This window comes from Acipenser ruthenus, chromosome 6 (assembly GCF_902713425.1).
Source record: "Acipenser ruthenus chromosome 6, fAciRut3.2 maternal haplotype, whole genome shotgun sequence".
NCBI lineage: Eukaryota > Metazoa > Chordata > Actinopteri > Acipenseriformes > Acipenseridae > Acipenser > Acipenser ruthenus.
Genome location: NC_081194.1, coordinates 36,839,582 through 36,949,572, shown reverse-complemented (window position 1 = coordinate 36,949,572; position 109,991 = coordinate 36,839,582). Strand labels below are relative to the sequence as shown.

Here is a 109,991-nt window from a genome sequence, read left to right as displayed (position 1 = left end):
TACTCAAAGAAATGAAAGAAATTATTTACAACCAAGATCACGCAACAGTCTCTTGACACAGGGGTTGTACCGACAGACTGTAAAATAGCAAACGTAATACCGATCCACAAAAAGGGAGACAAAACCAAACCAGGTAACTACAGACCAATAAGCCTGACTTCTATTATATGTAAACTTATGGAAACTATAATAAGATCCAAAATGGAAAATTACCTATATGGTAACAATATCCTAGGAGACAGTCAGCAAGCATGGTTTTAGGAAAGGGAGATCGTATCTAACTAACCTACTTGACTTTTTTGAGGATGCAACATTGAAAATGGATAATTGCAAAGCATACAACATGGTTTATTTAGATTTCCATAATGACAAAGTCCTGCATAAACGATTAATTCTCAAACTAAACACAGCAGGGATTCAAGGAAATGCATGCACATGGATTAGGGAGTGGTTAACATGTAGAAAACAGAAAGTTCTGATTAGAGGAGAAACCTCAAAATGGAGCGAGGTAACCAGTGGTGTACCACAGGGATCAGTATTAGGTCCTCTGCTATTCCTGATCTGCATTAATGACTTAGATTCTGGTATAATAAGCAAACTTGTTAAATTTGCAGATGACACAAAAATGGGAGGAGCAGCAAAGGTCATTCAAAATGATCTAGACAGCATTCAGAACTGGGCAGACACATGGCAAATGAAATTTAATAGAGAAAAGTGTAAAGTATTGCATGCAGGCAATAAAAATGTGCATTATAAATATCATATGGGAGATACTGAAATTGAAGAAGGGAACTATGAAAAAGACCTAGGAGTTTATGTTGACTCAGAAATGTCTTCATCTAGACAATGTGGGGAAGCTATAAAAAAAGGCCAACAAGATGCTCAGATATAATGTGAGAAGTGTTGAATTTAAATCAAGGGAAGTAATGTTAAAACTTTACAATGCATTAGTAAGACCTCACGTAGGATATTGTGTTCAGTTCTGGTCACCTTGTTACAAAAAGGATATTGCTGCTCTAGAAAGAGTGCAAAGAAGAGCAACCAGAATTACCCCGGGTTTAAAAGGCATGTCGTATGCAGACAGGCTAAAAGAATTGAATCTATTCAGTCTTGAACAAAGAAGACTATGCGGCGATCTGATTCAAACATTCAAAATCCTAAAAGGTATAGACAATGTCGACCCAGGGGACTTCTTTGACCTGAAAAAAGAAACAAGGACCAGGGGTCACAAATGGAGATTAGATAAAGGGGCTTCAGAACAGAAAATAGGAGGCACTTTTTTATACAGAGAATTGTGAGGGTCTGGAACCAACTCCCCAGTAATGTTGTTGATGCTGACACCCTGGGATCCTTCAAGAAGCTGCTTGATGAGATTCTGGGATCATTATTATTAACTTGGCCTACTTAAGGGCTTTTAACACTAGCCATTTCAGCAAGCGCTTTCACATTGCCAGTTTCAACCCGAGATGAAACTGTTTTACCGAGGTGAACTCACCCCTGACAGATAGTTGTACAGGAGTCCTCCTTCGCAAAATAATAAAAAAAAATGAAAGCCATGTCGGGAGCCATGTTGGATATTTACTTCCACCACTGTGTTTTACACAGGTCGAAAATATGCAGTGTGAAATGGTCATGCCCAACCCCGGGGCGAATCTTAACCCGAGAATTGTAGAGCACAGCAAATGTGAATGAATGCATGCAGGGCTGAACTCAGGGGGAGTCACCCCGGGGCCATGTCGACTCAACCCGAGTTTTAGTGGTGTAGTGTGAAAAGCCGTTTAGTAGCCTAGTCAATTAACACAAAATTAGATAATGGTGCCGCATTGACAAGTTATGATACTTACAGGAGGACAGTCAATTCTCATTAATACGAATTTCAAGGGACCAGCAACAAATGTTTCATTATACCACTAATTCGTATTATCATGAGTAGCCTATAAGCCAAATGTATACCGTCAGTTTTTATTTGTTAGTGGTGCAGTGCCAAATTGTGCACAATTACAAAGGTGTGTTTCCTATTCATATACAGATGCTCAGAATGATGTGGAGGGGTTAGCGGCACATGTGTGCAGTCTATTGCTCCCAACACTTTGGGGAAACCAGAAATGCCATAGAAATTTGTTTTCATGGCTTGTAAGTACACCCTGCTTTTAGGTGAAAACAGGTATTTGGGTGTTTGCCTCAAAAATGTATTGAGCACAATTGGCAACGCACGAGAAAAAGCGGACTGGGAAATGCCAGCAACAATTACGACTGTTTAAAAATTGTCGGAAGCTTTAGTATATCTCATTATAATATTTGAGAACCCTCATTTGCACTACCTTCGCCCCCTTTTTGTGATTTTATGCAGGAACAGCCATAATTACATATTCATCTAAGGTTGAACCGCAAAGAAAAACTACTGCCGCAAAGCATTCCCTAAAAAGCTTCTAACATTTCACATATTTAGTACATTTCACCCTAGACTTCCGACTCGTTTGCAACTGGTTTATGACTATAGCGACAGTTGCAACACTTTAGTACATCTACCCCTCAGTTTTCACATAGTATTAGTTACAGAGTTCACCTTTTACGGATGTTGTTTGTAGGCACAATTGCCAGGAATTAATAACTATTTTTGATATAAGTATATCTGAACTAATCTTTTGGATTCATTCAGTATGCAGGGCAGCATGTGAACTATTGACTGTAGCAACTTCTGAGCACCCAGCACAAAGGAGGGGGTAGTGAGCTCTGACCAGTGGACTTTAACTGAACCTGACACAAAGGATCTCTACAGGATCGTAAATAAATCGGAGCATCCGATCAGAATTTATGGAGGAAACAAAAGCTTGAGACAGCCGAAGGAAGTCATAATTAGATAATGTATTCATCTCAGGCAGGGTGAGGCAACCCATTGTCCAACACAATGGAAGACAGTTGTAGGGGTAATGTATAGGTCTTTATGTGAAAGTCATATAAGAACTGTCAACTTTCAGCCAGATCTTTGAATTGGTTTCCGATCTGGTTCCCGAATTAGTTTGAGTCTAACATGACTCCATAGAGAAGGTAGCATTAAGCTTTATACCTCTTGACTTCAAGAAGATTCGGTATCCTGCAATAAATGAATGTCGAAGAAAGCTCCGTGTTCAGGACTCCTGCTGATAGGAAAAAGAGACGTCTGCGAGTCACTTTATCTACGCATCAAAAAGAACCATTCCTGGCTCGGAGACAAGCTTGTTTCCAGTCGTAACCACAGCATAACGAGACTGTGTCTGCCTTCGAGGCAAAGCATTCAAAGAAAAAAGAAAACACACAGGTTGTGTGTGAAACCCCCACTTGGTTTTGAAGATACAGGAACACACGGGGCGTGTGTGAAACCCCCACTTGGATTTTGAAGATTGAGTATAATTTCATTACCAGACCTTTGTGGCACTAGAGTAATTAATTGTAATTACAACACATAGAAATTGATTAAATAGTTAACTTAAATTGCGCTTTTAACGCACGTATGAAAAACCTCAGAGTTTGAACCTTGTTAACGTAACTAAGCTGTTTAACTCATTGTGGCAAAGTGGTAAATGTCCAGAGCCTTAAGGCAAACCTGCAAATAATGACAATGTTGGAAGTGATACAGCGGCGTGTATCACTTCAGTTTGTAATCCCACGGGTTGGACCCGTAACCAAAAGTCCCGTTCCGTCACCACACAAAACACAAAACACAGACACAATTAGACAGTGCGTGATTCTAGTGCTAGTGGTGAAAACAAAGACAGTTCCTGTAGTGGAAAAGGTGCGTGGTGAAGTCCGGGTTTTTGCTGGCCTGCGGCTGCAGCTCCGGATCGGGCTTAGTAATCTTTAGTGAAAACAACACACAAGCTACACAGTGTTAACACACAGACACAAAACACTCACGGTTTATTTCTTTACTACAGGCTCCTTCTCGGTTATGTAATTTTAACCATTTGCAAAGGAACAGATCACTCAAGCCATGCCCCCTATTTATACCCTCGCCCATGACCCCGAGGTTAACGAGCGCACCCGCTCCTCCAGTCCTCGGATGCCACGCCGCTTACCGTCCGGGTCAATGAGCTTGGGTGCCGTGGCTCCGCCCCCTTCCTAAATGACCGACTTCCATCTACCCTACGGAATAAATTGTCATGCCATTTAATTAAGGGTACTCTGTTCCTCATGCACCGTGCCCTCACAGGTTGAGAGGGAGATCTAACACCAAGAATCATTCGATCTCTGTCACACTCATATTGTCATATGAAGTGGTTGTTTGAAAGTATACCTGTGCAATTGTTATTAAACAATTGTAGTCCAGCATTAGCTGTGATATATTATTAGAAGAACTGTAATTGAACAGTTTTGTTTTGCATTTAAATGATACATGCTTGGGTTTAACTAAAGTTATATTGCCTGTGAGCAGTAGATGCAGGGCCACTGTCTGTGTAGTTGAGCTGAGGGAATGGTCAGCAGAGTGACGTCATCACCTGCTAGCAGAGCCGCGCAGCCTGTACTGAGATTGAGACAGAGGAGTTAATGTACTGTGTTAGAATGAGATGTTGAACCTATACTGAATGTTAGGAAAGCAATAGGATTCCACTTGTACTGTAGTTAAATGCATTATTGAGAAACGACATATATAGAAGCATATAGATTCAAGGAATAAGTGTTTACTTGTACTGCATTGGTGTGTATGTAAACTGTTACCTCACAATGAAAGTTTTCCTTTCTGTACCATTAGTATAATTATCTAATCAACTGCTACGATATTTTAACCTACCTTGTTGTGATTGAGGGTGTTTTGTTTGTTCATTGTAATTCCTCTATCTTATACACGCCATTAAATAAAATTATTATGATGAAGTCTTAATTAACGTGAATGAATATTCCGATTATTTAACAGATTACTAAAAGATTGTTTAGTCGGTGATTAAATATGGTAATAGTCATATAGTATTCATTCAAGTTGATTAACGCACATTAATTTGAACTACTGTAATTATTAAAATTCATTAATTGTTTAAATTATTAAACAAACTAACGTAATTAGCCCCTCGTTTTCGGAAAATGTTACTGCAAATACTTACACATTCTTACATTTTGTTTTGGCAATAGCTTGTGTGGGCTTGTGCAAAGTGGCTGCTGTATAGAAACAGGTGCAGAGGTGATGCAGTGCAGGAATAATCACACAAAAGGAAACTGTAATCCGGTTTGGCGAAAGGGGTCTTTATTTTGTATAAATCCCAGTCTGGTGACCGAACAATAATCCTCCAGCAATACACACCAATGTGTAAAGCTCGGCAGGAAATGATAATAATAGTTTGCAAAACCCAATAAATAATAACACGTTATCTGCCCCACAACACTAAACACAATCACCAGTCCGGGTGCGTGCAGTAGTGCTCGAGGTGGGTGGTAACAATAAACGGTGACTGTGGTGTTGTTGTTCCGGGTAGTGCTGGCCCAAGGCGACCAAAACCCACCATGGCAAGGGGAAGAGGAGGATTGCCCAGGGCGGGAACCGGAGGATGAGGAGGCTGAGCATCCACAGCCCAAGGCTCCACTAGCAGGGGAAGAATACCTGCTGGTTTCACCTCCACCACCACCATCCGAAGGAAAGGAGCAGAAGCTGCCTCTGCATTCTCCGAGGCGGACTGGTCCACTCTTCTCAGAGGGGATCTGGGACTGGCTGGCGGAGCCTGAGAGGGATATCGTGGAGGCCCTCCCTGCTGTGATCAACCTCCTGTGGGCGAGAGATGGGGAGCGCTGGGAGGCCTGGGAACAGAAACACCACCCTGCATCCCTCCCAGACATCGCAGCCATGGTGCTCAACTACCTGGCTGCAGATATGGGAGGGACCCCGCTTCTGTGTCCCGCGCCAGAGGGATAGGAGCCCTCACCACTGTTTCCAGCACCAGAAGGAGAGGAGCCATTGCTGCCGTCTCCAACGCCAGAGGGAGAGGAGCCATTGCTGCCATCTCCAGCACCAGAGGGAGAAGAGCCCTCGCCATTGTTTCCAGCGCCAGAGGGAGAGGAGCCATTGCTGCCGTCTTCAGCACCAGAGGGAGAGGTCCCACCGCTGACATCTCCAACGCCACAGGGTGAGGAGCCCTCGCTACTGTCTCCAGCACCAGGAGCAGAGGAGCAGGAGCTGCCTCTGTCTCCACCACCACCAGGGGCAGAGCAGCAGGAGCTGCCTCTGTCTCCACCACCTCCACCAGCAGAGGGTGAATACCTGCTGGTTCCGCCTCAACCGCCCTGGGAGGGCTGCTTGCCCCTCCCACCTCCACCAGCAGAGGGTGAATACCTACTGGTTCCGCCTCAACCGCTGTGGGAGAACAGCTTGCCGCTCCCAGCTCCACCAGCAGAGGATGAATGCCTGCTGGTTCCGCCTCAGCTGCCGTGGGAGGACAGCTTGCCCCTCCCATCTCCACCAGCAGAGGGTGAATACCTGCTGGTTCCACCTCCACCGTCATGGGAAGGAATGCTCCTGCCCTGCCTCGTACCGCCCAAGCATACCTGCCCCGCATCGCCCAAGGATGCCTGCCTCGCATCGCCCAAGGATGTCTGTTGCTCCGCATCGCCTGGGGCTGCCTGTTGCTCCGCATTGCCTGGAGAGCCACCAGTTACAGGGTATGATGGAGAAGTGGAGCTCCCGCTGCTGCCTCCATGGCCAGGGGCTCCCCTCCCGAGTTCGCCTCCCGAGGGTCCGCTGCTGCTGCCGTCGCCTCCCGAGGGTCCGCTGCTGCTGCCATCGCCTCCCGAGGGTCCGCTGCTGCTGCCGTTGCCTCCCGAGGGTCCTGCTTTGCCTGGGGTCGCTACCAATCCTGCCATGCGGCAGAAAATACTGTGGCTGGAGCCCCACTGAGGGGAGCTGCCGGCCATGAAGAAGGGGAGGGAGGTCAGGAGACCAGCTCCCCCCGCAGCAATTTCGCTGCAGGAGAACGGGTGGCCAGAGCCCCATGGAGGGGAGCTGCCGGCCATGAAGAAGGGGGGGGAGGTCAGGAGACCAGCTCCCCCCGCAGCAATTTTGCTGCAGGAGAACGGGTGGCCGGAGCCCCATGGAGGGGAGCTGCCGGCCATGAAGAAGGGGGGGCAGGTCTGGAGACCACCCCCAAAATTTTCTTCGCCAGAGGAGCCGGCCTGTGCGTGGTCCACCAGGACGCTACAGCTGTTTGGGTGGGAGGAGGACATCCTGCCGTGGCTGCCCCCGGAGACACCTTGCTTCCCCTGTTCCAGAGTCGGGACTTTGGGGACTAAGGGGGGAGGTGGCCGAAAAGACCATGTGTACTGCGTTAGAAGCCCTTTTCTTTAACCACTGGACCACACAGCCTCCTTCAAACTATACTTGTTAGTTTTGGTTTGTTTGGCCAACACGCCTTTTTGTTTTGTGGTGTTTGTTTAAATCTTTTTGTTTGTTTTGGTTTATTTATTTAATAAAAATGCTGAGCGCCGTTGCGTTCAGCTTCACCCGCCCATTCATTGTTTCTGTTTCTTCCTGGTCTGTGATGTCACCTCACACGCCACTCAACAACAGCACTCGGTCACAAATCCTTACATCAAAAGATTCACATCCTACATGGTCTGTGCATCTAATTTCAAATGCTATCTTGTCCTTGATGGGAGGAAAGAGAGAGATAGCTTCCTGGAGTTCTTTGAAGTTTCCACCATGAGAGACACCATGATTAACAAGAAACATTACTTCATTCTATACTAAATCTAACATTTTTCTAGAGTCTAATCAATTTACTTATTTCTAAATAAATGTATTCCTATAAATTGGTTTTAGCACCCTTAACAATATTGATTTCTGTCTCTCTCTTGGCCTTTCTAACTTCCTTTTTGACTTGTGTTTGCCATTCCAAGTAATCTTTCTGTGTACCTTTTAAATGCTCTGTAAAGTGCTTTTTTCGCTGATACTTTTTAAAACTGATCTATTAAACAAATTTTGGCCATTTTGTTTAAGATTTAAATTTGTCTACTTTTGGGATGTAATTGTTTTGCGCCTCTAGTACTACATTTTTAAAAAACAGCCATCCTTTTTCTGTGGATGTTTTCTCTATTTTACTCCAATCTACTTCTCTTAGTCTCTGTTGCATACCTTCTAGTTTGCTTTTCTAAATTTGTAAACCTGAGCTTTAGTCATTACTTTTGGGTTTTAAAAAACACTTCAAATGAGACCATGTTGTGGTCTGAGTTTGCCAATTGCTCTCTGACCTCTGTTTTAGTTATTCTGTCTTCATTATTTGAAAAGACTAAATCAAGGCATGCCTCCCCTCTAGTCGGTGCCTTGACAAATTGTGTTAGGAAGCAGTCATTTGTCATTTCCACCATTTCAGTTTCGTCCGTCGTGCCCCCCATCGGGTTTTCCCATTTTATACGGGGAAGTTGAAATCCCCCATTAGTATGGCTTCTCCTTTTCTACACACATTTCTAATCTCATTGTATAACAGATTATTTTGCTTGGCGTCTGAATTTGGCGGTCTATAGCATGCTCCTATTATTATGCCCTTTGAATTTTTGTCCATTATTTTTACCCATATTGATTCTACATTGTTTTCTTTGTCCAGATTTAACACCTAGGCTTCAAGTCTATTTCTTATGTATAGCGCTACCCCTCCGCCTCTTCTGTCCTGCCTGTCTTTCCTATAGTGTGTACCCACTGCTATTATATTCTTCTCCATCACTCTCAGATAACCAAGTTTCTGTAACACCTATCACATCGTAGTTACTTGTTAGTGCAGTAGCTTCGAGTTCTAACATTTTGTTTCTGAGACTTCTAGCATTAAGATAAATACATTTCATAGTTGTCTTACCTGAGTTGTTGCCTTTGTTTTGATGTGGTCTCCCTTCTGTTTTTTTTGTTTTCTCCCCACTTCCTTTCTCCATTGAGACAAGTGCACTGTGAGCAACAAACCTTAGCTAGGAAGACCTGGTCACAAAGTGTATCAATGCCTTCTTCCAGCCATTATTCCTAAACTTGTGAAGCAGAAGATGTTTCCACTCTTGTGGTCCCTTTTCCCATTTCCAATATTTAAGAACTAATGTCTTTAGTATTATAGATGAATAGCTAAATATATCCCTCTTTCTTTCTTGCTGCAGTGATGGCCTATGGCACAGCCATCTGTCCATTCTACAGGTTCACTCTGAGTGACGGCACTGTGCTCAGTGCTCAGAGTTGCTGCACATTTTACTGCCCCCCCCTCCCCAGACAATCAGCCTTTCATCATGGGCATCCACACTACTGACAGGTAACGTGTTGTGTCAGACATTGTGGGGTTTAGTGCTTATACATATAACAGTGCTTAGGAACGCACCTCTTCTCGAAGCTCAAATAGACTCTGCAGCATCTTCCCGTATTTCAGTGTGTATTAATAACTTGATGATCTGCTCCTAATTAACAATACAAAGCCTAAAGGCAACGTGCATTTAAAGCACCAATCTCAATATAGTTCACAACCTTAACTGCTGCATTTAAAACATGATTAAGTTCATCACACATTTTCTTACAGGCCAGAGTGGAATTACTTTAAACTTTTCTGCAGCACTGGTGCCCAGAATTACACTGCACATGTTGATTCCCGTTGGTAATTAGTTCCTCAATTGTGTGCATTTTTTGTTTTCTGCAATATGCATTGCAACCAGGAAGAACACATTCATTGCCTTCTCTGAGTCAGTGACCGATTTTTTAAGAACATCTTGCTGTTTAGTAAATTGATCAGCTTTCCTGGATGCCGTGTCTCAAGAGCCGCTTCAATCTGGATGGCTTAAGGCTTTTGTGAGCCAATACTACACAATAAATGACACACAGAGTATGTGGATCATCCTTGTTTCCAATGTAAGAAAAAACAAAGTTAATATAAGAAGGTAGGGAATTGCGAGATTTTTTTGTTTTACATCCATCTTAACAACTGTTTTCAAAATCACAAGTAACCGCAAATAAAATGCCCTCTTATGCTTTATTTTCTGGTTCATTTTTAAAGCAGAAGACTGGTAATAAAAAAAATACATTGTTTACATAATTACTGCTAACGTTGTATAGTGAAGTTGTATAGTGAAACAAAATCTTAACAGTATGCACTGAACGTCGTATTTTCTAGATTTCTTGGCGACCCATAAGAAACCTTGCCTTGACCCATATTTGGGTCACGACCCCCACTTTGGGAAACGTTGCTCCAGTACATAGGTACTTTAAAACACACAAGTACTGCTTTTTTATTATTATTATTATTTATTATTTTAGATTCAAACATAAATTTAGCATGCAAATATCATCCATCTTGGTCAAGGGTGTAAGGAAAGGTTCACATTGTGAGGTGGCAGAGGGTCCTCCTTATCTTCATGGGGACTGGTACAGAGGCTACGGTGCTGCTCCCTCCTCAAGTGGCTGAGCTGATCTGTAAAGAGACAGAAAGGTAAGAAACGGGTAATAATCCCTGTCCAGGAGGACAGTTTACTCCTGAGCAGGGTTCTCACCAGGAATTTTTCACAATGTGGTGGTGGGAGGAGCTGGGGGTGGAGTGGCGAAAGAAACGGCGATCCTCACAACCCCCTACAGGAGAGGCAGAACAAGTCATGCACATGCTTACGCTTTGTGGAAGTAGTTGTCAGCATATACAGTGCCTTGCAAAAGTATTCAGACCCCTGACCAATTCTCTCATATTACTGAATTACAAATGGTACATTGAAATTTCGTTCTTTTTGATATTCTATTTTAAAACACTGAAACTCAAAATCAGTTATTGTAAGGTGACATTGGTTTTATGTTGGGAAATATTTTTAAGAAAAATTAAAAACTGAAATATATTTTGGAGAGAGAAACAAAGTGGATTCGAAAGAGGAATGATTTAATAAAATAATAAACACATTTATTATTTTAAAAAGGATTCGTCTCACTGTGATTTATTGAGTTTTGTCAGAATTGGTGCAATATTACTGTCAGTAATCACAGGTGAAAGAACATGGTAAAAAAAAAAAAAAGTTTTTAAACACAGTAGTGGCTGTACAATCCTACTAATATTATTAATCACATTTGTACAATCCTGTGTAACTAGAGCTGCGGTTGGTCAGGGAGGCATTAATTGAGAGGAACGGTAGTTCCTCGTACAAGTTAGAAAAACTTGGCGGAACTGCCGAGACTCTCTATACAGCACCAAGAGTTTTGCTGTTGGAATGCTTTCAATTTTGAAGCTTACATCCGTACTTGACGAGTTTGCACAGCAGGATCTTGACAAAATCTCCAGCTTCCGGTTTTAAAATCAGCAGTTATCCGATTACATTGAGAAAAATGGCCTGACTTGATTTCACATGTTGGTCTACATCAAAATAAACCAGGGAACGCAAGCACTTTGATATCCATACCAGTTACACTAAGCTATTTATTTATGTTTTGAAACAGCACATCGCACAAAAAAATAAATAAACCCCGAGGTTCGAACTAGCAACATGAGTTTTAAGCTGCGATATAGACACAGTTTTACCCGCTGCGCCACTGGGTAACTGTTCAAATATGCTTAATTTTTAAACTTACATAAATTAATAAATGGAAAGCCAGGAAAATACGTGTCGATATTTGTATAGTATGGAGGATATTGCCAAAATTAGAAATACATAAATGAAGGAATGAATGTCTGAATAAATAAATAAATATCGAAATAAATAAATACACAGACATTTATTTCGATATTTATTTATTTATGTAGATATTTATTTATTTATTATTCATTTGTGTATTTATTTCACAATTTCCACTTCGCTTTTTACATTTCGATGTGACGCTCGCTATTTCTTTTTCTATGTGGTCTCCGTATTTCTTTTTCACTGTGCTACAACTGCCTTTGTCATTCACAGCCAGTGGGCGGTATCAACGACCCCATCGGCTGGCAGAGATTGTTCCAACTATAGATACAGTTCCACCTCCTCCTCCGACAATGCAACACAATTGATGTCGATCTGACAAGGTTAGGGCACTTCACTATGTACTGGAGGGTCATAGGTTTACCTATTGCTCCAGAAAAAATACATTTTACATAGTAATTGTATGTAAAAAAAAAAAAATGACACAATTACCCTGGATATTGTCTGCTAAGAAATATATTAATTATCTTCAGGCCTGGTTAGTGTTTGGTTTTAAATACCAGCCCTGTTATCAACGTGTATGAACATTTTAAAAGTGTTACAACTCAAACAGGTCTAAGAGTATATCAAAAATAAAGGCCATAAGGTGTTTAATTCCTAAACACACTTAGAATCATAAATTCAGTAACGTGTTTGAAAAGTGTGACAAATAGCGTCCGTGTTTTAAAGTTAAACACCCGGTTTATAGGCTATGTCTTAGTGATAATATATATTTCAATTCATCATAAAGCCCCAAAGGAATCAAATAGCATTTGGCTCTGAGAAACATATTCTTGAAAACACCTATCATGCCTGCTGCCATGTTTTGTTAGATTTGTTATGAAAACAACATTGTTTCTCACACCACATTGTGGGAAAGTTTGCAAGAAAGTGGACACTTCTATGACTTCTTCACTGCAAGCTGCATATTACACATTTCTTCGTTGGATTGATGAAGTAAATGTATGAATGGTATGGGCACTGGAGATTCAGTGAAAAACTTCAGAGATTTTCTGCATTCTACCAATTGAATATCGACCAGCAACATACCGTACGGAAAGTCACTATTTACTGTGTTTCATTTTATTGTGCTATTGCTAGGTTATGAAGACACAACTACGACATTTGCTACAAAGTGAAACAATTAGTAAACACATACAAAAGGAAAAACATTTTAAGACTCCAATGCCAAAAACAATACTAGGTCACACGACTAGTGAAAAACTTAAAAGGCAGGAGTCATGCTTCAAAACTCATGACAGCAACACATCTTGTTGACCTTTCCATCAAGGTCTCTCTGAAAATGCAGAACAACCTATGTCTGTTTACTGCACTACAAAGCAGCACATGTGTCTTTCTTAAACTAATTCTCACACAGGACAATGTCTCCCAACAAGCAGAAATGATATGTGGCCCAAGTCAACACACACCTCACACTGAGGCCTACTTTTGGGAAGCCACATATAATAGCACTTTTCTATCATGCAATCCCATTGATGAAAAAGGCCAATGTCATAGAAATGACAAATGGGCAACCATTCCTGGTAGCAAATGTAAGCAATGCAACACTTCTCCAATCATGAAACATCAACTTATTCAATCAGCAAGAACAATGGTTGCAGTCCAACTTATGCTTTGGGAAACCAAACCAGAAGGGACCGTTACAAAGTGACACAATGCTAAGTTTACTGCTGTGGAAAAGAGCAAAATTACTGTGAAAAGGAATGACCAATTCTCTTCCATTATCATACACCAGGGACAGAATGTTGATTCAGTTAGTGCTACTGGAAAATGGGTGTATACAAATGACACACTCATTGAAGTCAAACCATGGCCAAATAATGCAAGGGACATGTATATGGCCTTTTATGAAGAGATCTAATGCTTTACAAATTACTTCTATTGGGCTAAGTTCATAACTCCAGTATATCAAGGAGAATACTGTTTTGTTTCAAGCATTATAATCTCTTGGTATACTGCCCTTTAGCACTGACATTCATATGTACATTTTGAACCATTCATAACATTTCACTTTTGTACCTGCGTAAAAATCAAGTTACCAAAATATACATATTGTTTTTACCACTGATGGATGTACATTTGCAACTAAAATAATAACATCCAGGGCCGCCCAAACTATGGGGTACCAATACAAATTAATTTTGAATAAAGCACATTAAAAAAAAAAAAAAAAAGTTTCTGGTTTGGATATAACACAAAAATGCTATTTGCTTGCTTCCGCTTTGAAAGTGGACGACAAAAAAAAAATTAGTGTTTTTTTGTGAATTAGTGAGGTTTGTGACGAGTGAATCTTAACATAGCACACGTGTTTACAATAGCAGACGCAGTCAATGAGTTTTAACAGGGCGTACCTGAGCTTTTATTTTGGCAGGTAAACAATATATACACAAAATAAACAGTACACAAAACAAAACCTAGTTCCGTTTTGGAATGCAATGCTCTCTTTTTTCTTAATTTATTTATTTTCTCACTCTCATAAACTTCTCGTAGCTTTTTGTTTTCTTATAACCACCAAGCCTCTCAATAGAATTTCTCTGACTGCTAATGTCACGTGTTGTCAGAGTGTGCAAGATCGCACTGCGCATATGTGCATTGTGAGCGAGAGTACGATAGTTTCAAAATGGACAGTGGTTGGTCAAAAAAAAGAAAGTGGAGTACAGTAAAGAGGCCATTTCAAGACAAATGGGGTGAGAGCTATTTTTTTTACTGAAGTTAAAGAAAGAGCTGTTTGTTTAATATGCCAAGAAGGCGTTGCTGTAATGAAGGAGTATAATATTAGACGACATTACGAAACAAAACATGCATCGTCATACTGCAAATATACAGGCCTCGCACGAAATGAGACAGCAAGTGAACTGAAAAAGAAGTTGCGTGTCCAACAAGATGTGCTTACAAGGGGATCACAAGTACAGGAAAATGTCACCCGTGTGGCATTGCCGAGTTAATATGCAAGAGCGGTAAACTGCTTGCCACGGGCGAATTTGTGAAAGAATGCCTAACATTGGCTGCCAAAAATATATGCCCAGCAAAGAAAGATCTCTTCTCAAACATCAGCCTATCAGAAACACTGTCACTCGGTGCATTGAAGACATGTCCCATGACATTTCATAACAGGTGTGTAGAAAAGCTAAAGATTTTTCAGAGTTCTCTCTTGCTCTTGACGAGAGCACTGATATATCCGGTACTGCGCAGCTTTTGATTTTCTTAAGGGGCATTAATGAAAAATTTAAAGTGACACAAGAATTGGCTGGGATGCAGAGCCTTCGTGGGCATACAAAGGGAGTTGATTTGTTTGAATGCGTGGCACGGGTAATTGATGAGTATGGACTGGCATGGGAAAAGATGGCTGGAATTACCACTGATGGGGCACCGGCAATGGTTGGCAGCAGGAGTGGACTTGCCACTTTAGTCAGTCAAAAAGTGGAAGAAAGCGGTGGTAAAGTTGTCAGATATCACTGCATTTTGCACCAGGAGCAGCTATGTGCAAAATCAATGGGATTAAAGGAGGTGATGCAAGCAGTCATTAAAATGGTGAATTTTCAAAAGCACTGAATCACCGGCAGTTCTGAGCGATGTTGGAGGAAGTGGATGCGGAATATGGAGATGGGCTTTGTCACCAGGAAATTCGGTGGTTAAGTCGTGGCAAAGTGCTCAAGTGATTTTTTGACCTCCGAGTAGAAATAAAACATTTCATAGAAGAGAAGGGGGGTGATGTTCAGCTATTTTTGGACGAAAAATGGCTTTGGGATCTCGCTTTCTTGGTCGACATCACCAGTCTCCTTAATACATTGAATTTACAGTTGCAGGGAAAAGAGCATCTGTGTATCAACTGTATGACAACATTAAGGCCTTTGAACAGAAACTGCAGCTTCCTGAACGTCAACTAAAAGCTGGCAATCTCGTTCACTTTTCAAGCCTTAAAGAAGTGCATACTGGTACAAACAGCGCTGCAAGTGAAAAAAATGCAGAGTATGCAGTATTCGTCAGAGACCTGTTGGAGGAATTTCAAAGCCGTTTTTCAGATTTTAGTGCAAGTGAAAATGATTTTTCATTATTTTCCCATCCATTTTGTTCCAAAGTGGACGATGTGCCAGAAGAACTTCAAATGCAGCTCATTGATTTGCAGTGTGACTCGGTTTTAAAAGAAAAATACAGCACTGTTCCACTCCAATACTTCAACAAATATGTTGATTCAGACAAATACCCAGCCATAAGAAAGCACACTCAGAGGATGTTCTCTCTTTTTGGAAGTACCTAAATATGCGTACAAACGTTTAGTTTGATGAAACTGAACAAGTCTCGACTCAGAGGAAGCCTTAACGATTCACACTTGCAGGATGTGTTGCACTTGTCCACAAACCAACTGAGTCCAGACGTGGAGAAAATCATGAGGTCGAAGGAACAGTTTCATACATCTCACTGACAGGTATGTATCACTATTAAAATTAAATACTTATTCTTATAGTTATAACAATACTGCTACTTATATTAAAATACTGATGCTGATCGTGTTTTTCTTAATACCGGTATATGTAGTTTACATAGTAAAATAAAAACTTCATAAGAAATTATATAGTTGCTGTAATAGGATGAAGGTGGATAGATCCCTAGAAAAGTTGTGACGTGATCATTGTACATTACATGAGTGAAACGTAACCTCAGTTAACAATGAGACTTTCATTAAAAAAAAAAAAAAACTACCATGTTACACAGCTTGGTTCTCTCTAAACTGGTTGGATTTATTATTAATTTTAAAACTTTTTTTTTTTTTTTTTGATTAGCATTGGGAAGTGTCAGACGTGCTTTGTGCAATGTTACAACGATTGGTTTCAAGCATGTTAAGTGTTTTAGAATGCCCTATGAAAAGTTTGGAGATAAGAGGAGTGACAGTGAGTAATGGAGTGTGAATAATTGTCTATTTTACTTTGTTAACGGGCTCCCCAGGATTAAAAAAGCTGGAGCAGCAAAGAAAGCAGCAACGTCAGTACGAGCTGGGACAGAGGCCCAGCATCACAGCACTAACTGCAGCCACTAGGAATACGACTAAAAAACATTGGGGATTATATGTATATGTGTTATTTGTATCTTTATTATTTAAGTATCTTGCAGAGTTTATATTGATGCAAAAGCTTAATGGAGTAAATATATAACCTTACACCTGCAAAAGACAGTAGTAGTAATCCAATGTTATTGGTCTGAGCAAGTTCGAAAAGTGTTTGGCCCTCCGGCTTCAGTCTAACCTGTTAAATGTCCCACAAGGTATTAAAGTTTGGGCACCCTTGATAACATCTTTACTCTAAGAACACTGTCAAAAAGTCCCTTATATACCACTATCTTACTTTCAAATCTTTTCTCATTACTGTTATTTTACTTGACTTATTACTCTCGTGGCTTGCCTGCCTGTCTGTCTGTCTACCATACACATTCTCAAATATCTTTCCCTCGCTTTATTCATTATTTGTTTGTAAAAAAAAGTAGGGATATCTATAACAAAAACATTGTCAATATTAAAAAACAAGTTAGAAAAACGCAACAGCAGTTTAAAGGGGTGATATCAAACACAAAAGTCCAAGTTAGGAGAAGCAATTAGGCCAATCTTGTCAAGCATCAAGCAAATAGGCACAATTGGAAAGGTGCTGGGGCCCAAGATTCACACATTTCTTGCTTCTAACTTGGCGCCTTTTTTTGATTGCTTCGCTCCACTTTATCACTCCACTTGAAATGCTCTTTGTTGGCCTTGAAGTGACTGAGACACAAAGTTCAATCTCGTCTCTGTGTCGCATACATTACACACACCAAACTAAAGAACATGCTGTCACAACCAACCCATTGAAGAGTATTGAGAGCTGAAACAAGTATTTAAACAACCAATTTCTCACATAAAGGAATAATCAACAATGTTTCACTGGATTATTATTATTTTTTGGCCGTTACGCAAACTGAAAACACAGCGTTGCTGCCTGAATACTACGTTATTTTTCCAGGTAACAATGTAACGACCCGTTAAGCTCAACAGCGCTGGAGAGAACCCTGCTGAGATGAAAGCCCACCCCGTCTTTACCTTTTAGCACAGATAATGGAAGAATTATCCATGAATGATGGAAGGCATAACATAATATCTTTCCTCCTGCAGAACCATAATGTTTTCTGTTCATCCTACTTGAGAATCTATGCATATTTTTATAAACAGCCTTTTTCTGCTTTAACTGCAGCAGTTATGCCAAAAGTTCTACCTTTACACTTACACATTTATGTTTATCTAGTTGCTGATGATTCCCTTTGTCGCATTGAATTCAGAACTTCTGATGGAATGTTCTTGGAATTTGCCTCAAGGAATTTCATCACATATTCATCCGCATCTGTCAGTATGAATCGGTGTGCGAAGACTGTAAGGCAGGCACATAAATAGAATTCAGTAAGCAGGTTACCATGTATTAATTTTTTAAGATGAGAGAAATGTCATATGTGTATGCACATTATAAATCTACCAGTACCTCTTATAACTACATCAGAATTATGATGTTAAAAATTCCAAGATTGAAAGAAAATGGATTTTAAAAACTTTGGTTAGCTCTCTCACATCTTGTTTACAATAATAGCCATCCTGTACAAATCATACAAACTTGCATTCTATAGCTTTGATTACTAAGTGAAGTTCAAGCAAGTAATCACAAAATCTAAAAAATAATAACCAACAACTTAACTTTCCTTCCACTTCATTAAAATCACATTTTTGCATGGTCATGCTTGGAGTTTTGCCTCTTGGGCGTTCCTCACGTCTGGCATGGCACTTAAAAAGATGGAAGCCTACCCTCCACTGTGGTTCCAATAGCAAAATCTGTAGGTCCGTAGTATACCGGGTTATCTATCGTGCAGCCAGGCTTCGGAATACGTGTCTTCTCCAGGAATTTCCCCCCGACGATTCCAGAATTCCGGACAGGTGGCTCAAAAATGCTGATCATATCATTGGACAGGAAATAGGAGAGGATGAAGATCCGCTGACGGTCTTCACCATTCTGCGTGTCCTGTGGGAATATTACACATTTATCTTGCCATGCTCTTTAGCTGATGTTGGCAGTGAAGAAATAATTGCACATACACCCACCACATGTGTATTATATACAGTGCCTTGCGAAAGTATTCGGCCCCCTTGAACTTTGCGACCTTTTGCCACATTTCAGGCTTCAAACACAAAGATATGAAACTGTAATTTTTTGTGAAGAATCAACAACAAGTGGGACACAATCATGAAGTGGAACGAAATTTATTGGATATTTCAAACTTTAACAAATAAAAAACTGAAAAACTGGGCGTGCAAAATTATTCAGCCCCTTTACTTTCAGTGCAGCAAACTCTCTCCAGAAGTTCAGTGAGGATCTCTGAATGATCCAATGTTGACCTAAATGACTAATGATGATAAATAGAATCCACCTGTGTGTAATCAAGTCTCCGTATAAATGCACCTGCACTGTGATAGTCTCAGAGGTCCGTTTAAAGCGCAGAGAGCATCATGAAGAACAAGGAACACACCAGGCAGGTCCGAGATACTGTTGTGGAGAAGTTTAAAGCCGGATTTGGATACAAAAAGATTTCCCAAGCTTTAAACATCCCAAGGAGCACTGTGCAAGCGATAATATTGAAATGGAAGGAGTATCAGACCACTGCAAATCTACCAAGACCTGGCCGTCCCTCTAAACTTTCAGCTCATACAAGGAGAAGACTGATCAGAGATGCAGCCAAGAGGCCCATGCTCACTCTGGATGAACTGCAGAGATCTACAGCTGAGGTGGGAGACTCAATCAGTCGTATACTACACAAATCTGGCCTTTATGGAAGAGTGGCAAGAAGAAAGCCATTTCTTAAAGATATCCATAAAAAGTGTCGTTTACAGTTTGCCACAAGCCACCTGGGAGACACACCAAACATGTGGAAGAAGGTGCTCTGGTCAGATGAAACCAAAATCGAACTTTTTGGCAACAATGCAAAACGTTATGTTTGGCGTAAAAGCAACACAGCTCATCACCCTGAACACACCATCCCCACTGTCAAACATGGTGGTGGCAGCATCATGGTTTGGGCCTGCTTTTCTTCAGCAGGGACAGGGAAGATGGTTAAAATTGATGGGAAGATGGATGGAGCCAAATACAGGACCATTCTGGAAGAAAACCTGATGGAGTCTGCAAAAGACATGAGACTGGGACGGAGATTTGTCTTCCAACAAGACAATGATCCAAAACATAAAGCAAAATCTACAATGGAATGGTTCACAAATAAACATATGCAGGTGTTAGAATGGCCAAGTCAAAGTCCAGACCTGAATCCAATCGAGAATCTGTGGAAAGAACTGAAAACTGCTGTTCACAAATGCTCTCCATCCAACCTCACTGAGCTCGAGCTGTTTTGCAAGGAGGAATGGGCAAAAATTTCAGTCTCTCGATGTGCAAAACTGATAGAGACATACCCCAAGCGACTTACAGCTGTAATCGCAGCAAAAGGTGGCGCTACAAAGTATTAACTTAAGGGGGCTGAATAATTTTGCACGCCCAATTTTTCAGTTTTTTATTTGTTAAAAAAGTTTGAAATATCCAATAAATTTCGTTCCACTTCATGATTGTGTCCCACTTGTTGTTGATTCTTCACAAAAAATTACAGTTTCATATCTTTATGTTTGAAGCCTGAAATGTGGCAAAAGGTCGCAAAGTTCAAGGGGGCCGAATACTTTCGCAAGGCACTGTAACTTAAAACCAGACATCATTGCCTATAAAGGATACAAATAAAACCTTATACAAACGTTTTTCTAATGTTGTGTAATTTACATGGACAGTATATTTAAAAACGTCTTGTAACAAATGTCCACGCAAGTTTGATCAAATTCAGATGAACGGTTCTTAGGGTATAGTCTATTAGTGCAAATTCAATGAAATTAAAGTGCAAGATCCTAAGAATCAAACATTTGTTGTTGCAATTCGAGGGGCGGCTTTATGATAAAGCTAGAAATTTCAAGTATGACATATGGAAAGATGGACTAATAATGACATACATTCACATTCATTTGAATAACTTCTTGTAAAATTAGATTTGCCTTCATTAGCAATAAAAACCCAGAACTCATTAATTAAATAGGTCATCATGCCCAAGACTCTAATAACTTGTGCAAATAAATTAAATATCCTGTACACCGACGCCTCATTAGATCACCCCTCGCTATACTATGGATTTGGCTATATCGTGGTCCTGGAGTAGGCTCCCCATTTTTACAATCTAACTGTGCATGCCTTAGTTGCAATATACATAGGCAGTTTCACTTAGAATTACTGTTCGTTTTATTTTGTACTGCACATCACACAAAAGCATACAAAACAATTAAAAACAAAGCATTAATATCGTACAGTTATCACATACACACGCATTTCACAATAACACAAATCAAATTAAATATTAACTTGCTGAAGCAGTTTTTATTTTAGCCGACGAGGTGTTCACATGCGGCAGCAATGCACTAGCAACAAGCCTCCTATGTTGGGAATAGATTCTTTCAATGCAGCGGGTTTGTGCATTTGAGAAAGGCAAGGAAGACTGAAATGAATTGGAGACTCAAGGAGACTTAAGTTGATGAGAAGCAATTATCCTCTGCAGTACTAATTAAAACGGTGTGCTGCTTTTTATATGAAAAATAAGAAAAAGCGGGTTGCGTAGAGTAGTGATGCTCAAACTTTTTATATGCCGCCCCCCTTTTTTAGCATACAATTTATCACACATCCCCCCCCCCCCCCGACACACTTATTAAAACGTTAGAACTTGTAGCAATTCCCATGCTACATAATGTGGGTGTAAGTCTCACCCACCTGTCCCTTTAATTAGGGTCAGTAGCCTGGCCAGGTCAAAACTTCATTTCCCATAGTTCCTTGCAACCACCCTCTATTCATCCTCTCTCCCCATTGGCTCATTCAGATTTTCCTCCCCTCCAATCTCAGAGCTCCTTAGTAGCCAGCAGTTGTATTAAAGCTGGCTAATCAGGCCTGAGAGAGACTCCCTTTCTCAGAGGAATCCATTTAACTACAGCATTTTCTCTACTTAAATTTCAGTGAATCCATTACCATCCTTAGATAATTCCAGTGCATCCGTTTATTTTCTTTTGTCACTGCGCTTTGTCTAAACTGCTCTTTTTGTTTTCACTGTTACTTGTTTAAGTTTAGCTGTTTTTCTAGGTCTGTTTAGTGTTTGTTGTTTTATGTGTGACAGCCTCCATTTTTTCCTGATCCTCCTGATTTTTTCCAAACAACTGTTCACCATTCAACTCAACACTACTGGACAGTCTCAACAATTTCAACGTACTCAATGTTTTCAATCTTCTACAATCACCATCATTTCGGGACACTTTGCTGGACTGCCTTATTTGTGGGTGAGATCATTTCTTTTTCGTTTGGATTTTTTCTACTTTAATTTGATACTTTTGTGTCCTGTATTTTTTGTTATTTTGTTACTTTGTATGGATTTCAATTACCCTGCTTTACTGGACTTGTTGGGCCTACCTGTCATTTTCCCACCATTGCCATAGAGTTTTTCGTCTGTATCTATTTATTTATCCTTGGTCTTTATCTGTGTGTGTTGTGTTTGTGAGTGTGGGTTTATTGGAGACCCTCCGGACACCATTCATTTCTACTTTGTGAATCTGTTTAGCCTTCTGTTTGTCCCTACATATTTATCTGTACCATCTTATTTCTTACCTGTTACCTGCAATTATTTGAATTACTTTCTTATCATTATTCATTTCATTCATTTGTTCATTTTTTCATTTGTTGACATTATTGTTCACAATAATAAACCGATTGTTCTTGAAATTGACACCTCTGACGTCCCTGCTTTTGCTGTCTGTCACTCTTGCTGACTTATTTAGCTATAGGAATAGGGCCAGTAGTATCTCCTTAGGGAGGACAGTGCAACTGCTTCTCAGTTGTGCAGAGTGATCGTTACAAACTTACCTTTATATTTTAACAGGTGTTTTTTTTCCCCTTTCATGTAAATTGTGTTTTTTACCTAGATTTAACCCCAAAAAGATTTAGCTAAATACATAAGCGTATCACAGTCTATAAATATATACAGTATACTGTATATTTTTTTACACTTAGCGAGTGAACGTTTAGCTGACATGTTAAATCTGGGTTTCTAACAAATAAATCTGTGCATTTAAAAAAAATATATATACTTGGCAAGTCAACATTTACCAAACAGATGCATTTGAAAAACATTACTGTTCAGCAATGAAATAAAAAAAAAATAATTAACCTGGGTTTTCACAAAAAAAAAAAGTTGCCAGCTAAATCTGAAGCTAACATGTAAGCCCACGGCCATTGACGCATCTGATTTGGCATTGTATGCTGCAGAGTTGCTGTTACACTCCGACTTTTAAGAATGTGTTAACATGTACAGTACTGTGCAAAAGTTTTAGGCAGGTGTGAAAAAATGCTGTAAAGTAAGAATGCTTTCAAAAATAAACATGTTAATAGTTTATATTTATCAATTAACAAAATGCAAAGTGAGTGAACAGAAGAAAAATCTACATCAAATCAATATTTGGTGTGACCACCCTTTGCCTTCAAAACAGCATCAATTCTTCTAGGTACACAGTTTTTGAAGGAACTCGGCAGGTAGGTTGGCCCAAACATCTTGGAGAACTAACCACAGTTCTTCTGTGGATTTAGGCAGCCTCAGTTGCTTCTCTCTCTTCATGTAATCCCAGACAGACTCGATGATGTTGAGATCAGGGCTCTGTGGGGGCCATACCATCACTTCCAGGACTCCTTGTTCTTCTTTACGCTGAAGATAGTTCTTAATGACTTTCGCTGTATGTTTGGGATCGTTGTCATGCTGCAAAATAAATTTGGGGCCAATCAGGTGCCTCCCTGATGGTATTGCATGATGGATAAGTATCTGCCTGTACTTCTCAGCATTGAGGAGACCATTAATTCTGACCAAATCCCCAACTCCATTTGCAGAAATGCAGCCCCAAACTTGCAAGGAACCTCCACCATGCTTCACTGTTGCCTGCAGACACTCATTCGTATACTGCTCTCCAGCCCTTCGGAGAACAAACTGCCTTCTGCTACAGCCAAATATTTCAAATTTTGACTCATCAGTCCAGAGCACCTGCTGCCATTTTTCTGCACCCTAGTTCCTGTGTTTTCGTGCATAGTTGAGTCGCTTGGCCTTGTTTCCACGTCGGAGGTATGGCTTTTTGGCCGCAAGTCTTCCATGAAGGCCACTTCTGACCAGACTTCTCTTTATAGTAATAAAATAACGACTTGGATCGCATTATTGAGGAGTTTGGTGATAAAACAAGTGATCAAGAGATGATTTATCGGTATGTACTACTATTAAGAGGTATTTGAAAAATAAAGCGAACAAGGGGTGGGGTGGCGCTGGAGATGCAGTACTGAGTGTCCTGTTGATATGCAGTGCCTTTTAAACCTGTTTTACCGTGAAAAAAATACTTTTAAACAGCACGTCTAAAAATAAACTGCACGTGTGAAAATAAATTGGACGCGCCTGAGACGCGCTGAATAAATGGACCGCTAAGGGTTAAAAAAAAAAAAAAAAAAAGGGCTCCCGAGTGGCACATCCGGTAAAGGCGTGGAGCCCTATAGACTGGAGATCGTCGGTTCGAGTCCAGGCTATTCCACAGCCGACCGTGGACGAGAGGAAAAAGCGTTCGGCTGACGGCACACATTTCAGAAGACAGTGTGTGTTTGTCTTCATCGCTCCCGACTCAGCGTGGGGGTGGTAGCAGTGAGCTGAGCCTAAAATAATGCAATTAGCCATTTCAAATTGTAAAAATCAATTGGCAACTACTAAATAAAAATTTTTTAAAAAAAAATTATAGAACTGCCCCTTTAGTCATAGTCGTGCCCCCCACTTTGCACACCACTGGTGTAGAGGATTTATATTGGACCCTGACTCCCCCAGATAAAACAAGGGAGTGGTTGTACAGTATTTGTTAGTCTATATGTTTTTCTAAGGGTCTCACGCTATATCGCGGCCCTCGATATATAACAGATATACATTGGACACCGTCACCCACGATATATCGACTGGGTGGTGTATTTCTAAATGCAAATTATATTAACTTCCAGCCAGTCACAGCAAACTGCTCACTTCTTGTACTAACCTGATCCCCCCCTTTTGTTGTCCAGTTTCATTTATCCTACCACCCCCGTTTTTTCTTCATCTCTCAACCTGGCTTTGTCTCTCAGGGGTTACTTTAATATAAACTACCTGTCAGCCATGTTTTGGTTACAAGGGGCTGCGCTTTAGGATATTGCAGCATTTATATCTATGCTTTGTAACAGTTGAAAAACAATAATATTGAATCCCTATTTTTGTTTCCTGACTGAAATGCCAATTATTATACCTATGAGGATTGCAAAGGACCATACTGACAGCTGGAAATAAATAAGCTAAATGCATGGCTGAAATCGTGGTGCACACAGGAAGGCTTCACCTTCCTTGAACATTGGACCACATTCTACAACAAGGACTGCACTTAAATAAAAAGGGAACCAATCTATTCGGAGAAAGGGTCCTCGGTTCAGAAGCATTTAAACTAGAAAGGAAGGGGGGAGAAATCAACAAAAAAACAGAAGGGAGACCACATCAAAACAAGGGCAACAACTCAGGTAAGCTAGCCATTAAATGTATTTATCTAAATGCTAGAACTTGAAGCTACTGCACAACAAGTAACTATGATGTGATAGGTGTTACAGACACTTGGTTATCCGAGAGTGATGGAGACGAATATAATATTATAGGTATACACTGTACAGGAAAGACAGACAGGACAGAAGAGGCGGAGGGGTAGCACTGTACATCAAAAATAGTCTTGAAGCCCAGGTGTTAAATCTGGAAGAAACAATCACCACAGAATCAATAAGGGTCAGAATAATGGACAAAAATTCAAAGGGCATAATAATAGGAATACTCAAAATGGAGCGAGGTCCTCTGCTCTTCCTAATATACAAAAAGGATATTGCTGCTCTAGAAAGAGTGCAAAGAAGAGCAACCAGAATCATTCCTGGTTTAAAAGGCATGTCATATGCAGGCTAAAAGAACTGAATCTATTCGATTTTGAACAAAGACTACGCGGCGATCTCATTCAAGCATTCACAATTCTTTTTTTTAATTTTTTTATAAATGTAGTCATTGCCAATTATTTGTATTATTTTCTCCCAGTTTAGAATGGCCAATTATTTTTTAAGCTCAGCTCACTGCTACCACCCCTGTGCTGACTCGGGAGGGCGAAGACGAACACACGCTGTCCTCCGAAGCGTGTGCCGTCAGCCAACCACTTTTTTTCACACTGCGGACTCACCATGCAGCCACCGAAGAGCTACAGTGTCAGAGGACAATACAGCTATTGGGCAGCTTATAGGCAAGCCAGCAGGCGCCCGGCCAGAATATAGGGGTCACGGTGAGCTGAGGACACCCTGGCCGACCTAACCCTCCCTCCTCCCGGGCGACGCTCGGCCAATTGTGCACCGCCCCCTGGGAGGTTCCATCCACAGTCAGCTGTGGAATAGCCTGGACTCGAACTTGCGACGTCCAAACTATAGAGCGCATTCTGCACTCCACGTGGAGCGCCTTTATTGGATGCGCCACTCAGGAGCCCCAAAGCATTCACAATTCTTAAAGGTATTGACAATGTTGACCCAGGGGACTTTTTCAATCTGAAAAAAGAAACAAGGCCCAGGGGTCACAAATAGAGATTAGATAAAATGCATTCAGAACAGAAAATAGGAGGCACTTTTTACACAGAGAATTGTGGGAGTCTGAAACCAAATCCCCAGTAATGTTGTTGAAGCTGACACCCTGGGATCCCTCAAGAATCTGCTTGATGAGATTCTGGGATCAGTAAGCAATGGGCCAAATGGCCTCCTCTCGTTTGTAACCTTTTTTATGTTCTTATTATATGCGTGACACAAATACAGTGTCTGTAGTAAGTGTTCACCCCCCTTGGATGTTTTCACAGTTGAAAATCTTGATGCATTTAAATGGGATTTTTTTCCCTTTGATTTACACAACATAATCAACACTTTCATGTGTGAAAAAATGGGGGGGGGTAAAAACTAATCAATTAAAAATAAAAACCTGAAAAGTCTTCATTAGTTAAGTATTCATCCCCTTTGCTATGACACTCCTAAATAAGCTCAGGTGCAACCAATTGCCTTCATAATTCACACAATAAGTTAAATGGAGTCCATCCGTGTGCAATAAAAGTGGTTCACATGATTTCAGATTAAATACACCTGTCTCTGTAAGGTCCCACAGTTGGGTAGTGCATTCAAAGTAAAGATACTACCATGAAGACCAAAGAGCTTTCAATCAACTCCGGGATAAAGTTGTGGAAAGGCACCGATCTGGGGAGGGGTATAAAAAGATATCAAAGGCATTGAATATCCTTTGGAGCACAGTCAAGTCGATCATTAAGAAGTGGAAGGTATACGGCACCACCCAGAATCTGCTTAGAGCAGGCCGTCCTCCCAAACTGAGCAGCCGGGAAAGAAGGGCATTGGTCAGAGAAGCCAGCAAGAGGCCAATGACAACTCTGAAAGACCTAGAGCGTTCCATGGCTGAGATGGAAGAAACTGTCCATGTGTCAACAATAGCGCAGGTACTCCACAAATCTGGCCTGTATGGAAGAGTGGCAAAAAGGAAGCCATTTCTGAAAAACGCCCATGTAAAATCCCACTTGGTATTTGCAAAAAGGCATGTGGGAGAAAATATGTGGAAAAAGATTCTGTGGTCCGATTAAACAAAAATTAAACTATTTGGCTAAATGCAAAGCCAAAGGGACTGGGAAGCTTGTCAGGGTAGAGGGCAAAATGGATGGAGCTAAATACACGCAAATCCTTGAGGAAAACCTGCTTCAGTCTGCAAAAGACCTAAGACTGGGATGGAGATTCACCTTTCAGCAGGACAATGACTCCAAGCACACAGCCAAAGCGACACTGAAGTGGCTTAAAAACAAGAAAGTGAATGTCCTAGAGTGGCCCAGTCAAAGTCCAGACTTGAATCCGATTGAGAATCTGTGGCAAGACTTGAAGATTGCTGTCCACCAACGATCCCCATCCAACTTGACAGAGCTTGAACAATTTTGCCAAGAAGAATGGGCGAATATTGCATGATCCAGGTGTGCAAACCTGGTAGAGACTTACCCCAAAAGACTCACAGCTGTAAATGCTGCCAAAGGTGGTTCTACCAAGTATTGACTCAGGGGGGTGAATACTTATCGAACCAAGACATTTAATTTTTTTTTTTTTTTCATTAACTGTGTTTCACAATAAAAATTCTCTTGCCTCTTCAAAGTGTTGAGTAGGTTGTGTAAATCAAAGGAAAAAAAATCCCAATTAAATGCATCAAGTTTTCAGGTTGTAACGTAACAAACTGTGAAATCGTCCAAGGGGGGTGAATACTTACTATAGGCACTGTACATATTTGCTATAACCCAGTCACCATGGCTATGCAGCTCTCACTATTAAACTACAACAGTGACAGTTGCTTACTAGTCTGGCCTGGTATCTCAGCACTTTGTGGTCATTCTCCAGCATCTTGAGGAAATCTTTCTTGGGTGGCTGTGGGATGAGAGACAGGCAGTTCTGCATGGTGTCCTCAAGAGAACCAAAGCCATTGTATGGGGGAATTTCCTGTGGAGAGAAAGCAGGTAAATTAAAATCTGAGGCTGACGGAAATAGGGAACTAAACTTCTATTATCAAATGATTAGCATTGAAGTGGCACTATAATGTAATGCAATGACAGTTACAATAATATGTGTCATTGACAGATGAATAGGACCACAATGGTATGAACCTTGTAACCTATTGCACTACTATGGACCAGTGTGCTATTGTTTCAGGATATTTTGACAACTATTGTGCTGTCATTGCTGGTTATGATTCTGCTAAGGCTTCTTGAGGCTAATGCACTGTTTGTAAACCAGCCTGTAAATAAAACCCCAAAAGACACTGATGAAAACATCTAGAGTAAGTAGCTTCAAATTACGTTTTCTTCTTTTTTTTACCCAATTGTTACCTTTTTATGAATTTTGCAATCATTCTGAGTAGTTTTTATTGTAATTTAGCAAATATTGTTTTTTATTGGTTGTTAGTGTCTGTGTAAAGCTGCTTTGACATTCAGGAGCTTCTCTTCAATTGTAATTTCCTGCCATTAGACCTATGTTATGTTGGCCAGATCTGCCAAACATGTCTTTATATTAGTAAGAACCAGTAACACTTTGTGCACTGTACATTTGCAAGCAAAACAAAAATAAACATAATCCAAAGTGGCAGTTCACTAGATGGTGCTTTAAGAAGGCACATTGGCTGATCTTTCACTACCTGGATAGGTGTAACAGGTTAGAAGACAGAAATTCCTGGCAGTGCAAGGACACTCCCAGCAATATAAACGCACAGGAATTCAGAGCAGAGTTAGCTGCTCACCTGCATAGCTCTCCTGGTAAACATCAGGCTCACCTTTGTGACTTTGTTGCTGTCTTTCTTGTCTACTTCAACCTTGGTGAAGCTCTCCGCAAAATTATCCCGATAGTAGTTTTTAGTGAACTCGTCACAGTCATACAGGAGGAAGCGGCGCCCCAACACAATCATGGTTTCTCCCACCTTGAAGTCCTTTGGGAGGTAATATTCCTCCACTTCCTGGTCAGAGACCTCCAGAACGCAGGTGGGGAACGATGCTGAAGGGGAGGAGACAGGTACAGTGAGACACATGCTTGTGGCTTCTGGTTTGTAGCATGGCTACAAAATAAATTACACCAGGTCTCATTTTGTCTTAAATGTCTTTTTTATATACTGATAGTTCTTACTTTTTATATAAACAATTAATAAATATCATGGGGATAGGAGTACTGGGGCTGAGGAAATTATAGAACAAAAAACTACTGCTAGCCATTTCTATCATTAACCAACCACTAGTTACTTTTGGGGTTTAGGAAAACTGTTTTAAAGTAATTATCTATATTACTTCAATAGGGATTTAGTTGAGACCCCAAAACTATGCCCAATTACACAAAATTCCCGATTGTAGAGGAGCTGGATTAGATTTAACTGTATTTGTCTGTAGGAGGAGCTTGTCGTCTCTCTCTGGCTAGACCTAAAAAATATTGTTCCTTAGACCTTTCATACCAAAACTTTTTTGTGGAAGCCTGTAACAGGGCAAGCAGCCCTGTACATTGTTTTGTTTATTTATTTTTAGATCGGGGTCTCCCCCTCCGCCCCTGTGCAGTGTATTGTGTATTTATTTTGTATTATTTTTATTGTATTATATTTATGACGGCGAAGCGCCGCTGTGTTATTGTTTTGTTTATTTTTAAAACGTGTCCTGGCAGAGGCGAGATCGGTGCTCGTCCTCTGCCAGGAGAAGTGGAAAAACTCGTGCAGAAGGTGGCCATCTCCCGAATTAATTAATTGATTAATTTTGTTGCTAATCGGGAGATGGTCACCTTTTATAAAAAGCCTGCAGCTCTCCAGCTCAAGGGTGTTGTAGGTGCGGAGAGAGCAAGAGCGAGAGCGAGAGCAAGAGCAAATTAAAGCAAATATAGGTACAGTGAAGGCTATAGCCCAGCCTGACCTATTGGTTTTGTGTTCGTGACTTTATTTTGTTTAAACCTTTTATTTTGCTCTGTGAGCAAGTGTTTTTGTGTTTAAAATATTTATTTTATTTTTGGATTATTTAATTAAAACGACGCAAGCCTTTTGAACTGCAGTACTTCGCCGGTGTCAGTTTGTTTTCGTGCCTGCTTCTGCCGTGACGTCACCACTCGTCCACCCTGTCACAAAGCCTTTTTATCCAGAACACAACATGGTCCACAAGTCTTCTAAATGTGAAAAAACAAATGTGCCACATCGATGTTCTTGTGATAATATTTTTAAACGTATAAAAGTACTTTTTGCAAAACAATATAGCAAGACAGTGAAATACAAGCTGCCTTATTTAATAGAAAAAAAGTCAAGGTACATGTAGCACAGAATCATGACAAACTATTTATGTGGCACAACATGTGTTTGGCCCTTTTTAGTGCACTTTTCAGTTTAAGTCCCCAAACATAGGCACTGGTGTCTGAGCTGAAAAGACACATGAGCTTAAAAAGCTGCATCCATGGGATTAGTGCAATTTAAGGACTGGTGGACCACTAATGTTAAAAATACTGCAAATTTGATTCACGGTAATTGGTTGTAAAATAAATAAATAAATTGGCTGCAATTCCATATACTTATGTTACTGTCCTGGTTGAATACATATGAACTATATATACTACATGGTCTAAAGCTTTGTTGCTGATTACTGAAACACTAGGGAGATGTGTAGATCCTTTCAGTTCAGGACAGATCAATAAGCAAAAGTACAGCAAAGGTTTTTAACATTGTTTAATAATGATCAACTGAATATGTATACTGGAGTATTACATGGAGAAACATTCAATCTGTTTTCTGCTTCTCATCTGAACAAGATATATTTTTTTCAAAACTAGTGTATTATATACAGCATATAGCTGCTTCAATTCATCCTAAAGGTATTCACGATAGCACACAAAAAAACCTTTGTTGTACATCCTGTTTGCTAAATGAAAAAAATTCTGCAGCAAAACACATAACCCTGTTTAACTGTACCAGTACATAAAGTGCCTATAGAAAGTCTACACCCCCTTTCAAAATTTTCACCTTTTGTTGCCTTATAGCCTGGAATTAAAATGCATTAAAATAGTTTTTTTTTTCATTTATCTACACATCCTACCCCACAACTTTTAAGTGAAAAAAATATTCTAGAAAGCATGACAACGACCCAAAGCACACAGCCAATGCTAGACTGGAGTGGCTAAGGAACAAAAAGGTAAATGTCCTTGAGTGGCCCAGTCAGAGCCCCGACCTAAATCCAATTGAAAATTTGTGGCTGACTTGAAGATTGCTGTCCATCAATGCTCCCCAAGGAACTTGACAGAGCTTTAACAGTTTTATAAAGAAGAATGGTCAAATATTGCCAAATTTAGGTGTGCAAAGTTGGTAGAGACCTATCCCAAGACTCACAGCTGTAACTGCTGCCAAAGGTGCTTCCACCAAGTATTAACTCAGGGGGGTGGAGACTTATCCAATTACGATCTTTCAGTTTTGTATTTTTAATATATAATTTCTTTCTCAATAAAAACTTTTTTCCCCTTAACAGTGTGGAGTATGGTGTGTAGGTTTGTGGAAAAAAATCCTCATTTAAATGAATGAAACTCTGAGGCACTGACACAACAAAATGTGAAAAAAGTTCAAGGGGGTGTAGACTTTCTATAGGCACTGTATATGCTTAATTTATTGTTATTTGATAGAACCTTATGTTTAAAGTATGCTTTTTGCAACGTAGTTACCGATTTGTTTGAAGCCCTATAGTAATCATCATTATAACACTGTGCCAATTCACAAAGAAAGGGGAAACAAGGCTAGTAGCCTATTACTGTCTGTGTTGAACCAGTTATCTGAAAGGGAAATAAAATACTGTGTCTGTGTGATTGTGACCAACAGCGATTCTAATGAACTAATTATTTATTAGGTCTGGCCTTAGACAGAATTTTTTGTGATGTGTGTATACAGCTAGGGCCAAAAGTTTTACATAAGAACATAAGAAAGTTTACAAATGAGAGGAGGCCATTCAGCCCATCTTGCTCGTTTGGTTGTTAGTAGCTTATTGATCCCAGAATCTCATCAAGTAGCTTCTTGAAGGATCCCAGGGTGTCAGCTTCAACAACATTACTGGGGAGTTGGTTCCAGACCCTCACAATTCTCTAAAAAAATGCCTCCTATTTTCTGTTCTGAATGCCCTTTTATCTAATCTCCATTTGTGACCCCTGGTCCTTGTTTCTTTTTTCAGGTAAAAAAGTCCCCTGGGTCGACATTGTCTATACATTTTAGGATTTTGAATGTTTGAATCAGATCACTGCATAGTCTTCTTTGTTCAAGACTGAATAGATTCAATTCTTTTAGCCTGTCTGCATACGACATGCCTTTTAAACCCGGGATAATTCTGGTTGCTCTTCTTTGCACTCTTTCTAGAGCAGCAATATCCTTTTTGTAACGAGGTGACCAGAACTGAACACAATATTCTAGGTGAGGTCTTACTAATGCATTGTAAAGTTTTAACATTACTTCCCTTGATTTAAATTCAACACTTTTCACAATATATCCAAGCATCTTGTTGGCCTTTTTTATAGCTTCCCCACATTGTCTAGATGAAGACATTTCTGTGTCAACATAAACTCCTAGGTCTTTTTCATAGATTCCTTCTTCAATTTCAGTATCTCCCATATGATATTTATAATGCACATTTGTATTGCCTGCGTGCAGTACTTTACACTTTTCTCTATTAAATGTAATTTGCCATGTGTCTGCCCAGTTATAAATGCTGTCTAGATCATTTTGAATGACCTTTTGCATCATCTATTTTAGGATTGAGACATTAAGAACAAACTATATGAACAAAATGTAGATCTTTTAGGTAACATCATGTAATCAAAAAAACGACAAAATGATATTGCAAAAGTCCTGTGGAAGCCATAATAGTAGTGCATAATAGTAGTGCAGTATTTCATGTTAGATTTATGTTACATTTCAATTTTTGTCAGTTTTTCATTAAGGATATGAAAAACTACAACGCAGTATGTAATTTAACATGTTAACGTAACATTACTCAGAAAGTTTCATTTGACTTTATGAGCAAAATGAGCTAATTCTAAAGGGTGATGCAAAACTTTTGGCCATTGCTGTAGAGTATTTATTTTGGTCTGTGCAGATTTTAGATTTTTAAATCTACACTTTATGAGAGTCAGCACGTGTTTCTCAAAAATATAATAAGATATGAGTATGTTTGTATGTTCTGTAAATGCCACCTTACCGCTGCATGGGTGACTTTGTTTGGGCAGTCTCTGCCTCCGCAGAAGCACTGGGAAGGGGTCCCGGCCATTGTTGGGTTCATGGACCTCACGGATTTCCACAGAATTGTCCATCAGGTAGTACTGTATTATAACAGGACGTGTCTCCCCATACAGAGTGTCTGAGTAATCCCAGAGTGCATAAAACCGCAGCACCTGAGAAGTTGTACAGCAAAACACACATAGATTATACAAAATAAAACACAGAAATGGAACCACAGACACACATGTTTAAACACCTGCAAAATCTAACATATTTTATATACACATTTTCAGTGTAGAACAGTTATGCAGATTTGCTACAATTTGTCATCAGTAAAAAGAGGTGTAGACAAAAGGCAGAATAGAAGAATCTGAGATTCATATACTGGATGCAAAAAAAAAGTCACATTTTCTTCAAAGAAGGATAATCAAGGATAACACACTTCTTATGTGAGTGGTGTAATTTGGGTAGTTTTTCTCCACCCTTGATATCGCAGACCAATATGTCACTCTGTGAAACAAATAGGTACAATTCTTCTACTAATGGCAGAAGATCAATGTATCATTTAGATCTTCAACCTCTATTAAAGGAGGCTGTTTGGTCCAGTGGTTAAAGAAATGGGCTTGTTACCAGGAGGTCCCCGGTTCAAATCCCACCTCAGCCACTGACTCATTGTGGGACCCTGAACAAGTCACTTAACCTCCTTGTGCTCCGTCTTTCGGGTGAGATGTAGTTGTAAGTGACTCTGCAGCTGATGCATAGTTCACACACCCTAGTCTCTGTAAGTCGCCTTGGATAAAGGCGTCTGCTAAATAAACAAATCATAATAATAATAATAATATTATAAAGCTCAGAAATTAAAAAAGTACATCACCTTTCCATTTGGTGTTTTATATATAAAAAAGTAAATCTGAATATTTGTCAGTCGTGTTTCAGACACACAAACACACATCAAGTGGATAGGTACCTTGCGGTCCATGGTGAGAAACTGCTTGAGCCGGTCGAAATCAGAAGGAGTGATGTAGGAGCGGAGAGGCTGGACACGTCCCTCAGAGTATGGATCACAAGGCATCTCCTCAGGGTCATTCACAATCACACCCTCACTCTCCAGATACTCCTGAGGGGATATAGAATGAGACACAGAATTACAGTAATTAAAAGAGAAAAAATTATGTTATACAGTTCCACATTTTCGTATGCCACTGATGAAATGCCCATGTGTCTGTATGTTATTTAAAATCAGTCCTTATATACTGTATCTGATTGTCTTTACAACTAGGTCTGAAGGAGGAACAAAATAGTAGATTAGGTATTGCAGATGAACAACTTTATAAATGGAAATTATATAGAACTGTGATAATTTTTGTAGCAGATGGAACCAGTGGTAGCCCTGGTTTGATATTGAAGTGAAGCGTGTTTGTTTTGTGTGAATATAAACATCCACTTGTCACAAAGACGGCCAGAGTGGGTGGCGTCAGACCAGACAGGAATTCAAAACAAAGACAGTGGTTGATGATGAGCTGAGTGCAATGGCTGCACTCAGCGTTTATTAACAAATAAAAGGGTTGAAAACAGCACAAAACACGGGACACGGCACTATACGCCAAAGTAAAAAGACAAACAAAACGCACTAAACACAAACGGTGCTCGGAGACAAACAAACACGGTGAGTACACACACTTATCTTCACTTTTACGATCTTTAACTTAACTCTCCTCTCTCTCTCTCTCTCTCCCGTTCTCCTCTTCCGAACACCTAACCACGACTGAGTGAAACTGTGCATCTATATATACTGTTGTGCTGGGATTCAATTACTAATTAATTACTCACTTGAATCCCAGCACGTGAATTCATTACGTGCAACCCCGTGCCACACATTATACACATTTTATCTGCACGTGAAGTGATGTGCCATCCTCGTGCCTAAATATAATTATACACTTTAAACACACGTGAAACACAGACCCGTTTATATCCCGTGTACCAATCTATACACCAACATTAACATACGCACGCATATACACAACACAGAACACACAAATGCACACAGGGGCGGGGCACTTTGCCACACCACTCCAACCTGTGTGAAGTTGTCACAGCTGGTGAGTCTGTACGTTGTCCCGTAGACTATGATTTCATTGCCGAGGTTCAGGTCTTTCCAGTGGTAGATCTCTCCCTGGTCATTCTTGGGCAGCTGCTGACGCTTGATCAGTTTGCCTTGTGGTATCCCAGAATTCTCAACAACAGGCTCCACCACTGCGATGCTGTCATCCTCCAGGTAGTAATAAAATACCACAGGGCGCACCCGGTATTCCTCCCCGGGCGAAACTGTAATCACCTGTTTGAAGTACCCATCAAAGCGTAGCACCTGCCAAGAAAAGTTGGGAAAGTTTCACTTACTATTAATTTACAATTTACAAAATCTACTACAGGTTTTATCATCTGTTACAGTTGTATTTTCTCTCCATCCATTATATATAACTCTGCATAATTCCATCTAGGAGATCTGGTGGAGAAATGTAAAAAAAAAAAAAAAAAAAAAGAATCCATATCAGATTCCACAGATTGAATGACAATGTTTAACATTTCCTATCATTTGTTATATTATATACAGTATACATTTAAATGTTTGATTTAAATAAACTTTGTTACATAGTAGAACGAGATAAATATCCATACCTAGTAGAGATACTAGTATCAATGTAAATGAATACACAGAAAAGGATAAGGACATATCCAAGAAAATTACGAAACACACAAACGCTCAGTAATTTTTTATTCGTCACCAAATTAAGAACTGTATCAGGACAATTAGAATTGGTTTTGTTTTTAAATTAATTTATAAAGACTATCTGCCGACAGTTCTGGACAATTTAATGTTACACTACATTCTGAATACATTTTTTTCCCCCTGGACTTCCTGCATTTGATTTCATCAGATAAAAAAACAGCAGTTCAGGTAATTGTGAGAAAAACAAACAAACAAAGCAGATAAATAAATAGTTTCTAACATTACTCATCTGTGTTTTTTTATTTTAAATAAATGTGTAGTACAATTTATGCCTTTGTAATATATATATATATATATATATATATATATATATATATATATATATATGTATATATATATTATTATTATTATTATTATTATTATTATTTATTTCTTAGCAGACGCCCTTATCCAGGGCGACTTACAATTGTTACAAGATATCACATTATACAGATATCACATTATTTTTACATACAATTACCCATTTATACAGTTGGGTTTTTACTGGAGCAATCTAGGTAAAGTACCTTGCTCAAGGGTACAACAGCAGTGTCTCCCACTGGGGATTGAACCCACAACCCTCCAGTCAAGAGTCCAGAGCCCTAACCACTACTCCACACTATATATATATATATATATATATATATATATATATATATATATATATATATATATATATATATAAAATATTAAATGTAAGTGCAGTTTTTGACTGGTCTAAAAAACACAATTTGGCTACTTCCAAAATTTGGTAGGGCGTTGCAAAAAAAAAGAAAAATCTGCCAGGGTTGCCCTTGATTAACCTCCCCCGGCTAAGTCAAGAGACACGGGGAAAAACAAAGACATGCATTCCAGCCCACCAGCACCTCATTCCTCCCCCACCAAATCATAACTTAACATACACTTTTTTCCCTGCAAATTTAAAATGTTACCCCCAGGAAACAAAGAGCCATAATAATAATTATTATTATTATTTATTTCTTAGCAGACGCCCTTGTCCAGGGCGACTTACAGTCATAAACAAAAATACATTTCAAGAATCACAGTACAACACAGTACACATTAATCCAGTTGCAAGGGCAGTAGTTCATTCCAATCTCTGGGTCTCTGCATGGACCGATAAACAAAGCAGCTTTAAACCCGTGTTTATGTCAACAATAGCGTGCACTTTTGCTGTCTTCTTGTTAGCCTACATTGTCAATACCTTTTAGAATTATGAATGCTTGAATCAGATCACCGCGTAGTCTTCTTTGTTCAAGACTAACTAGATTCAATTATTTTAGCCTGTCTGCATATGATATGCCTTTTAAACCCGGGATAATTCTGGTCACTCTTCTTTGCACTCTTTCTAGAGCAGCAATATCCTTTTTGTAACAAGGTGACCAGAACTGAACACAATATTCTAGATGAGGTCTTACTAATGCATTGTAAAGTTTTAACATTACTTCCCTTGATTTAAATTCAACACTTTTCACAATATATCCGAGCATCTTGTTGGCCTTTTTTTATAGCTTCCCCACATTGTCTAGATGAAGACATTTCTGAGTCAACATAAATTCCTAGGTCTTTTTCATAGTTCCCTTCTTCAATTTCACTATCTCCCATATGATATTTATAATGCACATTTTTATTGCCTGCATGCAATACTTTACACTTTTCTCTATTAAATGTTATTTGCCATGTGTCTGCCCAGTTGCAACAGTGTTTGCCACTCCTACTATTTTTGTGTTGTCTGCAAATTTAACACGTTTGCTTACTATACCAGAATCTAAATCATTAATGTAACCACTGGTTATCTCGCTCCATTTTGAGGTTTCTTCTCTAATCAGTGCTTTCTGTTTTCTACATGTTAACCACTCCCTAATCCATGTGTTTTTGTGATTGGGAAGAAAAAAAGAAAAAAAAAAGAAAAGGAAGACCAAGAGGTGAAGGAAAGGGAAGAATGTCGCCTAATGGCCAGAAACCCAGGGCGATATAGCCAGCCATCAGAGGTGTGCCCCCTCTGCGACCAAAAATATCGATTTGCCAACTGTCCCTTCCGCTATTATGAAGAGGAGGAACTAGCGCTCTGGAGGGGGGGAGCCCATGCATCCAGCGCTCAGGAGGGGGGGAGCCTGTGCATCCAGCGCCCAGAAGGGGGGAGCCCATGCATCCAGTGCCCAGAAGGGGGGTGCCCGTGCATCCAGCGCCCAGAAGGGGGGTGCCCGTGCATCCAGCGCCCAGAGGGGGGGAGCCCGTGCATCCAGCACCCAGAAGGGGGGAGCCCAGGCATCCAGCGCCCAGAGGGGCGGAGCCCGGGCATCCAGCGCCCAGAGGGGGGGAGCTCGTGCATCCAGCGCCCAGAAAGGGGGAGCCCGTGCATCCAGCGCCCAGAAGGGGGGAGCCCGTGCATCCAGCACCCAGAAGGGGGGAGCCTGTGCATCCAGCGCCCAGGGGGGGAGGCCCACAAGTCCAGCACCTAGGCCTCCAGCAGCAGAGGAAGAATACCTGCTGCCTCTGCCTCCGCCACCTCCACTGCTTCCACCAGCAGGAGCAGAGCAGCGGGAGCTGCCTCTGCCTCCTCCACCTCCACCACCAGCAGCAGGAGCTGCCTCTGCCTCCACGACCTCCACCAGCAGAAGGTGAATAAGAACATAAGAAAGTTTACAAACGAGAGGAGGCCATTCAGCCCATCTTGCTCGTTTGGTTGTTAGTAGCTTATTGATCCCAGAATATCATTATTATTATTTATTTCTTAGCAGACACCCTTATCCAGGGTGACTTACAATTGTTACAAGATATTACATTATTTTTTACATACAATTACCCATTTATACAGTTAGGTTTTTACTGGAGCAATCTAGGTAAAGTACCTTGCTCAAGGGTACAGAAGCAGTGTCCCCTACCAGGGATTGAACCCACGACCCTCCGGTCAAGAGTCTACAGTCCTAACCACTACTCCACACTGCTGCCTCATCAAGCAGCTCTTGAAGGATCCCAGGGTTTCAGCTTCAACAACATTACTGGGGAGTTGGTTCCAGACCCACACAATTCTCTGTGTAAAAAAACGCCTCCTATTTTCTGTTCTGAATGCCCCTTTATCTAATCTCCATTTGTGACCCCTGGTCCTTGTTTCTTTTTTCAGGTCACTCCCTAATCCATGTGCATGCATTTCCTTGAATCCCTACTGCGTTCAGTTTGAGAATTAATCTTTTATGCGGGACTTTGTCAAAAGCTTTCTGGAAATCTAAATAAACCATGTCGTATGCTTTGCAATTATCCATTGTCAATGTTGCATCCTCAAAAAAGTCAAGTAGGTTAGTTAGACACGATCTCCCTTTCTTAAAACCACGCTTGCTGACTGTCTCCTAGGATATTGTTACCATATAGGTAATTTTCCATTTTGGATCTTATTATAGTTTCCATAAGTTTACATATAATAGAAGTCAGGCTTATTGGTCTGTAGTTACCTGGTTCGGTTTTGTCTCCCTTTTTGTGGATCGGTATTACGTTTGCAATTTTCCAGTCTGTCGGTACAACCCCTGTGTCAAGAGACTGTTGCATGATCTTGGTTAGCGGTTTGTTATTATTATTTGTTTATTTAGCAGACGCCTTTATCCAAGGCGACTTACAGAGACGGGTATGTGAACTATGCATCAGCTGCAGAGTCACTTACAACTACATCTCACCCGAAAGACGGAGCACAAGGAGGTTAAGTAACTTGCTCAGGGTCACACAATGAGTTAGTGGCTGAGGTGGGATTTGAACCGGGGACCTCCTGGTTACAAGCCCATTTCTTTAACCACTGGTCCACACAGCCTCCTTAAATAAAAAAATAACTTCTTTCATTTACTATTGGGAGGATCTCATCCGGCCCAGGGGATTTGTTTATTTTAAGAGCTCCTAGTCCCTTTAACACTTCTGCCTCTGTTATGCTAAAGTTATTTAAAATTGGATAGGAATAGGTCGACATGTGGGGCATGTTGTGTGGAGTAGTGGTTAGGGCTCTGGACTCCTAACCAGAGGGTCGTGGGTTAAATCCCCAGTGAGGGACACTGCTGCTGTACTCTTGAGCAAGGTACTTTACCTAGATTGCTCCAGTAAAAACCCAACAGTTTAAATGGGTAATTGTATGTAAAAATAATGTGATATCTGTTGTAAGGCAGAGTGTGTGTGTGACAGCAGGGAGGGGGTTAAAACCTCCCTGAAGAGAAAATGCACCTCTTGTTTAATTGTCTTGCCTTTTAGTTAATCATTTGTTAATTGTTTTATTATTCAATTATCCCCTGCACCAGGTGCAGGGTATTTAAGAGGAGCGTTTAGACTGCTAAGGGCTGCTGAGTAGAAGGAGGCAGAAGGAAGGTGCTCTGCTTCCGAGCAGTCCTAATAGTAAGTGCTGTGTTAAACCAGTTTGTGTTTGTGTTGGCAGGTAAACGGCTTAGCCGTCCTGCAAGTTAGTGAGGGAAAAACTTGTGTAGTAAGCGCTCCAAACGGAGTTAGGTTTTGTTTTGTGTTTTTGTTTGTTTTTGTGTTTCATTAAAATATAGCGCAACCGCGCTTAAAATCAAGTTCCTGTGTCCTGGGTCGTGTTTTTAAAGAGGCAACGAACCCAAGTGGGTGAGTTTGTTTTACACTGTATAATGTGAAATAATGTATAATGTGATATCTTGTAACAATTGTAAGTCGCCCTGGATAAGGGCATCTGCTAAGAAATAAATAATAATAATAATAATAATAATAATAATAATAATAATAATAATAATAATAATAATGTTGTCCGTGTCATTCTTTGTAAAAACCTGTGAAAAGTAATCATTTAATATATTTGCTATTTTATTTTCTTCATCTATGATTTTGACATTTGTGTCTCTTAGACATTTAACCTCCTCTTGCTGTTATAATCTTGGAAAAACATTTTGGAATTGGTTTTAGCCCCCTTAGCAATATTGATTTCTATCTCTCTCTGCCAGCTGGTTCCGCCTCAGACGCCGTGGGAGGATAGCTTGCCGCTCCCAGCTCCACCAGCAGAGGGTGAATGCCTGCTGGTTCCATCTCAAGCATCATGGGAGGACAGCTTACCGCTCCAACCTCCACCACCAGAGGGTGAATACCTGCTGGTTCCATCTCCACCTCCACCACCAGAGGGTGAATACCTGCTGGTTCCATCTCCACCTCCACCAGCAGAGGATGAATGCCTGCTGGTTCTGTCGCAACTGCCATGGGAGGACAGCTTACCGCTCCCACCTCCACCAGCAGAGGGTGAATACCTGCTGGTTCCATCTCCACCGCCCAAGGATGCCTGCCTCTCACCGCCCAAGGATGCTTGCCATGCATCGCCAGGGGCTGCCTGTTGCTCCGCATCGCCAGGGGCTGCCTGTTGCTCCGCATCGCCAGGGGCTGCCTGTTGCTCCGCATCGCCAGGGGCTGCCTGTTGCTCCGCATTGCCTGCGGAGCCACCAGTTACAGGGTACGAGGGAGAAGTGGAGCTCCCGCTGCCGCCTCCATGGCCAGGGGCTCCCCTCCCGAGTTCGCCTCCCGAGGGTCCGCTGCTGCTGCTGCCGTCGCCTCCCGAGAGTCTGCTGCTGCTGCCGTCGCCTCCCGAGGGTCCGCTGCTGCTGCCGTCGCCTCCCGAGGGTCCGCTGCTGCTGCTGCTGCCGTCACCTCCCGAGGGTCCGCTGTCACCTGGGGTCGTCGAGGGTTCTGCTTCGCCTGGGGTCTCTACCAGTCCTACCATGAGGCAGGAAATATGGTGGCTGGAGCCCCATGAAGGGGAGCTGCCGGCCACAAAGAAGGGGGGGGGGAAGTCAGGAGACCAGCTTCCCCAGCCGCACTTTTGCGGCAGGAGAAACTGTAGTCGGAGCCCCACGGAGGGGAGCTGCCGGCCATGAAGAAGGGGCGGAGGTCTGGAGAAAATTTCCTTGGCCGGAGGAGCCGGCCTGTGCGCGGTCCATGGGGATGCTACAGCTATTTGGGTGGGAGGAGGACATCCCACCGTGGCCGCCCCCGGCGACAACTTGCTTCCCCTGTTTCTGGGCAGGGACTGTGAACCGGGACTTTGGGGACTAAGTGGGGAGGTGGACTTTTAAGGCCATGTGTGCTGCGCACAAGGGGGGACATGTGCGGCGGAGTGTCCCACCCCTATATACAGTGCCTTGCAAAAGTATTCAGACCCCTGACCAATTCTCTCATATTACTGAATTACAAATGGTACATTGAAATTTCGTTCTGTTTTGATATTTTATTTTAAAACACTGAAACTCAAAATCAATTATTGTAAGGTGACATTGTTTTTATGTTGGGAAATATTTTTAAGAAAAATAAAAAACTGAAATATCTTGCTTGCATAAGTATTCAACCCCCACACATTAATATTTGGTAGAGCCACCTTTCGCTGCAATAACAGCTTTAAGTCTTTTGGGGTAAGTATGTACCAGCTTTGCACACAGTGTCAGAGTGATTTTGTCCCATTCTTCTTGGCAGATTTGCTCCAGGTTGTTCAGGTTGGTTGGACGACACTTGTGGACCGCAATTTTCAAATAGTGACACAGATTCTCAGTGGGATTGAGATCAGGACTTTGACTGGGCCACTGTAGGACATTCACCTTTTTGTTCTTGAGCCACTCCAATGTTGCTTTGGCCTTGTGCTTGGGATCATTGTCCTGCTGAAAGGTGAATATCCTCCCAAGCTTCAGTTTTTTAGTGGACTGAAGCAGGTTCTCTTGCAGTATTTCCCTGTATTTTGCTCCATCCATTCTTCCTTCAATTTTAACAAGATGCCCAGTCCCTGCTGATGAGAAGATGCCCACAGCATGCTGCCACCACCATACTTCACTGTAGGGATGGTGTGTCTTGAGGCATGGGCAGTGTTTGCGCCACACATATCGCTTTGAGTTTTGGCCAAAAAGCTCTATCTTGGTCTCATCTGACCACAAAACATTTTCCCACACCACAGCTGGCTCACTCTCATGCTTTCTGGCAAACTCCAGACGTGCTTTCAGGTGGTACTTTTTGAGTAACGGCTTCTTTCTTGCCACGCTCCCATACAGGCCAGTGTTATGCAGAGCTCTTGATATGGTTAACTGGTGCACCATTACTCCACTCCCAGCCACTGAACTCTGTAGCTCCTTCAAAGTGATTGTTGGCCTCTCTGTGGCTTCTTTCACAAGTCTCCTTCTTGTTTGAGTGCTGAGTTTTGAGGGACGGCCTTTTCTTGGCATTGCCTGGGTGGTGTGATGCAGCTTCCACTTCCTGATTATTGATCCAACTGTGCTCACTGGGATATCCAAACACTTGGATATTATCTATGCATTTGTATTACTTTATCTCTAACTTCTGTAGAATACTCTTTGGTCTTCATTTTCCTTCAGATTCACAGCCTGACCAATGATCCTTCAACAGTGGGGTTTTTATCCAGAAAATGTGACAGCAACTTTAATGGTTCACAGGTGGAGGCCAATGGTAAGGTAATTGTGTCCTCGTTAGGGACACCCAGCTGCCCATATGGTCCTTTGCAAGGTGCCGGTGTCGTAGGAAATAAGTTGACCAGGAAAAAAGTTGATCGCGCAAGCGCAGTAAGGAAAAAGCAGACAAAAGTAAGGCGGGGCTACAGTTTGATTAAAGGGGAGGTTCACTGCTTGGCTTTTTATTTTTTATCTGGCCGTTTTATTTACTAGACTCTGTGTATTGGTGCGTGTTTGTGCCATTGTCTTTTCGTATGAACTTTTAAAATGTGTGATCGACGACTCGTTATACGGTAAAATGTTTTAAATCCCTGTCTTTTTATGTTTCTATAACATCGATGTCAATCTGATGTAGTTTATGTGTGATCGCGGAGATTTATTTATATATTAAATTATTTTACACGTCAAAATGTTGTCAATCTTTAATCAAAATTAAAATGTTTCAGTAATATAATCTGATGACATGCTGCATCCATCATATTAGTATGACAAGGTTGTATTTTTACATTTTAACATTAGTATAGCTGTAACTTTACTACAGTTTAGACGTGGCAAAACCGCCAGTTAAAAAAAAAATGAATAGTATATACAGGACCTTGATTTGTCTGGATGTCTTATGTTTACTTAAAAAGGTTCTAGGTTTAGGGTTGTAATTTTTAAATTGGGATGGGTGAAGAAAATTAACCACAAATAGCCAGACGAAAGTTTTTTTTAGAAAGGAATTGTGTCGTGTACTCAGGTTGGGAATTTAAAAAAAAATCTCTCATGTTGTTTGCGCACAATACATGAACATAAATGCCATATTCTTGTGACAATTGTATTCCTTGCAGTAATCTATAGTATTACTAAGGGATAGGATTTGTACTATGTAAAAAAAAAAATTAAAAAAAATGTGAACAAAGGGAGAACATGCAAACTCCACACAGACAGACCCCTGAGGCCGGAATCGAACCCAAGATCCTGGAGCTGTGAGGCAGCAGCGCTTATTCTCCTAATGCCTTTATATAGTTAGTATTTTATTAGTATTATTAATGAGATTTGCTTGCATGTCTCTGATTGCAGTATACACAAAGACGCAGTTTTAGTAATAATTTGAAGCTTTAAATACAAATGGAAATATGTATTTAGAATAGTCAAGTGCAGAGAAAGCAAAGGAGAGAGTTGTCTGAGGAGATCAGAAAGAAAATAATAGACAAGCATGGTAAAGGTAAAGGCTACAAGACCATCTCCAAGCAGCTTGATGTTCCTGTGACAACAGTTGCAAATATTATTAAGAAGTTTAAGGTCCATGGAACTGTAGCCAACCTCCCTGGGCGCGGCCGCAAGAGGAAAATCGACCCCAGATTGAACAGAAGGATAGTGCGAATGGTAGAAAAAGAACCAAGGATAACTGCCAAAGAGATACAAGCTGAACTCCAAGGTGAAGGTACATCAGTTTCTGATCGCACCATCTGAGCGAAAGTGGGCTCCATGGAAGAAGACCCAGGAGGACTCCACTTTTGAAAGAAAAACATAAAAAAGCCAGACTGGAATTTGCTAAAATGCATATTGACATGCCACAATCCTTCTGGGAGAATGTCCTTTGGACAGATGAGCCAAAACTGGAGCTTTTTGGCAAGTCGCATCAGCTCTATGTTCACAGATGGAAAAATGAAGCTTTCAAAAGAAAAGAACACCATACCTACAGTGAAACATGGAGGAGGCTCGGTTATGTTTTGGGGCTGCTTTGCTGCGCCTGGCACAGGGTGCCTTGAATCTGTGCAGGGCACAATGAAATCTCAAGACTATCAAGGCATTCTGGAGCGAAACGTACTGCCCAGTGTCAGAAAGCTCTGTCTCAGTCGCAGGTCATGGGTCCTCCAACAGGATAATGACCCAAAACACACAGCTAAAAGCACCCAAGAATGGATAAGAACAAAACATTGGACTATTCTGAAGTGGCCTTCTATGAGTCAAGGAAGAGTGGGCCAAACTACCTGTTAACAGGTGCAGAAGTCTCATTGAGAGCTACAGAAAACGTTTGATTGCAGTGATTGCCTCTAAAGGTTGTGCAACAAAATATTAGGTTAGCGGTCCCATCATTTTTGTCCATGCCATTTTCATTTGTTTTATTATTTACAATATTATGTTGAATAAAAAATCAAACGCAAAGTCTGATTTCTATTAAATATGGAATAAACAATGGTGGATGCCAATTACTTTTGTCAGTTTCAAGTTATTTCAGAGAAAATTGTGCATTCTTCGTTTTTTGTGGAGGGGTACCAACAAATTTGAGCATGTCTGTATATTACAGCGATATTCACATTCCCTTATCTAGCGTAATACTGTCGAATATATCCGATCTACATGTTAATGTAAATTATATGTACAGAAGTCATTTTAAATTATGCATTTTTGCTAGGCTAATATATCGGATCTAAAGCGATATTCGCGTCATCTTATCTAGCAGCATACTGCCGAATAAATCTGATTTACTAATTGATATAAATATATACTAACAACATTAATTTTTAAATTATTTATTGTTCATTAATATATCCGATTCTACTTATTTCCTAGCCTAGGCTCGTTTACATTAGAAACAATGGAACCTCCCCTTTAAATTCTAGAGCTTGATCAACTTTTTTCCTGATCTACTTTTTTCCTGGGACACTGGCAGTATCCCAGAAAATACCACAGTTTTGGTCTTTTAATTTCCTTCCTAGCGCTCCGAATTTGTTTTGCAGGGATCTTGGCCTGTCTCTTCGAATGTCGTTTGTACCGATGTGGGCGACTACTACCGGGTCGTCTCCTGTTCGTTCAAGGAGCCTGTCCACGTTCTCAGTGATGTGCTTGACAGGGGCTCTTGGAAGGCAGCACACTGTTGAAGTAAGGGGGTCCAAACTGCGAACTGAACTTGCTGTGTTTCTCAATATGGAGTCCCCAACAATCATGACCTCCCTTCTTTTTGCTGTCTGGCCAGCACTGTTTATAGGGTCCTGGATGCTGTTCCTTTCGTTCTCTTGATGTTGGTTTTGGTCATCTAAATTTTGAATTGGCTCAAATTTGTTGGATGTTTTGATTTCTGTTGGTTGTGTTTGACGAAGTTTCTTTTTTTCCCTGCTTCTGCCTATCTGAACCCAGTTGTTTCAACCCTCTTCCTCTCCTTGGTGGCTTTCAGTCTGCTAGGGGTGCAGACTTCCATGAATTGTGGGTGTGCCAGCTCCTCAATCTCCTGATGCTGTCTCATTTCCTCCAGCTCCATTTCTAGCACACTTAGTAGTTTTAAGAAAGTCCTGGATTTTGCAGCACTTTACACACACTTGGTTGAGCTCTGTTGGGTTTTCTCGGATTTCCCACATCATGTAGTTGTCACAGATTACTGGCTTGAAGACCTTTTTTTTTTTTTTGGAAGTTTAGTTTAGCTTCTGCAGCTGTCAACCTGCTTTCAAACCGCTTCTAACTGTGCTGTACTTGTCCATTACTGTACTTCTCCCACGCTGTCGCTTCCACACGCTGTCGCTATGAACACTGGCTGCCTTTTGTTTATTTTCTGTGCTGTGGGCTCCACCCCTCCCCCGTGTCTCAGAACGGCGGCGAATTTGAATCAGCTGCTCCGAGTTTTACCTCATTATCAGAAAAAGACACGCAGCTGTTAGACTTTAAGCTGCAGTGTTTTCTGATTAAAGCAATTCAAGATGTAATTTCTCCTTACTGCTTCTTATAAGAGCATATGTTCTTATGCTCTTATTTATATAGTCACCATGTACGTGTGATAATTAAGTAAGCTGAGCTTTAAAATATACAAAAGAAACTGTGAATATCCAATTAATGAATGTACATTGAGAGTTGAGGTGCAGTCATAAATACAAGCAATCAAACAACACCTAATGTTAAAAAAGTGACATTTTGCCAAACACCTTTTGAAATGTAAATAGTGAACTTTTAATTGACTGAATGAGTGCTTTGCTGACTTTTGATTCATATTACAAAATAAATCAGAGGGAGATCAAGTTGAACAAACAAATATTTATTTAATATTTAGTTAAACATAAATGTTCCATCAACAATTACTTTCTCCACTTTGACTGTCTCGGAGGTTGCTGTGATTTGGGACAAGACCCTTGCCCTCCTACTATGGAGCACATTTTCCTTAATGTTTAATTGAAGTTAATGTTCTCGCCGATTCAGCACCAAAAAGCCTTTCATAATTCCCCACCACTTCTTCTGCTAATACATTTAGCTCCTGGTCTGTAAACTTTAGATTCCTCATTCTGTCCTCCTCCGGACTTACCTTTTCTTTCGAGCGCCCATATATATATATATATATATATATATATATATTTTTTTTTTCAACATTTTACCTTTTGTTGCCTTATAGCCTGGAATTAAAATGCATTAAAATATTTTTTTGTTCATTTATCTACACATCCTACCCCACAACTTCTAAGTGAAAAAAATATTCTAGAAATTTGTAGAAAATTAATTAAAAATAAAAACTGAAATAGCTTGGTTGGATAAGTGTCCACCCCCTTGTAATAGCAATCCTAAATTAGCTCAGGTGTAACCAATCGCCTTCAAAATCACACACCAAGTTAAGTGGCCTCCACCTTTGTTAAATTGTAGTGATTCACATCATTTCAGGATAAATTCAGCAGTTCCTGTAGGTTCCCTCTGCTGGGTTGTGCATTTCAAAGCAAAGACTCAACCATGAGCACCAAGGCGCTTTCAAAAGAACTCCGGGACAAAGTTGAAAGGCACAGATCAGGGGATGGGTATAAAGAAAATATCAAAGGCCTTGAATATCCCTTGGAGCATGGTCAAGACGATTATTAAGAAGTGGAAGGTGTATAGCACCACCAAGACCCTGCCTAGATCAAGCCGTCCCTCCAAACTGGATGACCGAGCAAGAAGGAGACTGATCAGAGAGGCTACCAAGAGGCCAATGGCAAGACTGGTCAAAGTGTGCATGTGACAACAATATCCCAAGCACTCCACAAATCTGGCCTGTATTTTACTCAAGAAACCATGAATCCCGTTTGAAGTATGCATAAAAACACTCAGGAGATTCTGTAGCCATGTGGCAAAAAGTTTTGTGGTCTGACTGAACTAAAATGGAACTTTTTGGCCTAAATTCAAAGTGTTATGTATAGCACAAACCCAACACAGCGCGTCACCAAAAGAACACCATCTCTACTGTGAAGCATGGTGGTGGCAGCATCATGTTATGGGGATGTTTCTCATCGGCAGGGACTGGGGCACTTGTCAGGATAGAAGGGAAAATGAATGGAGCAAAGTACAGAGAAGTCCTTGAGGAAAACCTGCTGCCCTCTGCAAGAAAGCTGAAACTGGGACAGAAGTTCACCTTTCAGCATGACAACGACCCAAAGCACATGGCCAAATCTACACTGGAGTGGCTAAGGAACAAAAAGGTAAATGTCCTTGAGTGGCCCAGTCAGAGCCCCGACCTAAATCCAATCAAAAATTTGTGGCATGACTTGAAGATTGCTCTCTATCAATGCTCCCCAAGGAACTTGACAGAGCTTTAACAGTTTTGTAAAGAAGAATGGTCAAATATTGCCAAATCTAGGTGTGCAAAGTTGGTAGAGACCTACCCCAACAGACTCACAGCTGTAATTGCTGCCAAAGGTGCTTCCACCAAGTATTAACTCAGGGGGGTGGAGACTTATCCAATTACGATCTTTCAGTTTTGTATTTTTAATATATAATTTCTTTCTCAATAAAAACTTTTTTCCCCTTAACAGTGTGGAGTATGGTGTGTAGGTTTGTGGAAAAAAATCCTAATTTAAATGAATGAAACTCTGAGGCACTGACACAACAAAATGTGAAAAAAGTTCAAGGGGGTGCAGACTTTCTATAGGCACTGTATATATATATATATATATATATATATATATATATATATATATATATATATATATATATATGTAATGTAGTCTCTCTGTCGTCGGTTCATTTGCCCCTTAAAACATAGACCCAGACACAAAACTGCAGAAGGAAGCACTTTCGTGCACTTTTATTACAAAACAAAACAAACAAACAAAACAAAAGCCTAGCTCAAACGTAGAGCCTAACTTCACTTAAACAGGTCCCTGACTCACACACAGGACGGCTAAGCCATTTACCTGTCAACAAACTCTTATACACACACTACCTTTCTTTAAACAGCTTTATTTTACACCAGCTCACTGGTGATCTCCCCTTTAATGGACCTGGAACCTCTCTTTTATAGTATGTGGCTGTTCCCAATTAACACCAATTACCTTGTTTGGGAACAGTCACATTCTCACATATTTTTGGCAGGGACAGGAATTAACCCCGTCTCTGCCAACCACCACCAAAACACAAACATCACCCAGACTTTATTTACATGTATTTACATATATACACACTATAATAAAGTGTGTGTAAGCCTCGTGTTGAATTCTGTGTGTTCAATTCTGTGTGATGTGACGACTTGCAAATTAATAATTTAGCTCACTTTATTTGTGCATATAATTAGCTTAGTGAATAGAGCTACCGCTGGTTCATTTTTGCGCACGGTGTGGCTTCCCCCTGCCACACGGTAATTCTCGTCATTTACCGCCATGAATGGGGCCTGTGGCAGGCTGGCTGGGCGGTGACATCAGACAGAAGCAGGAACTGAAAAAACACTAACACCAGGCACTGCAGTTTCAAAATAATAAAGACGTTTATTCAAATACAAAAATAAATATTTTTAACACAAAACAAAGTGCTCACAGAGTGAAAATAAATATTGAAAAAAAACAAGTCTGGAACACAAAATAACACGATCAGGCTTTTAAGTTTTGTTTTCTCTTGCTCATCTTGCTCTCTCCTGACACACCCACCACGAGTGTAGAGAGCTGCAGGTTTATATATCGTGGCCGAGGGGTTTAACTAGCTGGCCATTATTCTATTACCCCTCGGCCACAATCTGCACGAGTTTTCTGAATTACTGTGGATAGGGCTACCCATCCACGCTACTAAACAAATACAAACAATTTGGCTACGCCGTCATTTGAATACCTTTCTAAATAAATAAAACAACAAAACACCCGGCGCTTTGCCGTCATATAAATACAACTCCCTCTTCCGGGGCTTCAGCCACATTATCTCCTCCCGCGAAAGTGCAGCTGGGGGAGCTGGTCTCCTGACTTCCCAACCCTTCTTCATGGCCAGCAGCTCCCCTCCGTGGGGCTCCAGCCACCCAATTTCCGTCAGTGAAACTGCTGCGGGGGGAGCTGGTCTCCTGACCTCCCCCACCTTCTTCGTGGCAGGCAGCTCCCCTCCGTGGGGGTTAGGCCACAGTGTTTCCTGATGCGAAAATGTGGCTGGGGGAGCTGGTCTCCTAACCTCCCCCCCCCTTCTTCGTGGCCGGCAGCTCCTCTCCATGGCGACGGAAGCAGGGGCGGGCCCTCGGGAGGCGACGGCAGCAGCGGCGGTGGACCCGCGGGAGGTGAACTCGGGAGGGGAGCTCCTGGCCATGGAGACGGCAGCGGGAGCTCCACTTCTCCCTCGTACCCTGTAACCGGTGTGGAGCAACAGGCAGCCCCAAGCAATGCAGAGCAGCAGGCAGCCCCAGGCGACGCGGAGCAGCAGGCAGCCCCAGGCGATCCAGGCGTGGCATCCCTGAGCGGTGCAAGGCAGGCATCCCTGGGCGGTGCATGGCAGGCACCTTGGGCGGTGCATGGCAGGCATCCCTGAGCGTTGGCGAACTGGCATCCCCGGGCGATGCACGACAGGGCGGCAGCGGTCCCTCAGGAGGCGACGGCGGCAGCAGGCCCTCGGGAGGCGATTGCAGGAGGGGAGCCAGGACCAGCGGTGGTTCTGGGATTGGCCTTCTTCTCAGCCGCGGTAACCTGGCGGTTTTCCCCCTTGCTCTTCTTAGCCGACTATGCAAGGGTAGCTGCGGACCGCCAGCATCTTGTCCCGGTGCGTTCTGTCTTGAAGGGAGAGGCAGCTCCTGCTCCTCTCCCTCGGGTGGTGGTGGTGGAAGCAGAGGCAGCTCCTGCTGCTCTGCTCCTAGCGAAGGCGACAGGGGCTCCTCCCCTTCTGGCTGTGAAGGCAGCAGTGGCTCCTCCCCTTCGAAGGCCGCTAGGGCTCCTCCCCTTCTGGCTGTGAAGGCAGCAGGACTCCTCCCCTTCTGGCTGCGAAGGCAGCAGAGGCTCCTCCCCTTCTGGCTGCGAAGGCGGCAAGGGCTCCTCCCTTTCTGGCTGCGAAGGCGGCAGGGGCTCCTCCCCTTCTGGCTGCAGCGGGGGAACCAGCAGGCATGCTCCCTCTGCTGGTGGTGGTGGTGATGGAGGCAGAACCAGCAGGTACTCTCCCTCTGCTGGTGGAGGTGGGAGCGGCAAGTCGTCCTCCCACGGAGGTGGAGGCGGAACCAGCAGGAAATCACCCTCTGCTGGCGGAAGTGGGAGCGACACCCAGTCGTCCCACGGAGGTGGAGGTGGAACCGGCAGGTATTCTCCCTCTGCTGGCAGATACCTGGGCTGTGGACGCACCGACTCCCCCCTCTTGGGCTGTGGACGCACCGACTCCCCCCTCTTGGGCTGTGGACGTTTGGGCTCCTACCCCTCAGGCGCAGGACGTTCAGGCTACTCCCACTCAGGCGCAGGACATTCAGCTCCTCCCACTCCAGGTCCGTGTCCCCTCTCTGCCTCCTTCTCCTCACCTTCTTTTTTCCCTTGGCCTGTGGAGGTGACGGGGTCTGCTGCTCCAGCAGCCAAAACCACCCTGACGCACAGGACACCCTCCCCATTGAGTAGGCTTCCCAGAAGCAGGGGTCTTCATAGGGGCAGTCCCCCTGGTCATGCCCAAACTCCCTGCAGATGACACACAGGGGGGCCCCTTCAGCTCTCCACTGCTCCTGTTCTGTGTCCCAGTATGGGGGTCCCACTTGGGTGGGGTCAAAGAATCATTTTGCTGATTTTTTTTTAAATAAACAAATTGAAAAAAAAGAGAAAGAAATAATAAATGCTTCCTTCCAGGAGTAATCTAGGCTATATTTAACAACATGTTAGAACTTGAAGCTACTGCACTAACAAGTAACTACGATGTGATAGGTGTTACAGAAACTTGGTTGTCTGAGAGTGATGGAGACTAATATAATATTAGTGGGTACACACTGTATAGGAAAGACAGGCAGGACAGAAGAGGCGGATGGGTAGCGATACATAAGAAATAGCCATGAAGCCCAGGTGTTAAATCAGGACAAAGAAAACAATGCAGAATCAATATGGGTAAGAATAATGGACACAAATTCAAAGGGCATAATAATAGGAGCATGCTATAGACCGCCAAATTCAGACGCTGAGCAAAATAATCTGTTGTACAATGACATTAGAAATGCGTGTAGAAAAGGAGAAGCCATACTAATGGGGGATTTCAACTTCCCCCATATAAAATGGGAAAACCCAATGGGGGGCACGACGGACGAAATTGAAATGGTGGAAATGACAAATGACTGCTTCCTAACGCAATTTGTCAAGGCACCGACCAGAGGGGAGGCATGCCTTGATTTAGTCTTTTCAAATAATGAAGACAGAATAACTAAAACAGAGGTCAGAGAGCCATTGGCAAACTCAGACCACAACATGGTCTCATTTGAAATATTTTTTAAAACCCCAAAAATAATGACTAAAGCTAAGGTTTACAATTTTAGAAAAGCAAACTATGAAGGTATGAAACAGAGACTAACAGAAGTAGATTGGAGTAAAATAGAGAAAACATCCACAGAAAAAGGGTGGCTGTTTTTTTAAAAAGTAGTACTAGAGGCACAAAACAATTACATCCCAAAAGTAGACAAATCTAAATCTAAAACAAAATGGCCAAAATGGTTTAATAGATCAATTAAAAAAAAATATTCAGCGAAAAAAGGCACTTTACAGAGCGTTTAAAAGGGACCAAAAACAAAGCACACAGAAAGAGTACTTGGAACTGCAAACACAAGTCAAAAAGGAAGTTAGAAAGGCCAAGAGAGAGATAGAAATCAATATTGCTAAGGGGGCTAAAACCAATTCCAAAATGTTTTTCCAATATTATAACAGCAAGAGAACAAAGAGGAGGTTAAATGTCTAAGAGACACAAATGGCAAAATCATAGATCAAGAAAAAAAAAATAGCAAATATATTAAATGATTACTTTTCACAGGTTTTTACAAAGGAGGACATGGACAACATGCCCCACATGTCGACCTGTTCCTATCCAGTTTTAAATAACTTTAGCATAACAGAGGCAGAAGTGTTAAAGGGACTAGGAGCTCTTAAAATAAACAAATCCCCTGGGCCGGATGAGATCCTCCCAATCGTACTCAAAGAAATGAAAGAAGTTATTTACAAGCCGCTAACCAAGATCATGCAACAGTCTCTTGACACAGGAGTTGTACTGACAGACTGGAAAATTGCAAGCGTAATACCGATCCACAAAAAGGGAGACAAAACTGAACCAGGTAACTACAGACCAATAAGTCTGACTTCTATTATATGTAAACTTATGGAAACTATAATAAGATCCAAAATGGAAAATTACCTATATGGTAACAATATCCTGGGAGACAGCCAGCATGGTTTTAGGAAAGGGAGATCATGTCTAACTAACCTACTTGACTTTTTTGAGGATGCAACATTGAAAATGGACAACTGCAAAGCATACGACATGGTCTATTTAGATTTCCAGAAAGCTTTTGACAAAGTCCAGCATAAAAGATTAATTCTCAAACTGAACGCAGTAGGGATTCAAGGAAATGCATGCACATGGATTAGAGAGTGGTTAACATGTAGAAAACAGAAAGTACTGATTAGAGGAGAAACCTCGAAATGGAGTGAGGTACCACAGGGATCAGTATTAGGTCCTCTGCTATTCCTAATCTACATTAATGATTTAGATTCTGGTATAGTAAGCAAACTCGTTAAATTTGCAGACTACACAAAAATAGGAGGAGTGGCAGACACTGTTGAAGCAGCAAAGGTCATTCAAAATGATCTAGACAGCATTCAAAATTGGGCAGACACATGGCAAATGAAATTTAATAGAGAAAAGTGTAAAGTATTGCATGCGGGCAATAAAAACGTTCATTATAAATATCATATGGGAGATAGTGAAATTGAAGAAGGGAACTATGAAAAAGACCTAGGAGTTTATGTTGACTCAGAAATGTCTTCATCTAGACAATGTGGGGAAGCTATAAAAAAGGCTAACAAGATGCTTGGATATATTGTGAGAAGTGTTGGATTTAAATCAAGGGAAGTAATGTTAAAACTCTACAATGCATTAGTAAGACCTCACCTAGAATATTGTGTTCAGTTCTGGTCACCTCGTTACAAAAAGGATATTGCTGCTCTAGAAAGAGTGCAAAGAAGAGCAACCAGAATTATCCCAGGTTTAAAAGGCATGTCGTATGCAGACAGGCTAAAAGAATTGAATCTATTCAGTCTTGAACAAAGAAGACTACGCGGCGATCTGATTCAAACATTCAAAATCCTAAAAGGTATAGACAATGTCAACCCGGGGGACTTCTTTGACTTGAAAAAAGAAACAAGGACCAGGGGTCACAAATGGGGATTAGATAAAGGGGCATTCAGAACAGAAAATAGGAGGCACTTTTTTACACAGAGAATTGTGAGGGTCTGGAACCAACTCCCCAGTAATGTTGTTGAAGCTGACACCCTGGGATCCTTCAAGAAGCTGCTTGATGAGATTCTGGGATCAATAAGCTACTAACAACCAAACGAGCAAGATGGGCTGAATGGCCTCCTCTCGTTTGTAAACTTTCTTATGTTCTTATGTTCTTATGTTCTTATTTCAACAAAGCATTGTATTGATTCTGGTTCAGTTGCTTCATGCGGGACACTGTTTGCTTCAGATGGTTCGAGGCGGGTTACGTCATCTGTTTCCTTCACATGAAGCAGTGGTCATTTGACTCACCTGAAGTAGTGAATCACTGAATCATGTGACTGATCCGAAGCCTCAATGAGCTCCTGTGAGCGATTTGAAGCCCTATGAGGCAATGAACCCCGTGTATGATTTGAAGCCTCAATGAAGCAATGAACCTCGTGAATGATTTGAAGCTCCGCACTAAAGTAGTTGAAACCCCTCTCCAAAACTCTCACACGGGACGGCGAAGGAATAAAAATGGGCTATCTACAGAAGGAAGATACGTAGTTTGCGTCACTTGCGTTGTGCAGTAGTTCATTTAAACAAGTTTTCTTTTTTTTTCCTCTCCGTACTTGTTTGTATGCATTGGCCCCTAAGAGGTGAGTTTCGCGGTGACCCCTCAATTTCACGATTTCTGCGAAATCCGCGAAATCGCGAATTAGGTAGGTCCCTACTCATCAGTGTCTCTCGGATGGCTAGATTATTTTTAAGCATACAACATACTTGAAGCGTAACCCCAAGTCAATTAAAGCCTATTGGACATTTTTTTAAAAAGTGTTTTTAAAGTGCATAATATATAGAAACATAACATAATAATAATGTTTATTTTATTACATTTCAGTAAAACATACTTGAATGCAAAGATTTTTACATATACATCCATATATATTTTTATAAAAAAAAATATGACTTGGCGGACGCGAACCCGGACCTCTGGATTGAGGTTGATTATTTCCTCGCACTAAACTCATAGAGCCGCCACAGATCCCGCAGTAATAACACAAACATCAACAACATATGGTGCTTTAAGGTGTAATGGTGTTTTTTCAATAGTATAGCAATTTGATATTTATTAGGCTTCCAAGTCGTAGGCTGGGGAAGCCTATTGTTTTTTGTTAGGATTATTATTATTATTATTATTATTATTATTATTTTTTTTTTTTTTTTTTTTTTTTCCTGCAAAAACATGCTCAAAAACTCACGAAATTCGGTACACTGGTAGATGCCTATGGATGATAGTCGGTGATTTCAGTAAATTTGCGCAAGTCACATGGTTCGGCAGCCATATTGGATTTTACAGAATTTGTTAAAACGCCTATGTACCGGAAACCGCTTACTGCAGAATTCTGAAAATTGCTATACATGTTGAGGGACAGTCCACGATTAACTGTTGTTAATATGAAGCTGTGGAAGGGTGAGGGTATTCACTGACACAGGAGACAGAAGATTGTATTTGGAAACACCGCACAGGTGCCCAGATTTATTTATTTTTCTTAGTAATTGTTTTGTTTACTTTAGCCCGCAGAGGGTGCTGGTGTCCGTGGTCTGGATACTGTCGACAGTAAACCAGGACCACGGGGTTACCAACACAGGTATCCAACTCTGTGCACCTTCAAGTGCTCAAAAGTAATAATGAAAACAGAAGGCGAAAGAAAAAGGGAAAATAAAACACAGTAATAAAACTACAAACAAAAGTGCTGCTTATGCAGTGCCCCCACTGCCGCTAAGCCGGTCAGCACGGGTCTCCGTCCTACACTCCGCTGTGCTTATACACTGGGGTTGGCCAGGGTTCCCCGTATCTAGCTATACACGTCCCCTCGGGTAGGTAATTATTTCTTTTGTTTTTTTAAATTATTATTATTTTTTTATTTTTTTATTTTTTTCAGAAGGCTGTCCCCTCAGTCGGGCTCGCCTGCTCCTTATTTCACGCTGGCCTCTTCCGCCAGCGACACTGTACTTTCCCCAACCCGGCCACCCGAGTGCATAACCAAGCCAGTTCTTATGGGCCGAGCAGTCTCCCATGGCCCGCCCCTCAGCCACTCAGAGAGAGGGAAAGCACACACACTCTTCCCCACCTCTCCGTGTCATCGCCATGGCCGACAGGCGGATCCCACGAGACTGCTGCCCTCTACCTGCAGTAATACGGATGTGCCAGACAGTCAGTCCAGATCTCCCCTGTTACAGAAGCACATTGATTAATGGCATAAAATTACCATAAAAATATAAAATCATCAAAATTCAAACATCTTCTTCTCTGAAACCGCTTATCCGATTGAAACAAAAATTGGAATAAAACATCTCAGTATGGTCATCTGTTACGCTTGTTCAAGAGAAGTTGCTACTGTGAAAATCATGGCGTCCACGCAGCATGACATCATCAACATACACAACTGGCTATAAAACTGCCTATAACTTCTTATCGGCTGCACCAAAACGCACGAAATTTTATACGGATGTAGAGGACTATGGGATGTTGTGTAGTGGTCAATATGGCGGCCTTTGGTCACATGGTGTGGCAGCCATCTTGGATTTAATGAAAAGTTTGGATAATATTCAAAAGTCTTCTTCTCATGAACAGTAAATAGTACAGCTGTGAAAAATTTTGTACATAGTGGGAAGTTGCTACAGTACAAAACATGGCTGCTGTGGGCCAATGAGATTTCAGCATTGATCATCTAACCAGTGATTCCAATATTTTGGCCAAAACTGACACAGTCAGCTGTGTCCAAAATGATTCGTGATAATGTTTCATCTATAACAACCGGTGCGCTTAAATTTCACACTAACTGCTTGGAAGCCGTAAAGTTGCTCGCAACTCTAGTTATTATTATTATTATTATCATTATTATTATTATTATTATTATTATTTATTTATTTATTTTTCTTCAAAAACATGCTCAAAAACTCACGAAATTCAGTACAGTGGTAGATGCCTATGGGGGATAGTCGGTGATATTCAGCAAATCTGCGCAAGTCACATGGTTTGGCAACCACATTGATTAATGACATAAAATAACTATGGGATGTTGTGTCGTGGTCAATATGGCGGCCTTTGGTCACATGGTGTGGCAGCCATCTTGGATATATATATATATATATATATATATATATATATATATATATATATATATATATATATATATTTTTTTTTTTTAATTTAACAAAGATTAATTGAAATTATTTTAAAATGTAATTTGACAAACAGTATATTCTTCCTTCCAGTTCTAACCTACATCAACTAAGCATTACTGATTCGAAGTAAAGCATTGTATTAGTGGTTTGTGTCTTCTTTTGTAAATATACCATCAAAACGTTTCGATAGTGCACCTACAACACCGTCAGCAAGATTTTACTCCATGAGCGTGCGTGACTGAATACCCTGAGCGTCTGCAGCTTCAGAGGATCCGTAGAACTGTTGGCGTTTGTGTCACGTGATGTATTGCTTCATGCAAACCAGCTGAACCTTTGATTCACAACCTGTTTGCTTCTAATGGTTCGAGACGAGTCGAAGCGGGTGAGGCTTTGTACCCATCACTACTGTTTAGTAACTGTCTGTGTTTTTGTTATATAGCACTAGACGACTAAACACGAATCCAGAGCTGTCGCCAAGGCCCAGCACAAAACTGGATCAACACTGCACTACAGTCACGATTAACATTGTTATCACCACTTGTTTACAACTATAGCACGTATTATATTGTACTTCACCACAAGCACTAAGATCACTCACTTTGGACTTGTGATCCTGTGTGTGTCTAATTGTGCGTGTTAGTACTGTGCATATTGTTTACGGGACTGCAACCCTTTTCATTACTGTTCAATAGACATTGTTGTGTATTGCCAGCTCATTATTATTTGCTGGCTGGTCATCAGACAATTGGATTAATAATCATTAAACAAACCATTTCACCCATACTTTGTTGTCTGTTTGTTCTTAAGATTACTCCATCCGCACCACACCTGCTATACACCTGCTACTAATTCCCACTTTACCACATGGCCCTATAATATTTTCACTTTCATATCACTACCAATCTTTTCCTTTTATATTTGAAAAAATTCTACTGTTGGTGGAATCCCTATCTAATTCCTACTGTCGTAGACAAAAGTATTGGCACCCTACACTTAATATAATTCAAGAAACATGTTAAATACAAGCATTTAGCACCATTAGCCACCAATTAATATGACAAAGACCAAAATACACAATTTCTGTTAGTTTAACAGTGTTTATATAAAAGTGCCTTTATAGAATTTAAATAAACTCACCCTTGCGTTGTTCACTTTACAGTCCAAAAGAAAATAATGTTTTTTTAAAATTCAGGTTTTTTTTTTTTTTTAAGAAACCAAATGGCGTCCATGACTTCTGCACGTAGGCGGGCCCGCTTCTTTGTAATGGTGTTACCGGCTCCTGAAGAAACCCTCTCTGACGGAGTCGATGTTGCCGGTATGCATTTCCCTTGCAAATTGGGACAGTGTTGGAAAACGTGAGGCATGTTGCTTCCACCATAAGAGCGGGTCTTCTGTGACAGATAGTTTGGGATCTTGCAAAAAAACATCGTACTCCGATTGGTCGTCCACAATGTCCAGTTCGTCACCTACGTCCCCAAATAAACTGCTGTTCATGTTTTGCTTTCTGTTGCCCACGGCGGGTATTTTCTCTGGTAATTGCATCAGTGTTGCTGACGGAAGCCAATGCATATGTTGTCTTGCTTCCAAATCCAAAACAGCACCTGAAACCCCAGGTAGAGCAGTATTTGCCAGCTCTGGGTTGCGTGTGCGTAATCTGGCGTAATCTCTCTTTTGGTTTCTTTTTTTTTTTTTTGGACATCAGAAAGAAACTTAAGCATTTTAAATCGGGGATCGAGAGCAACTGTTAGCATTCGCACAGAGGTTGGATTGATATTGTTAAGGAAACGATTCTCCAGGTCAGTTCTGATCAAGGTTTTTGTCTGTCTAACAGCGGGTGAATCACTCCCCTTTGTTTTATTTTTAATTCAGCAATGTAATTTCTCGCAGCAAACACTAACATTTTATTACAGTAGCTTATTACTAAAATAAACCCTGCATTATGTAGATATACGATGTATTATGTACTTTTTACTTTGCAAAAAAAAACAATAACAAAAACGCACAATAGCCTACTCATTTCTGACTAATACAAATATTTTATTTTCGTGTTCGAATACATATTTATTCGGATCTTTTTCCCACCCCTACGCCTAATAGTGCACAAAAGAACTGTACAAAGGCACCTGAACACAGAAGAGTTGTATGCATGTAGACCTTGCTGCAAAACAGTTTTAAAGAAAATTCATAAAACAAACTGTCTAAAAATTGCCAAGAAATAAGAACAGGAATCTGAAGCATTCTTCAATAAAAATTCCCTGGTCCAATAAGACTAAATATAACTTTTCCTTAAAAATGGACCACAGGTTGTTTGGAGAAAAAAGGGAAAGCCTTCAATGGAGAAAACATTGTACCTACATTTAAACATGGAGGTGGTTCAATCATGCTTTGGGGGGTGTTTCAGCAGTTTCTGGACTGGAGACATTAATTGGTTTGAAGAGCAAATGAATGCAGCCATTTATTAAAACATTCTACTAGGTAGAAAGATACCATCTGCTCATAGGTTGATTGGCAGACAGCTTACCTTCCAAAACGACAATGACCCAAAGAATACAGCAACTGGAATTCTTGGAAGAAAATGAAGATAAAAGTTCTGGAATGGCCTTTGCAATCACCAGATCTCAATCCAATAGAAATGCTTTTGACTGGTCTGAAAAAAAGCTGTAGCCAAGCATTGTTTATCCATTCTGTCTGAGCTGAAGGAAATATGCAAGACAGAACGCGCCCAGATTTCACCAACAAGATGTAACATGCTGGTTAAAAAACATCTGAAAGCCGTAATAAAACCAAAATGAGGACACACTAAATATTAAAGCAGGGGTGCCAATACTTTTGTCATGAACAAATACTTTAAATAAAACAAGTTTGTTTGTTTTTTTGATATTTTTTTGTTAAATTACTATAAATTGTGTATTTTGCCTTTTGTTTTATTAAAAAGCAGTTAAAGTTTACTAAATGCTTGTCCTTAATTTGTTACCTTGAATTGTGGTACAATAAGCTAGTACTTTTGTCTGTGACTGTATATATTTAAATGTAGAACACATTTAGAAGTTGTTAAAGTGCCTTGTCTTTCATCTCAGACTGTGCCAAGCTGTCAGTGAAACCAGATATATAAGTCGGTTACCTTCTTGTCGAAGGCAACATGTGAAGGGATGAAGTCTTCGGGGGGTGCAGGACGGGCCTGTCCATAGGTGAGGGTTGGCCGCTGGTTGGCTAGTTGGTCAAGTTCAGCCTGAGTGAGCTCGGTGACAATGAGGGGGTCCCGTCCAATCCCTACAACCGGTCGCCGTGGCAAAGAATAACCGTTCTTATAGCCCAGTGTCTGAGGACGGTGATATAATGACTTCTAGAATGAGAAAACAATATATTGTTGAACCTAACTTGAATCAATAGATGCACAGAACTTTGGTCCAGTCCTTAACCTGACTGATTAACTGGAATACCTGGACTATATAATAAGATATATAAAAGCTCCATTCTCCCTATTCCATGATGGTTTTAATCATGATGGGCAATACTTTGATAGAGGGCTAAAAGACACAGTTGGCAGGTTTTTCCATATCCATGACGGCAGAAATGTTTCATGAGAAATAAAAATGATGACTACATTGGATCTCTGGTATAAAATATGGAGTATTTAGTTATGGAAGTGCAAGAAAATCAGTATGATGTGCCTGGTTCCACCGTATAAAACGACACTATCAATATTTCATTTTTGAAAATAAAATTTTAAAAAAATAAAGAAAACATTTAATAGAAATGCAGTTGTTGAAAGCTATTGTCCATTTTACAAACAGGTCCATTTTTCTTCATTCTCCACATTTCTCTGTATTCGTTCAAGAAAATGTGTATGATTAGCATTATTGAATACTGTACGGTTCAGTTGAAAGAGAAACAAAGTACACACATTACAGTTGTTTGTATGCATATTATTTAAATATATTAGTTTATTAATTCTAACAGATTTATCTCATTACACTAACATAAAATACCAACAGCAGCACTACAGTATAACAATGCAATACAGTTATAAGTTGTATCCATGAATATCAGTATTTGGATGAAAATATTGATACCTGGTACACAACAAAAGGTACTGTCTACATTAATATTCTTTCTTTTAATTAAAATGCGACAAACTATGTAACATTTTGGGTATTTTTTTTTCTTTAAAATATAATAAACATAATTAAACAACAATTGAAAGAGTCATTTTTTTCAGTTAGTTTAGTGATCCTGATCCTTATCATTCTTCCTCCATATGCTAATGTTCAATATAACAAGGATGGTCAACATGTAGATAACATACAGGTATCCACATAAGAGGACAGTATCAGTGTCACCATAGCCTATGGAATATAATACTGTAACAACAAAAATGCTCAAGCAGGGTTCACCAAAATCAAGTGGTACTCAAGCTTTCAATGTTGTGACGTTATTGCTTCTATAGTGTGACTTCATATTACACTTTGTGATTATATATATATATATATATATATATATATATATATATATATATATATATATATTACACAAATAAGCTGCACACAGATGCTTTTTTTTAAATAAATATGCACACCTTTCATGATATAATGTATCGTAATAATTGAAATCACAGACAAATTTATATGTGATAGATTTGAAACATTTGTAAAAAGTTACATTACCAACCACTGTTAAGTCGTGTGACACACGTAGTTCCTTTTCTACGGGTACTACGTAAACTAGCCATAGTATTTTATTATTTGTATTTGTAGTATACTCACTGTGGGATCTCTGAATGTGTTTCCCGGTAGAAAAGGCAGACCTTGTGCAGGGTTCGAGGTCATGGTTCTGAGGTTACTACTAGAACAACTTCTTGCACTTTCTCTGATTTGCTCTATTTCCAATTTGCTCTATGTGACTGTCTCTGACCCTCAAGTATTGATTGCTCTTTTGTATCTAGGCAACATATCAACGCGGTCTCCATGGAGAATGTAAACAAGCCTCTCGCCCTCAGAGCTGCTCCGCCCTTTGCCTTAACCAAAATGGGAGGTGTCAAATGAAATTAACAAAACAACATTTTTTAAAGCGGTTACTGTATTGGTGATAGTAATATCCAGGCCGTAACCAGCCATGGAAAATCACCAAGGCTGTGCCCTGAACAGAGGGTGCGTTCACGACACTTTTTTGCCGGCAAGATTGCAGACGGGAGTCTGCGCGTAACGTCACGGTCTGTGCAGACGGAGCGGGGACAGTTCTGAGCAGAGCCAAAATGGAGGTGGTGTTGAGAGAAATACTAATCGCAGAAGTGGATGCAATCGAAGTTCCCTTTGTGCTCCACCAGCTTCATAATTTACAGCATGATCAGAAAAGGCACGGTAAAAACAGTCCCTGCTATAAAGAGATCATATAAACGATGTTTTGTGATGTGAGACAAATTAATGAGTATTATAACGGGCAGGATTGATCTTGGACAAAAATAGTTCAAATACTTGCACATACGGTCACATATTTCACTTCAACTACCTGTTATTAAAGCTGATTTATTCTCCTTAATTCAAAGTAGGTTATTCCCTGTCCCTGATAGCCTTTCATCAATAACCAATTACACCTGCTGAAAATAACAGCTGTTTTTGGTTCATTTCAACCGTTTATAATTGTTTTATTTTATTACCTGTTTAAACCTTTAGAATAAATATCTGAATATTTGAAAAGTTTAATAACTGTGGAAAAAGAGTCAAATCATTTTAATTTGTATTACAAATCATTCATAAGATAATTAATGACATGACTCGAAGGCGATTCACACCCCCTGACTAGGTGGCAGTAGCACATGGTGTGAGGATTATATCTGGTTGCCTACACACTTCTTTGTCAGCCAACGCTCGTCTATGTTTTGAGCCGCGGCTGTTCGCTGTAGAGGTATGACACAGGCCCGGTTTTTGGGATGGAACCGTATAACAGTCTCGCGTTTTGATTGGTCGATGTCTGTCACATGAATATGTCGTCACACGAGTGGAAAAGCTTGCAGGCATTTTTAACATTGTAATCAGAGAGAGAGAGTGATCTGCTTTCCACAACCTTACCATTAAAATATAATGTGGTATTACGCTGTACTGATATAACAAACTATGGGTAATTACTTTATATGAATCATCATGTTATGCACGAATGTAAGAATTGGCTTTCTGTAGTGGTGTACTTTTTTCTTTCAAGTAGCATATATCTATAATTGTTTTTGCGATATATTTTAATATAAAATGTATACTCTTGCAGTTTTGTTACAGGATACATTAGTTTATCTCTAATGTCATCACAGTTTTATATATAGACTGCCCCTGTTTTCATTTACGTCGCAAATTCTGGGCCGCTTTGCTTTTCAGATAATGTCCCAAATTCTGGGCCGATTTGGTTTGCAGATAACGTCCCAAATTCTGGGCCGCTTTGGTTTTTAGATAACGTCCCAAATTCTGGGTAGCTTTGGTTTTTAGATAACGTCCCAAATTCTGGGCCGCCTTGGTTTTTAGATAACGTCCCAAATTCTGGGCCGCTTTGCATTTTCTAATTCAGCCCAGTTTTGGGGACTCAGCTGACAGCGAGTTTCTAAGTCATCCATGCACAGTTTACCATAAACTGGATCGTGAATTCATTTGAGAGTAACCCTTAGTACATGAATCAAAGTTAATGCATTTTTTACTCTCCCCAGAAATCTTCTTTTTTATGAAAAACAGAAATAAAATGTAAATGTTAAAAAACGTACTTCTTATTACGTGAATAAACTACATTGCACTGAAATAGATACATGAAAATTAATTAAAGCAGTCGTTTTCCTTTATTAAAGGCTAATATTAAAACACATTTTTGGGAAGGAACATGGTATTCCGAAAAAAGGACATCTCATTTTCTTATGTAACGCCCATCAATATATTGTAGTGTTTCAGGTTCTTTTTGGACAGAAATGAGACTGCAACTGTGAGTAGATGAAGGCCGTTTATTTTGACAATAATTAAATAATCACAAAATAAAATCATAAAGAGAGGGAAAGGAGACTGGGAGTCGAAAGTGATAATAAATGATTGTAGTAATTTTTCTTTTACCCTACCCTTCCCAGTCTTTTCCCCGCCCCCCTTTTGCGCAAAACCTGCATTTCAATTCCCCTCCACACACGTGTACCACCATGCAACCCCAGCACGCACACACCACCATGAAACCCCTACACGCATACACCCACCATGCAACCCCTGCACACACACACCACCATAAGACCCCTGCACACACACACCACCATAAGACCCCTACATGTATACACCCACCATGTGACCCCTGCACGCACACACCACCACGCAACCCCTACATGCACACACCACCATGCAACCCCTACATGCATACACCAATATGCAACCCCTGCATGCACACACCACCATGCAACCCCTACACGCACACACCACCATGCAACCCCTGCACGCGCACACCACCATGCAACCCCTGCATGCGCACACCACCATGCAACCCCTGCATGCGCACACCACCATGCAACCCCTGCACGCACACACCACCATGCAACCCCTGCACGCACACACCACTATGCAACCCCTGCACGCACACACCACTATGCAACCCCTGCATGCACACCACCATGCAACCCCTGCGTGCACACACCACCATGCAACCCCTACACGCACACACTACCATGCAACCCTGTGACAGGAATGACCGAGGGTGTGGTGTAAAAGATTGCTAGACCAGTCCAGGTTTGTTGGTAAAAACTCCGGGTTTTTTTAATCCACAACACGAAAAATCCAACAATAATAACGCCGGGATACACAGCAATGTGTAACCCGGTCAAACAATAATAATAATAATAATAATAATAATAATAATAATAATAATAATAATAGCAGCGCCGGGATACACAACAATGGGTAACCCGACAAACAAAGGGAAAGAAAGGGGTTGCAGTCCCAAATGAAAATGAAACCAAAACGCAAGGACAATCAAACAAAAACACAGTCCGTCCTTCCTCACCCCCCCCCCCCCCCGAGATGAATTATTGCAAACAGTCCGGCACTTCCGGGTCCGCGCTCCTGCTCTATGGACAGACAAAGGGTGAAGGGGTTAGCAGGTATATCCAAACACACAATAAGGACTCTCCTGATTCCGTTTATTTATTCCCCTGCTCGTATACACTGCAGTAAAATGCTCTCTCTCTCTCTCTCTCTCTCTCTCTCTCTCTCTCTCTCTCTCAAAAAAATTCAAAATTCAAAAATGCTTTATTGGCATGACGAGAGCGCTCAGGTATTGCCAAAGCTTTTATAATACAAAACAGAAATAATAAAACGGAAATACAATTACAGAACCTAACAAACACAAAAAACCATTGTTCCCTTCCCTTTGAACGATATAACTCCCTCCCTCCCTCCTCATCAACAGTAACCCATGGTCATGTATGCAGGGTGTCACACACTGTCCCTCAGGTTGTGGCAGGCAGACACATACTGTGCTGCTAGATTTGCAGTTCGCTCCTCCTCTCCTAGAAGGATGGGGATTTTACTCGAATTGGAGAGGAGGTTAAACTCTGCCATTTGTTTTTTGAATTGGGGGATATATCTCTCCCGTATCTCTGTGTATTTTGAGCAGGACAACAGGAAGTGCATTTCTGTCTCTACCTCTCCCAGATCACAGTGACCGCACAGCCTTTTTTCTTTGGCAATCCAGGTTTTTTTGTGCCGGCCAGTTTCGATGGCCAGGCTGTGGTCACTGAGTCTGTACTTGGTCAGCATCTGTCTATGTTTTGTGTTTTTGACCCTGACCAGATATTCTGCCAGGGTAAATTCTTTTTTTAGGGCCAGATAGCATTGTAATTTATTGTGTGATTCAATTTCGTTATTCCAATGTACTTTATAATTGTTTTCCAGATTTAGATTAATTTGTTTCATTTTTTGTGCTGGGAGTTTTTTGTTGGTGGTGTTCTGAAGCTCGCTGGTATTAATTTGACTTATTTGGCTGAGCTTCAGTACCATTCTACTGAGGGGATTCTCTTGTGGGGGCTGTGAGCATCCGCAGTGCAGTGTGGTGGTAGGACTGCGGATCAGCCTGCTGTAGATGGACCCAGTAGTTGAGCGCTCGTTTCTGTATGGAGTGGAGTAAGGGGAACCGGCCCAATTCAGCCCTGCAAGCGCTATTGGCTGCACTCCTGTGAACCTGCAGGAGGTGTTTACAGAATTCCAGATGGAAATTCTCTATGGGGCTTTGATCCCATTTTTTATAATCAGGGTTCATAAGGGGACCCCATACTTCACTACCATACAGAAGGATTGGCTTTATTATGCTGTCGAAAATTTTTAGCCAAATTTTTATTGGTGGTTTAATTTTGTATAGCCGATTCTTTATTGCATAAAAAGCCCTGCACGCTTTATCTCTTAATGCATTTATAGCCAGGTTGAAGTTCCCAGACGCACTGATTTTTAGACCCAGGTAATTGTAGCTGGTGCTATGCTCCAAGGTGTTGTTTCCCAGGGTGAAGTGGTACCTGTTTCCCTGAGATCTGGCTTTCTTCTGGAATACCATAACTCTGGTCTTGTCCAGGTTTACTGTCAGTGCCCATTTCTGACAGTACTGCTCTAGCAGTGCCAGGCTCTGCTGCAGCCCCTGTTCAGTGGGTGACAGCAGGACCAGGTCATCTGCATAGAGCAGGAATTTGATTTCTTTGTCGTGTAGAGTGATGCCAGGGGCTGCAGACTGTTCCAGCACCGTAGCCAACTCGTTGATGTAGATGTTGAACAGTGTTGGGCTCAGACTGCAGCCCTGTCTCACTCCACGCCCTTGGGTGAAAAACCCTGTTCTTTGGTTTCCAATTTTCACACCACACTTATTCTCTGTATACATTGACTTAATGATGTCATAAATTTTACCCCCTACACCGCTCTCAAGAATTCTAAGGAATAGACCTGGATGCCAAATTGAGTCGAATGCTTTTTTAAAATCTATAAAACAAGCAAAGATTTTTCCTTTATTTTTTTGGTGCACATGTTTGTTTATTAGGGTGTGTAGGGTGTAAACATGGTCAGAGGTGCGGTAATTTGGCAGAAATCCAATCTGACTCTTACTCAAGACATTGTGTTCGGTAAGGAAGGCCAGTATCCGGGCATTAATGATACTGCAGAACACCTTCCCCAGATTACTGCTCACACAGATGCCTCGGTAATTATTGGGGTCGAATTTGTCTCCACTTTTATGAATTGGTGTTATTAGCCCTTGGTTCCAGATGTCAGGGAAACAGCCCGCAGCCAGGATGAGGTTGAATACTTTGAGCAGGGCCTCCTGCATCCTGGGGCTGCTGTGTTTCAGCATCTCGTTTATGATGCTGTCGGGCCCGCAGGCTTTCCTGGGCTTGAGGGCTTGGAGCTTTTCTTTTAGCTCTGGTCCTGTTATTGGGAAGTCCAGTGGTTTCTGATTGTCCTTGATTTTGGTTTCCAATTTGTTTAGTTTTTTTAATATTGAATTTTGGTCTGGATTTAATTCGTTTTCGTCTAATTCTTGATAAAGTTTATCAAAGTAATTTTTCCAAATGTTACCATTTTTGATTGCCAATTCGTGACTAGTTTTTGATGTGTTTAATTTGTTCCATAGTTCCCAAAAGGAATTTTGCTCTATGGATTCTTCAATTTGGGATAATTGTTTGGACACGTGTTCTTCACTTTTCTTATTGAGAAGGTGTTTGTATTGTTTCAGAGCCTTGCAGTAGCTGAGTCTCAGTTCGATATTGTTTGGCTCTCTGTGTTTCTGGTTTGACAATTTTCTTAATTCTTTTCTGTTTGTTTTACACTCCATGTCAAACCATTTTTCATTTGATTTCTTTTTAGAATTAGTTTTTTTCTTGTTTGTTTTCTTGAGTTTTGATTTTGTTGCTGTTGTTTCGAATATAAAATTGATTTCTTTGATGGCCGAATTGATTCCATTTTTGTCTAATTTAAAAAATTTAGTTAGAAAGCTGTTTAGCATACTTTCTATTTCTGCACTATGAATTGTTTGTTTATATTCCTCAGCACTGCTTTGTGTCCACTTATAGGCTGGTTTAAGACCGTATAATTTGGCGGGTGGGGTCGGGTTTGAATTATTTAGTTTTGGGTTCGTTTTTAGATACAGGACTGTTTGGCAGTGGTCTGATAGGGGGTTTTGTTGCCGGACTATAAATGCATTAATAGATTCTGGGTCCATGTCTGTGATAGCGTAGTCCACTACACTATTACCTAGAGCAGAGCTGTATGTATATCTGCCCTGAGAATCCCCTCTGATCCTGCCGTTAATGATGTACAGACCCAGGCCTTTACAGATATGCAGTACCTGCTTCCCACTCTTGTTCACCACACTGTCAAAACTATTCCTCTGTGTGGTGATGGGTGTGTGGTACAAAGAGGTCTGCTGTCCAATCACATGGCTGTTCCCCTCTGTGCTGATATAGTCGACCTCTCTGCCGGTCCTGGCATTGAGATCTCCACACAGCAGCACAGAGCCCAAGGATTGGAAATGGCTAATTTCTGATTGTAAATTGTAAACTGCGCACAGGAATGTGTCAGATTGGGATTGGATGATTTTTTTTTCAATTTTGAGCCATAAATGTGTCTCTCCTCTTTTAATGGGAGAGACAGTGTTTTTAAGTTCCTCTTTGTACCACACAATGATGCCCCCCGAGTCCCTGCCACGTTTGATGTGGGGGTTCTTTAGGGAGGGGACTATCAGTTCCCTGTATCCATTGGGACAGTGTGTGGACACGTCCGCACGACTCCATGTTTCATGGAGGATTATTACCTCCATGTTATTTATACTATTTACAAAGTCTGGGTCTGTGCTCTTCATTCCAAAGGTTGAGGAGCACAGACCCTGGATATTCCAGCTACTTATTTTAAATGATGCCATTTTTATTAACAAAAAATCTATGGTTTATAGTAGTAAAGAAATAAGAAGTGACAAAGTTTTACATTTTCATATTTAAATTTGGTTATGATTTATATATTTATACTATATTATTGTTATTTTCCTTAATTTTGTGGTATACAGGTGATACATTAGCTAATTAGCTTAGTGCAGATAAGGTTTAGGAGATGTCTTATCTCGTTCAGCTCCGTGCTGGCGGGGTTTCCTGGCCGACGGGACACGGCTGCAGCATAGCTGTGCTGCGGGGGCTGGGGGGAATGCGGGTGACGTGGGGGTCCCTGGCGTCGCTCCTGCTGATTGGCAGCTCTGTGGTGGGGGCGTGGCCTGGGGGGCTGGATGGAATGCAGGGGGCGTGGGGGTCCCAGGCGCTGCTCCTGCTGACTGGCAGCTCTGTGGTGGGGGCGTGGTCTGGGGGGCTGGGGGATCCTAGGAGCTCGGGGGCGGCTGGGCGTGCTCCTGGTCTCGGTGTAGGGTGTGCTGGTGAGCTCTCGGCCCAGGGCGATGTCCTTGAGGGATTTAGCAAAAAGCTTCATGCCCTCCCTGTTGAGGTGCACCTGGTCGTACATGTGGTGGGGCCTGATGTGGTGGTGGTGTGCCAGGTGCATGCTGGGTAGCAGGGCGCAGCCCCGGGACACCTCTGTGTTGATGCTGTGGATGATGTGGAAGGGCACGTCCGCTCGGGGCAGCAGGGTGGACACGATGACTTTGGCGCTGGGGTATTCTCTGGCTGCTGTTTCTGCCACCTGCCGCAGGGATTTGGCCACATCTCCTCTGTCTGCGCGCAGGTTGTTGGTGCCGGTGTGGATCACAATGTATTTCGGGCTCCTCTGTCTGCTTTTGGACAGGATTTGCAGGGCGCTCTGTGTCGTTGGGCACTTGATCTTGTCGACACTTCGGCCAGGGAAAAGCCGTCTTTCGTCCAGGTACCTCCCGTTCGAATCTATTAGGATGAGCACCTCTGCACTGCCCTGCTGCTCTGACTGTGTGTTTGGGGCTGTCTGTGTGTCTGCCTGTGTGGCTGGTGTTGTGTGTGTGTTTGGGGCTGTCTGTGTGTCTGTCTGTGTGGCTGGTGTTGTGTGTGTGTTTGGGGCTGTCTGTGTGTCTGTCTGTGTGGCTGGTGTTGTGTGTGTGTTTGGGGCTGTCTGTGTGTCTGCCTGTGTGGCTGGTGTTGTGTGTGTGGCTGGTGTTGTGTGTGTGTTTGGGGCTGTCTGTGTGTCTGCCTGTGTGGCTGGTGTTGTGTGTGTGTGTATTTGGGGCTGTCTGTGTGTCTGCCTGTATGGCTGGGGTTGTGTGTTAGTGTCTGGGTTGTCAGTGTGTGTGTCGGTGCAGTCCCGGCGGGTACTTTGTTGCTCTTGTGCTGCTGGTGTGCGGAGCTGGCTGCCTCTCAGTCCCTCCAGCTCTCTCTGCAGGCTCCTCAGCTCTCTGTGCTGTGCTGTCCTGGTCAGTTCCTCTCTCAGTCTCCGCAGCTCTGTCTTCATGGCCTGGTTGTCCTCCTCCAATCCTCTCATCGCCGCTCTCAGCTCCTGAACCTCGGCCCTGTGTTCTGTCTTCAGCCTGTGCACCTCGTCCCTGAGCTGCTCTGATGGGCTGGTCTGGCTCAAGGTGGCCAGCTTGTGCTCAGTGTGTTCCCTGAACTCTGTGAACTGCAGCTCCAGCACTGACAGGCACTCCTTCAGGGCTCTGATGTTGCTGACCTGTCTGGGGGAGTCAGTGACAGGGCTGTGCTGGGGGTGGGGAGGCTGGCTGCTGCGTTGTGCTGGGGGTGGGGGGAGAGGCTGGGGGTTTGCAAGCTCTGGTATTGTCTTTGCTCTCTCCACACGCTCTCTCAATGCTGGGAAGCTGTGTTCAAACAGGTCCAGGCTGCTCTCTCTGCCCTGCACCATGACAGTACCATTGTTGTAGACATTGACAGTGAGCATGACGCTGTCAGCATCACTGTCCTCGAACACGGTCAGCTGCCTGCCTCTGCCGATGCCTCCCTTGCGGATGTTGCAGTAGGTGCTGCACAGCGCAGAGTGCCATGCACTGGGGTGCTCGGTGTAGAGCAGCAGGTTGCACTTGACCCTGCAGTTGTCCACTGTGGAGTAGTTTGCTATTAGAGTCTCTGGGGACTCCCTCAGCACTCTGTCTTTGTAATTTTTTCTGGCCTTTGCAGAGCTCAGCTCCTCTGGGTATTCTATTTCAATGCTGCAGCAGCCGTTGCTGCTCAGCCTGTCAAAAACTGTTACATTTTCAAATGTATCAAATTCACTGGCAGTTGGGAGGCCCTCTCCAACTGTCACTTCACTCTGCATTTTTCAAAATTCCCACAGCAGTTTGTATGAAGCTATACTGACTTTTCTTGCAGATTACAGATGATGATGACTATTATTATTATAATTTTTTTTTTGATTGGTATTTTTTGTTGTATTTATCTTGCTGGTTAATATAGATTCTTACCTCCTGTTTCTGTGCTCTATTCTGGCTGCCTGTCTCTGTTCTCAGTATTTCTTCTGTCTTTCTTTAGTTTTTCTTTTCTTTTCTTTTCATTATTTTTCTTTCAAAATGTTCTCCTTGTCTTCAGTAAATCTTCATTTAGTATTTTATGCAAAAAAATGTCACAATTTATGACTTTAACTACTATTAAAACACTAATGTTTAAGAGCTCATTTTCTCGTGCTGGTCTCTCTCTCTCTCTCTCTCTCACACACACACACTGTACCTTACCAGAAGGAACAGAACCCTGGGCCACGCCCCCTTTTGTACGCCCCGTCTCGTCCCCATTGGTCAGCGAGGGCAACCGCCGTCAGCCAATGCGCGATTGCCACCGCGCTTCCCGACCGGGTCTGTGATGTTGCGCACCGCGGCTCTGTCTGCTCCTCCTCCCCAGCGTCCTCACCGGTCGGAAGGGAGATCTAAAACAAGAGTTCACTCTCTCTTTGTCACAAACCCCTACACGCACACACCACCATGCAACCCCTGCACACACACACCACCATGCAACCCCTGCACGCACACACCACCATGCAACCCCTGCACGAATACACCCACCGTAGCAATTCTTTGCAAAATATATTTTCGGGTATTCAGCCCCATTCATGTCTATGGCAGTGTTAAAAAACACATTTTCTGTCATATCTCTCGAACCAGAGCACCTACACCCACCGTTCGAAAGGTTCTAGACCAGCCTGAATGTAACATGCCCAGTTTCATAGCAATTCTTTGCAAAATATATTTTCAGGGCGTTCAGGGGTTCAGCCTCACTCATGTCTATGGCAGGGTTGAAAAACACATTTCAGGCATATCTCTCGAACTCAAGCACGTAGAACCACCATTCAAAGTGATATAGACTCAGGGGAGCACCCCAAACCACACCCTAAAACGGTGTGGTGGTTCACCCAAAAACTCATGTCATGACGAAAAAATTCACTTTGCCAAGCCGTCCTGGCATCTGAACCATGAAAATGGTGACTCCTTGTGCGCCGCAAAAAAAAATCAAGTTCCTAACCCCCACAGAACCCGAGATACGCCCTGTCAAAAATGTCCAAAAACTACCCTTTTAGCCTAGAAACCGGGTTGAACTTCCTAGGGTCATGTCTGGGGGCCCTCTTTCACAGGGAGCCACCCGTTTTCAAATGCTACATTTTCAACAAATTTACACATTTTCCGCATGATGGCATGTCAAGGTTGCATTTCCAATAGCTTTTGAGCTCCAGGTTGGCAAAAAAAAGTCTAAACTGGTGTCCTTTCTAGCTGGGGGCACGTTGCTTGGAGGGATCGACAGGGGCCCCGAGGTGGACCTCCGTACCGATTTTCAAGTCTCGGGGACCCCCGGAACCATCTGGTGGTGGGGTGGCGTATGAACCCGTGGCCGATGTCTTTCTTTAGCTAAGACTCTTGTGCACGCAAAGAGTGCCCTTCTGAGTTCGTTGGCCCAGGGGTCGTGGAGATACAGGTACGATAAGAGACCACCCCCTTCCTTATTTCAAATCCCATTATATAAACACCATCGGGGTAAGGCTCGGCCAATGGCGGTCGTAGGTTGTACGAACTCGAAGGAGTCAATTTTCTTTAGCTAAGACTGTTGTGCATCTAAAGAGAGTACTAGCAAGTTTGTTGGCCTAGGATTTGTGGACTCATGGGGTACGACAGGAGGACCCCCCCCCCCCCCACCGCGATTTCCTATAGCAAAATACATACAAAAAATGTCCATTATATATAAGACCTGAAATGTGCACATTTTGTAGTGTATTTATGCAACAGAAGCACCAATTTAAGTCCATTCCAAGTGTTTTGTGATCACAGTATCAGCTTGAGTGTATTAGAGCATAGTTTTGCACCAAAAGCGAGCAGAGGCGAAAAAAAGCACTATATACCCTATTCTTTAAAATATCACTTTGCAGTGCACATTTGAGGAACGCAACCACTTAGCAACTTGCAAATTGGTACTGCAATTTAAAGGTCTGTAGTGTCAGACTGGTAGTCCCTAACTGATTCAAGTGTTTTTGGAATGATTCTTACAGAATGATTTATAAGAAAAAAGAGAGATTAACAAACAGCATTTTCCTTTATATGCAGAAACGGGCAACAACAAGAGGGTGTCAAACAAGCTGTGAATGTCCTAGGAGGCTACAGAGTACCTCTGGGTATGAATCCAGATGCTCGCAGTACCTGTTCTTAGATGTCCGAAACCACTGTATCGCTGTATAACTGTATACCCTATAAATATCACTTTTTATTGTGTATTTGAGGAAGACAACCAATTACAAACTTCATTTGAATTGCTGTGCTATCAGAATATCAGTGTATAACTTTACTGGGTATTTGCAGTGTATGCTGGGTATCAAAAGGCCTTCACGTTTACAAAAGGCTGTCAAAATTTAAAAAAGGCAGTCAAAGTTACAAAAAAATAGGTGTGCTCCTAACCCAATACTTGTCTGTGCATCCAAATACTTATAGTTAAAAGTTTTAAGAATTAAGCCTACTGGTTATTGTTCTGTCCTAAACCAGCAGTTTCTCACCCAAATTTATTAAATAAACCGGGGGGGGGGGGGGGGGGTGTCATCAGATTATTCTCCATTTTATTGTAACTGAGATACTGTTCAGTTGAGCGAAAATTGTAAAGGGGTACTCGAGCTGAAACCTCCAGATAGAAGGGGTACAGTTTCAAAACAAGTTTGAAAACCCCTGACCTACAGTATAAACTATCAGGAATAGATAAGGGAAATGTTGACTAATACAATACAATAGGATTTATTTGAAGTTGTTGAAGGGCACTGGTCTCTTAAACCCAGAAGTTCTGATAAACCCCTACGCCTCACTATATATTGATGGACATTACATAAGCAAATGAGATGTCCTTTTTTTTTGGTATACCATGTTCCTAAATGTTTTCTGGGAGAGAAAAAAATACATTAACTTTGATTCATGTACTAAGGGTTACTCTTAAATGAATTAACGGTCCAGTTTATGGTAAACTGTGCATGCATGACTTAGAAACTCGGCTGTCAGCTAAGCAGAATATCTCAAAAACTGGCCTGAATTCCAAAATACAGAATTTGGGACGTTATCTAAAAACCAGAGCAGCCCAAAAATTGGGATGTTATCAGAGCGGCCCAGAATTTGGAACGTTATCTAAAAACCAAATTGGCCCAGAATTTGGGACGTTATCTAAAAACCAAAGCGGCCCAGAATTTGGGACGTTATCTAAAAACCAAAGCGGCCCAGAATTTGGGACGTTATCTGCAAACCAAATCGGCCCAGAATTTGGGACGTTATCTAAAAACCAAAGCGGCCCAGAATTTGGGACGTTATCTGAAAAGCAAAGCAGGCCACAATTTGGGACATGAATGAAAACATGGGCAGTCTATATGTACAACTGTGATTACATTAGTTCTAAACTAATACATCCTCTAACAAAACTGTAATAGTGTGGAAGACATATATTTGATATTAAAATATATCACATAAACGATTATAGATATATGCTAAAAAGTACGCCATTACAGAAAGCCAATTCTTACATTCGTGCATAACATGTTAATTCATATAAAGTAATTACCCATAGTTTGTTATATCAGTACAGTGTAATACCAAATTATATTTTAATGGTAAGGTTGTGGAAAGCAGATCACTCTCTCTCTGATTACAATGTTAAAAATGCCTGCAAGCTTTTCCACTCGTGTGACGACATATTCATGTGACAGACATGGACCAATCAAAAAGCGAGACTGTTATGCGGTTCCATCCCAAAAACCGGGCCTGTGTCATACTTCCGTAGCCGCATGTCCAGTGTCAGTTTTGCCAAACCCGCCACCCCCGCGCGACTTCGGCCATCCCTCCTTCGACCAACGTCACTGAAATTTGAACGCCCCAGCGAGCGGGAAACCCCAAAGAGAGCAGCAGCATTCTCCACGCAAAAGGTATGATAATGAAAAAATAATAATAATGATGATTATCACAAAATATAGACAAACGAGGGAGTGACTGGATATAATAAAACATCTAATATAATCCTCTTTGTACAGTATTTTCAATTTTGCTCATTTTGGTTGCCCCCCACAATCAGTTCAAAAGCCAACGTTTGCTAGCTAATATCATTAGCTAACGTTAGCCAACTTAGCTATTAATCATTACTAGGTAAAGTGAGCAAATTTATTGCATGTGACTAGTTTCAATTTAAATATCTATTCTTGTTTTACTGTAATTATTATTAGGCTGTACCATTTATCTAGTCTTGTGTAAATTATAAACAAATCTGAACTCACATCAGTTTTGACATCTGACCTGGTGTCAGTTTGTAATTAACCCTGTATCGGTTTGTAATTAACTCTGAGCCCAGACCAGTCTGTATGTCTGACCTGGTGTCAGTTTATAATCAAATCTGAACTCAGACCAGTTTTTACATTTGGTATGTTTATAATGAAATCTGAACCTAGACCAGTTTTGACATTGAGCTGGTGTCACCGTAAAATCAAATTTGAGCTCAGACCAGTTTTTACATTTGGTATCGGCTTAATCTGAACCCAGACCAGTTTCTATATCTGGCCTAATGTCAGTTAATGACCAAAGCTGAGCCCAGACCAGTTTTCACATCTGATCTTGTGTCAGTTTGTAATTAACGCTATCAGTTTATAATTAAATCTGTGTCCAGACCAGTCTCTATGTCTGACCTGGTGTCAGTTTATAATCAAATCTGAATGCAGACCAGTATCGGCTTAATCTGAACCCAGACCAGTTTCTATATCTGGCCTAATGTCAGTTAACGATCAAAGCTGAGCCCAGACCAGTTTTTACATCTGATCTGTTGTCAGTTTGTAATTAACTCTGTATCAGTTTATAATCAAATCTAAATCCAGACCAGTTTTCACATCTGATATTGTGTTAGTTATAATAATCAAATCTGTATCTGTAATTCTGAATTGAGACCAGTTTTCATATCTGACCTGGTGTCAGTTTATAATTAACCCTGTATCAGTTTAAATCTGAGCCCAGACCTATTTCTATATCTGATCTGGTGTCAGTTACTGATCAAATCAGTACACAGTTTTCACATCTGACCTGGTATCAGCTTGTATCACAACCTGAATTCAGTCCACTTTTTACACCACCTCATTTTATTAGGTCATGTTTTTGTAGTGGATTGTGGGTGATATTGTACCCGGTGTGCCTACCCGGTGTCAGTTTGCAACCAGTCAGTGTTTACAGATGATATATCAATGTGCAACAGTATTACATTTCTAAAATTTCACTGAGACCAATGTAGTTAACAGGTATAATTTCTATCAACCTTGACTATTCTCCTTACCAATGAATAAAATATCTTTTTCTTTTCACAATATGTAGCAAAACTGCCACAACAAGTCTTTTTTCAAGACTCAGCAATTTCTTGAGACGGCAGAAGAAAGAATGGAGGAGAGATTCCTTGACTCTATCCGAAGAGGCATCAAGACTAAAGCAGGCATTGAGGTGGAGATGGCTCTTTTGCATGCCAGTGAAGACAGTTTCATAGACGAGTATTTGAAATCACTTCAAGAGAATGGATATGGATCATTTACCCGTTTCAAACATGATGGACAATACAAACAGTATTTGTGTGAACGTAGTGGAAGGCCCAAAGGAAAGTCAAACGGTGACCCCATTGAAACGCGAGCTAATGGTTGCACAGCTTATGTTTCATTTAGCTTTGTGAGTGCTGCTGTGAGTGCAAGGAAAGCTGTAATAATCAGAAGAAAATGCAAACATACTGGACATGACAATGAGGATTAATTCCAGGATTGTACAAAGACGATTGACTGTTCTCTGCTATCTTTTATTCAGATGCTCATTGCTCTTGGCAAAAAAGATGTACTCTACTATCAGCCACTATCAAGAGAGATTGATCAACCCTTGATAATTGTGCTCCAGTCTGCATATCAGAGGAGGAAGGCTGAGGAGTATGCACAGAATGTAGTATTCATTGACGCCACATATGCTGGTAATTTTTTACATAATTGCAGAACCCCATCCCAAGTCAGCCATGGTATACAGCTCAGTCTCTGAAGTATTGTGTTTAGTGCTGTCACATAATTCTGTCTGTTTTGTGTAGCCCACAATGTACTTGTTATTTTTTTTTAAAGAACCTTAATAAGTTTGATTGAAATTTAAAAAAAATGATGCTAATAAAGTTAAATACTCTCCAGGTTATGCCAACAAGGCAACATTTGAGGACAGTATTTTCATGTTTCCTGAGTTTATACTATGATTGTGTATTTATTGTGTAATTGACAGTTGCTTCTTTTGTAGGTCTCTCCTCTTACAGATATGCCATTTATGCCATGGTGGCCAGGGATTCTTTCAGGCATGGATTTCCAATAGGTTACATTATATTAAGCACAGACAATCCATGTGTTACAGCAAGCACTGCAGGCATTTGCTGACAGGAATCCTTCATTCCATCCAAGGTGCATTTTTCACCAAAAGAAGCATAATATAACTGCCATTTAGCTGTTGCAGCAATTGCTGATTGTCCCTTTTAAATGTTTGAAATATGAGATTTATCAATATATTTTTTCAGAGTATGATGCATATGAAACCACAGTGATTGCTTTGCAAGTTACTATTTCTTTTAAATAAGTAAAATAAGCAGAATAATGTATCATGTATACAAATTCTTTCAGGGCCTTCATGGGGGATAAGGACCTGAAACTAATAAAATCAATAAAAGAAGTCTTCCCTCAATCAAGCATTCTGCTCTGCTGGTTCCATGTAACACAGGTAATGTAGTGCGACAAGTTTTGAGAGTTTAACATAGAAGTTTAATGTGATAACACTTGAATTTACATGGCCAGCTGAAGTGAAGTACAGTAGCCTACTGCCCACCACGCATCCCGGTCAAATGAGTTTGGAAAAGCCCATCTTGTTTAAAACGTTTCACATTTAAGGATAAGAGTGCCTGCATTGCGCCCAACGTGTCTGGTGATTAAGGGGTTTGTTGTTCAGGCTGCCTCAAAGCGGTTTTGAAATTCTAATGCTCTTGATTTTTTTCAACGAAGAGTAATGGCATGCACTGTCTGTTTGTGCCATAACTGTTTAGGCAGTTCAGAGATGGATAATGAAGAACGATTCAGAGATAAGTGGGCCGAGTTTGAAGGAGGAGCGGAATAATGTAATGGCCTTAATGTTTCAGTTGAAGCACTGCACAACAGTAAGTTTGCACATGCTTTTAAACCAATATTTTCACCAGCAGTAGACTACCACTAATTACATCCTAAAGTTGACATCCAACAATAATATGTATTGTGTGAACGATTATCCTAGAAGGTAACTGAATGAATGTCACAGGTGTACAGTGATTTCCTTTTTCCCTGCAGGAGTCACAGTTTCAGGAGGTTTTTTCATCTCACTGCAAGAATGTCCACCCTAAGGCAGCCAATTACATTAAAGAAAATTGGATTACATGTGGTCAGATGTGGTCATCCTTTGGAAGGGGGTTCTTCCATATGGACAGTGAAACAAATAATTTAGCTGAACGGTAAATAATTGTGAGAATACTGCTGTCAGAACTTTTGGTTTGAGATTAATATTGCTAGTTGATTGCAGCCTTACCTGATGGCTTTCATGAAATCTAGTTAAATGTATACTTACAATTTCAGATTTTTTCTCACTATGAAATATCAGTTTCTGAATGGGTATGCCAACCGCCGACTGGATGATCTACTACTATTACTGTGTAGACGTGTTATGGAGTATTACAGGTATGTTGTTTACTATGTAGTAAGATTCAGGTTAGTATATACATGTGGCAAAGTGCCCCCCTGTGTATGTTATATGTTACGTGTTGTGTGTAAATGTTGCGGTATAGGCATTGGTACACGGGATATAAGCGGGTCTGTGTTTCACGTGTGTGTAAATTGTATATTTGTATTTAGGCACGGGGATGGCACATCACATCACGTGCAAGTAAAAAGTAATAATATGTGAGCACGGGGAATTGCACTTTAATTAATTCACGTGCAGTTGTACCGAGATTCCAATTGAATGATTGACTAGCAATTGAGTCTTGGTACAACTGCATAAAAGCTGCATGTTTTCACTCACTGGTGGTTGGGTGTTCGGTGAGTGGAGAACGGGAGAGAGAGAAGGAGAAAATAAAACAACGTAAAGTAAATAAGCGTTTTCACTCACCATGTTTGTTCGGTTGTCTGTGCATCCACCGTTTGTGTGTTAGTACGTTTTGTTTGTCCTTTTATTTTGGCCTCAAGTGCCATGTCCTGTTTTTGTGTTTAAAACCTTTTATTTTCTGTTCTGTTCTGTTCTGTTAATTATTAAATGCTGAGCGCGATCACGCGCTCAGCTTAACCGAAACTCCAAGTCTCTGTGTGTTACTTCCTGGCTCTGGTCTGACACCACCCACTCCGGCCGTCTTTGTGACACGTGGTGGCAGAGTGGGATCAACAGCACCTCCAGGACTCAGGCGAGAGCAGGAACCGCAATTTGTTGTTTAAAAAAAACAAAAAACAAAAAACAACAAAATACAATGGACTATGGGCATGAGGACGAGGACTGCCCAGAGCAGGAGCCAGGGGAGGAGGAGCCCGAACGTCCTGCGCCTGAGTGAGAGGAGCCCGAACGTCCTGCGCCTGAGTGGGAGGAGCCCGAACGTCCTGCGCCTGAGTGGGAGGAGCCCGAACGTCCTCCGCCTGAGTGGGAGGAGCCCGAACGTCCTGCGCCTGAGTGGGAGGAGTCGGTGCGTCCACAGCCCAAGAGGGAGGAGTCGGTGCGTCCACAGCCCAAAAGGGAGGAGTCGGTGCGTTCACAGCCCAAAGAGAGGGAGGTCGGGGCTTCCACAGCCCTAGGACCCAAGCTGCCAGCAGAGGGAGAATGCCTGCTGTCCCCATCTCCGCCAGCAGAGGGAGAATACCTGCTGGTGCCGCCTCCACCACCGTGGGAGGACGACTTGCCGCTCCCACCTCTGCCAGTAGAGGGAGAGTGCCTGCTGGTTCCCCTGCTGCAGCCAGAAGGGGAGGAGCCCCTGCTGCCTTCGCAGCCAGAAGGGGAGGAGCCCCTGCCGCCTTCGCCAGGAGGAGAGCAGCAGGAGCTGCTTCTGCCTCCAGCACCATCACCCGAGGGAGAGGAGCAGGAGCTGCCTCTGCCTCCGCCACCTCCACCGCTTCCACCACTAGGAGCAGAGCAGCAGGAGCTGCATCTGCCTCCGCCACCTCCACCGGCAGGAGCAGAGCAGCAGGAGCTGCCTCTGCCTCCGCCACCTCCACCGGCAGGAGCAGAGCAGCAGGAGCTGCCTCTGCCTCCGTCATGTCCACCAGCAGAGGGTGAATGCCTGCTGGGTCCCTGTCCACCAGCAGAGGGTGAATGCCTGCTAGGTCCCTGTCCACCAGCAGAGGGTGAATGCCTGCTGGGTCCCCGTCCACCAGCAGAGGGTGAATACCTGCTGGGTCCCTTTCCACCAGCAGAGGATGAATACCTGCTGGTATCACTTCCCCACCAGCAGAGGATGAATGCCTGCTGGTATCACTTCCCCCACCAGCAGAGGATGAATGCCTGCTGGTATCACTTTCCCTACCATCACGAGGAGAGGAGCGGGAGCTGCCTCTGCCTCCATCACCATCAGGGGGAGAGGAGCAGGAGCTGCCTCTCCCTTCACCAGAAGGATCAGGACTAGATGCTGGCAGTCCTCAGCAGCCCTTGCATAGGCTGCTGAGGGAAGCACGGGGAAGAACCGCCCGGCCGCAGAGGTCGAGAAGAGGGCCAACACCCGCACCCCAGTTTGTCCTGACTCCCTGCCTCGCTTCGCCCAAGGATGCCTGCCTCGCTTCGCCCAAGGATGCCTGCCTCGCTTCGCCCAAGGATGCCTGCCTCGCTTCGCCCAAGGATGCCTGCCACACTTCGCCCAAGGATGCTTGCCACGCTTCGCCCAAGGATGCCTGTCTGGCATCGCCTGGGGCTGCCTGTCGCTCCGCATCGCCTGGGGCTGCCTGTCGCTCCGCATCGCCTGGGGCTGCCTGTCGCTCCGCATCGCCTGAGGATGCCTGCCGCTCCGCATCGCCTGGGGCTGCCTGCCACTCCGCATCGCCTGGAGTTGCCAGCCGCTCCGCATCGCCTGGGGTTGCCAGCCGCTCCGCATCGCCTGGAGTTGCCAGCCGCTCCGCATCGCCTGGGGATGCCAGCCGCTCCGCATCGCCTGGAGTTGCCAGCCGCTCCGCATCGCCTGGGGTTGCCAGCCGCTCCGCATCGCCTGGGGTTGCCAGCCGCTCCGCATCGCCTGGGGTTGCCAGCTGCTCCGCATTGCCTGGGGCTGCCAGCCGCTCCGCATCGCCTGGGGCTGCCGGTTCCGCCTCGCCTGGGGCTGCCTTTTGCTCTACACAGGGTGCAGGGTGCGAGGGAGAAGTGGAGCTCCCGCTGCCACCTCGATGGCCAGGGGCTCCCCTCCCAAGTTCGCCTCCCGAGGGTCCGCTGCTGCTGCCGTCGCCTCCCGAGGGTCCGCTGCTGCTGCCGTCGCCTCCTGAGGGTCCGCTGCTGCTGCCGTCGCCTCCCGAGGGTCCGCTGCTGCTGCTGTCGCCTCCCGAGGGTCCGCTGCTGCTGCTGTCGCCTCCCGAGGGTCCGCTGCTGCTGCCGTCGCCTGGGGTCGCCAGGGATCCTGCTTCGCCTGGGGTCGTCAAGGGTCCTGCGTCGCCTGGGGTCGCCGGGGCCTCTGCTTTGCCTCGGGTCGCTACACTGTGGCCGGAGCTCCATGAAGGGGAGCTGCCGGCTATGAAGAAAGGGGGGGAGGTCAGGAGACCAGCTCCCCCAGCCGCATTTCCGTGGCAGGAAACACGGTGGCCGGAGCCCCACAGAGGGGAGCTGGCGGCCACAAAGAAGGGGGGGGAGGTCAAGAGACCAGCTCCCCCCGCAGCAGTTTCGCTGCCGGAGATCGGGTGGTCGGAGCCTCACGGAGGGGAGCTGCCAGCCATGAAGAGGAGGGGGGAGGTCAGGAGACCAGTTCCCCCAGCCGCACTTTCGCGGCAGGATATGGTGTGGCTGAAGCCCCGGAAGAGGGAGCTGTTAGCCACCAAGAAGTTGGGGGTGGAGGACATTCCACCATGGCCACCCCCAGAAAGAACTTGCTTCCCCCTCTTCCGGGACTTTGGGACTGAGGGGGGAGGTGGCCATTGAGGCCATGTGTGCGTTGCACAAGGGGGGGTATATGTGGTAAAGTGCCCCCCTGTGTATGTTATATGTTACGTGTTGTGTGTAAATGTTGCGGTATAGGCATTGGTACACGGGATATAAGCGGGTCTGTGTTTCACGTGTGTGTAAATTGTATATTTGTATTTAGGCACGGGGATGGCACATCACATCACGTGCAAGTAAAAAGTAATAATACGTGAGCACGTGGAATTGCACTTAATTAATTCACGTGCAGTTGTACCGAGATTCCAATTGAATGATTGACTAGCAATTGAGTCTTGGTACAACTGCATAAAAGCTGCATGTTTTCACTCACTGGTGGTTGGGTGTTCGGTGAGTGGAGAACGGGAGAGAGAGAAGGAGAAAATAAAACAACGTAAAGTAAATAAGCGTTTTCACTCACCGTGTTTGTTCGGTTGTCTGTGCATCCACCGTTTGTGTGTTAGTACGTTTTGTTTGTCCTTTTATTTTGGCCTCAAGTGCCGTGTCCTGTTTTTGTGTTTAAAACCTTTTATTTTCTGTTCTGTTCTGTTCTGTTAATTATTAAATGCTGAGCGCGATCACGCGCTCAGCTTAACCGAAACTCCAAGTCTCTGTGTGTTACTTCCTGGCTCTGGTCTGACACCACCCACTCCGGCCGTCTTTGTAACAATACATAAATCATGTTATGTTTCAAACAAGTGTTATTTTGTCTTATATACTGTAGCTACCTTGATGGGCTTCAAGAAGCTGGACGTTTGACCAACCCAAGGGCAGAGAAGGAGTCAACAGGTCTGAGGGCAGCTGAGGAACTTCTACAAAAGGGCTGGATAGAGCGATGTCACTGGATGGATGAATATAGATGCCTTGTACCGTCAACCAGCAGAGAAAACTGGTGGTATACTGTGGTTCTTCCAGAGTACACTTGTGAATGTGTTGCAGCTTCTAATGGAGGTATTTTGTTTCTTCTCATCTGCATAGTATTGACATACATTAGTTTTATGAAGTGTGTCCATGTAAATACAGCCTTGTATATTTACAGTATATATACACAGTATGTATATAATTTTATTATTTTCATTTTCATGTTGCACAAAAATGTAATTGTAGCATTGTTCATAGGTCTTTGCAAACACCTCCACATTGCTTTGGAAGCTGCAAAACAAAAGGGTCTTGACGTGGACTGTATGCAGAAGAGACTTGTCCAGGAGCTGCTTCAGCGGGGAAAGACTTCCCAGTGCAAAGACATGGTCTTAGTTGAGAGATTTTTAGCTGCATTGATGTTAAGTACAGAAATGTTCCTGCATTGCAGCTAGCCATGGGAGATTGTGCATCTGTATTCAAGTGTTTAATAGAATCTTTGCAGACACTGATGTACAGGACCTAGAAGACCAGACCCCACATGACCTTGTAGAAGCTTGCCAGAGCAATGCCACACAGCAAATTATTGAAAGACTTCACTTATGGTCCAAGGATACAGACTTTCATGAAACAGCAGAATTAAAACAAACCTTGGAAAAAGCACAGCGAATTGCTTTTGGAAATTTTGAGTCAAAATATAGTCAGAGAAGGATCCATGTATTGCACCCATGGAGAAAAAACAAGCAAAATCGATTTGCAATGAAATACCACAATTATTATAAGTCCAAAAATACCACAAAAATTTTTGGACTTATAATAATTTTGAAAAATGAGAACATCGACAGGAATTTTACCATTAGCAGCCGTAAGAGGAAAAGGCAGAGTCAGAAAGCCATGTACTGATGTTTTTCAGCTCTGCACTCAAGATGCTCTCTGCTGTGTCTTTGTTCGTATTGGACACCAGAAGAGCAGAGTCATCAGCGTAAAGAAAAAGTTGGCAGGAGAAAGCTGATTTTATGTCATTAACATGAAACAGCAAGAACAGCAACGGATCCAGCACACTTCCTTGGGGAACTCCACATGTTATGGCTTTATCTACTGAAGGTGAAGGAATCTAACTGGACCCCTTTGTCTTCATAGAAATTATGTTCTTGAGTACTCCCAAATTAACCAGAATTGACTGGAAGTGTGGTAACTAGGTTGTTTGCAACTGTAGTAAACTATATTAAATTAATTGGCTACCTGTTCTCTATCAAATACGTTACCCTCCAATCAAATGCTACTGGCTTTATTTATACTACTGCCAGTAGAACCCATTTCTTAGAGCGATTGCCACAACTTTTGTTTCATTAACGTTACATTTTTTTTATGTTCTCCGTAAATACTGTTCCTGGAGTCTGCTCCCATTCATGTGCCTAAATTATAAAAATCACCTTCACAAAGAAAGCAAAAGTAATTGAGAATCATCAAATGTGCATAGAGTGATTATCTACTTAGATTCTAACGGTCTGTATATAAACATGATGAGCACACAAAATAAATGTGAATATTGTGTATTTTCAGTCTTTGTGAGTTGTTTTACACATTCTAAAAACATCCAGTTTTGTAATACAAATGTTGCGGAGAGGAGAACTTTACCAATCTAAGGTATAACAGTCTAATATAAAAAATAGGAACAACCAACTCCTCTCGGCAAGGAAATTATTTATAAGGCTGTGCTTTTGTCACTAAATATTTAATTTAAAAGGCTAAAGTCTCGGAGTGTGCAGAAAAAACATCAATTTATTAAATTGGTGAGGGAACAGCACATTAAAAAAATACACAATCCTAAAATAAAATCTTTTTCCGACTGTTAACAATACATGCAAATTCGAATTAGCTGCAAAGGGAAAAAAAAAATCCACTGCTCACATGCTACTATAAGCCATCTTAACTCTATTAGACCATCTCTGGAGCGAAGCCTTGCTGATGATTTGTTTTTCTTGGTTCAGGATGTCCCCTATTAATTCAAATACTATACTTATCACCCTGACCCCACCCCATGAGTGGCCAGGTCAAATTGGCCAATGCCTTCTTGATTCAGCAGCGTCGTTCTGATTTTGTTGAGGTGATCACTACAAATAAAATACAAAATAATTCAATTTCAGTTAATGACAGAATTCAATAGGAGGATATGAAGCACAGAGAAAATTGGCAAAAGGAATTGAAATCTTAAACCAAAATATGTCCCAGTGAATGTAGTTACTTGTCATTAACAACAAAAATATATTTTTGTAAAAACAAACCTTACCCTGATGTATTATTAAAGTATGCCATAGCTACTGTACCTGGTTTCCATCACATTGGCAATGTGTTGAGCCGTGGGAGCTCCTTTGGGGAACACCTTCTTCGCCACCTCCTCCACTTTGATGTACTTTGATGCCAGCATTCCTATGTCGTCCGACAGGGCACTGGCATCCCCTGACATATTGACTTTTTGTAATCAAACCACTTGAACATTGAGAGCTAAGACTGAGAACAATTTCAGTCTAGCTATCATGCATCAATAGACTGATTTCTAAAGGAAAGCAATTATTTTGGTTTTAATATTAGTTTAAATCAAGCAACATTGATCCATTACTTCATATAGATTTAATCAGAGCCTTGTATACCTAAGGCTCTGGGTCTAATACAAGAAATAACCAGTTTGCATTTAGGGCCTTGTCACAAAGACGGCCAGAGTGGGTGGCGTCAGACCAGAGAGGAATACACAGACAGAGACGGTGGTGATGATGAGCTGAGTGCAATGGCTGCACTCAGCGTTTAATAACAAATAAAAGGTTTTAAACAGTACACAAAACAGGACACGGCACTTGCGCCAAAATAAACAGACATACAAAACGACTAAACACTAAACAGACGGTGCAGGACAGACGAACAAACACGGTGAGTGAAAACACTTATCTTTACGCTTTTGCTTTCTTTTACTTTCTCCTTCTCTCTCTCCCGTTCTCCACTCACCGAACACCAACCCCGACTGAGTGAAAATGTGCATCTATATATACTGTTGTGCTGGGATTCAATTACTAATTAATCATTCACTTGAATCCCAGCACGTGAATTAATTCTGTGCAACCCCGTGCTCACATATTACATTTAACCAGCACGTGAAGTGATTTGTGCTCTCCTCGTGCCTAAATACAAATCTACACTTTAAATATACGTGAAACACAGACCCGTTTATATCCCGTGTACCAATCTATACCCCAACATTTACACACGCAACATACAACACATAAATGCACACAGGGACGGGGCACATTGCCACATATACCCCCCCTTGTGCGCAGCACACATGGCCTCAACGGCCACCTCCCCCCTTAAAAACCCAGCAGTCCAGGACAAAGTCTCGGGCTGGGAAGGGAGGCTTCAGTGGGCCCTTGGCTGGCAATGCTGTCAGCACCCCTGCCGGTAGTGGCACGGCTGACAGCCTGTTGGTCCCGTCCTGCAGCGAAAAAGCTGCGGGGGCAGGTGGTCCCCCGACCTCCCCCTTCTTCGTAGCCGGCAGCTCCCTCCTGTGGGGCTCCGGCCACAAGAACTCCTGCAGCGAAACTGCTGCTGGGGAAAGTGGTCTCCAGACCTCGTCCCCCTTCTTTGTAGCCGGTAGCTCCCTTTGGTGGGACTCCGACCACAGTACTGCCGGCAGCGAAGAAGCTGCAGTGGGAGCAGGTCTCCGGACCTCCCCCACGATCTCCGGCAGCGAAACTGCTGCAGTGGGAGCAGGTCTCCAGACCTCCCCCACGATCTCCGGCAGCGAAACTGCTGCAGTGGGAGCAGGTCTCCTGACCTCCCCCACGATCTCCGGCAGCGAAACTGCTGCAGTGGGAGCAGGTCTCCGGACCTCCCCCACGATCTCCGGCAGCGAAACTGCTGCAGTGGGAGCAGGTCTCCTGACCTCCCCCACTTTCTTCGTGGCCGACAACTCCCCTTGGTGGGGTTCCGGCCACAGTACTTCCTGCTGCGATGCGGAGCAACTAGCAGCCCCAGGCGATGCGGCACGGCTGGCAGCCCCAGGCGAGGGTGAAGCGTGGCAGGGAGTCAGGACCAGCCGGGATGCGGGTGTTGGCCCTCTTCTCGGCCTCTGCGACCAGGCGATTCTTACCCATGCTTCCCTCAGCAGCCTATGCAAGGGCTGCGGAGGGCCGCCAGCTTCACGCCCTGGTCTTTCTGGTGAAGGGAGAGGCAGCTCCTGCTTCTCTCCCCCTGATGGTGATGGAGGCAGAGGCAGCTCCCGCTCCTCTCCTCGTGATGGTAGGGAAAGTGATACCAGCAGGCATTCATCCTCTGCTGGTGGGGGAAGTGATACCAGCAGGCATTCATCCTCTGCTGGTGGGGGAAGTGATACCAGCAGGCATTCACCCTCTGCTGGTCGACAGGGACCCAGCAGGCATTCACCCTCTGCTGGTGGACATGGCGGAGGCAGAGGCAGCTCCTGCTGCTCTGCTCCTGCCGGTGGAGGTGGCGGAGGCAGAGACAGCTCCGGCTGCTCTGCTCCTGCCGGTGAAGGTGGGAGCAGCGTGTAGTCTCCTGGCGACGGAGGTGGGAGCAGCATGTCGTCTCCCCCTTTTTCAGGGGACTGGTGCTGCTCTGCCTCTCTTGCAGGGGACTGGTGCGGCTCTGCCTCGGAAGGGGAAACCAGCAGGCATTCTTCCTCTGCTGGTGGAGGTGGGACCAGCAGGCATTCTCCCTCTGCTGGCAGCTTGGTTCCTAGGGTTATGGAAGCCCCGACTTTCCTCTCTTTGGGCTGTGGACGCACCGACTCCTCCCTTTTGGGCTGTGGACGCACCGACTCCTCCCTTTTGGGCTGTGGACGCACCGACTCCTCCCTTTTGGGCTGTGGACGCACCGACTCCCCCCTCTTGGGCTGTGGACGTTCGGGCTCCCCCCACTCAGGCGTAGGACGTTCGGGCTCCTCCCACTCAGGCGTAGGACGTTCGGGCTCCTCCCACTCGGGCGTAGGACGCTCGGGCTCCTCCCACTCGGGCGTAGGACGCTCAGGCTCCTCCCACTCGGGCTGTGGATGCTCAGGCTCCTCCCACTCGGGCTGTGGACGCTCAGGCTCCTCCCACTCGGGCTGTGGACGCTCAGGCTCCTCCCACTTGGGCTGTGGACGCTCAGGCTCCTCCCACTTGGGCTGTGGACGCTCAGGCTCCTCCCACTTGGGCTGTGGACGCTCAGGCTCCTCCCACTTGGGCTGTGGACTCTCAGGCTCCTCCTCATAACTGCGGAAGGGACAGTTGGCGAACAGATGATCCTGGTCGCAGAGGAGGCACCCCGGCGTTGGCTTGTTAGATCGCCGTGGATGTCTGGCCCTTAGGCGGCACTCCTCCTCCCTGTCCTTCACCTCTTTATCCTCCTTCCATCCCATTTTATTTATTTATATATATATTTTTTTTGTAATCCAACACTTTTTTTTTTTTTTTTCAAAAAAATGCGGTTCCTGCTCTGGCCTGAGTCCTGGAGGCGCTGTCGATCCCACGCAGGACACCACGTGTCACAAAGACGGCCAGAGTGGGTGGCGTCAGACCAGAGAGGAATACACAGACAGAGACGGTGGTGATGATGAGCTGAGTGCAATGGCTGCACTCAGCGTTTAATAACAAATAAAAGGTTTTAAACAGTACACAAAACAGGACACGGCACTTGCGCCAAAATAAACAGACATACAAAACGACTAAACACTAAACAGACGGTGCAGGACAGACGAACAAACACGGTGAGTGAAAACACTTATCTTTACGCTTTTGCTTTCTTTTACTTTCTCCTTCTCTCTCTCCCGTTCTCCACTCACCGAACACCAACCCCGACTGAGTGAAAATGTGCATCTATATATACTGTTGTGCTGGGATTCAATTACTAATTAATCATTCACTTGAATCCCAGCACGTGAATTAATTCTGTGCAACCCCGTGCTCACATATTACATTTAACCAGCACGTGAAGTGATTTGTGCTCTCCTCGTGCCTAAATACAAATCTACACTTTAAATATACGTGAAACACAGACCCGTTTATATCCCGTGTACCAATCTATACCCCAACATTTACACACGCAACATACAACACATAAATGCACACAGGGACGGGGCACATTGCCACAGGCCTATATTTAGCAAACGCTGTTATCCATAGCGACTTACAAATAAGACACAAGATATATGTTTACAATTGCTACGTCTTAATTAGATTGATTACATTTAGCTGCATTCCATTTTTATACATTACCAATGAAAGAAAAAAGTTGAAAGTATTTATGTTGTATTTGAAACACAATGAAATTAATAAATAAATTGAAGGGGTCCACAAATGTAGTTTTCTTTATTAAATTCTTGAGTAGTAGATACCCTCGTCGATTTTCCAGGGACTAACTTATGTTTACCCAGCTGCTCTTCTAGAGATCTTCTTTTCTCTGGCTCCCTACTTATTCTAATGTAACCTGTGGCAGGATGGCTTGCAGTGGTGAGGTGTGGCGACGTCACGGACCAGGAAGTAACCGAACCAAAACAGTGGATGGGCGGGTGAAAGCTGAAACGCTACGGCGTTCAGCTGCTTTTATTAAATCATACTACAAAACAAAGGATTTAAACAAATAACAAAACACAAAACAAAAAGGTGCGTTGGCGAAACAAATAGAAACAAATAAGCGTGCTGGTTTTAACCCAGCACGATACTTAGCAGTTGTTTTATTTTATTTTCCTCGCTCTCTCCGCTCCCCGTACTCTCCTCTGTACACTCTCTCCCTGCAGCACGGACAGCTGCAGGTTCTTATACTCTGGCCGAGGGGTTAACTAGCTGTTAATTACAGTGCCTTGCGAAAGTATTCGGCCCCCTTGAACTTTGCGACCTTTTGCCACATTTCAGGCTTCAAACATAAAGATATGAAACTGTAATTTTTTGTGAAGAATCAACAACAAGTGGGACACAATCATGAAGTGGAACGAAATTTATTGGATATTTCAAACTTTTTTAACAAATAAAAAACTGAAAAATTGGGCGTGCAAAATTATTCAGCCCCTTTACTTTCAGTGCAGCAAACTCTCTCCAGAAGTTCAGTGAGGATCTCTGAATGATCCAATGTTGACCTAAATGACTAATGATGATAAATAGAATCCACCTGTGTGTAATCAAGTCTCCGTATAAATGCACCTGCACTGTGATAGTCTCAGAGGTCCGTTTAAAGCGCAGAGAGCCTCATGAAGAACAAGGAACACACCAGGCAGGTCCGAGATACTGTTGTGGAGAAGTTTAAAGCCGGATTTGGATACAAAAAGATTTCCCAAGCTTTAAACATCCCAAGGAGCACTGTGCAAGCGATAATATTGAAATGGAAGGAGTATCAGACCACTGCAAATCTACCAAGACCTGGCCGTCCCTCTAAACTTTCAGCTCATACAAGGAGAAGACTGATCAGAGATGCAGCCAAGAGGCCCATGATCACTCTGGATGAACTGCAGAGATCTACAGCTGAGGTGGGAGACTCTGTCCATAGGACAACAATCAGTCGTATACTGCACAAATCTGGCCTTTATGGAAGAGTGGCAAGAAGAAAGCCATTTCTTAAAGATATCCATAAAAAGTGTCGTTTACAGTTTGCCACAAGCCACCTGGGAGACACACCAAACATGTGGAAGAAGGTGCTCTGGTCAGATGAAACCAAAATCGAACTTTTTGGCAACAATGCAAAACGTTATATTTGGCGTAAAAGCAACACAGCTCATCACCCTGAACACACCATCCCCACTGTCAAACATGGTGGTGGCAGCATCATGGTTTGGGCCTGCTTTTCTTCAGCAGGGACAGGGAAGATGGTTAAAATTGATGGGAAGATGGATGGAGCCAAATACAGGACCATTCTGGAAGAAAACCTGATGGAGTTTGCAAAAGACCTGAGACTGGGACGGAGATTTGTCTTCCAACAAGACAATGATCCAAAACATAAAGCAAAATCTACAATGGAATGGTTCACAAATAAACATATCCAGGTGTTAGAATGGCCAAGTCAAAGTCCAGACCTGAATCCAATCGAGAATCTGTGGAAAGAACTGAAAACTGCTGTTCACAAATGCTCTCCATCCAACCTCACTGAGCTCAAGCTGTTTTGCAAGGAGGAATGGGCAAAAATTTCAGTCTCTCGATGTGCAAAACTGATAGAGACATACCCCAAGCGACTTACAGCTGTAATCGCAGCAAAAGGTGGCGCTACAAAGTATTAACTTAAGGGGGCTGAATAATTTTGCACGCCCAATTTTTCAGTTTTTTATTTGTTAAAAAAGTTTGAAATATCCAATAAATTTCGTTCCACTTCATGATTGTGTCCCACTTGTTGTTGATTCTTCACAAAAAATTACAGTTTCATATCTTTATGTTTGAAGCCTGAAATGTGGCAAAAGGTTGCAAAGTTCAAGGGGGCCGAATACTTTCGCAAGGCACTGTATCTTATTACCCCTCGGCCACAGTCTGCACGAGTTTAGTAAGGATGCGTGACTGTCAGCTAGTTAAATAATCAGTAGCTGATCAGCCACGCATCCTCACGAGGTTTTTAAAATATAAATAACAAATAACAAAATCGTCTTTCACCGTAATAAACAAATCATAATAAATAAATAAACAAAGGGGCGGGACACTCCGCCACAAACCTGTTAGAGATTTCACCGACATTGGTTCAGGAGGAGAAATTCTCCTCCTGATTTCTCCCACTGTTATCACCTTCTTTATGGCTCTTCCATTTTTTGAGTTGGGGTCCAGAAGGGAAATCAGCTCGGCAAAGGTGACCTGGTCTCCCTCCTGGACTCTTCCTATTTCTGCCTGCATCTGCTCCTCCGTTTCTGCCTGCATCTGCTCCTCTGTTTCTGCCTGCACCTGCTCCTCCATTTCTGCCTGCACCTGCTCCTCTGTTTCTGCCTGCACTTGCTCCTCTGTTTCTGTCTGTGCCTGCTCCTCCCTTTCTTCCCTGTCTTTTTTTTTGCTTGTAAGCTTAGCTTTTTCCCTTCCCTTCCTTGCCATAGCCTTTTCTACTTCTTTCGTCTTAGAAAGAGCTGGGCTCATGTTCAAAAAAAAAAAAGACACTGCAAATGTGATACTGTACTTTACAATTAATTTATTACAAACACATTTATTAAATTTATCACAAACTTAAGTGATGCCAGTTAACTTACAAGTGTCATGTCAGTGCCATAAACTGAGACCAGGCGTCGTGTGTATTAAGCATCTCAGAGTAGGAGTGCTGATCTAGGATCAGCTTAGCCTTTTAGCACATAATGAATAAGGTTAGGATATAGCCTTGGGAAATCAGATGCTAGATCACTCTGAGATGCTTGATACATACAGACCCAGATCAGAAATATAAAGACACAGATCTGACATCATGGGCCTAGGTAAGACTGATCCTACAGTATGTCAATAATAAAAACTAAGCCCAGCTCAAAAATGTAAAGACAATGATTGTAGATATCAGAGGCAATTTACTAGCTAGCAAGAAAGCCAACTTTAAGACCAATGAGACAGACATTAATGGAAGCAATAAGCTAGTGTAGCTAGCTAGTGACAAACTGAGACGAGCTCAAATATAAAGGCTAGTCTGAGTAGAGAATTAGAACAAACAGACAGCGGGTCAAATGTAAAACCTAGTCTGAGCACAGATATGATTACAAACTGACCCCAGATAAGATGTGCAAACTGGTCTGGGTTCAGATATGATTTTAAACTTACACCAGCTCAGATATGATAACTGGTCTGGGCTCTGCTTTGATCATTAACTGACATTAGGCCAGATATAGAAACTCATCTGGGATCAGATTTCATTATGACTGACACCAGGTCAGACATAGAGACTGATCTGGACACAGATTTAATTATAAACTGACACAAGATCAGATGTGAAAACTGGTCTGGGCTCAGATTTAATTGCAAACTGATAATAGCTAGGTTATGCAACTAGCTAGTTGTTAAAAGTTTTGCTGAAATGACAACAACTATAAAGCACTATATAGAGAGGGGAGTTTCTTTTATCAATTTTTTCTCAGCTGTTTTTCCCCATTTTTATTCCCCCCTCTATTAAGTATCTGTGCATGTTACGACCCCTTCAACTCACATCGGGTTGCACGAGGGCACTTCTTAATGTTGCCTCCATAACATAGACTTGCTCCAACACCGGTTGCAATAGCACTTCGACGTACTGGCACTTGTTCAGATATGATCTGACCATTTTCTGAATATATACTGCTGTTCATGTGAACTTATGCACTGTTGTATATTGTTGTATATATATATATATATATATATATATATATATATATATATATATATATATACAGTACTGTGCAAAAGTTTTAGGCAGGTGTGAAAAAATGCTGTAAAGTAAGAATGCTTTCAAAAATAGACATGTTAATAGATTATATTTATCAATTAACTAAGTGAGTGAACAGAAGAAAAATCTAAATCAAATCCATATTTGGTGTGACCACCCTTTGCCTTCAAAACAGCATCAATTCTAGGTACACTTGCACAAAGTCAGGGATTTTGTAGGCATATAGTCAGGTGTATGATTAAACAATTATACCAAACAGGTGCTAATGATCATCAATTCAATATGTAGGTTGAAACACAATCATTAACTGAAACAGAAACAGCTGTGTAGGAGGAATAAAACTGGGTGAGGAACAGCCAAACTCAGCTAACAAGGTGAGGTTGCTGAAGACAGTTTACTGTCAAAAGTCATACACCATGGCAAGACTGAGCACAGCAACAAGACACAAGGTAGTTATAATGCATCAGCAAGGTCTCTCCCAGGCAGAAATTTCAAGGCAGACAGGGGTTTCCAGATTTGCTGTCTAAGCTCTTTTGAAGAAGCACAAAGGAACGGGCAACATTGAGGACCGTAGACGCAGTGGTCGGCCAAGGAAACTTACTGCAGCAGATGAAAGACACATCATGCTTACTTCCCTTCGCAATCGGAAGATGTCCAGCAGTGCCATCAGTTCAGAATTGGCAGAAAACAGTGGGACCCTGGTACACCCATCTACTGTCCGGAGAAGTCTGGTCAGAAGTGGCCTTCATGGAAGACTTGCGGCCAAAAAGCCATACCTCCGACGTGGAAACAAGGCCAAGTGACTCAACTATGCACGAAAACACAGGAACTGGGGTGCAGAAAAATGGCAGCAGGTGCTCTGGACTGATGAGTCAAAATTTGAAATATTTGACTGTAGCAGAAGGCAGTTTGTTCACCGAAGGGCTGGAGAGCAGTACACGAATGAGTGTCTGCAGGCAACAGTGAAGCATGGTGGAGGTTCCTTGCAAGTTTGGGGCTGCATTTCTGCAAATGGAGTTGGGGATTTGGTCAGAATTAATGGTCTCCTCAATGCTGAGAAGTACAGGCAGATACTTATCCATCATGCAATACCATCAGGGAGGCATCTGATTGGCCCCAAATTTATTCTGCAGCATGACAACGACCCCAAACATACAGCGAAAGTCATTAAGAACTATCTTCAGCGTAAAGAAGAACAAGGAGTCCTGGAAGTGATGGTATTTGCCCCCACAGAGCCCTGATCTCAACATCATCGAGTCTGTCTGGGATTACATGAAGAGAGAGAAGCAACTGAGGCTGCCTAAATCCACAGAAGAACTGTGGTTAGTTCTCCAAGATGTTTGGGCCAACCTACCTGCCGAGTTCCTTCAAAAACTGTGTGCAAGTGTACTTAGAAGAATTGATGCTGTTTTGAAGGGTGGTCACACCAAATATTAAAACTTTTCCACAGTACTATATATATATAACACGGGACATTGAAAAGAATTGTGGGATATGTGGGATCGAGGCATAGAAGCAAAGGTATATTTCAAGGTCTTAAAACGACATTTCCCACAATTCTTTTCAACGTCCCGTCCCTGCCTATTGGCTGAGCGTCGCAGAGCATGCAGGGGTAGCACATTCAAATTTCAAACTCCACAGACAGACACGGAACATTTCGCTTATTTGTTTTTAAGTTACTAACTGTAACTTAATGGCATGCGTATCGGGTGCATGATTTTCTTTGCAAATCCCATACTGAGGGCCATCGGCAGAATGCTTTGTCCAGGAATGATTCATGTTTTGGATTAAGTGCAGACACGGCTTTCATAATGTTGCAAGAGTTGTGTGAAAAGCGCCAATTCATTTCATTAATCAAGTTGTCTATGACAAGGTAGTGGCTTCGATAATCATCACTCCCTCAGCTGGGGTGAAGTGTAAAAAATCCTCATGAATACTTTCGTTGTTCAAGTATTATTTATTTATTTATGTCTTAACAGATGCCCTTATCGAGGGCGACTTAAATTTGTTACAAGTTATCACATTATTTTTACATACAATTACCCATTTATATAGTTGGGTTTTTACTGGAGCAATCTAGGTAAAGTACCTTGCTCAAGGATACAGCAGCAGTGTCCCCCACCTGGGATTGAACCCACAACCCTCCGGTCAAGAGTCCAGAGCCCTAACCACTACTCCACACTGCTTCCTCTACCTGCAAAGCAAAGTGACCTGCTGCCTTTATGTAGCAGGTGGGACCGTGGGAACCAGGAAGAGAGAATTGCTGGCATTATAAATACCGGCACCATAAGGGTGCAAGAGTGTCAGGTAGTCGATGTGTTCCCGTGGTTCCCCCTGTGACGAGGTAAGCCGGTTGCACTATTGTTTTGCTCCCTCTTAATTTTTACGTGCAGTACTCTTTTGGTGTTCTGATTTTATAGTATTCTTTATTGGTATATGGGCGAGTCGGCGGATATACTTTTGGACGTCAGTATTCCGGACTCTCCCGAGGTAATGTAAACTGTGTTTTAAATGTAATTGCTGTGTTAGATTTGTTGTGGTGGTGCTGCGTAACCAGGTTTCTTTTGTTTATTGTAAGTGGAACGCCTCCAGCCACTGTTTCTGGTAGTTTTCTTTCCCTGTGTTTTATATCTTGCACATTGCTTTTGTCATTATTGTCCCCTTTGTTTTAGTTTGTGTATATGCACGGTTTTATTTGTCTTTATAGTTTTAATAGTACCGTGCACCGTTTAGCTAGCTTTTAGTGTGTGTGTCTAGGAGCTGCGAGGGAGAGCGTCGCTATTGTGGCTGCTCTGCTCTACAGAGCATTGAACGCTGTCAAGTTTGGTGCTGGGTTGTGTTTTCTTTTTGAATTATGCACTATTACGTTTGGTGTGGTGATTTTGTTTGTAGGTACACTTTTAATATATTTACTTGTAGTTTTTTTTTTGTTTATTTTATCACAGGTGGTGTTTGACTGCCCTTCTGGGCTTTGGTGGGTGGAGCAGCCAAATATTTAATTGGATGGACGTTTCTCTATCTCTCCTCTAGGTGTCGCTAGGGACAATAAATAAACAATTATTCTTTTGTGCAAGATATAGTTAGGATTGTGTTTGTTTTATTGCACTGCAGCAATTGTTGATTTTAGTGTTGTCTATAATAAAGATTTTGTTGAAAAGAGCACAACCAATTTCCATTCTTTTGTCTTTTCATTTATTTGAGAGGGGCTCTATGTGGGGTACCCAAATATTGCTGCTAGATAGATAAGGTTATGTGAGGTTCTATTCCTCGTTAAACTATAGATGGCGTAGTTTGCATAGCGACCTGTACAGTTAAGTAGAGAATAGGTCGTGGAGGCCACATTTTATTTCCTCACTTTTTTTCTAATTATGTTGGCCATTATCCCCACAATTTCATTCTCTATGTCATGATGGACATATTTTTCATTACCTGGACAATCTGTCAGTTTCTTCTTAACCACACTGTCAAAATTGCTAAGCAGACGTAAAAGTTCTAAAGTTACCTTTGGTAGATTGTGTGCATGTTGTGCAATAGTTTGACACGCAGTGAAACGAAACGATTCTCATGCTGCTCTCATATACCTCCGATTCTCAACAGTCTTTGCATGAGCTAAAGCTATTAAATTTCTTATCTTGGACCCCTTTTCTTTTTGAAGTTTGAATTCAGCCCAGGATTCCATGGCATGTTTGTGTGCTACAGATGTGTCATGGGGTTTTTAGAGATATGCTTGCTTATCTCTTCCAATTCCTGAAACCGTCACAGGTAAAGGCAGTTTTGGTATGTCCAGTCTGTCCGGCTTCTGCAAAATGCAGACAAGCAAAACAAAATGTGGCGTCCACTGCAACTGAATACTCTAACCTGGAATACTGTTGATACCAGCCGCGATTGAAAAACCTGGTTTGCGTGCCAAATGTTTGAGAAGGATATCTCTTAAGTTCAGGGTGCAGTGGTCTGTCATCTGGAAGTTAATTGATATGATCAGCCCAGGGGAGCTTTTTGTTGTAATGGCAACAACAGGTTTTTTGATAGGTGGATCTATACTCTGTATTCATCAACCTCATACTCAATTTCAGTTATGTTTCTGACTTCGGCCTCGCCACTGGCTCATGGGCAGTCATCTATTCGTAACTTCTTTCGTGGTAGTTGGCTTCCCGCTCAGATTAAGAAACGATCCATCTAAACTGGTATTCAAACTGATCTTATAAATTTGAAACCGAATGATATAAAAACTATGCAGACAGACAATAAATGTACAGTACCTCGCTGCGTCACTTCTAGCACACTGATTTATTCACGTTAACCAGCAACCTACATTGTCACATGATAGATGATTATGCTAATATTTATTACAGAAGAACATAAAGTTTACAAACGAGAGGAGGCCATTCAGCCCATCTTGCTCGTTTGGTTGTTAGTAGCTTATTGATCCTAGAATCTCATCAAGCAGCTTCTTGAAGGATCCCAGGGTGTCAGTTTCAACAACATTACTGGGGAGTTGGTTCCAGACCCTCACAATTCTCTGTGTAAAAAAGTGCCTCCTATTTTCTGTTCTGAATGCCCCTTTATCTAATCTCCATTTGTGACCCCTGGTCCTTGTTTCTTTTTTCAGGTCTAAGTCCCCTGGGTCGACATTGTCTATACCTTTTAGGATTTTGAATATTTGAATCTGATTGCCACGTAGTCTTCCTTGTTCAAGACTGAATAGATTCAATTCTTTTAGCCTGTCTGCATACGACATGCCTTTTAAACCCGGGATAATTCTGGTTGCTCTTCTTTGCACTCTTTCTAGAGCAGCAATATCCTTCTTGTAATGAGGTGACCAGAACTGAACACAGTAATTTCAAGGTGAGGTCTTACTAATGCATTGTAAAGTTTTAAAATTACTTCCATTGATTTAAATTCAACACTTCTCGCAATATATCCGAGCATCTTCTTGGCCTTTTTTATAGCTTCCCCACATTGTCTAGATGAAGACATTTCTGAGTCAACATAAACTCCTGGTCTTTTTCATAGTTCCCTTCTTCAATTCTCTCATATGATATTTATAATGCACATTTTTATTGTCTGCATACAATACTTTGCACTTTTCTCTATTAAATGTCATTTGCCATGTGTCTGCCCAGTTCTGAATGCTGTCTAGATCATTTTGAATGACCTTTGCTGCTTCAACAGTGTTTGCCACTCCTCCTATTTTTGTGTCGTCTGCAAATTTAACGAGTTTGCTTACTATACCAGAATCTAAATCATTAATGTAGATTAGGAATAGCAGAGGACCTAATACTGATCCATGTGGTACTCCACTGGTTACCTCGCTCCATTTTGAGGTTTCTCCTCTAATCATACTTTCTGTTTTCTACATGTCAACCACTCCCTAATCCATGTGCATGCATTTCCTTGAATCCCTACTATGTTCAGTTTGAGAATTAATCTTTTATGCAGGACTTTATCAAAAGCTTTCTGGAAATCTAAATAAACCATGTCGTATGCCTTGCAATTATCCATTTTCAATGTTGCATCCTCAAAGTCAAGCAGGTTAGTCAGACACGATTTCCTAAAACCATGCTGACTGTCTCCCAGGATATTGTTACCATATAGGTAATTTTCCAGTTTGGATCTTATTATAGTTTCCATAAGTTTACATATAATAGAAGTCAGGCTTATTGGTCTGTAGTTACCTGGTTCGGTTTTGTCTCCCTTTTTGTGAATCAGTATTACGTTTGCTATTTTCCAGTCTTTCCAGTTTTTGTTTTGTGCGGGGGCTACAGGGGAGACTAAGGCACATTTTGGGGTAGCTTCAGCCCCAGCAAGTCCTACCCTTACCAACACCCCTGCTTGGTGCGTGTTGGTCTCCTTCAAGCTTATCAACTCAGGGCAGTAAAGACTTCTCAGCCAGCTGTACTCTGCAACTGCAGATGGAAGTGATTTAATGCAGGTGGGGTCAAAGTATATAAGGTAACTCTAGAAAGTGCCCCAAAACTTTGGCTACAGGAGAAAATGGAGTTACCAAGGTCCATCATCACTGTTTTGAATGTCATGCCCTGGCATTTATTATTATTTGTTTATTTAGCAGACGCCTTTATCCAAGGCGACTTACAGAGACTCTGGTGTGTGAACTATGCATCAACTGCAGAGTCACTTACAATTACGTCTCACCCGAAAGACGGAGCACAAGGAGGTTAAGTGACTTGCTCAGCGTCACACAATGAGTCAGTGGCTGAGGTGGGATTTGAACCGGGGACCTCCTGGTTACAAGCCCGTTTCTTTAACCACTGGACCACACAGCCTCCTGGGCAGCAGTGTGGAGTAGTGGTTAGGGCTCTGGACTCTTGACCGGTGGGTTGTGGGTTCAATCCCCGGTGGGGACACTGCTGCTGTACCCTTGAGCAAGGTACTTTACCTAGATTGCTCCAGTAAAAATCCGACTGTATAAATGGGTAATTGTATGTAAAAATAATGTGATATCTTGTAAGTCGCCCTGGATAAGGGCATCTGCGAAGAAATTATAAATTAAATTAATTTATGAATGGTGATTGCGTGAGCACTGATGACTGGAAACTGCTCTCGAAAACTGTAGGCCCTGTCCAAACTTTGACCTTGAGTGTTCAAAGGTATGTGTTTCCATTGTTAAAATGGATGGTTATGGTTTTCACCATCATGGGGTTTTCTAGATAATAGGAAACCGCCTGAAATTTCCCTATTGCACCATTGATAAGATCAGTGGCAATGTGGGTATTTTTCTGAAGCATCAGCTTACAGCCTATATTCAATTGTATGCTAGTTTGCAGTCAAGCTCTACGACTGCAGTCAGCCTTATAAGCGATCAATTTTTTCAGCACATTTTCCTTTTCCTGGTGGAAAGGAAGGCAGTCTACACTATCCATTGCCACAAGATGAATGTCCTCGCCAGGCATACTATCAAGCATAGCGGTCTGTATCTGGTTACAGGTTTCTACTGTAGGCATGAGACAGGTTGAACTTCCGTCTTTGTCATCTAAATGTTTCATGTGTTGGATAATTTCTTTTTTGCAGCTGTAAATATCTCCCTTGATTTGGTATCAGTCGTTTACTCAACAAAATGTGATCAGTTTTATTGGTGGCTCCGAGTCTGGCACGGTTAAGCAGATTGGCATAAACCCGGTCCTGCTTCTGACGCATATAAATTGTGAGTTCATCATACGTGAACAATTTCCACAGGCCCACAGATCCCATAGAGCCAGTCAATTTGTGCAATTCCTCTTGAGTAAGTGGCACAAAAGGTGGATTCTCATGCACAGGTGGAAACTGCAGCAAATCCCTCAGAAGTAAGATGCTGAGTCTTTGTTGGCACCTCATCAATATGGATGATGGATAAGAGCATCTTTTAATCAAAATAATAATAATAATAAGATGAATAATAAGATGAATAAATAATGTATAATTGAAAAAACTTTGGTTTGTTTCAATAGAATAATAGTTAATCATTTACCGGACGCTTTTATCAAAAGCGGCTTATAGAGATTAGGGTGGGTGAACGATGCATCAACAACTGCTGCTGCAGAGTCACTTACAATAGGACCTGGGTTTTACGTCACATCCGAAGGACAGGGCACAAGGCAGTTAATAATTATTATTATTATTATTTATTTCTTAGCAGACGCCCTTATCCAGGGCGAGAGACTTGCTCATCAGGAACACACACAGTGAGCTAGTGGCTGAGCTGGGATTTGAACCGGGCTCCTGGTATAAAGCCCCTTTCTTTAAGCACGGTCCCTCAGTGTTACAGTATGTTTAACAAAATGTTGTATAACATTACATTGCAATATCAGATTGGAATGCAGGAAAGTAGAAATGCATAATGTGTACTTAGTGTACGAGTGAGCCAATTAGTTCAGAGGGCTGTTCCTGTCGAATTTGTATGCAATTCATACCTTTCATTGCATTAATGCCATGGAAGAATCAGTGATCAGTTGGTGTTTACATCAAATCCAACAAAACAAGACATAACAGTACAAATAACTTTCATGTTATGTCTGGTAAATTGGCATTCTCAAGCACAGCTGGAGAAGTGACTTGATAAATGATGTGAAATGCAGAAGCAATTAGCTGTTCTAAGCAGTTACTGATAATAACACACACATTACGAGAATAGCAAAATTGTTCAACCTAGATTGAGGCAATGTATTGCTGTTTGGTTAATTGCTGTGTTAATTGTTTTATTGTTTTGGCAGTTGGCCCTGCACTTGTAAATTGAAGCCAGCTGCCTGTGCCTGTGAGGTATAAAAGGAAGGTGTGTGCCCTGCTGCCACGGAGTCACAAGAGAGGTACTGTGTGTACTGTATTTTGTTAAACTGTGTTTTGTTTTAGTGTCGGGCAAGCAGCTTAGTTCCCTGAAAGTTTAGTTAGTGCTCCGAAGGAGCTAGGTGTTTATTTTGTTTTTGTTTATTTTGAGAAAATAAAAGTGCATATCAAGCGCTTAAAAACTCCAGATCCTGTGTTGGGTCTAAGGTTTTTAAAGGGGCGAATGAGTGAAGTGAAGCTTTGTTACACTGTATAACGTAGCGGTTATGTAGTTGGAGTGAAAAAATGATTATAGGGTTCAAATCCTGCCTTTTTATTACACAGCTTTAACATGCATATACATGTATTTGGCTTGATTCATGCCAAAGCTGCCCGATTCCAGCCTTCCTGAAGCACCCCCAGATCATCACCGATCCTCCACCACATTTCACAGTGGGTGCGAGACACTGTGGCTTGTAGGCCTCTCCAGGTCTCCGTCTAACCATTAGATGACCAGGTGTTGGGCAAAGCTGAAAATTTGACTCATCTGGGGGTGCTTCAGCAAGGCTGGAATCGGGCAGATTTGTCTTTGTGAAGGACGCATGAATCAAGCCAAGTACAAGGTTGTCCTGGAAGAAAACTTGATTCCTTCTGCTCTGACAATGTTCCCCAACTCTGAGGATTGGTTTTTCCAGCAGGACAATGCTCCATGCCACACAGCCAGGTCAATCAAGGTGTGGATGGAGGACCACCAGATCAAGACCCTGTCATGGCCAGCCCAATCTCCAGACCTGAACCCCATTGAAAACCTCTGGAATGTGATCAAGAGGAAGTTGGATGGTCACAAGCCATCAAACAAAGCCGAGCTGCTTGAATTTTTGCGCCAGGAGTGGCATAAAGTCACCCAACATCAATGTGAAAGACTGGTGGAGAGCATGCCAAGACGCATGAAAGCTGTGCTTGAAAATCAGGGTTATTCCACCAAATATTGATTTCGGAACTCTTCCTAAGTTAAAACATTAGTATTGTGTTGTTTAAAAATGAATATGAACTTATTTTCTTTGTATTACTCGAGGTCTGACAACACTGCATCTTTTTTGTTATTTTGACCAGTTGTCATTTTCTGCAAATAAATGCTCTAAAATGACAATATTTTTATTTGGAATTTGGGAGAAATGTTGTCAGTAGTTTATAGAATAAAACAAAAATGTTAATTTTACCCAAACACATACCTATAAATAGTAAAACCAGAGAAACTGATAATTTTGCAGTGGTCTCTTAATTTTTTCCAGAGCTATAAATATATATATATATATATATATATATATATATGTTAAAGTTGTGTGTTCAGTGAAAGTGTCATTCATTATTATTTATTTCTTAACAGATGCCCTTATCCAGGGTTATTTACAATTGCTACAAGATATCACATTATTTTTACATACAATTACCCATTTATACAGTTGGGTTTTTACTGTAGCAATCTACGTAAAGTACCTTGCTCAAGGGTACAGCAGCAGTGTCCCCCACTTGGGATTGAACCCAAGACCCTCCGGTCAAGAGTCCAGAGCCCTAACCACTACTCCACACTGCTGCCCCATTCATATCAACTAATTTTTTTTTTCACATAAAAAATGTGTTTGTTGCACAAATACATTTATTTATTTTATTTTATTTTTTTAAGCTTGCAATATAAACTGTGTAGCAATCAAACCCAAGACATGCAGTGCAGCTTTGCAAGCTTTCGCGCCACAAAGTTTGTCCTTCCATTTTACAACATTTGCAATAGTATAGCAGTAATTGCAGTTTTTAACAAGTAACGAGACAAACAAGATTTTGTAAATAATAATGATTATGTATTATCCTGATTTTGTATTGAAAGCATTCATCTGATTTTGCACACTATCATAATAAGCTTGCTCATTTAGTATATTGTACCGTGCTCGAGTCCTGGAGGAACGCACCGGAATGGCATTCCTGCTCTTTTTTTTTGGTAGCCGGAACAGAGTTCAGCCACTTCTTTTGGAACCTTTTTGAAAATACATTTTCCAGCAAACTATGTTGGAATTTGACCACACATGTGAAAATGTATCAAAGAATATCACAGTCGCCTCGTTCTGAACATTGAGACAGCAAACTCGTAAGTTAAATTTCCGTCTTTCAACATAAGTGTAAAATACTGTGTTTATTAACAATGAATACATAGACAGCAGGGTTACAGTATGTACACTTGAACACTGTACGGTATGTGCATGTTTGATGTATAAATTCATGAAGGCCTTTTATAAGAGCATAAGAACATAAGGAAGTTCTTGCTCGTTTGGTTGTTAGTAGCTTATTGAAGGAATCTCATCAAGCAGCTTCTTGAAGGATTACATTTTTAGTTAATATATGTTTGAAACATTTGTCTTACCATATATTAAAGTTAAGAAAAGTAACATTTATTTTGGGTTCGTGACCTCTGATTTATATACACAATATTTAGAAATTACAAAAGCAAATGTAAAAAAACCCATAAAATATTAATTTATTTAAATATAGCATAGCGCATATCCGGGGGGCATGTAGCTGGGGATCTCTAATTAGTCTCCAGTTTCCTATTTAAGCCCTGTTCACCTGCACTCCCGCTGTCTAGTGTTTTTGTTGTAGCAAACGCTCAGATGCTGACAATTTGTGCTTCAGCTTAAGTGTCATTGCATGAAAAAAACAGGCAAAATATGGAAAATCAGGAACATGGGGGTCATCCCTTCATATTTTGTATTTAGGATAGTTATGAGGAACTAGGATTAACCATATAATATAAGATTATAGATGTGTTTAGTTTCTGAGATCTAGGAGCCCCCCTAGTGGCCATCCAAAATATACATTTTCAGGTCTTAAAATTGACTGATTTCATACTACTGTTGTGACATTTCTAAAAAAAGGTATGACTTCAGCTCCTGCGTTTAATGTTAGAATCAAAGGAAATCTCCAACCATGAACATTTACAGCCCTGGTCATTAAGTTATGGTGGTAGTATCAGCGTTCAAAGTTGGGATAAAAATCTCAAAACATATTTCTGAAAAATTGGCTCATATTGAAGGGAGCAGGCAAGAAAAAAGCTTGTCAATTTTGAATAAAGGCGTGTGCCCTCTTTTAATAGAAACCTTAACATACACGGGATGTTAATACAGTGAGGGCTTTACAGGGGGCTCTTTGGGGGACACTTTTTGATTTTGGAAAGAATACACATACAGTGCCTTGCGAAAGTATTCGGCCCCCTTGAACTTTGCGACCTTTTGCCACATTTCAGGCTTCAAACATAAAGATATGAAACTGTAATTTTTTGTGAAGAATCAACAACAAGTGGGACACAATCATGAAGTGGAACGAAATTTATTGGATATTTCAAACTTTAACACATAAAAAACTGAAAAATTGGGCGTGCAAAATTATTCAGCCCCTTTACTTTCAGTGCAGCAAATTCTCTCCAGAAGTTCAGTGAGGATCTCTGAATGATCCAATGTTGACCTAAATGACTAATGATGATAAATAGAATCCACCTGTGTGTAATCAAGTCTCCGTATAAATGCACCTGCACTGTGATAGTCTCAGAGGTCCGTTTAAAGCGCAGAGAGCATCATGAAGAACAAGGAACACACCAGGCAGGTCCGAGATACTGTTGTGGAGAAGTTTAAAGCCGGATTTGGATACAAAAAGATTTCCCAAGCTTTAAACATCCCAAGGAGCACTGTGCAAGCGATAATATTGAAATGGAAGGAGTATCAGACCACTGCAAATCTACCAAGACCTGGCCGTCCCTCTAAACTTTCAGCTCATACAAGGAGAAGACTGATCAGAGATGCAGCCAAGAGGCCCATGATCACTCTGGATGAACTGCAGAGATCTACAGCTGAGGTGGGAGACTCTGTCCATAGGACAACAATCAGTCGTATACTGCACAAATCTGGCCTTTATGGAAGAGTGGCAAGAAGAAAGCCATTTCTTAAAGATATCCATAAAAAGTGTCGTTTACAGTTTGCCACAAGCCACCTGGGAGACACACCAAACATGTGGAAGAAGGTGCTCTGGTCAGATGAAACCAAAATCGAACTTTTTGGCAACAATGCAAAACGTTATGTTTGGCGTAAAAGCAACACAGCTCATCACCCTGAACACACCATCCCCACTGTCAAACATGGTGGTGGCAGCATCATGGTTTGGGCCTGCTTTTCTTCAGCAGGGACAGGGAAGATGGTTAAAATTGATGGGAAGATGGATGGAGCCAAATACAGGACCATTCTGGAAGAAAACCTGATGGAGTCTGCAAAAGACCTGAGACTGGGACGGAGATTTGTCTTCCAACAAGACAATGATCCAAAACATAAAGCAAAATCTACAATGGAATGGTTCACAAATAAACATATCCAGGTGTTAGAATGGCCAAGTCAAAGTCCAGACCTGAATCCAATCGAGAATCTGTGGAAAGAACTGAAAACTGCTGTTCACAAATGCTCTCCATCCAACCTCACTGAGCTCGAGCTGTTTTGCAAGGAGGAATGGGCAAAAATTTCAGTCTCTCGATGTGCAAAACTGATAGAGACATACCCCAAGCGACTTACAGCTGTAATCGCAGCAAAAGGTGGCACTACAAAGTATTAACTTAAGGGGGCTGAATAATTTTGCACGCCCAATTTTTCAGTTTTTTATTTGTTAAAAAAGTTTGAAATATCCAATAAATTTCGTTCCACTTCATGATTGTGTCCCACTTGTTGTTGATTCTTCACAACAAATTACAGTTTCATATCTTTATGTTTGAAGCCTGAAATGTGGCAAAAGGTCGCAAAGTCCAAGGGGGCTGAATACTTTCACAAGGCACTGTATCTGATTTAAAGGCTAAAACCGGGTGTGTTGTGGGTAAATATCTTACAATTCAAATTAAAATCACTTGTGGTTATGACCTTTACTTAGAAATATCAAATGAATAGCTTTGGAATCTTCATAGTGTTTTCAAGAATGCTGTGATAGTGGTGTACCAGGGTGTTACAGGAATTCTATATCCAAATGTCATTACACCTTAACATAACCAAATTAAATCAAAATATGATTTATTTTTATCATTCCAGGGGCTGTTCCATAAAATTGATCAGGGTTTTTATTTAATTAACTTTATGGCCTTCCAGATACATTGTTTAATATTCTGTTCATTTATTTGTATGTATTTTTTGTTCATGGTAGATTGAGTGACTAATATTTATATAGGTTACAGCATTCAAGCACTGATTAAACACCTCCCAACCCAATCCCTCCCCCATGAGTCATTGAGAGATGTTATCTCCTTGATAGTCTTAGGACCCCTGTTGTCATTCCAGGAGCTCTTGGATCTGGCTTCTACCTCTCTTTTTTGAATATTTCTTCAGTGTGAGCCTTCAACAATAGATTTGTAAGTACAAATATATTACAATAACAACTGTTAACATGTGCCTCATTCCTATGGGTGTATGATTTTAAAGAGTTGATTCATGACCTGTTTTCATTACTTGATTTAATGTGTTTTTGTTTTTATTTGTCCTGTTTTACAATTGTGTAATGAACAGTTAAAACATTGTGGATTATGTTTTCTCTAGTTATAGTCTAATTTCTACTTCTATATTTATCTTCTTCTACTACTAATGTCTAGTATCATAATTGAATCAAATTAAGTTTAGGGATATTTTTTCTCAGTCTCATTTTGTTAATGTCTCTTTGATAGGTCAAACATTATGAGCTGCTCCTTTGCTAATTCAGAGTCAGAATGTGGTGCAACCCACAGATCTCTGCAATCCCCCTACTTGCCTGTACAAAAAATTTTACAGATTACCTCCACAATCTGGGAGTTAGTGGACATGGTCAAACCCCGCAAATCACAGAAGTGGATCTGATTCTAAATAGGGTTGGGAGATTTGGTTTGTCAGAGGAGCAAAAGGCCATTCTGACGGTCTGTCCCAGACATCGATATGACCTTTCCATAAACTGGAATGGGGCAAGGAGAACAAAATGTACACACCCAGAACATAAGGGGAAGAGAGTGGCACTGAGACATCCTAGATGAGTATCAAAGCGTCTGTCAACTCAGATGAACAAAACCTATAATAAGGTAGTACCTGTTGTGACTTATGTAGAAAAGCTTACAAACCAGAGGATCCACAAGTGGTGGAAACGGATACATCTGCAATCTCTGAGACCACACCTTCTCTGCAGCCAGGAGCAAGTCAGGTACTTGATGAAAGCGTTGTTTCTGTGGTGTCAATGGGACCACCAATTCAACCAGGGCCAAGTCTTGCATCTCCCTCAACTGTCTTGTTTGAAGCTGGTGCTAGCAAGGGATATCAACCTTGTCAAATAGATAGCGAATCTGAAGTGTCATCAATGGATGTCACATTTGAATCCCAGAGCAGCAG

The 109,991-nt window shown here is 42.0% G+C and overlaps 1 protein-coding gene across 2 annotated transcripts; it reads right to left on the bottom strand.

Moving 5' to 3' along the window:
* Positions 1-9,988: 9,988 nt before the first annotated feature.
* efhc1 (EF-hand domain (C-terminal) containing 1) lies at positions 9,989-63,776 on the bottom strand. 2 transcript variants are annotated; one of them, XM_034017750.3, is made up of 10 exons: positions 63,339-63,773; positions 61,697-61,918; positions 35,660-35,947; positions 34,547-34,696; positions 33,560-33,752; positions 29,149-29,366; positions 28,182-28,322; positions 18,437-18,650; positions 17,871-18,011; positions 9,996-10,385 (listed from the first exon to the last, which is right to left on the bottom strand). In XM_034017750.3, the coding sequence occupies exons 1-9, from the start codon at positions 63,399-63,401 to the stop codon at positions 17,881-17,883; spliced, it is 1,620 nt and encodes a 539-aa protein (XP_033873641.2). In that variant the 5' UTR covers positions 63,402-63,773; the 3' UTR covers positions 9,996-10,385; positions 17,871-17,880. The 2 variants fall into 2 exon arrangements, with proteins under 2 accessions (XP_033873642.2, XP_033873641.2); XM_034017751.3 differs by lacking the exon at positions 17,871-18,011 and having other exon boundaries at positions 9,989-10,385; positions 63,339-63,776.
* Positions 63,777-109,991: the final 46,215 nt, after the last annotated feature.

What these genes read in the sequence shown, in the direction of transcription:
- efhc1 (XM_034017750.3), bottom strand. Translation starts at nt 63,401, where the DNA reads ATGACCTCGAACCCTGCACAAGGTCTGCCTTTTCTACCGGGAAACACA. An exon ending in ATGTTGCCTTCGACAAGAAG is followed by an intron (nt 35,948 to 61,696) that starts GTAACCGACTTA and finishes TTTTCTTGGCAG; the next exon opens with GTGCTACGCTTTGATGGGTA. An exon ending in ACAGCAACAAAGTCACAAAG is followed by an intron (nt 28,323 to 29,148) that starts GTGAGCCTGATG and finishes TTCTCTCCACAG; the next exon opens with GAAATTCCCCCATACAATGG.